The sequence below is a fragment of the Thamnophis sirtalis genome, unplaced genomic scaffold (genome assembly GCF_051295495.1).
Source record: "Thamnophis sirtalis isolate CommonGarterSnake01/CBP01778 unplaced genomic scaffold, rThaSir2_p1.2 scaffold_8, whole genome shotgun sequence".
Lineage (NCBI taxonomy): Eukaryota > Metazoa > Chordata > Lepidosauria > Squamata > Natricidae > Thamnophis > Thamnophis sirtalis.
The window spans coordinates 38,512,371-38,634,266 of NW_028261388.1; the positions used below are offsets into that span (position 1 = coordinate 38,512,371).

Consider the following 121,896-nt stretch of genomic DNA (forward strand, 5'->3'; position numbering starts at 1 on the left):
TCCTTCCCTGAAGAGATGGCTTGCGTGTCCTGTTTTTTTCTACAACAAAATAATTAATGTGATGGTTTATATTTGTAACTTAAAGCTAATCTATTTTAGATTTTTATTGAGTTATTTTGAATACACATAAAAAGAATGCACCCCACTTTTTACAGGCATACAAGATTCCTATTCTTTCTTCTTCACCTTAGATACTTTCATTAATTCTAAAGAAGGAATTTTCCTATTATTTCAGACCTTGAGCTACTACTGTAGAATAACCCTTTATAGTTGTAAATATCTGAGAGACAAGGATCCCCCCCCCAAATTATGATAAAACATTTCTATGGATGGCAACTCTAGATCAGATATAAATTTGATTAAAATAAATATTTATATTTTTTAATAAATAAACAGCAATAAAATGCATTTCGCAAATCAGCCTCTATTTTTCCTTGCTGTGTTAAAGAAGTCTTCCAATCACAACTTGTTCACTTCCAGGCTATTGTGTCTACAGTCATGAATCACTTTGTGATTCAAAAGTATGTCACTTAGGGGTTGATAGAGCCTGCAACTTTCAGTTCCTAGTTCAATACATTAATTACTAAACCTGGCTAATAGTAAGTAAAAATCTATGTTTTTGTCTTCACCCCATGCTCCAGCTTTCTGCTCATGTTGCAGATTATATTTTGTCCAGAAGTCTAGTAGCCTAATAATCTACTATTTGCTTTGATCATGCTGGCTCTGAGATTATGAGAGGTAGTCCAACATAACTGCTGAGATTATTTATTTCTCTCCAGCCTTTATTGTTTTTACAATTATTATTTTCTTAAGGCAATGAAATCCTTATTTTCATGTTTCTAATCTGTTACTCCAGAATTCAAGAATATATAGGATTGTTAACACTTCCAAAATTGTTTATTAAATCAATGAGAACTCTTCCAAGGTTTCAATTTTAGAACTCATTTGTAGATAAAACACATGTTTTGGTCTTTTTGCCATATAATGTGTATATCATAATTTATGTAATCAGGTCACATTGCATTGAAATCTAATAGTGGTTCCACAAAGACTTATGTTTTAAGATACTCTCCATACAATTCAGCTTTATCTATATGGATACTTTTATCCATTAGCTAAAATGGGAGGATAATTTCTTGAAATCATACATCTGAAAAAAATCACTAGTGAAAATCACTCTTCATATCCTGTTTGTAAGAGCTAGATATTGGAGGGCTTAGATAAGGACTTGGCTAAATATTGGCTAGACAAATCCCCATAGAACAACATCAGCTTTATTGGTTTTCAGTTACTCCTGTTCATTTCATACAATGGCACAATCATTAATTTACTCTGTAACTTAATATTGCATACCTGTAGGGGAATAAGTTGTACCAACAAGGTCGATGTTTATCTTTGACACAATGAGAATAATATCCGGAACTCTCAAATCTGAACCAATCTAACATCGCCCTTCCTGATCTCAGGTGACAACAACAGACAGTTTCAGAGTAGAATAAGGTAAGCAAATGGTTCCTGTAGTCTGCATTTTTTTCTGGAAATCCATTCATACCATTCGAAGGGCATTCATTCCAAAGTGCATAGTTAAAAGTCTATGGAGTCTTTATCAATGATTGTTGCCTCATCTACATTCCCTGCTCCAATTTTCGGATCCCATTTTTTTATTTCAAGGCGGTTGCTTGCTACAGTACAGTACTGCTCAAGCAGGTAAAGGGGTCATGCTGTAGGCAAGACCTGACCTGCCCTGCCAAGGGGGAAAGTGCCTCCCTTCCTTAGAGGAAAAGGCACTGGCAGAGAGGAAGAGTCACCAGGAATAGCCATGGTGCATGTGGGCGAGCAAGCTGATCCGATTTTGGGCTTCCTGGGACCAGAGGTGGGTTCCTACCAGTTCGCACCTATTCGGTAGAACTGGTTCGTCAAATCTACCGAACCGGTTAGAAGAGGTTCCACCAGTGGACCCGGAAAGCAGGCCACACCTACAGAAGAGGTTCCAAAATTTTTTGAAACCCACCACTGGTCCTTGGATATGATTATTCTACACTATCATGCTCATATTTATAAAACTCAGTGCTTCTGTGAAAGGTAAGGATGACTACTGCATTTGTGGTGCAATCAGAACATTGCGTGTGTTGAAGTTGTTTTAACGCAAACCAAAGATGCCTTTTAAAAAACAAGTTTACATCATATTCTTATGCATGCCAGTGCTGTGTGTGAGGTAATTTAAGGTGGTTCTGACAAGTGTCGTCAGCATCTTCATATCCGGTCACGTGGGTGGCAAGCCACTCCCACAAAGGAGGCCACACCCACAGAGTAGGTTCGAACAATTTTTGAAACCCACCACTGCCTGGGACCACCCTTTGGTGCTGTTGCTGTGGCTGCTGCTGCTGGTATCACAGCTATCTTTCTGCCTGACCCCATTTATTTTTCCTTCCCATTGTTATGCTGATCCCAAAGAAGCTGTTTCAGCTCTGACAGAATAGTGGGAATGGAAGGATTTATATTCCTTGCAGACAGCTGGTCATTTGCATCCTTCTTCAGTCAAAGCTGAAGAAGCTTCTTGGATGAGAAGCAAAACATCTTCAAAGAAAAAAACGAAGTCCAGTTGCCTCCTGAAAAAGCACTTTTGGGACAACTGTGACCTGGATGACTGAGAATCTCTACAGATTTTTAGAATAGGATAGGATAGGATGGAATTCTTTACTGGCCAAGTGTGATTGGACACACAGGGAATTTATCTTCGGTGCGTATGCTCCACATACACTTATGTGTACATAAAAAGACAAAATAATTCATCAAGAATCATAAGGTACAACACTTAATGATAGTCATAGGGTACAAATAAGCAATCCGGAAACAATATCAATATAAATCATAAAGATACAAGTAACAAAGTTACAGTCACACAGTCATAAGTGGGAGGAGATGGGTGATAGGAACCATGAGAAGACTAATAGCAATAGTAATGCAGCCTTAGTGGATAGTTTGACAGTGGTGAGGCAATTATTAGTTTAGCAGAGTGATGGCATTCAGGAAAAAACTGTTCTTGTGTCTAGTTGTCTTGGTGTGTCTAGTTGTCTATAGTGTCGTTTTGAGGGTAGGAGTTGAGACAATTTAAGCTATACAATTTGGGATGAACACCCTTTGAATGGTGTGGGAATAGAAATGGATTTCCAGAGGAAAAACTGCAGTCTACAGGAACCAGGAGCACTGCTCAGGTGACCTTGAGGACACAGATAAACCTCCAAGGGCTTCAAAGGATGTAAATGACCAGCTGTCTGCAAGGCATATAAATCCTTTCATTCCCCACTATCCTGTCAGAGTAGAAGCAGCTTCTTGGATGAGAAGCGAAATGTCTTCAAAGCAAAAAACAAGAAAGTCCAGTTGTCTCCAGAAAAAAAACTTTTGGGACAACCGTGACTGGCTGACTGAGAATCTCTACAGATTGTTACCCTGGCGCTCACTTCATATTCATTGTCGCGGGAAAAACTGGAAATCCGACGGCGGGGAGAGGTTTTAGCAAGCAGGCTAAGGAGTCCCGCCGGACAAAAGTTGCAGAGGCAAAGCCACGGCGCGGCTGATCCACGAAAACACGCAAATGTTTCTTGCACAATAAGCGTTTGAAGCGAATTCCAAATCATCCTGACGGCCGGCTTGTTATTGGCAGAAAACCCAACTCTCCCGTTTCTAAGTTAGGCATAAAGGCGTGTTTACTCGGTAACCAGCGCAAAGGACTTTTGGCGGGTCTTCTCGATCAGCATTTTTCACCCTCAGTAACGGGCGGACTTCAGCTCCCAGAAGTTCCCAGCGAAGCCTGCGTGGCCGGGGAGTTATGGGAGTTAAAAAGTCTCCCTTCTTGACGTTGACATATTTGGATAAAATTCTGCACTAAAGGACGACAACTATGAAAAATGTGTCGGATTATTTCGGGATCCTCTTCCACCCTCCTGTTCCCTTAATTTGACACAGAACCCCGTAAATACGTCTTTGTTTCTATTTGAATGTTTTCCAGATTAAAACAAACAAACAAACAAACGCGGGATACCTCCGGGACTCTCCCGGACCTTCCACGACCTTGTGCGAAGGTCAACTTGTACCCTGTTTGCCGTAACAGAAAACGTATCCATGTTGTAATAAGTACATTATTACATTGTACATATATATACAATGCGAGTATGCAACAGGCGTTATACTTAATCCAAATAACGTTCTGTCCCAAGAACATTTGCCTTTGAATGGGATTTTATTGACTTTAGAAAATGCACAGATATTAAAACAAAACAGTCTTTGGTGTGGTGAAACAATGACCAGGAAATCACCACCGTTTTCCTTCGAACAAATAAAGTGACGAAGCAACGACTAAAGTTAGGATCCAGAAGAAGAATAAGAGCAAATTTATGGACTGGCTCGTTGGTCTAGGGGTATGATTCTCGCTTAGGGTGCGAGAGGTCCCGGGTTCAAATCCCGGACGAGCCCTATTTTTTTAAAAAAAATTATTTTCTATAATATACAGGATTGTTTTAAAAAAACACGTAAATTAGTATTTTATAGGTAGTTATGCTTTCGGCTCACTCCAGAACTTTAGAAAACGTCGAAGAAGGATTTAGTGACATCAACTGTAGTGCAGTTCGTTTCCCAGCGACGCTGCAATGTGAGGGACTTTTTCCCTCTTTTTATTATCGATCAATTCATCCTACAAAGTGTAAGAAAAATAAAAAAGGAAGCCTATTCCTTTTTCCTTTGTTTACTCCGCTGCTTTCCTTACGCACAAAATAAGAAGTCGTGGTAAGGAATGCTACAAAGGTTTTTTTTATCAAAAGGACAGACTATAAACGCTCATATAAATGCGAAAATATAAATGCGGAATTTCAAACGTAGCTCCGGTATCCTGTCAATCCGTTCTCCTCAAGTTTGAGGAGATTATTTATTTGCATCTTTTGGCATCATGTCCTTGCTTAATTTGTTTTGATGAAAGATTTTGTAAAATATTTTTAAAAAAGGCCTCACACCCCCTTCAAAATACGAAGGAAACGAAAGCACTTCCTCCGACTACGGGCTCGTCCGGGATTTGAACCCGGGACCTCTCGCACCCGAAGCGAGAATCATACCCCTAGACCAACGAGCCGCTCTCAGTGAAACGCTCCTCGGCTGGCTTCTTCACTTTTATCCCGCCCCTCTTCTACTGCGCAGTCTCCCAAGGGTTGGCTGCTCCGTTAGCACTGCTGCGTTTACTCTTTTGGGGAAATGGCTCCACGTTCAGTACCACTAGCCGTGGCGTTTGAATTCGCTTCTCGCCTGCCTGAAAGATCTGCCGTTAGCGCCCCCCTCCCCGCTCGTCACGGAGAACCTTTTCCATTTTTACTCAGTCCCCGAAGACGCTTTAGCCTGCTGGGAGGAAGACTATACCACTTGGCTCTCGAGGGGGGGGTTACTTCTTTCTTTCTTCAGAAGTTCTCTTTGACATAGCTTATAGTAAATGCAGGGTAGGAATCTGTTCGTTTCTAATGAGACGATAAGCTTTATGAAGTTAATTATGGCAAGCCCTTCCCTTTCCTCCTTCCTTCCCTCTCTTCTTCTCTTCCCTTCCCCCTGTCCTTTCCCCTTTCCTTCCACCTTTTATTTCTTTCCCTTCCCTTTTCCCTTCCTTTCTTTTCCTTCCCTTCCCTCTTCCATTTCCTTTCCCCTTCCCTTCCCTTTTCCCCTTCCTCTTTCCTTATCTTTTTCCTTTCCTCTTCCCTTCCCCCTTTCCCTCTTCCCTTCCCTCTTTCCTTTCCACTTTCCTTCCCTCTTTCTTCTCCCTTTTATTTCTTTCCCTGCCCTTCCCTCTTTCCTTCCTCCTTTCTTTTCCTTCCCATTCCACTTTCATTTCATTTCCCCCTCCCTTCCCTCTTTCCTTTTTTTCCTGCAAAGTTCCAACTGATTACCCCCTTCTTTCTAAATAATAAAGTTTTCAAGTCAATTTGTCTAGGGGTCCTGTGCCTCAGACATGACAATAAGTAAAAGATCCTGAAAAAAACTTCATTGACTCCTGACTTTTTGCAGAGTTTTCTAAGATAAAGTACAGGAGGGGTGAAGAGTGGAGGGATGAGTTAGATACATGCACCTGAGAGGATAGAATATAACACTTAATATGCATCACTTTTAGCTTTTTCAGACCATAAGAAGCGTTTAAAAGAGCATTTTATTCATTTATTTTGAATGTAGACGTTTTTTCCCCAGAAATCTCTATTTTCATGGTCTGTAAAATGTATATGATCAGCACAACTTTGCTCAGCACAAATCTGTACATCCCAGTGGACAAATCCAGACATCCATATGAACAGGAAGATGAGTGTCCTAGACATGCTTCTTTTACTCTGAGGTATAGCAACTCTCTGCTTTTACTCAAAACTCTCCATCAGCATTCCCCAATACCATGTTTTTCAGATAGCTTGAAGCAACATCAATAAACACCAGCCAAACTGCATTTTGTGAGAATTATTGTCTATGGAGCACACAATTGTTGATGAGGCTTTGATATCATTGAGAAAATGGTAGTTTTCTTCCATCTCATTGGATATAGTAGTTTCTGTCCCATCACAGCTTTTAACATAAACATTATAGATTTTTGTGTAATCAGTAAGAAGTGATATTATGAAAGACCATGCTTACTTTTCACATGTTTAAACTATTAGTGAATGATCACACATCATTCATCTCATAGCCATTTAATCTAAGTGTGTATGTTTAGATAAATCTAGCTGTTGAAAACAGTTCATGGATTTGATGGACTTGGTGTTAGTTTAGGATACTACAAGTTTTGTTATTTTGCTGCAAAACATAACAATTTAATTGAAACACAAATGCCAGAGACATGTCCTGTTAAGTAATTCACTGCTCCTTTACCCAACCAGATTGTTCAAATGAAATATGGAAAGATAACATAGACCAAAAACGATACAGTGATAGCACTGAATTTACAACTGGAGGCAGAATAAGTGGGTTTTCCATAAAATGTTTCCATCAGAATAATAGATTATTACATTTCTTTATATTTTGGCAGCTGCAGAAATGAATTAACATCCAAAGATATCTGCAAGGAAACTGACAACCTACTGGTTGATGGGTATTATAGTTCAGAGCATTTGAAGGGCAACATATTGTGAAAACCTAATCAATAAAGATCTAAGATTAGGCAGTTTTCCCCCAGCTTTGGAGTCACTGTTCTTGTTAAATCTGGAGGGAGGGAGGGAGGGAGGGAGGGAGGGAGGGAGAGAGGATAGATAGATAGATAGATAGATAGATAGATAGATAGATAGATAGATAGTATAAATTTAAACACAAGAATACAAACTAAAACAGACTGAAGAAAAGGGAAAAAAAACAAAGGTGCAAAAAGAGAAAGTTACAAAAAATTGGAAAGATATAAAGAAGTGAGTTCTGATTATTTACAGCATTTATAAGTACAATTATTGACCCCTCTCTAAAATTACATTATCACTCTTCTATCTCTTATCTAATCTTCAAAACTATGTCATAAATCCATTTATATGCAAGTTCTGCCATCTTCACCAACCATTCATCCATTGTAGATATTACCAAATCTTTCCAACTTTGTGCATAAAAAATATCTTGCTAAAGTTATATATAAAAATAACATTCTATAACTTTTTTTCCAAATAACCATCACTCTGAAGAAGAAAATTTCTAATTTCATTTGAATATTTTATTTATTTATTTGTATCCTGCCTGTGTTATTTTTACAAATAATTCAAGGCATATCCAGCATACTTTCCTCCTGTTTTCCCCACAAAAATCCTGTGAGTTGTTAATCGTCTAGATTAGTTGAATCTAATTTTTAAAGCTTTTTTTGTTCAGCCTTTTTTGTTCACATCTCCAACACACATTTAAAGTATTGATACATTTTAGATAATTTTTATGGAGTCATACTGTATACCCATGGTACATCATTTTATAAAAATTGTCTTTAAGTTTATAACAGTGTAAATCTCATTTCTTTCAACCACATATTTCCCATCTTTCCATCTGTATACTTAATAGACTTTATCACACATTCCTTAACTTGTTCTTCTGTTTCAAATTTCAATACCATTTATAAATTTAACAAACACATTCTTATCATTTGTACATAATTCTGTTTCAAAATCAGTGCTGCAATTTCAGTGCCATACATTATTTTATTTACTTTAATTTTGATAACTAAATAAAGCAATTGTCTCCACCATTAGTAGAGACCTGGGTCAGAAAGTAGGAGAATCTTTTTTTTTCTAATCCTATCTTAAACATGAAGGCAGCTGGGTGACTTTGGTAAGTCACCTGCACTTAGCCCATCTCACCTCACAGAGTTTTTGTGGGAAAAATAGGAGGAAGAAATGTTAGGTATGTTAGGTGTATTCCTCACCTTGAGTTGCTTACAGAATAATAAAGGCAGGATAAAAATCTGAAGAATAAATAAATAAAATATTCCCAACACAAATAAAATGTCGATGAATAAATAGTCAGAGTGATGTATACTTAACAGCACTACCACTCCTACATTAAAAAATGTGTTTCTCTTTTACATTGATATCAAGTGAAAATACACAATTCATGTGCATATATTTGTGATTCAATAAACAATACTATTTAATAGATTTTATGTGACAACAAAACAATGGTTATCTGTACTTTACGGATGTTCCTGAGAACATAATGCTTTCCGGTAAGGAGAAATATTAAATAAGTGAATATATTGAACAAATATGGACCAATAGTAGCACCAATTAAAGGATAGATTTAGATTTGTTTACTTCATTAAAAGATAATGTCCTCATTATATAGTATGTTTGAAATTTAAGATCCTGTGAAAAAAACTCAGTAATTCAGGAATTGGATACTAATCTCAAGAAATATGCAAACTAAGTGAGATCACCCTAATAACAACATTTTAGTATTATCTCCTGGAATCTCCAAATAATTTTCTAAATAAACTTTTCCAAATGTTTTGACAATTAGATTCTTTCTGGATTTAGCATGTGAATCAAAGCTACACTACACTACGCTACACTGCACTAATAACTTTTCTAAATCTTCATATAAATATCGTGATTTCTGCAGTAAATCAAGGATAGGATATATAGTTTTTTTAGTTTAATCCAGGACATGTGATGGGCAACCCATAAGTTTTTAATACTGTAACTCAGATGGTTTAGTAAAACAAATACAAAAATTATTACAGTGTTCTTCAGGTTCATGATTTTGCCGAGGCATAGCTAACAGTGCATAAATTATGAAAATCCAAGAAAAAAATCCCAGTCACTCCATCTCTAGCTATTTTTCTACAAAAGCAATGATCAAAGCAATAGATCATCAACAAACATGGGATGCATCTTTGCTGTATGAGGAAGGGACAAAAACAACCTGTATGGAAATGTTAACTGTCTGAATCAAATAATAAATGAATGCACAATAGCTTTTAGGTTTAACAAACACATTTTACACAAATCAAAATTACATAAGAAAATTCATTTTGCAGAATGGCATGTGCATAGATTACATAAATATTTATATAAAATTACTATTATCTATGGCAACCAAAAAGCAGTACATACCAGTTTAATTATACAATCAACAAGAATCCATTATCTCCTTCATGCCTACTTGAGAAATTCACAGAATTAAACTGGCCATTTAGTATATGGTAAATGGGCAACTTTGATTGCAAAATTGTTTCATATACCATATTATTTCGTGAAATGTTATGATTATTTTTGAAACTACTTCATATTTTTGCTTTGAAGATAGCTTTTTGGAAGAGATGATAGTCTACAGTGTGCGATCTTCTGAGATCAGCACCATGCACTGTGATAATACTGAGACTTTAGCCATGTGAAGAAAACAAACAAAAATTGTCTGGCTCCTTTAGCCAGTAGCCATTCTGATTTTTAAAAGAACATCTGCAAATCACAGTTTGGGAAAATTATTTCTTAAATCTTGCTGCTAGCTGCAGTACCTGATTTTCCCGCCATTCAGAAAATGATGCTATGCTCTCTTTAGATCATTAAGATGCAGAACTATTCTATAGCTGACCAGCACAATGTGCAAAATAACACTGCCGTGAACCATGTTCACTTGTCAGTGATACCTATAATGTATAAGCAATATTTGTAGACCTAGGATTAAGTCCTTTCAGATAGTTACATTTATTTTATTCATACTGATAGGTGTATGCTTTCATTCTTCAGTCAACCCAAGCAGAACTGTACGAAGTTCAGCAATGCATAGTTGAATAGCAAATGTAGATGTATTCAGCTTGTTGCTTCCTAATTTGATTATATGTTTTCTCCCCATTTGATATTTCAGCCATTATTACTTATAATGTCCCATCCCATGTTTGACTAGGAGTTGTATTTCTAAAACATGTCTATCTAATGTGGGCATGGTTTGGTGTTTCCTATTTTTATTTCTATTCTAATCCTAAAATAATTGGAAATGTCTACTTAAGCAATTGCTATAACTGGCTTCTTAAAGAGAATAGCAGACTTTTCAAGATGCAGGTTATTTTGACAAATGAAATTGAAAGATGTTATTGCTTGCCAATTCAGTAATAGATTTTTTTAAAACACATCAGGAAGATCTGTCATGTATATTATAAGTAACTCTTTTCCTTTTTAAAAAAATATGAACAATAACCAAAGGACTTAGATAAATAGCACAATAGTTCAAACTTAATTTACATTCATGTATAAAAATATCCACAAATTTAATATATGTATCATGTGAAGCTATGGTTTCACTATTCTTTGCTAAATAAGTCATTTAACTGAGTTTGCACATGTTAAACCATAAGACATGGCCTATTTATCACAATGGCTTAGCAATCTTGTGGCTAACTCTATCTACTATTTTGCTGAATCCAGCCATAGCTTACTCCTGTGCTTAATAGCAAACTCAGAAAATCTCAAAAAATATGAAATGTTGTAGAAAATCAGTGTTGTGTTTTGTTTTGTTTTGCTTTGTTTTGTTTCTTTGTCACATATACAAATTATCCCACAGCTACTAACCAAACCAGAAGAGACTGAGTTTTGATGCTTCTGAGCTGACTGTATAATGGATATGTATGCAGTATAATTATAGTTCATAGGCCAGAAATGGTTTGGAAATGTCAACTTTAATCAGAAAGTGTAATTAATATGGATTATAGTCCTTTTCATTAAAAAAAAAAACACTCAGCAACTGTTGAAATTCAATAGACAATCTCCAAAACATGCTTTTGGCCTATCCCCACGTTTGAGAACCTTAAGGAGCTTGGTAAGGCTGCTTTCCATCACAGATGTTCTGATTTGTCTCAACAAAAGCTTACAAATTTCCAGCAGAAAGTAATAATTCAGGTTTCTTTGGTGTCTTCTTTAAAGAAATAGTTTATTTCTTTATAAGCTATTATAAACTAGAAATAGTTTATAAGCAAGTATTGCAAAAGGAACTCTAATAAATTGGCTTTCCATTTATCATTTGCTTAGTAATTATATTAGCACCATATCCTGGAGTTCAGAATAGTTTCATATTTGCAGCAGGTTGTGAAGTCCCAGTATCTTGTATGCTTGATTCATGATGCGAATCTTCACTTCCATTTATTTTTTCCTCCCTCTTTTCTTTATAAGTGTTTTCCATGTTGGAAGCATTACAGTTCTGTGGTTTTCTTTTGGTATCTTCTGTAGTATCAGTATCTGTATTCTTCCCTTTCTCATTGTTCACAGTCTTACTTGGTCTCTCCTCTGAAAGATTCTTCTGTGTCTTGTCTTCCTGGCTCTCTTTGAATTTTGTTACTTTTTCTGTATCCACTTCTTTCTCTGTTCCACTAGATTGTAGATCTGATGGCAATTTTTCATTAGAAGCTACTTGATTTTTTTTCTTCTGATGGTCTATGCCACCCACCGGGGCAGGTGAGGATTTCATACATTTATTATTGTCCATAAATACATCCACTTCCTCCTTCTCCTCAGTTTGGGAACCATTTTCCTGAGGTAAAACTGTCCCTCCTAAATCTAGGTCATCTCCATATTCTGACTGTGATTTTCGAAACCTTCTAGATGGAGGTCTGCGCTTTATTGATCCTCGTGTCCTTACCTGAAAGTGGATAAAGCTGTGATTGAAATAAGAACATGATCCAGACCAGACATCATTAAAAACAACCAACAGAACTGCATTCATTCCTGGACACTTAGTTATTCTTCATAAGATTAAATTTTGGCATTACCATTTCTTTCACACCGAAGAACATAGGATTGTTACTTAGCAGAAAAGTGAAATAGTATTCTATTTTTTCAGTGCCAACTAGCATGTTACAATTACTCTGGCCAATGTGGTTTTTGTGGATAAGAAATATGATCTTCTGGTCTCTTTCAATGTATAGATCACCAACTTTATGATGATGATAAATGTGGTTATTTAAAATCTACCAGATTTTAAAATTAATTATTTTTAAAACACAAACATTGGGCAGAAGCTCCAGAATTTTCTATATTCATTCACCAAAACAATGGTTTTGGGTGGAAGAGTGGAAACAGTAAATGAATTGAGATATGGTATTACTGATAAAAGGAGAAAAGGATGTGACCCAAAGGCAATACTTTCCTATATGAGTTGATATTTCTTTAAGAAATCAATAACTTTCTCTCCTTTATTTAAAGCTTATCTTATTTTGTTCCATCCATGCAGTTGTCATGAATCTAGAGATTTGGTTACTTTGGCCAATCTGGAGTTTAAATAGAAAGATCATCTGTAGGATCATTCGTCAAAGTAAGCATGCATGAAGGAGCAGATAGATTAAAATCCAATATCAGTTTCAGGTAGTCAAAAGACAGGCCACAGACAAGTCATTTAGAGATACTTAAGAATAGAGGAATCTATGTAGAACTATCAGGTATGGAAGGCTAGTGAGCGTAGGGAGTCACAAAAAAATAAAATTAGATCATCTGAAAGGAACCCCAAGGAAAGCTAGATGGTTAGCAATAGGAGCTGGGGAGAAAAGTGAACAAAAAAAGAAAAATATGTTAGTGTTGCAAGTACCGGTATATATTGATTCATGTAATGATAGCAAGTTAAAGGAAGTGGTACATTTAAAGAAATTTCAGTCTCACAATCATATATACATTAAGCTAAATGGGAATTCCACATATTCAAATCTGAGGAATGTTGTTCTATATGGCTATAATTTGCCTAACAATAAAAAAATGATATTCTAACATTTCCTTCTCTTAAAAAGGTTCTCAGGACAGAATTCAGGAAGCTACTTTATACTAGGAACATCACATGTACTTCAAGAGAACTTTAAAAAAAAACAAAACTATGTCATGTACTTATTACAGTACTGTTATAAAATTCATGAAATAAAATTAATATTTCAGTCAAATGACATTGACATTTTTCTTTAAAAATAATTACTCATTTACTTCAATTAGTTAACTGTTACTTGATGAAAATTCTTTGTGGTCTTTTTGAAAACTGCTATAGCTGTTCATTGACTCATTTTATTTCATATTCATGTTTTTAGCGTAGGGTACAACAGTTTGAGAGACCTTCTTCCCCCCTGACTTCTTCCTTTCCTTTTCATCTTTAAATTGTCAATATTATGGTGATCAGCCTATATCTTACCTTATTATAAAACTGAAGATGAGTGCCTTCTGGTGGTTGTTCAAAACTAACAGGAGATTCATCAGGTATACTTGAATGAGTCTTTGGGCTGACAGGGGTGACAGGTGGACTGCTAAAAGGAGACACCATTGCCTTTAGTCCAGGGCTTTTAGGAGAAGCTCCTGGCAGCATAGAAGTTGGAGCAAGTGCCAAATTGGCCTGTAAAGAAAATGAGTGAATCATAAATAAGTACTTTCATTTTCTTCCCAATATTTGAAATTTTGCCTTAATATTACTCACTTTATCTATTGCTGAAGTCAGTTTATGGAGCACACCTAATATTAGTGAAACAGAGAGAGAGATTCCTAAATGATTAATAAGGCTATCTGCCAAGGAATGACATACTGTACTGTATATCTTTTTTTCTGGAATAATTGCAGTACCTTTGCCAGCATCTATTAAGAAGTAAACAGCATTCAGGGGTGAACATGAACTTCAAAACTGTTATCAACTTTATTTTGTGGAGAGGGGTTAATCATGTTCACCTCCTGAATAAAATAAGATTATTTTTTTAAAACGAGCCAACAATGTTTAAGCAATGGCTCGGTAGAAAATATAAAATAGTTTCCAGCTCTGTGGGAGAAAAAAATAGGAAAGGGGGAAATATGAGAAAAAAGATGTAGTCTATGGAGTTGAGGTATTATTATTGATCTGTTTATCTCTGAACTGCCAAGGAATTATTCCAGACCCTCTATAGTTCGCTATTAAATGATAGGAAATAATTGGAGGTGGAGATGTGCTTAGGGCAGTGGTGGATTCCTACCGGTTCAGACCAGTTCGGCCAAACCAGTAGTGGTTTGGCGGCTTGGGTCACTGGAACTGGCAGCAACCCCGGCCTGCCATGCCCCCAAACTGGTTCTCCGGGCGGCGCCATAGGCACCACCATCTTGTTTTTCAGTTCTGTGCATGCAATTTTAATTGCACTGTGCATGCATGCATAATGCGCATTAAGCACACACATGCGTAGCATACAAATGAGCGAACCGGCAGTAGTGGCTGCCAGAACCCACCCCTGGCTCAAGGGTGCCATCAGATGTTCAATTATGGAAGAACAACCCTCTCTCCCAATAAATAAAATGACATACACAAAAACCAAAGAAAACATAAACCAAGATTCTGAACAGATGTTCTATTAACAGTCAAGAATACTGGATATAAGACTATTCAAGACTATTCTAAAGAGAAGCTTCCAAAAGCACATTTACATAGCACCTATATCACCTATTTCAATGGTGAGATTCAATTTTTTTTACTACCAGTTCTGTGGGTGTGGCTTGGTGGGCGTGGCATGGCTTGGTGTGTATGGCTCATGCATGGCAGGGGAAGGATACTGTAAAATCTCCATTCCCTCCCCACTCCAGGGGAAAGTTTCTGCAAAATCCCAATTTTTTCCCAATCAGCTGGGACTCAGGAGGCAGAGAATAGATGGGGGCAGGGCCAGTCAGAGGTGATATTTACCAGTTCTTTGAACTACTCAAAATTTCTGCTAACGGTTCTCCAGAACTGGTCAGAACCTGCTGAATGCCATCTCTGACCTATATTGTCCCATATCCAAACAACAGAGAATAGCTTTCAAAGCAGCTGTGTGAGCCTTACAAAAAAGGAAGCTGTTTCGCAATGTCCTCTTTTGAATGCAGGCCTGAGTGGAATTTAGAGTGGGGGCAGCAGTTGAGGATGAGAGATATAATTGATCGAAGAGGTCTGGAAGGGAAAGAGCCCCTTCTCAGCAATAGTTCACATGACATAGCAATCTGATGTAACATTGTGATGGATTCCTCATTTGTGGATATTGACCAAATGCAGTTGTGAGGTAAAAACTATAATAGCCACACAAGAGGACAGTAATCCTCCTTCATCCCCAAATTAATAGCAAATTATGATGGGAGAAGACTTAGCATTTTTGGAACAGAGATGGGAAGCACTTGTACATGGGCAGAATTACCAAGAAACCTCCTGGAATTTAGGAGATAAAGAGGCCAGAGAAATGGAGGAACATGATGCAATTCCATAAAAATAAATTGCAATTCCATAATAATAAATTGCAATTCCATAATCTTTGTCCCTATTCATATTGTTGGAAAAACAGCAACAGCCAAACCTCATGGACTGAGGAAGAAGACAATATTGTCTGTCCATAAGGGAAAAATTCCCACTTCTGTCCTGAAGAACAGGAAGTAGTGGGGGTGGTGATTGGAGTCTCCTTGCTGAGAAGGCACAATCTGTTGGCTGAATAATGCGCTCAGAAAAACGTGCTGCCTTCCTAGGGCACACATTTAGAATGTGATGAAAAGCTTTCAAAGATTGAACACCTGTTGACACATTCCTTTTTGTTGATTCACAAGGGAACAAATTACACAGTTAAACAGGCAATGGAGGGGCAGCAAAGGATTATGAAGTGTTGGATAGGAAAGTGAAAGAGATGGTATTTTTTCACTCCTTCCTGTTGAAGGATACGACTTGGGAAGACGGAAGAATACTGAAATGAACTACTAAGAACACAGATGGTCCAATATTTGGATTACAAGATAATGGGTTGTATTTCCAAAACAAACAATTTCTGCAAAAGGTAGGCTGCATCTCACAAAAAATGAGAAAATTGTTTTTAGAGGATGTCATGCAAAGCAGATTCAGAAGGCTTTAAACTGAGTCCTTGGGAGGAAGGAGAAGAAAACTCTAAAAATAGTGCAACTCCAAGTCCTGGAAATTCAACTGGAAGGAGTATGTGAGATACAGAGGCATCCGATATATTAGGTCTGGATAGATAAACTAAGCTTTCCAGTTTCTACACAATTGCATAGAGTATGGAGAACAATCATGGTTGTGTTAATCATGTGTTAATCAATTAATCATGTTGTGTTAAATTTATCTTGGCTGTTGTACATAATAAATATTTTATCTTTCTTTTAATAATTGCTAGTCGCAATGGTTAAATGCAGCACTGCAGGCTACTTCAGCTGACAGCAGTTCTGCAGTTCGTCTATTCAAATCTCACCGGCTCAGGGTTGACTCAGCCTTACATCCTTCCGAGGTGGGTAAAATGAGGACCCAGATTGTTGTTGGGGGCAATATGCTGACTCTGTAAACCACTTAGAGAGGGCTGAAAGCCCTATGAAGCGGTATATAAATCTAACTGCTATTGCTATTGCTAACTGGAGTCATGCATTTGAAATAGGCAGTTTATGGGAAGGAAGGAAGGAAGGAAGGAAGGAAGGAAGGAAGGAAGGAAGGAAGGAAGGAAGGAAGGAAGGAAGGAAGGATGGATGGATGGATTCTGGCAAGATAGAATGCATGAGTGAAATACAAAGATTAACAAATATTTACTATAATATCCCAGATGAAGGATTGGCATTATATGTGAAGAAAGTAGACACATGTATTAATATCCCAGAGTTTGAATATGAATGTTTAATTGAGAGCATAGGTAAGAATACAAAAAAAATGTGGGGGGTGGGAGGAAAGGCTTTTACTGTAGGATTATTGTAACCAGCAGAGCCAGGCAAGAGATCTGGACAATGCAAATTTAAGAACATTTGGGCTTCAACTATGAAGACATCTGTTAGAAAACCAACTCAGCCAAGATTATACAGTTCCCAAAAGCCATTTCTTGTCTTCTTGATTTTGTTTCTTGTCTTTCATGTGTTTCTTAAAGGAGAAACAGGAGAGTTGGCTCTTATTCTAATAAATAAAAAAACTACTGGCTGAAGAGATAAAAGCAGTGGGAACATACCATATTACCTTTGCTTTAAGATACTACAAATAGAGAAATTGTGGCAGAATTGTACATGCACATCAGATTTTAGAATATTCAGTTTTAATAAACTTTTCCAAGTGCTTAATAGGATTCCATAGACAAAAATTCTCAAGTCTAAGGGAATACAGAAGAGTTGATTGAGTGAAACGTAACATCAAATCATTGTCTTAGCAACTACATTTTTTTCATGACGATCTATCCTTAGCCCAGTCTTTTAGGTTTTATAGGAAAGTTAGAAATGTCTTAAAAATAAGATATTGGATGTACAGTTACCACCATTCTAAAGTGAGAAAAATATGAGATAGTTTATGAAATAATTGTGAATGCATAGTAAATTTTGATGAAGCTGAGAATTAAAAGGGATATGTTTATAACATGGCAATTGAGACATGATAGCTAAACAGGCATACCAGTAAAGAAAGTCAGAAAGGAACTTAGGTTTGCAAAGAATGCTGAGTTTGACATCCCTGGGCTAGACTATTATTAGATGATAGAACTAATTGAATGATTACAGTCAACAAGAACATCAATATCTTAATGTCAAGCTGCAAGAAATATCTGGGCTCTGTGATATTTAGCATATTTATAAATAATTTAAATGATGGTTTAAAGAATACGATTATTGAATTTGCAAATGTCACACATGGCAGGGTAAGCGGGACAATATCATGATTCAGGAAGAACCTGATAAGCAAAAAACAATGGCAAAATCTAGCAAGATTAATTTCAATGAAATAAATATTTTTTTTCCAGCATAAAAATTCATAGATGTGAAATTTAGTATGAGGAGACCATATTGACAATGGCACATGTAAAAAGGGATCTTAGTATTTTGGGGAAGCACAAGGTAAACGTGAGCCAAGAATGTGATACAATTCCCCCCAAAACAAAAGCAATTTTAGGTAATATAAACAGACGTATAATGTCATGTTCAAGAGAAATTAGAAGACAAGGCAGAATAGTTCAGAATTCTTCAGAAGACAGGACAATAAACAATGGGCTGAAATTACAGAGGAAATAAACTTCAATTGGACATCAGGAAGCATATCCTATTGTTAACTGTTATTCAACAATTAAATCAGAATGTGTTGAGACGTAGAGGAGTCCATTACTGGGTGTGTTTAAAGAGAGGTTGGATGACCATTTATCATAGATGCTATAATGATGAATTCTGCAGCGGGCAGGAGATTGGTCTCCAAGGTCTCTTCAAAGCTTTCCATAATTTTATGATGATAGACCATTTAAGAATGAGGATTCTCAGTGAATACCGAGCACTGGTTTATGGATGGAAAAATTTGAAATAGGAAAAAAAGAAATCAAATTTGGTACTTTGTGAAAATAAATGTTTTATTATTTATTGCACATGGTAATGCTTTATTGATGCTCCCCATGAATTTGTCCTCATTCACATTCCAACTCAGAATGAATTTTTGCATCCTATTAAGTTAGATATACATTTCAATATCCAAAGGTAGGTTGCTAATTTTTTTACTACCGGTTTGGGCACTCTCACACGAGCAGAAGTGTCCGTGAGGGTGGAGGGAGCCTCCCGCCGCCACTACTACCAGTTTGCCTGATCCGGGCCAAACTGGCAGCAACCCACCTCTGCCAATATCTTGTTAATTTTTTCATATATGATTTCTAGGATGGCCTATTAGCAGGCAGTATTTTAGAAAACATGACTGTTGTAATATAATCACAAGAGGGAGCTCTTGTGTTTAAGATATCTGTTTCACCAACTGATGTATCTAATGGTGACTATGTCAACAAATAATTTGGCGAAGAGCAGAGGTGGAAATAGCTGCCTTTCCAAAACAGCTGAATGTAGACACTATTTTTGTATGTTGGCTGAAGCCTTATAGATTTTCTAGTATTTCAGCCAAGAAAATATATCAACAGTGGCTTGGTATCAAAGAAAGGGTGAAGATGGCTATAATATCAACAGTTTTAATTCTTTACATTCAAGATTATCTTAAATTCTCTATTTCCAGTATGGTGAGACAGTCCAGTGGTGGGTTGCAGGCTGTACGCCCTGGCACGGGCGTACTGCTGCCTGCCTGGAGCACCGGGTACTGTTCCGGTATGGTGCTCTGGAGGGCCCACCTGCCCACCCATTGTCCTTTCCTGTATTTGAACTCTTTGGCGCTTCTGCAAATGCGCATGGCATGTATAGCGCCTGTGCGACGCTCCACCGAGCAAATGGAGCATCGCAGAGGCAGCAATGGAGGGTAGAACACATGTGCTTGCTGTGCGCATGTGTTCAGGCGCTGCGCACATTCATATGGTGGACGCCGGGCCCCGTTGCACCGTACTGGTTGCAACAGGATCCGGAACCCACCACTGAGATAGTCCTAATATAAATTGTGACAGAATAACATAACAGTGTTGGAAGGAACTTTGGAAGTCATCTACTCCAATGCAGGAGACCTGTACTAATTCTGACAATGGCTTTTTAGTCATTTCTTAATAGCATCCAATGATGGAGCATCCACAACTTCCAAAGGTAATTTGTTCCACTGGTTCATTGTCTCACTGTTACCAATTTTCTCTTTAGTTAGCTTCTGTCTTTGATTCGTTTCCATCCAATAATTGTTTCCAATTCCAACCAATCCAATTATTGGAAGGAAACTTGATTAGCTTCTCTCAGCATACAGCTGAACAAATGCAGAGAGAATATACAATCTTTTCTCACTTGTCCACTAACTTGGAGCTAGTCTGTCTCACCATGTTGGATAGGGGCATTTGTGCATAGAATTTCAGTATATTTTCGTACTTCTATCTTCGCTGGCATCCTTTAAAAATCAATTTGAACTACATTTTTCCTTTTTACTTTTCCAGCTGATGATTTCATGTTGAACTTAATCATAAAACTCATCAATTCTCTTCCTGCCTCAATGGTTGGAATTAAATCTGAATAACCATTTTATTAAAGAGCTGTGCAGGAAGTCTAATTGATATTATTCTGTATTTGACTACATTGTATATAAACACTGTCTTTCTGGGATTTTTTTTTGTTCTGAGTAGTAGTCAGCATTATGATATTCTGAAATTTCACTCAATTTGCTGATGCCTAAGATGTCAATGTGTAGTCAATGTATTTCATTTTCATTTTGTTGAGCTTTCCTGTGTTCATACTACTTACATTCCATATTGTCACTATCGTTCTGTCTTTTCAAAAAAAAAAATCCTGCATGATATCAGCAACTAGAGGTTCCAAATGTTTTAACTATTAATGTTTTAAAAACATTAGGAGAGGAGCAGTGATGCAATCAGATCTTACCTGCATTTTTTCAATGAGAGGAGAACTTTTGGGCTTTATCCTTATAGGACGAGGAGCATTTGGGGATGGTTTCTGTAAATAGTGTAATAAGAAACAGAGTTGGTTGAAAGAGCCACCTTTATTACTTGCCAAAATCTTTGGTGTTCAATTGATTCATTTTTAATTATTAATTTTTTTATCCTGAAGTATAAAAAGTCTCTAGGAAAATATTATTATCAATACAAGTGCCCTTGAGAAACCCTCCTTGAAAAGGACTATATTCCACAAAAGAAAGATGTGCATATGTTAGATATAAATATATATACAATAGATGGTATTAGGATTGTAGGGTTTTATCAGGACCAGTACTGTCATATTCGTGCTAGATATCTGACCTCACAATGAATATAAATTGAAAGGATATCTAACTTAAAAGGATGGGAATTCCTATTGCTACCCTTCTCCAATTTTTATTGACTTCTTATATGGGATGAAATGAGGTCTTGGAAGAGGTTGACGGTGAATCCCTTTTTGGATGGGGGATTTTTTAATGTCTGTCTTTACGCCTCTTATGCATTCTTCTTTTATTCATTGTCCTTACTTTTTAATTATAAACCTTTTGAGTTTGTGGTTGAAATTGATAAAATAAATAAATGGTAATGCTGCCACTGTCGACAGGTGTGATGTTATTCAGATGGCAGAGTCACTGAATAGAAATATACTACTTAAATCACAACAATCTTCTGCAATTATAGCATTGTTCAAATGTCTAGATTACAACTCCTATGTTTCTCAGCATTGGTCATGGGGGACTTATGGATTCTGGAAACGGACATCCACACATTTGGAGAGTACTTAGATTAGTTGTGAGCCATTACTAACACTGCTGCCACAGATTGATATAACCATCATTTGATACAATGTAATGGGGTTACTGAAGTAATCTAGTAGAAACTAGATTAATCTCCCAGTAGAATTAATGGAAAGTAGACACAAAGAAAGGGGTAAACAAGGAGTCACTAAGATGTGATATAATTTGAGATTATTTGAAATGAAGAAATGTTGTAAGGTATATTTTATAGGTTTGTATATAAAAAATGAAATTAAAGAGGGCACTATAATTGTTGCCATTTAATTAAAAATAAATGGAAAGCACTGAAATTACTGAAAATGATAAGATATAAATGATGCATGTGGAAAAATGATAAAACATTTAAGGTTACTATGGTATGTGACTTTCTAATGTTCTGTATGTATGTAGACTGTATCTGCACATGGCAATTGGAAGACATGGTAATTAATCCCAAAAAGGAAATGTATGAAGAGAGAATGCAAAGAATGCAAAACTACATTATTTACCCTGAAACAAAATGGTATGATGTGTATATATTGTATATGTGGAATAAGAAGCAGATAGGGAAAACCTGAAGTACTGGAGTTAATTAGAAAAAACTCTTGACAAATTTATATCTCTGTATGAAATATCTGCCTCTTTCTTGATATACCTCAAGCCACAGGAAACAGGTCGTTTAGAGAGGAATTATGAGAAGAAAAGAGAGAGAATGTGGTATCAGAAAGAGGAAAAACAGGTGACACTACTTACTTTGTTCAATAGCCCTACTCTTTATTTGCTTCAACTCCTCCTATCATCCACAAATAAATTATCTATTTCATGGAAATTCGGTCCTTTTGTCGTGTCCTACTATTAAACATTTTACTCTCATTATTCAATGTTAATCTTTTTTTTTAGATATTTATGTACTCATACCTGCTTTGTTTAGGAAGATGTAAGCTATATTTTGGAGATATTTGCTTTTGGATTTTACATCCATGTTGATCTTTAATTAGAAAATGTAAAATAATCTAAAGAGGTTGATGCTCATTTTAGTAGTAACCATATATATGATCAGTCTAATAATCATATATGATAAGTGTATAGCAATGCTTGCTTTTGTTTACATGGATTAAGCATTTGCTGGAAGCCCAATTCTTCCTGGAACATGATAATCAATCCTGGAACCTGATAATCAATAGAGTGGTTTCTTTTAGTAACATGCAGGCATATTTACAGCTGTCAAGAGGCAAGCAAGAATTCCGTAGTAGCAGAACTTGGTGAAATAGAATCATGCTCCATGATGAAAGGAAATCACTACCATGTATAATTCCAAACACCTCTACAGCAATTGCAGCACCAGTTTTAGAGTTCTTATTAACATGTCTTATAAAAGAAGTACAATTCAGTTTCCTTAAAATATTGATACTTACCACCTCACCATTCTGTCCTAGCTCCATCTTATTTGTGTGGAGGGGAAGAGAACAAGGTGGCTTTCTGCGTGCTGGTTTAGGAGCTGGGACCTGAAAACAGAGGAAAACATATGAAAAATAAAGAGAAAAGAGATAGATATGAAAAGAACATATGTAGTATTGGTTCTTTAAGGAATGCTCAAATCTGAATATATACATGGGGGTTGTCTTATGAGCAAATTGAACTTCCCTTTGTAGTTGCATTATCCCTACCTCCTTGCCAGAATTTGATGATTGCTGTTGAAATTTTCCTGCTAGTTGGGCCACAGATGGAGCTGTGGACTTTTCCACCACCATCTTGGTCTCTGACGGTTTGTCCTGAAAGAAACCCAGAAATAAAATGTTTCTCAGTCAAAGAAATAGAGGGGTAAAAAGTTGATAAAGCTAAAACTTTTATTGTTCAAATAAAAACCTTAGTGCTGTGTAGCACATGTCTTGATGACCAAATCATCTCATTTTTTGTTTTACTATTTGAACATTTAAAGAAATAATATATTCAAATATTTTACTATTTTAGGGAATAATAAATGGTATTAGGAAATTCTTTCTAATATCTCGTATGAATGCAACTGTCATGAATATTGGTTTAAATGTTATTTTTTTTAACTTGACAACTCTTTGCCCAAATCTACTTACTAGCTCATTCCATTACTGTTACAGTAAATTTGGTTGGCAAGATAATAGCATTGTTGTTGCTGTTGATGTTATTTTTAGAGGGAAAATTGATGTATTTGTAGGTAGGTGCTGAAAAAAGAAACAAAGAAGACACTTTGGACTGCATTTGGACTCTTGAGACATTTAGCTGAATTGAATACTGCTAGATGGAAAGAGATTTAGGTATAAAAAGAGGAAGAAGTTGAGAAAAAGAAATAAATGGCTGGGAAATCATTATGGAAAGAACTCATTCAGCTAATGGAAGTTAGTAGAAGGAGGTGTAGCTGCTATCACATACAGGACTAAGAAGACAAAAACCTGTGAAGTAGTCAGAGATAAAGTCTGAATTGTGCATAGCAGAACAGTTGTTATTGGAACAGAAACTTTCTAGTTCTATGGACATACCATCTATTGTTCAGGACGGGGTTCACTTTTCCTGCAGGAACAATTGAGACTGCTTTCTCCAAATTAAATCTGCTTGTTCCGTATAGTCTAGTCAGAACAAGATGTTGTTGCTTGGGGTCTAGAACACAATCTTCTTAGTGGTGGGCCACTCCTTTTGAAATACCTCTTGAAGCCAGATTAGCCCTTCTATTCTTTAGGAGAATGGTAAAAAATATTTTAAGTCTCTTCTGCAGAGCTTTTGGAAAAGATCTTCAGTTGGAGAAAAACTATGGATATATTTTTATTTAATACTAGCTGACCCAGCGTTGCCTGGGTATTTATAGACATTGAAGCGTTTGTCTTCAATGTCTATAAATTATCTTATTTGACCGATAAGATCTCATAGATTAGGCCTCCTCCGTATTCCATCGGCCAGCCAGTGTCGGCTGGCAACTACAAGGAGGAGGGCCTTCTCAGCAGTAGCCCCGACCCTTTGGAACGAGCTCCCCGTGGAGATTCGTACCCTCTCCACCGTCCAGGCCTTCCACATAGCCTTGAAGAACTGGCTCGCCCGTCAGGCCTGGGGATAGGATAGTTACCCCGCCCGAATGATGAGTGTTTGTTGCTTGGTATTTTATTACATGTTTTGTCCTAATGTCTGTATTCCCCTTTCCCAGTTTTTGTGTGAGCCGCCCTGAGTCCCCTCAGGGAAAAGGGCGGCCTACAAATTCTAATAATAATAATAATAATAATAATTGTCTGACAGGGAGCCATTGAGAGGGGCCTTTCTTCCATCTACTCCCATGCCCCTCATCCCTGCCCTCTCCCTTCCTCCTCCCAAGCGCTGTATGAGGGAGCACGGTCAATCAAAGGCCTCTGTACTGGCCTAATCAGGCTCCCTTTGCTTCGTAGGCCTACTGTGTGATGGAAGCCTAGGCCTGAGTTGGGGCAAAGGATGATCCTGGGAACACAGGCCACAGCTGTTTCCTGCAAGATTGGGCCGCTGCAGTGAGATGGGGGCGGGCAATCTGCTTAGGCTGTAGGCCTATGAAGCAAAGAGAACCTGATTAGGCCAGTACAGAGGTCTTTGATTGAGCATGCTCCTTCACACAGTGGGCCTTTAAGGCCTGTGTTAGATTGGCGAGAAGCAGCAGGCGAGAGGCACAAGTGAATTTCAGCACTTTTTATTGCAAAAGTAAGTGACTGCCCTCTGCTGGCTGGGCTGCCGGAGCTTGGCTTTTAAGGAGATCCGTCAGACTAGCTAGCCAATGGCAGTAGTTTAAACTTCCCGGGGTTTGGGCAACCAATCCCCGGTGAGCATGTGAAAACATGTAAATTAAGGAGCTCCGTCAGCCCAGCCGGCCAATGACAGTTGTTTAAACTTCCCGGGGTTTGGGCAACCAATTACCGAAGCATGTGAAAACATGTAAATTTAACAACGTACCTCCGCATGTAACACCTAGGCCTCTTTCACACAGTAGGCCTATGAAGGGAGCATGATTCGGTCTCCTTAAAGGCCGAGGATTTCCAGAGTTATGCTGGAATACACACACACACACACACACACACAAAACAGGGGTGTCTTATCCCCACAGTGTTTGTCTCCAGAGGGCATGTCATCTGTATACCAAGTTTGGTCAAAATTGCTTGAGACATTCCAGAGTATCTATATATCTATATCTATTTATCTATATCTATCTATCTATCTATCTATCTATCTATCTATCTATCTATCTATCTATCTATCTATCTATCTATCTATCTATCATCTATCTATAAGATTTTCATAAGTATGCTGGTCTTGTTGTATTCGGGTCTTTTCCTGTGTAAGATTGAGATTGTCTTGGCAACGTTTCAGCGAGGTCTCTCTCGTCATCTTCAGGCTGGGTTTTGGGCTTAAAGTGTGATCGGAGCTGCCATCTTTTTATAAAGTAGGTGGAGGTTGGTGGAGGTATGTATGGAGTGCTGGCTTTGTTTCAGTAAGTGGAATGATTGGTTGTGTGGTTGTATCATGATTGGTAGATTGGTGCTGATTGGTGTTGGCTGTGTGTCTATTGTTGTTTCGTGTTGTAGTGGCCTGGGTGGTGGGTGGGGCTCATTTGTTGACTAGGGCTGGTTTCCAGATGTCTGGTAGGCGGGAGGTATTGTCACATTTATTCATGTTGTGGGGGTGTTTCTCTCTTTCGATAGCTTCCATAATTATTCTCTTGCTAAGTGTTCTGTTTTGGAGATTAACCTGGTTCCTTCAAAATTAATTTCATGTCCTGTAGCTTTAAGGTGCTGAAAAAGGGCAGAAGTAAATGAGGATACCACACATTTAAATAGTGTTTAAATTGTTTTGTAGTGTAAATGAATTATATGCTGGAAAAAACAGGCAAGCTGCAGTATAACTGAATAATTTTGGTTTGTGGCCACTAGAATAAATATCCACATTGAGGCAACTTTTTTTTTAACTACAAAATGTATTTCTTCGCTTATTTCGCTACTTTTGACTATAAAATCTATTTCTCCACTTATTGCTGCATTCACAGAGCCTTCTGCCAGTTCTATTTGCTGAGTGGAGCCACAGTCTTCACCCCTTATGTCCTCCTTTGATTGCACTACTACTGACAAGCCATAGAAGAGTTAAACAGCTTCCACCTGCCAATATTTCTCTTCAAAGGAAGCTCTGTTTCCCTCCTAACATCTATTCCTGCACATATTGTTCTCAGTGAACACAAAAAATAACCTTCATTGCATTGAACACAGATAGGAAACATTCTAAGATTAGATTAGATCATGCAAAGGATTGGCAGCTACAGATGCACAGATTATATTCCAAAATTTCACAGTTTGAAAAAAAATCAGATATGCCTGTACAACATTTGGAAAGAAGCAACAAGGGGAAGGGGGGAGAACAAGCATTCTCTCTTTGTACAAATTCATTGTCATTACTATAACAATATGTTAGGTACGCTCCCTGTTGGGAGAGCGAGTACGTTCAACGAAGCATTGTGAGAGTTGTGTTGGAGAACACACAAACCAGCATACAGAGACACTGCAGCTTAAATAGGCTTTTACTTTCGTGGAAATAGAGGTATCAGAGTCCATCAAACAGTCCAAGTCATACACGGATAAGACAGTCAGTCATCAATGTCTTTCAGTTAAGGGATAATCCAAATAACATAGTCCAGTATCATATAATCAGTTCAGTACTCAAAGTTTGCTAGCAGTTGCAAAACTTACAATAGCTCACGGCACTCAGATCAGATCAGCCCAGCATCTAATGAACAGAGAGCTAATAGTCATTCTGGCTTCCTCTTATGGCCAATTGAGGAAAACAGCAACCAATCACATTTTACAGTATGATTTAAAGAAACAGATATAACATTGCTACATGATTTATATATTGCCAACCCAACCATTAGAATTATATTCCTAAGTAAGGCTGTGTAAATAAAGTTGATTTCTCAGTATGATAATTCCACATACTGAAATAAATATAAGGGGATTCAGTGTGCACAGAAACTCTACATACAGTAAAGACATGCAATGTTCTACCCAGGGATTATTAGAGTATAACAATAGCTCTCATGTGGTCATGAGAATGGGCTGAATGCCTGTGATAAAGTACTGTTATGTGTATTTATTTATTTATGTATTTATTTTCGATATCAGGCTGTCAATATAATTTGAAAGTGATATACAAATAAGCCTGAAAGTAGAAATTTATTTCATTCATTATATAACAGTATCTTCTATGAATAAAATGGAGTAATTATAATGAATTGCTGAGTATTCTACACCAATTATAAGGCTGTATATTAAATTTAAATTTTAAATTAATTTTAAATATAACTTAAGTGGATGTACTTTGGGTATGGACTTAAGATATATTCAGACAATTCACATAAATATTTATTGTATGCATTGCAAATCCAGAACAATATTTATGGAAAGGTAGTCATCTTTCTTGTTCCCTGACAGAAACATCACAAGAACAGTACTGAATAATCCATACAACTCTATGGATTTTTTTTTTGGAAACTGTATTTAAGTAAATTTTTATGTTCTGCTTGAAGCAGTGTAAAATGTAGTCTGATTTTTTAAAATTTCACTTTAGCAAACAGAACTTGCCTTTCTTTTGATGATAGCACTGATTACTTTATTTAAAGGTATTTTAATGAATATATTATGGTAGTTTCTTTCATTTTGTAGATTATTGTGTGTGTGTATTTCAAAAGGTTAGAGCAACTACATATTTTAGTTGTAAATTGTTTTGGAAGTCTGTGAAAGTTTTATATGTTACATAGTATCTCTTTTAAAATATCAGAGCAACTATACTGTAAAGGCATCTTTTGGTTAGGGAAGGGAGAGCTCCAGTAGTTCTGAGCACTCGAAGGACTGCCACAACACTGCAGAAAATCCATTGTGCATTAACTTCCTCTCTTCCATTGCTCATGACAGGTTTCTATGATAGTTTCCATGATAACTGTGCAAATCATCACCGCCTCATTTCACCATGATTCTAGAAAGGACACTAGGCATCACAAATATTGAACATGTCCTTTATCTGAACCTATCCTTCATTTGAAGACCTGCCCATTCCAAGTGCAGCAACTCTTTCAAACTGAACAGACAAAGTGAACATGCCCTGTTGATATAATGTTCAGTCAAAAAGCGGGCTGTGAAAATATCGACAGATCCCTCACATCCTAGACATAAATTGTTTCAACTTCTGCCCTCAAAACAACACTATAGGGCAGTGATGGCTAAACTTTTTCTAAAGGTGTGCCAAAATTGTGTGCGACCCCTCCCCCAATGCATGAGCAACCTCCACACAGGGGAGGAGATTTTTGCCCTTCCCAGGTTCTTTTTGCCCTCCCTAGGCTTTAAGAAAGCCTCTGGAGCCTGGTGAGGATGAAAAACAGGCTCAACAGGCCAACCGAAAGTTTGTCAATGAACTTCCGGTTCGGCAATGAAGTTCCGGTTGGCCCGTTGGGCCTGTTTTTTGCCCTCTCTAGGCTTCAGAGGCTTTCCTGAAGCTTGGGGAGGATGAAAATGGCCTTCCCTGGACCTCTGGAAGGCCGAAAATAAGCTGGCTGGTGCGCACATTCGCGGTGGAGCTTAGGGCTGCCCTGCCGGCAAATATGGCTCTGCGTGCCACCTGTGGCATGCATGCCATAAGTTCACCATCACGGCTATAGGGCACTGCACACCCGAACAACTAGACACCAGGACAGTTTTTTCCCAAATGTCATCACTCTGCTTAACAACTAATTCCCACAACTCTGTCAAATAAGACTGTATTACTATTATACCTCTCTTCCTTCCTATTATCTACCTCTTCTCACTTACGATTATAATCATCTTGCCTGTATCTTTCAATTTATATTCTTTTATTTATTTACTAGTGTGATTTGACAGCTTATTAGTAACATTGTGTATCACTAAGTGTTGTATCTTTTTATTCTTGATGAATGTATATTATTCTCCTTATGTACACTGAGAGCATATGCACCAAAGACAAATTCCTTGTGTGTGTCCAATCACACTTGGCCAATAAATAATTCTATTCTATTCTATTCTATTCTATTCTATTCTATTCTATTCTATTCTATTCTATTCTATTCTATTCTATTCTACTCTACTCTACTCTACTCTACTCTACTCTACTCTATTCTATTCTAATGTTCCCACAATGGTGAGATGTATCTAAATTACAGCCAATATTTTTAAACCCGTAGATATGTAATTTAAAATGTTATGCAACTCTGCGCAATTTTGTTCTTTCTGGTGATCCATGTCTCTTTTGGAATGATGCTTAAACAGCTAGCTTAAGAGCCATACAGAATAGGTTTAAATTATCATAATTGTACTATAATGTCTAATATTAGTGATGAACAAACAACTGCTCACTCTCTGCTGTAACAACCAATTAGCATCATACTGTAAGTCCACCCATGCTGATAATCATAGTAATGGTTCTTACACTTAATTTACAACAACAATAATTACTACTATTACAGAAAAAATGGTTTATCCAGTTGCATCTGTGATTTCAGGTAGGAGATATTCCCACCTGAAGAAAGTAACTTGTTCTTATGATAGACAGAAGACTCTGCTTTATTAGAACTAAGTTTTTGGTGATCCTTTAGGGTTACTGGCTTTCTAAAATAAGTAAGATATTTTACCAAAAGCGAAGGAATAGAAAAAAAGAACAAGTTCTCATTGTTCCCAAATATATGATTTCAGTTTAAAGCAGAAAGTGCTCTAATAATTAAAAGGAAGAAGCAAATAAAGTTGATGGTATATCAAAGAATCAGCCGTGTACATAAAGAAGGCAGTGAATTATCAGAGCCTTTATTCAGACTGCTTTTTTTTTTCTTCACAAGTTGAAGTACGGAGTCAAACACAGCAGAAATTACTCAGGAAGTGGGTGTGTGAAGCTTGTTTTGGCCTGTTGATTATTTCCATAGAAGGAAATTCCACAATGTCTGTTCTGATTGAAAGCATGGGAGCAAGCTAGGCCTCTTGCTCAAGAAACAACACATGCTAAGAGATAAGTAAACAAATGGCTGCAGTTCTAGCTACACTAATCTTTTTCCAATGAGCAACTTTTTTTTTCAACTTGCTTTATTCTCCCCTCTTACCCTGATATGTTATGGTGCTGGGCAGGCTAATAAAAGCTGCAGAATTACATTGACTTTATATTTTCTACAAGTCTTCTACTGGTTTCAAAAAATAGCTGTAAATATCTGAAGTTAAGAATGCACAAACTTTCTTTGTGGTTCCCTATAGTTCTCTCTTGAAGAGATGAAATAAGAAACAGTATGAACAGCATTTACTTTAATTGTAGCAACATAGAGATTCCAGCTCTGATATCTAAGGGTTTATATTTTTATTATCTGTAAACTGACAATGTTTAGGTTAAAATCAATCTTGATTCAGTAAATAGAAAGGCAATATGCGACAGGGATCATTGCAGGGGTAAAATTCAGCAGGTTCTGACAGGTTCTGGAGAACCAATAGCAGACATTTTGAGTAGTCTGGAGAACCGGCAAATATCACCTCTGATTGGCCCCAGGAGTGGGGAGGGAAAGGGGATTTTGCAGTATCCTTCCCCTGCCACGCCCACCAAGCCACACTCACAGAACCGGTAGTAAAAAAGTTTGAATTTCACCCCTGGATCAATGCCTTCTTAGAATGACTGAGGGTGGAGATAAGCAAGCCCCTTTTTGTCAAATGACATTTACGGGCTTAATAGGAACCTAATCAATTCCTATTCAAGAATATTCCATAAATTCATTTGCTTGGGATGAATGAAATTCAATGTGGTAGCTCTTTTTTAGTGACAGTTTTCTTTCAATATTATATTAATATTAGACATGAGATTTTAGGAATTCATATATCACATTTTCTTTCTAAGAACTGTGTAGAATTATCTGCAATTCTTGTAGGAATGAGATGCAATAACCAAACTGGGAAAATAAAAACTACTATTTTAACATGGGTATAAATTGATGGTGATTTTCTACCTGAAAGAAAAGCACGAAGTTGCGAGAGACAAAATTTGCTCTGGCAACAAACAAAGCAAATGCAAGACTGCCTTCCACAGCTTCTCTCAAACAATTTACAGGAAACATCTGTGAACTGCAGGAAGCCACAAAGATAAAAACAATTGGCCACTTTTCAGTTGAACATCAACAATCTATACCATTTGAATAGTTAACAATATTTCTTGTTCAGAAAAAGGTTTCCATTGAATTTCTTCTCCCCTTGCTTGTGTGACCTCTCCCTGACTGGGTAGAATAGCATTACACTGTGTCAAGAATTCCTGTGACAACTACAAATTCAGAAATAGAACTTGGCCAGATAAATGTCCAGTCGCAGTTAGAATTTTTCTCATGAGGATACATTTGAGTAAACTAAATTTGAATTCGTTTAGAAGGAGTAATGTGCTTGGGGGATTCTTGAAAGCTGCATACAACATAAATTCAAATATGTAGAATCATTGATGTTTGGGAGAGAGAATTAATAATAGTAATCAGAATAGAGGGACCTTGGAGCACTTGTAGTCTAGACCCTGCTCAAGGAGGAGGCCCTATACATTTCAGACAAGTGGCTGACCAATCTTTTCTTAAAAGCCTTCAGTGATGAAGCAGCACCCACAACTTCTGAAGGCAAGCTGTTCCACTAGTTAATTGTTCCCAATGTTAGACAGTTTCTAATTCCAGATTGTTTCTCTCCTTGAATAGTTTCCATCCATTGCTTGTTCTCTTGCCTTCTGGTGCTTTGGAAATAAGTTGACCCTTTCGTGTTTGGCAGCCTCTCAAATATTGGAATACTGCTATCATGTCATCCCTACTCCTTTTCTCTACACTAGCCATACCCAGTTTCTGCAACTGTTCTTCATATGTTTTACTTCCCAGGCCTTTAATCATCTTAGTTGCTCTTCTCTGCACTTTTTCCAAAGTTATATATTATATAAATATATTTATATTTTATATATATATATATTTGTGTTTTATTTGTGCTGATAAATAAATAAAGGGAGACTAGTATAGATCTATTTCAAGCTATTTAGCTCTCATCAGCTAGCCATACCCTTACTGGGATTCAAACCTGGGCTATATTACATATTAGGCAGACGTCTTAGCCATTAAGCCACAGGCTCTGATCCATTATCAGCTGAGCCAGGGAGAAAGGTATATATTTAAAGTCACAACCCCTGGTATGCCCCAATTTTTATATATATATATATATATATATATATATATATATATATATATATATATATATATATATATATATATATATATATATATATATATATATATATATATATATATATATATATATATATATATATATATATATATATATATATATATATATATATATATATATATATATATACACACACACACAAAATTTTATATATATTTATATATATAAAGCACACTCATAGAACTAAAATAGTTATGGCTAGAAAAATCACTTATATCTGAGATTTGCCCCTGCTTTCTCCCATGAGGTTTGAACTTGCTAGTTCAGACCCCTGCTATCCTTGGAAATAAATAAATAAATAAATAAATAAATAAATAAATAAATAAATAAATAAATAAATAAATAAATAATGCTTAGTAATAATTTGCCTTAATAAGAGTTATTTTTGAGAAGACATATTTCCAAATAATTAGATAGTTTGCTACAACAGAATACTTCTTTAATTCTACCACTGTACCTCTCCTGGCAAGGAGTTTTTATATAACATAGAGACAACTGTGGTTTGTTCATAAACTATGTAGGTTACTTCAGATGGATATCCTTTGCCTGTCACTAGAATACTTTTAAACAGACAAAGGCAGTACAGCAAAAACATTCTCACATCATTTAATTACAGAGCCAATGTAACCTACTAGAGTTTTTAAAAAAGTTATGACTCTGTTTGCATGGGATGACTGGAGAAGTGAGCTACTCCACTGGACTCACCTTAACATGCTGGCCATTTTTAAATCTTTCCACTTACGACCAACAAGTTATTATTTTCCTATGCCAACCTTGTTTTCCCATTTTTAAATGCCAACCCCCACTCCACCATCACATATAGAGCCGAGGTGGCGCAGTGGTTAGGGTGCAGTACTGCAGGCCACTTCAGCTGACTGTTATCTGCAGTTCAGTGGTTCAAATCTCACCGGGTCAAGGTTGACTAAGCCTTCCATCCTTCCGAGGTGGGTGAAATGAGGACCCAGACTGTGGAGGCAATGTGCTGACTCTGTAAACCGCTTAGAGAGGGCTGAAAGCCCTATGAAGCGGTATATAAGTCTAACTGCTATTGATATTGCTATCACCCCACTCCCCCATGAGTCTGCAGAAGTGAGATGTAAAAGGAACACAGAGACAGAATATCTACAAACACAATTTTTCCGGGACTATCTTTAAGTAGAAGGGAGTGAAGTAAATCTTCTCTTAAAATTTGCAACCTACATTGCACAACATGGTTTACCAGAGAGAACTGGTTTAGACCCAAACAACCACATGTTAATAGCCACGTCGACTCATATTTGCAGTTTCTTCAAAACCTACAAATAAAATGTAAAAGTATAACATAAAATATTGAAGCTTGGGTTCCTCCAGTTTACTAGATAAGTAAGAAAACAACGTTAATAGATGAATAAGAAGGAAAAGGAGGAAAATGCTAGTGCTCCACAGTGAAAAAAGAATCTGCAGCTATGTTGAAGTCAACAGCTATGTTTCCCAGTAGCCAAAGTCAGCATGGTTTGCAAAGCTTGATTGACACCCTGCCAAAAAGGCATAGCACCTGCTGCATAGCACAATAAATATATAGTCAAACCTCAGTCAAAGTTCACTGCAATGTTCCAAGAAATAAAAATAAATTTCAGAAGCTGATTTTTCTAAACATTACAAGATTGAAATCTGAAAATAAAATTCAGAAACAATAAATACGTATCAGGTATATTGGTAACTTTATCACATTTATTAAATGGCAATTCAATAGCCAGGTAGCATTATTTATGCACAGACATTTAAGATAGCCAAGATCCAAGAGAAATATTTTGAATTACCTAAACATCACTACATCACATGCAGAAAGATGCAAGTTTAGTCTATGGCATCTCTAAATACAACTGATGAAGATCACCACCAAAACTTCAAGAGCTGTTGTCAAAAGTTTGCAATGTGATATTCAATAAATATTCAGAGAACATTTTCCATAAGTATTCCAACATATCAACTGACAGAACAGCATTTTTGAGAGGTTTCTTGTATTTTCAATTGGAATTCAAAAGGGAATTAAAGAGGAATGGGGAAATGACATTCATTAACCACCCAATAATCTTTGGCACTCAAAGAGTTTCAGTAGTAAAGTGTTCGTTGCTAATGTTTAGAGAAAATGCCTTAGAAAAAGCTGTGTCTTTTTCTACTTTTTTGAATTGGCAAATAGAAACTGGCAAGTTACAATGTTTGCAGCAGATAGCTGGACTTGAAAGTTAAGTAAGTCTTTGGGAGACCATCAGTGAATCCTAGGGCTGGAAGCTAGACCAGGACATCATAAAATTCAATTGCAAAACACTTCTTGCTTTTGGCAATGATTGTACAGTATCCAAGTAGTTACCAGGAGTCAAGCTTCAATCTGACAACAATTTTAGCTTAAGTTCAATTGTAAGCAGAATATATGAAAAAACCCAAAGTTATAATGTGGTGATTAAGGCACCAGGTAGAAACTGGGAAACTGTGCCTTCTAGTCCCACCTTAAGTGTGAAACTAGCTGGGTGACCTTAGGCCAGTCACTCTCTCTCTTGCTCCTAGGAAGGATGCAATGGCAAACCATTTCTGAAACCTTGCCAAGAAAATTGTAGGCAGTTGCCAGGAGTCAAGATTGACTTGAAAACACAAAAACCAAAGAAAAATTTCCCCACCCTCAAGAAAGTTACTGTATTTTTTCTTGAATCCTATGATGTCCAATATATTTTTGATATATTCATGAATATGTTGCTTGTTAGACAACTGTTGCTTGATTATCTGAAATGATGTGTTTGATTATTCATATTTTAGAGTACATTGGAAAATGCTGTATGCTATCTTACAATGAGCAGGTCACATCTAACAAATGTACCTTCTTTAGTAAGAAACTAAAGTATCCACTAAAGTTTGGCATCTTCTAAATAAATGGTTTGTCCATGATGATGGAAAAGAGAGCCAGGTTTAATTGGATTGTAAATGCCACTATTTCTTTGTTTATTTATTTATTACACTTCAGAACTGATTAGACACAACCCCATTATTTAAATGGTCTGATTTCATGTTGTCTTTCTTTTTCTGGATCCAGGTGGCAAAGGCCACCACTAAGCTATGACGAATATCAGGATATAGTGAATCTCTGCCAACTCTATTAACAACACTGAACTCATACATGCTAATTGTGTATATACAGAGAGGGGAGGGAGGGCGGGAGGGAGGGCAGGAGGGAGGGAGGGAGGGAGGGAGGGAGGGAGGGAGAGAGAGAGAGAGAGAGAGAGAGAGAGAGAGAAGGAGAAGATTCACTTTTTAAAAAGGAAACAGTGTTGTTCTTAATGCATTTATTTTTTCCAGTTAGAAATTCCAAGAATGGTCTTATTACACATAGCAAGATGTTGCCCAGAAGACCCTGAATGAATTTATATTCTATGAAGACCAGGCTAGCCTTTTATTTTAAACATGTCAATTCAAGTATCTGCTAATAAAATGATTAATTTAGGTTGAAGCTATGCGTGACCCGTCAAAAGCGCGGACGGCAAAAGCGCGATCGACAAAATCGCGCCTTTGACGTCATCACAGCGCGACGAAAAAGATCGAAAAATTCAAATAAACATTAATAAAAATTAAATTAAAGCAAGCCGATTCACATAAAGGTAAGGGTTAGGTTTAGGGTTAGGGTTAGGTTAAGGGTTAGCGTTAGCTTTAGAGCGTTAGCGTTAGCGTTAGGGTTAGGTTAAGGGTTAGCGTTAGGTTTTTCGTTACTTTAACGGTTAGGTTTAGGGTTAGGGTTAGGGTTAGGTTAAGAGTTAGGTTTAGGGTTAGGTTTGGGGGGCTTAGGGTAAGGTTTTCGCTTTATTTTTACATTTTTCGAACTTTTTCGTCGCGCTGTGACGTCATCACAGCGCGCTTTTGTCGAGCGCGATTTTGTCCTACGTGCTTTTGTGGTGGAACCGAAGCTATGTACTTTTCTAGGTTCTATAACAGCGGACCCCAATCTTTTGGACAACAGGGACTAGTTCTGTGGAGACAGATTTCTCTGTGAAGTGGAGGGAGTGTGGTTCAGTGGTGGGATTCAATTTTTTTAATACTGGTTCTGTGGGTATGGCTTGGTGGACATGGCATGGCATGGCTTGGTGGGCATGGCAGGGGAAGGATACTGTAAAATTTCCATTCCCACCCCACTCTAGGGGAAGGTTACTGCAAAATCCCCATTTCCTCCTGATCAGCTGGGACTCGGGAGGCAGAGAATAAATGGGGACCCAGAGACAGTCAGAGGTGGTATTTACCAGTTCTCCAAACTACTCAAAATTTCTGCTACTAGTTCTCCAGAACTGGTCAGAACCTGTTGAATACCACTTCTGGTGTGGTTTCATGTGCTGGGGCTTCACTTGTTTGCATGGTCCGGTTTCTAGCATGCCACGGCCCAATGCTCGTCCATGGACTGGGGGTTAGGGACCCTTGTTCTAAAGAATTCATTAACTATCATAGACTATATACTGCAATTTTGTAAAACAGATTAAAACATCACAATTTAAGAATTACAATTTAAAGAATGTTAGAGCACAGCTTTTGCTGTTTCTTTTTCTATTCCTGGGTAAAGCTACCATCCATGATTAAAAAGACATGTCAACCATTTAATAATTTATAAAAGTTATGTTATGGTCTTAGTAACTGGTTAATTACTGATTAATCACCCTGACAAAAATAATGTTTTTACAATGAAGCATCATTGTTACTGTAACATTGGTACATTCTTAAGCAGTACTGAGTCTTGGCATTCACATTGTCATCAAGGGCTACTGTGTGATTTAACATACATGGCTTCTGCAGCAGGTCCTCTAAAAGTTTTGAATAGTAACCAATATTAAAATTGCACATCTTTTGTTATCCTTTAAAAGCCAAAAATAAAAAAAGCTGTATGCTCCAAACAGAATTTATTTCATAGTGAAGTAAATGCTATTTGGAGCATATGGGATTTTATTTTTGTTTTTTGCTTCATGATGACAAAAGATGTGCAATTTTAATCCTGGCAAGGAAGCAAGGCAAGAAATCCCATACAGCACTTCTTTTCTCAGATATCTATATCTATATCTATAGCATTTCCTAAATGAGAAAGAGAATCTGTTCTACTGTAAGTTTCTTAGTAACTAGCAGCATACACAGGAATGTGCCTTTACATTAATATTATTTAAGATCTAAGTAATATATTTTTCTCATATTTCCTCTGTACTTGAAACCATACGACATCTGGAAATACTATGAGAAAAAGGTTCTTAAAGCTATCTATAATAAAAGAAACTATATTAAACAATAGATAAAGGCTCCTCTAAAAGGAATGAATCTGAACTCCTTTCCTGTACCAGTGAATCACATCAGATCCAGCCTTCCCCCTGCTTCAAATAAACTGGAACAGAAGGAATCTGGGATCTGGCACAATCACACAATCACACACCCACACATGAACTAGTATGGGAAAGGGAGGAAGGAAGTCAACTCATTCTGTTGCTAGATCTATATCTCCTTTTCAAACAATCTATAAAAGCTGTAATCTTATGGATGCTTTCTTGAGCAAAAGTTCCATTCAGAATTGAATAACAATGCTAAGGATGGGCAAAGGTAACTGCAAATTATTAGATGAACAATATTTTGGGGCATTCTCAAGAAGATAAAATGGTTTATGGATGATTTCAGTTACATTCCTCAATGCATTATATCTGTTTGATCGATGAGTTATAAATCTATATCCATAATAGCTATATGAGTATATGCAGTAGGGTGTGTGTCTATGTGTAAATTGTTGCATCAAATGATAGATTGTGGTCTATAGTCATACAATCAGCTTTTGTGAATGCGGAGCTGTCTATATTGACTGATAGACAGTGTTCATATACCTTGTTAAACAAAATCTGCTTTGTTTGATTTGCTTAGTGTTTTGGAATTTGTCACAGGAATAAAGTCTGTCAACTGCAATCATTTAGGATATCAAATGAACTTGGCTAACAGTATTTAATAAATAGTAAAATAAACCATGGTTTAATATACGATGTGATTCCAACCCTAATGTGTCACTGTAATAATAATTAGCCCATATTGATTTGGAATTTTACATATAGAATGGAATTCTACCTTTAAAAGGTCACAGTGGCTAATGACAACTCATTTAATATTTCAATTTCAGAGAAAATGCCTTTACATTTCCACATAGTGGCCCAGACTAAATTAAGAGGCATGAAACTGAGATGTATTTTGTTAGCTTTGCTTTTTCTTTTCCAAAGACACATACCTTCTTTTCCTTTCTCTTGTAATTAGGCTAAGGAGATTTTATTGCCAGTTTTGCTTTGGTGGCAATTTCAGACAATCTGGGGAAGCCTTTAAAATAACTGTCTTGCTTTTTAAGGGGATATGTGCCTCCCTGGGTTCCCTGGGAACTACTTTGGTAGGTTTGTGAAACACTTCTCCAAATGGTTCACACAATTCTAGCGATGACCGAAATTAGAAATATCCAGATCTTGGAACTATATCAATTTATATTCCACCAGACAAACAATATTACCAATTTCTTTCCTTCTACAGCAGGCAACAGCTGTTGCAAACATTAAGCTTCATCTTGTTTGGAATGAGTATCCTCAATTCTTTGAGATACCCACAATGTTATCTTTAGTGCAACATGATTAAAATTCAAAGATGGTTCTACAAAATGAAGGAAAACATACTAAATTTTACCAAAAGCATAGGACTGGGTTAGTTGAGGGGACCGCCTCTTCCTGGTTTCATCTGCCCATCTTACCAGATCCAATAGAATGAACATGTTATGGGTTGCCTCTTCTAGGAAACTTCATTTGATGGGCTAAAGATGGTAGGCTTTTCTCCCATGGTCACTGCACTGTGGAATCTCCTCCTCTTCAGAGATGAGTTCAGCCCCATCATTTCTGAGTATTCAAAGATCCCTCAAAACCTGGATATTTCAACAGATCTAAGGACCCCAGGGGACAAGTAAACGAATGAGGTGGCTCCCTTAATATTTATATTCCTCTGCCTATTGGTTTCCTTCTGTTTTAGTTTAGTTTTATACTTTTTTATACTTTTAAATAATGAATGGTATGCAAATTTTATATTTCTACTGTTTACTAGATTGCTGTACACCACTCAGGGTCATTTACTGTGACATTTGTAGCCATATGACCACCATTTGTCAGCTGTGATCAGGGGGGCATTTGCCCAGGTTCGCCTGGTGCACCAGTTGCGCCCCTACCTGAACCGGGAGGCCCTCACAACAGTCACTCGTGCACTTGTGACATCTAGGCTGGAGTACTGCAACGTGCTCTACATGGGGCTGCCCTTGAGGAGTATCCGGCGACCCCCCCTTGAGTTGTAAGCCGCCCTGAGTCCCCCCAGGGAAAAGGGCGGCATATAAATAAACTTTCATAACTCATAACTCATAACTCATATAAATTTGATTAATTAATAAATAAAAATTTAAAAAGGAATACCAAGCTGTTGGCTGGATTAATAAGAAATATTCTGCTCTGATGCTTTGTTTATTTTGCTTTCTATATTTTCCAAAAGGAAACCTACTGTAGTTCTTCAAAGCAAACTTCAAAGCATAGTTACTTTCTTTAGGAAGCTGTATTCCTAAGGAACCATTATCTTTATTCCCTTTTATTTCAGAAATAATAGATGGCATTTGTGTACTATACTCAAATGACAATTTCTATTTGCATAATCTATAGTGACACACTTCTGCTAATTACTATTTTCACTATTTAACAATTACGTGTGTTCTTCTTCATATATTACAATTTTAAATTTACTACTTGCAACTGTCATTGATTTGGGGTAGTGGTAATAAATAGATACAACGGATAGGACAGTGGTGTAAATGAGTCATCAGTTTGATTTATTTTGCAAATTCTGTTGTTATAATTTTCTATATAACACAAGATAGCATAAACAATGTTTCTTTCCATAAGGCAATTCATGGGAAATATTTGAAGTTCATTTACAGATTTCTTTCATACCCTTTCCTTTTATATAATTTTTGGGAAACATAAATATCTGAAGAATCTATCTTGAATCATGTCCAACTGTATGAAAGCAAATTAAATGGCTGGCATAAGGAGAAGAGAAAGTGTCTGTATTCAGTGCTTATACATGTTAAGACTAATCTGTGAAGAAGTTTTTTTTATTGTGTAATTGTGTAATTATATCGGCCAGGATCTCCCCACCAGTTTATCAGAAGTACGGGTTGTCCTCAACTTAGGACAGTTCACTTAATGACCATTCAAAGTTACAACAGCACTGAAAAAAGTGACATGACCTTTTTCACACTTACCACTATGGCATCCCCCTGGTCACATGATTTACATTCAGAAATTTGACAACTGACTCACACTTATGACAGTTACAATAATACAATACAATAGCAGAGTTGGAAGGACCTTGGAGATCTTCTAGTTCAACCCCCTGCCTAGGCAGGAAACCCTATACCGTTTCAGACAAATGGCTATCCAACATCTTCTTATAGACTTCCAGTGTTGGGGCATTCACAACTTCTGGAGACAAGCTGTTCCACTGATTGATTGTTCTAACTGTCAGGAAATTTCTTCTCAGTTCTAAGTTGCTTCTCTCCTTGATTAGTTTCCACCCATTGCTTCTTGTCCTACCCTCAGGTGTCTTGGAGAATAGTTTGACTCCCTTCTTTGTGGCAACCACTGAGATATTGGAACACTGCTATCATGTCTCCCCTAGTCCTTCTTTCAATTAAACTAGACATACCCAGTTCCTGCAACCGTTCTTCATATGTTTTAGTCTCCAGTCCCCTAATCATCTTTGTTGCTCTTCTCTGCACTCTTTCTAGGGTCTCCACATCTTTTCTACATCGTGGTGACAAAAACTGAATGCAGTATTCCAAGTGTGGCCTTACCAAGGCATTATAAAGTGGTATTAACACTTCACGTGATCTTGATTCTATCCTGCTGTTTATGCAGCCTAGAACTGTGTTGGCTTTTTTTGGCAGCTGCTGCGCACTGCTGGCTCATATTTAAATGGTTGTCCACTAGGACTCAGTAGGATCCCAGGGTCATGTGAACCTTCTCCAACCTTCTGACAAGTAAAGTCAATGGGGAAACCAGATTCACTTAAGTGAAACTTAAATGAAACTGTGTTACTAAATTAATAATTGCAGTGATTCACTTAACAAATGTGGGAAGAAAAGTCATAAAATGGAACAAAACTCACTTAACAAATTTCTCACTTAGCAACATAAATGTTGGACTCAATTGTGTCTTAAGTTGAGGACTAACTGTAGTTTATGTCTGTCACCTGATTCAAACTTCCGCTACTTCATAGCCACATAACCACAAAGATCTATGATGCACTTTGAATTCTAGAAGATTGGCATAGCAATCTTAAAATTGGGGAATGGTTCCTAGAGAAAGAAGTTCTTAAATTCTATCTTGACTCTAACCATGGTGGTTTCCTGTACAAGTTCAGAGTCTAACATGCCTAGCCGCTTAGCTATTATCATCCCATGTTCTCTGGAGGAACCAACATTGTGAAGTATGAAAAATGTCACTCGAGAGACATTCTTCCGTATGCACATACAAAAGGGGCAGAGCTTACATTGTGATGGCATATTGGCCCCTTCTTGTTACTTTGTGTGGACATGTGACAATCACACGAGTTTAAATTTAGGTTATGGATTAATTCTTCTTGATTAATTTTTATCTATCTTGAGTTCTCCACATTTATTTTTTCAGATGATTTTACCACAGGACAGTAAAAAGGCAAGGAGCATTCTGACAAAGCCCACAGATATTTATAAGCTATGCTAGCTGGTTTCTGCATATGATTCTCTAAACAGGAAATTAATCTTTTTAAAGATTAAATTGATAAATCTCTGATCCAATCTGCTGTTGCCTTCAAATTTATGAAAACATCAGAATTTTGAAAGTGGACATTCAGAAATATTTTGGCTTATACAAACACTGAGCAAAGTTCATTTTTTTTCTTTTCATGAATACTTACAAAAAGCACTAATCTAGACATGATTCATGCTCCAATACATGAATGAATAACAATAATACAAATAATATCTTAACAAATAAGGGCTGATAAAGGTTGAATTCACACATAATCTGAAATTAATTAAATTGATTTGAATCAATTGATTCTCATGATTTTTAAAATCATGTTTTGTTGAACAGACCATCGTGACTTGGTTTGTATACAACACTAAGCCAGGATGAGTGTTTTACTAATCACACTTAGCAAAAAGCAAACAAGTAAATTATAACTTATTATTATGTGTAAATCCAGCAAATAATTGGTCAATTCTTTGGTCAAAAGGTCAAATAGAAAACAAAATCTAAGGGTTCAGTATGCAATTTGATTTACAACTATTTTCTCCTTAAATAATACCAAATTTTGATAATCTCAATCCTGAAATCTTATTTTGTAAATATTAGTCTTTCTCACTAAATAAATCAAGGTGCACATTAGCTTCTTTTAGTTATTTTACAAATTAAGTGAATAACGGAATTAGATAAGCATATGTATCTTCACTTTCCTTTTTTTTAATCATGAGAATGCTAGCTAAAAAGTAGATAAATCCTTTCAAATATATAACAGATCTAAACAACAGATTTAATAAATAGCAAATCAGCCTAGCTATTAACCATTTCATAAGTAAAGTACCCAGTCAGTTGTCAGCATGCCACTGTGTGTGGACTTTTGGACATATGTGGACTTGTAAAGATCTAATATGTTCTTCCTCCTGCCTTGAAATATAAAACAAGAACATGATTTTTGTGTTCTTTTCATATTTTCATAGACATGTTTTTATGTCCTGATCAGTAGATTATCAACTCTCAAATTAGTTAGTACCAAGCTATCCATTTAAATATATATTAATATGATACTGACAAATCAGTAATTAAAAGAAAGAGATGCTATATGTAGAAAGTTCCAATATTAAGTCCTTCTGACAGAATTGCAATGCATTAAACTTTTTCTACATTGCAATTACTAAAGTTCTTATAAATGAGAATGTGTTTTTAATATAACCAGTACAGAATTGCAACCTTTTTCCTGGAATCTAGATATCCACACAATTCAAATAAGAAAAAAACTTGACTACTGCTGTTTTTATGACATGTTGGATTTGTGTGTTGTGAGGTAATATGAAGTAGAAGAAGCTTTGCTAAGTACTGTATGTATGAACCAAGAAAAGATGATAAGAAATTGAGAGCAATGATATGAGGACTAAGAATACAAAAGATAACATTTGAATCAGAGAAGGGAACTTCAACCTGAGCAATAGCTTTTGTGAATATGCTAACTATTAAAACTGAATTGCCAAATTCTCTCCCAATATATTATAATTAGTTTCAAGACAAACCAAATGTCAGTTATTTAACTTAAATATGGACTTTCTTATGAAGAAATACAGATGCTTTGAGTCAAATAAAATTAACCTGGTTCAAAGGCAAAATTCTCTGAGAAGGACAAAAAATGGTATTTAATTCCCCACATTAACATTATTGCCCATTAACGAGTAAGCAGTTGAGGTACAAGCTTGATAGCCTTGATTATTTGGGCTGTTTAAGATTTAACTATGTTTATTTCAAAGTTCCAAAACATCACAGAGCTAAATAAGAAAGGAAGCAAAAAAGAAATTATGTTTACCTCTCTGTTGTGCAGGTGTGTGATGGTCTTGGGAAGTATTTCTTCCCCCATCCCGTTGTTTTGTTTTCCCCTTATTTCCTCTGTTTGTTCAAGGCTTCTGACCAGGCAGGGAAAGAAAAAAGAAAAAGAAAAGAATAAGAAAACACTGCTTGGGAGTGTAAAAATCCAAGTTCCAGCTTAGCTTAGAAACTGTCAAGAGTCCTATGTGGCCTGCTGTAAATGCTGGGGGGGGGGGAGCTGGAGGAGGAGAGGAAGGGAGGGTGGGGAGAGCGGGTGTTTAGGGAGACAAAGCAATCAAGGTTTAAATTTAGACGCAAAACTAAACAGATACTGCCTTTCCAGGAGTGAGGGGAGAGAAGAGAGAGCAAGACAGAATCAGTTATGCATCCTATTTTTGACTTTCTCGTTATTTCTCAATTTTCTACTTCCTCTTCTTACTACATCTTTCTTTCCGGTAGAGGCTTTTGTTCTACTATTTTTCCATAGTTTTCTGGATCTCTCTTCTTTAATCCAACAAGCAAAAGAAGAGGGTATTTACTAGTTTGAAGTATTAAGGCAATGTTAAGGCCACATTCCAGAACCATAATCCAACAGATGAGGCATAAGGCTTTTAGCGAGCCATCTTTTAATTGTCTCAGATGGTATACAAATACCTTAAAGAAGGATAAGGTGGGGTAGAGAAACCTCTACATTTTGGCATGGCAATATTAATTGCCATTTATTGCAGATGTTTATATTTGCAAATCCTGTAAATTGGTGTTCTACAAACTGTTCTTTTAGGTCACATGTGAGTAGCCTTTCTCAATCTGGTGTCTTCCAGTTTTGTTGATTTATAGCTCTCATAATTCCTTACCAGGACAGCAAAAGGTCATGCTATGTGAATTGTAATCACACATATCAGGAGGGTGCCAGATTGGGAAAGACTAACTTTAAAGAGACAGAGGGAGACATGCCAAGTTATGTTTAATACCCTTTGCACCTCTGCCAAATGTCACTCCAGCAAATCAGCTTCCAGAATGGAATCAGGAGAATGTCAGAAAGTTTCTCTTGTCTGTCTAGCCTAACAATGTTTTCCACTGGTATAAGAAATAATGTAACCTCTGTTTCTTCCTTGTTTGTCTGATTGAAAAAGAAACAGAAAGTATCGTTTAAAAAGTATGTGCTGAACTTTTAAAAAAATTGAGTCTGAACCATTTCAATTCTGTTTAGTGGTGGCACTTTAATCATAAATTAGGAAATAGCTATCTTTTCCGCAAAGTAATTAGGCTAATTAAAGCCATTTCTGCATTTAAAGAATCACTGAGTTTTTAGGTCAATAAATTACTTGTGATTTATTGCTTCAATGATGGGTGGGTGGCATAAGGGCCACTTAACCTTTCCTCAAACTTAAAGGACTCTCACATTTGAGCATTGATTATTCTATGTTTTAATATCTTCAAATTAAGTCTCACATTTAAAAAATACTATGTTTTGTTTTCATATGTGCATCATTTAACACATAAAAATAATGGCTATGTGTAGTAAACAGGAAGTAGATATTTCCGAAGTTCTCGTAACATTTAACAGCATGCAAGCAGAAGTAGTTTGGTGGTGTGTGTGCTTTTAGTCATTGCCACAGCTGTCTTTCTGGCAAATATATCTCTGATTTCAAAGGTGCAAGATAATTTCCACTGATGCAATTGTTTGTGCAGTTCTTCTGAGGTTTTATTTTGATTTAAATCCAAGTAGCCTCGGAGGGAAAAGTTTTAAATCCTAGGATTTTCCACCAGACTAAAAAAGGGCAAAGGAGGATTCCAGGATGAGAAGAGAGGGTCAATAAATAAATATAGCTAGGATATCAGTAAACACATCTCCAGTGAGAACAAACCTCTCACGGGAGGAAATGATAAATATCTCCTTTGGTCGCTTCCAAGTGAAACATCTCAGTGTTTCTTTTTATTACAAAAGAACATAAGCAATGCTAGAAAATATCAGAAGGATATTTTCTGTCAGGATGGGCCTAGTCTTATCACAGATATATATGCTCCACAGCTGATGATACTTGCAAGGAAAGGAAAAGTGTGTCCTTTTTTTCAAACATAGTTTACATGGCATCAGGAAAATGGTGACTATGACACTATTTCTTTCCAATATACTCTTACTAAACCTCAGAACATAAGCACAAAGAAGCAGAAATGGAACAGCTGTGAAAAAAAGTGAATTCAGTTGAGCAATTTTATCTGCCCTCATAGTCTGATTTTTTGTTACTGTGTCCACTTTAGCCTATTTACTTAGAGGACTACAATTCTTAACTTATTGGGTTCCTACATGCCAGCCTTTTTAAAACTGATATCTCAGTTATATTAGTCTTCAGGTCTCCTGAAGTCTATTACAGTGATCCACAAACTTTGCGGTTTGATGGCCCAGCTGTGAGGGGAAAGAAAGGAACGTGAATGATAGACCACCATATATGTATAGCTTGACTCGTGCGGGGAGCGGACCAGCACGTGCACACATGTACACGTAACTCGACTAGTTGAGCTGTGCATGCATAAGTCAAGCTATGCATAAGTGCAAGCCTACTACTTACATGAGTCAGCTGCACATGCACATATGCGTGCTAGCCCAACACTTTTGTGGCCCAGTTGCAAATAAGCCACAACCCGGTATGAGCCATGGACCAGGAGTTGGGGATCTTGGGTCTATTAGCTGGGTGATCTAACAAAATAACAGAGCTGGAAGGAATCTTGGAGGTCTCCTAAACCTCTACTCAAGCAGGAGATTCTATATTATGCCCAACAAATGTCCCTTTGATATTGTCTTTGATACCTGTCCAACTTAACTTTAAGGCCACATCTAATGATAACTTTAAGCCAGTTTGAAGCCATTTTTGGAACTACTTGATCTCATAATATCGGTTTGTGTGCAGTTAGCTTTGTTTCTTTTTCTGCACTTGAAAAAAGGAGCAAAACTAGATTTCTTTTCCTTATTGCTTAAGCTGAATGGCCACTTGATGGTCCCATTCCCCTTTGTCCTATTCCTGGTTCAAGCAGTCCCTAACTCATTCCTCTGTTTACAGCCTCCCATGTTCATTTTCTTCCTAAAATCCAAATTCATTTCCCTGTTTACACCCCCCCCCCCAAATGTTCATTTTCTTCCTAAAATCCAGATTCATTTCCCTCTCTCCCCTCTGTCTGCAAACATGGTTAATAGCATGGGAGTTTCTGTAACTATGCATTACATCAGAGATACTGGTATAGACTCTGAAATTCAGAAACTGCACAGTTTATGCGAAAACATGACTTGGTCTATATTTAAATCAGTGGCAAAAAAGAATATGGAATTTCTTTTTCCCTGCAATAAACCTTTCAGGAAATAACAGCGTTGATTAAAACTGACATGAGGTTTTTTTCCTAAATTTCTTATTATACTTTCCTATTCTTCTATTATGTTTTTACACAATAGATCAAATAATTCTAAATTTGTTACAATAGAAACTTGCAAACATTCACAAACATATTACTGTCCAGTGTATATTTCACTTCACACAGCCATGCTTATTTGGGATAAAAGTATAAAAAGGTATCATGAGCTGCTCAACAAGTATGTTTCTGAAATAGTATAATAACAGCCATTAAATTTGGAAATCATTCCATATTGGATAATGTTTTGAGCAAGGATACACCAGCTGCTATGTTGAGAGCATTGGCCAGCAGCAGAACCACTAAGGTGTTGAAAAAAGAATAGAGCAATTTTTTAGAGTTCTCCTGTGGTTCTGTCACCATTTCCATGAAGTCACCAGATTTAAGCTTAACTGCGAGGAACCTCACTTTTATAGAAGATGCAGTAACAGAAAGAGCTTTGCATTTTTTAGCTTAATGAACTCAGAAGCCAACATCCTGTTTTGACCTGAGTGTTGTAAGTCTTTAACCCTTCTCAGATAATCCCAACAGGAAATGAATAAAGGCTGTTCGTAGTATGAGAAATTTGTTTTTGGGCCCAAAGATTAGGTAACAGCATCTTTAAAAAATTACTTGCTTTCTGTGTATTTATCTGAAGAAAATGAGGCTAGTAGAGATGCTTTAGAAAATTTTGCTGCTTTTGAGCAACTGTTTTTAAGTACATTGGAACATAACAATTCTACAGTACAGAGAGCATTGACAGATTCCTGAAATGTAATTTTGAAGGAACCAGGTTACTTATAACAGAAAGCTATCCTCAGAACAAAATACATTGTTTGCATACAATCTGTTCTCACCCAATTTAGTGTACAGCAAGGTTTTTTCCTGCTCTAAAATGCATATTATTTTTACACCAGCATATTAAAGAGGAACTCTGAATACCGTGCTGTAGTTTTGTCCAATCTGACTGCTTCTGTTGACTCCGCTGAGACTGCAATTTTCAGAATTTATAGCTAGCAAGATGTTTGGCTGTACTCACTGCATATGTGGGAACATATCTACTTTTTAATTGAATTACTATGAAAGAAGATGAAATGTTTGCTATAGATGATTACAATGGTAATACTCTTAAATATGAAACTTTCACACAAGAGTATATTAGCGTTCAATTTTATCTGTCTAATTCCAAAAAGTAATTTACTACCTTTCACATGCACAGAATTTGTCTAACTGACCATAAATAGTGATAAGACAGGCATAGATATTAATGAATTGGCACATAAAGAGAAAGTTGATAGTTTATAAGTCAGCATTTCCTAGAGAAAGAGAAAGAATCTACAAGGGGGAAAAAGACTGATTATGGGAGAAATAGATAAGTTGCACTTTCTGTAGAGCAGGTAGGAAAAACTCAGATGGGGAAGAGGAAAGATGGAAACATCAAATATTTCATTCCATTGAACATGGCACAGATACAATCTATAACTATATTGCCTAATGGAGCATTAAGACCAGGACAAGAACAATAGTATCTGAAAGAAGACAGATGTTTCTATGACGGAACATTGCTGTCACACTCAAGGGCTGGACTGGCTCAACTCACAAAGGAAACAGATTGTTCAGAGAGAAGTTTGGCTTTCCATTAAAGGGCTGATATCTGGACAGAGGAAGGAGATTAGCCAGATAGGGTTGGTATCCAACAGTGAGAAAGTTTTCAGAGTGCTGGATTAGCCACAGCAGAATAAATTTCATAAGCAATGTAGCAGCATATATTTTGCAATGGCCATGAAATCTGCATCCCTAATGGAATGTACATTTATATATCTTGAAGGAAAATAGATGTGCTGTGGCCTATTTTATTTCAAAGCTTCATTTGGCTTTAAAAGTTGCTCAAGAAGCTTCGAACTGCTTGAAAAGTAGAAGAGATAATAGAGGAAATCCAATATAAAATAAATCAAAGTGAAAAAGAAAAAAATGCAACATATAAATGCAGCCTAAATGTTAGGTGCATATTGATATTTATTCCCCACTACACTGAAAAGGCAATTCCCAGGTGAAGAAGGTGAAACAGTATCAGCGAGGCACTGACAACATGGACTACCATTCTGCCTTTTGTAGGGATCATCAGAAAAGGATAGGAAATGTGTACACTATCTCTTATCACACGCACACATGAACATGAAAACAAATATTCTGTTTGATAGATATGAATCCATTTATACTGATTGCTTAAATATATGGAAGCAGCAACACCATATTCCTTACTGGTTTTAAAGGTTATGTTTTCTTTTGTTCTGCTAACTATTTTTGGTCATAATAAAGTTTTAACAATAATCCCGAAACACTAAAAACTTTTCTTTCATTGCCTGAGTGGGAAGATGGAGGGTGGGCGCAATTCCATGATCATATATACAATCTCTGATTAATGGATATGTATGTCTAATACTCAGGAACAGGGAAAATGTGGTTCTTAGCCACAGATAATTGTTCAACAGTGACAGAGAATAGGAGGTCTTTGAAATTCTGTATTTGTTTAACTTTTCAGTTCATTTTTTTTCTTCTGTTCACTAACTTCGTTCCTCTCCTGGAAAGTAAGTAACTCTTCCCTTGCCTGCAAGTACTTTTGTAATGGGAAGCCAGGTAAACTTGCCAGGTACTGTTCCACATTTATTCAGAATACAGTATTTTGTATCAACTCTGCTTTGAAATTCCAAACTATGGAAATAGCACCCTCTTGTGATAATGGAGTAGAAGAGATTATGCAAGATAAAGTTGTTGCTAGGTAATATTACTGATGAAAATATGTGCAGAGGTTTTGACATACTTACTACTGTATCTAATAATGGAGCATCACTCCAAGAAAATAAAAATCTGATGACTTTAAAAAAAAGCTATTAATATCTGTTAAAACTGGACCTATAATTTATTTTATATTAAACTAATTGATTAAAATGATGCCCCATTTTATAGAATCAAAATCTGGAAAGATTTCATAAGCCATCTAGGGCAAACTCCTGCATGAGGCAGGAAAATCTTAGTGATGGTTGCTTATCCAACCATTTTCTGGAATTCTTTGGTTCTGCAGGAAATCATTGCTACTGTAAGTCACTCAAGTTCATTAAATTTACTTTTGTCCTTTGGGACAACAGAAAACAGAGTATACACATTACACTAAGCAATGATGTAGTTTTTACTGATTTGTGCTTAGCTTGTATTCACACAGTCACTGCAATTTATAACCATGATTTATGGCATGGACAGGCAAACCAGAATGCACCTATGCCTTCCCAAGCATTCCTGAGGAAGGTTTGGGATGTCCCATATTGTACTTCCAGCAAATTTTATATTGCCAGTTTAAGGATCAAATAGGTTATTGAAGAGTCTTAAGGGCAAAGGTACCTATTTTATCCTTCTGTAGATTTCTAGAGACATTGTAAAGTGTATCTTTTCTTCAGCAGCCCACAAGGAGAATAAGAAATCATTGCTCCCTCTCTTTATGGCTTAGGACCATGATGGCGAACCTATGGCATGTGTGCCACAGGTGGCACACAGAGCCATTTGTCAGGGCACGCAAGGCTTGCCCTGTTAGCTGGCCAGCAGACATGAGTGCATTAGCCAGCTGACTTCAGCCTTCTTTTGAGATCATTTTTCGCCCTCCGGAGGCTGCCTTAAAGCCTCCGGAGAATGAAAAACTAACCCTATGGGCAACCAGAAGTTCAGGAACATACTTCCAGTTTGCTTGTCGGACCATTTTTAGCCCTCCGGAGGCTTCAGGGGCCTTTAGGAGGCTTCCCTGAAGGCTCCAGAGGGCAAAAAATGATCCTACAAGCAAACCAGAAGTATGTTCCTGAACTTCTGTTTTGCCCATAAGGCCATTTTTTTGCACTCTGGAGGCTTCAGGGAAGCTCCTGAAGCCCTGGAGGGCCTCCGGGGGGGGGGGGGCTGCTTTCACCCTTATCAGGCGCCTATAAAGCCTCTAGAGCCTGGGGAGGGTGAAAAAAACACGTCAAAAATGGGGGGAGCGCTGGTCGTGTGCTCATACGTGCTGGGGTCATGCGCATAGCATTATGGGTGTGGCACGCCTACACATGACCCCCCTGCTCCCCCCGCTTTTGGCACGTGAGCCAAAAAAGGTTCGCCATCACTGGCTTAGGGTGATGTTTGACTCTAGGTGTCATTTAACAAGCCACTTATTAATGTCGGAACCAAACCAGTTCTTCTATTCAGGTTTACAGTCTACATCTACAGAAATAATACAACAGGAATAGAGAAGAGAGGAAAGCAAGTGGAATTCCCCTACTTGTAAAGAACTGATAATTGGCTAAACGTCCACTGCTTGTCATGTCATTCTTGAAAGACTGTTTTCCATGATCAGTGAGCTTTCCTTCAGTCTACAGTCTCAGACCACCTTAGGATGTTTTCTTGCTCCCTGCTACAAAAAAAAAAAAGAATTGTTGGGGGTGGGTGGGTTATACAGGCATAAGCATTTTAAATTAAATTCATGCAGTTGATTATCTCCTAAGAATACAACCCCCACTCCAAAATCAATAGGATTTATTGATACTAAGACTACAGTTTAGTCAGCTTTCTTTCAAGAGTCAATGCCCCAAGCTACTACTAAGTCTTGGGAAGGATTTTTTAAAAATACACCAAAGACTTGGTAATTGCATCCATGCAGTTTCTTGGCAATGTTGTAGACTATTATAAGACAATTCCATCATCAGGCTTGGGAAGGATTTTTTAAAAATACACCAAAGACTTGGTAATTGCATCCATGCAGTTTCTTGGCAATGTTGTAGACTATTGTAAAACAATTCCATCATCAGCCTTGGAATCTGTGGTGCTGTCCATCAAAGTACTAACCTCTAACATAATGTAGCTTCAGAGGGGTTACTCAGAGTGCATGTTATTATCCACTAATATACTCTAAATAGCACTCACTACATCACTTCAGATAAATGGTTATTTTTAAAAGGGGAAAGTATCACTTGTTTCACTTTTCCATTATGGAAATTAACAAATATATTCTGATGAAACTTACTTGCTAGGCTGAACTTCCCAAATGTACCAATGAACTCTAATTAAAAGCTACAGTAGGTAGGCATAAACCAACCATACTGTGTGTTTTGCCTTAGAATGGCTTTATTTACATTAATACTTATGATTAGCTAAACTGTTTTTTTAAAATGATTTTTTAGGTTCAAACAGCTCACTTAATTACAAACTACACAAACTGTTCACATAATACACAGGCTAACATCAATTGTCTAGATTATTCAGCAATGTGTCATTAAAACATAGCCATTTTGGTTTGTTAATTATTTTTAGCATGCTGGCATGTTGGCAAATACAGCCACAACCACTCTCTACGAAGACACTTATATATCAAGTCAAACAGGAAAACTACTTTATCGCTTCCTCCTTATTTACCTAGCCACACGTTTCGTTTACTTAAGTTTAAGGCGTATTATCATTGGTGGATAGGAACATAATCCCGCCCACAATGTGTAGCCATGTCCACAATGTTTTCCGCCATTAGTTAGGTTAAAAGGGGATAATCTGAGCTGCCATTGGATGAAAATCCTAGCAACCCTCCTTCTGTGGGAACTTTCAGAAGCAGGCAAGTATTTTATTGGATGCGCGGAAGGAGGGCGGGGCTGCCTAGCTTTTTAAGTGCCCGGTTCCTCCGATCAGTCTTAAGGGATCTTTTCCAAAAGTGTTCGTAAAGGAGGTGAGATGTGGCGGCTGGTGTGGTTGCTGGCGGGAGTGACCGCAATCCCCCCGCACCAGGAGACGGCACGGGTCGCCCGCTTCGTGGCCCATATGTGTGACTGGGGCGCGCTGGCTACGATCTCCACGCAGGATCCTCCGATGCGAGGCCAGCCCTTCGCCAATGTCTTCTCCGTCAGTGACGGGGCGGTGGGAAAAAGTAGTGGGGTCCCTTATATGTACCTGACGGACCTGGAAATCTCAGTGCATGACCTGAAGGTGAGCGGTGGCTGACTGCTTCGTCCTGGGTACGTTCCCTTTGAAAGAAGTGCCCGGTTGGTTTGGGATTCTAATGTGTAGCCCGGCATGGTCGTAAAAGAAGAAAATGCAGTTTCCTCCATCAGCATTTTCGGTCAATTCTTAGGGAACTATCCACTTATCATTTTCTTATGAGAAAGACTAGACTCGTCCGGATTACCAAAAATGATTTAACACAACTAGTTGTTTCCTCTGTAGAGCAGGTTGATGCGCTCCACTTTTGAGATTAAGCTATAATGAGTTGTGGGTCAAATTAAATCTAATCACGTTGTTTTCTGTGGCTATGAGAGCATAGTTTTAAAGACAACTCCATATGTACCCGTTGACTTTTTGAAAAAGATGCTGCAAAAAGAATCATGAATTATTTTTCAGCATAAAATAACAGATTTTTATGTCATCTATTGTGGCTATTCCATTTAGTACATACTGTATGTTTCTGTGTTTTAGTTAATAAGCCTGTGACATAAGAATTGCAATGTAAAGATTTGACAATCATAATTCAACCCCCAAGCTGAGCAGGAATTTCATGCCAGTTTTCTGGCTCAAGTCTCCGATATAGTATGAAAAACTGGATGGGATTTTGTTTCACTTTTTAATATTGGAGTCTGGAATGGACTGTAACTATTGTAGTGGTAAGAAGGTGTTTTAATTTTTCCTTCAATTTAAATAGCAAAGCCTATTTTTCAGAATGGCTATTTATCTTGCAGAACAAAATAGAAATGACATGACATATTTTATCCTGTATGATAAACAGCAGGTTCTGATGGTGATTCTGAATTTTTAAATTGGACAAATGCAAAGATCTTATGAAAAAGAAGTTGTGTACAAATATGGATAAGATTTGTGAAAAGGATCTTGGAATTATAGTTGATCACAATAAAATAGACTGAATTTTAGGCTGTACAAAGTAGAAATATAATTGCAAAACAACACAAATCAATAGTTTTATTCTGTTCTGTATTAAATCTCAATAACATATACTTTTATCTGCATTCAGTGGTTTAGTTGCACTACCTCCAGTTATGCTAAGCCATATTTTAAGCAGTGTTGACTGAATGGTAATAGGTAGATTAGTACATTATATTAAAACACATAAGTCACTTTATCTATTATACTAAGCTATGGATTTATTTAATAGTGCAATGTGTGAATGAAGGTAGCTACAATGATATTTATTTCTGTAGAGTGTTACAATGATCATGGCTGAGTATTAAAAATACATATTCTGCTTCTGAGCAATGAAGTTTTAGGGATGTCACGTCAGTGCTTAAAAAGGATTAGGGAGAAGACCAACATTTTTGTAATAGAAGGATAATATGCACATATTTTACATAAGCTGAACATTCACAGCATTAGGTTTTTGCAAATCAGATTTCTTATAGAACCAGGACATAGAATTTTGGATCCACTTCCAGGAAAGATTGTTTAAAATGATAATCTTAACTGGTCCATTCTTTTTACCGAGTATGAGAAGCTAGCTGTTACTAGAGTCTTGTGTCATTTACCTTACATATAACGATATGACAAGCCATTCTATAGAGTTCCTTTCAGTTCTTTCTTGGTAGCTCAAAACTCTATGATGAGTTTATATGTTGTATATATTTTTGACCTCACTCTTATCCATTCTTCTCCTTTGTCTTCTAAAATAATAGTGTAATTGGAAGTAATCTCTGTGTAGGTGTGTGTTTAAATGTAGATGTCATGCCATATTATACTTAAGTGTAGGTGTATTTTTATTAATTGACTGCTGTGATCAGTAAATTTGAATAAATGAGAGACACTGGAGTCAGGCAACATATATATTTAATAAATGATTATTAAACCAAATAGTTTCATACACGCTAATAGAGTATCATGATGTATCACTTAGCTATGTTTGCCTTAGTATAAGTAATTAAAACATAGAACCATAAAAAGAAGGTTCCAAATGTAATACACTAAAGAGTTGAAATTTCATAGGAACCAAAGATTAAAAGACGTATTGAAAACATACCTGTTTGGAGACCTTCCTCCTTCTCAAATAATCTTCACTTAACCTAAAAAAGTGAGTACAAGACAACTCTATGTAAGGCAAGTTTGATTTTTTTTAAACTGATTTATTTTCTTCTTTTTACTTTAAGAATATTTTTCCCTGCAAAAAAGCACTAAATCATCCACAATTTCTGCTTTTGTGACCATTGATAAATATTAATAAATTGGATTTATTAAATTTGATTTTTAAAAATTGAGTCACGTACAGTTTTTAATAAGAGGCAGGGGGCTCTCTACATCATGGTAGGACAAAAGAATGAATTATCTTTGCCCATCTATATTTTCTGGAGAGAATGAAATCTATTCACAGGTATCTATGGTCTATGTCAGGTCTTAAAACAAATTGCATTAAGAGTGCTCTGTCACAGTATTCTTAACAAGAATTATGGGATGGGAGAAATCCACAGTGATCCTGGTATGTTTGCTATGCAGATAACATAGACAGAATGTTTTCTAGCTCATCACTACTTTATTAGTTTCTTAGCAAATGCTGTGTAGAGAAACTTTGAGTTACTTTGAACTGAACCTGTCTGTACTTTGAATATTAATCTACATATATAAAAGCCAAATACCACTTATCACAAAATCTCCAGAACTGTAAAGCCTACAAACTTGCAATTTGTCACATATGTTCCTCTTGGCTTCTAGGTGCTCGCTAAGAAAGGATTTTTCGAAATGACCATCAGATCATTAGTATTTCTTATACAGTAATTAACATGCTCTGATTCTGAGGAATTCTCTCCTCCCCACCTCTGTTCCAACTGCCAGTTGCCTTATATTAACATGCTCTGACGCTAAGGGGTTAGACATTCTACTCCCCCTCCCCACTTGAAAAGAACTCTATTCCAACTTCCAGTTGCCTCACATTCTATTGCCTCAGTTCAAATTGGCAGACGTTCCACTCCTTCACTCAGGAATGGTCTGGGGCTCCTTATGGTATTAAATGTTGGTATCTTGCCAAAAGTCTACGCCTTCCCATTATGGAACTGCTTCCGGACTCAAGGCAGTGGGAGCGATATTCCCTTATGTGTTTCAATCACTGACCACCACTGAGCCAACAGATTGAACTGGAGAAAACTGGATTTATCCTGCATTGTCCAATCACATCGTTTCATCATGTACAGGTATTCAGCTAGTAATTAAATATTAAATTTCCTTCAAGGGACTATCAGTCAAATGAATAGAAATTTTTATGATTCAAGGGGAAATAAATAATACTTGAAGATAATTAGATGAAACAATGGCAAACTCACATTCAGTTACAGGTGATTCAGCGAACACATTTGGACACTTCCATATCTATGATTTGCAAGACAGCCTTTCTGAGGGGATAGTTGCAAAGGAAAATTGATCTGTAGGTAATAGATGAAGAACAATTTTAAAAACCATGCTTGTAATCCTTAAGAAGACTACTATTCAAGATTTGGCTGCAAACTCTGGGATGGATGTACCAGTATGCTAATCTGGTTGCATTTTTGTGAACTTTTCCCCATCTGGACTACAATGTGAACTGGGAAGTAGGGATGTAGCAATCAGTTTCCAATGAGAAAACTAACTCAATAGGATGTATATGATTTTCAGCTGATGCTGGAGTGCCAGAAGACCAACAAATAAACCTGATTTTTGAAGTTTGTAAGAATATGACGTTTTCTGTAGTTTGCAATGCCTCGTTCACAACTGATATTGTAGGAGAATCTTATCGTGCAGATGCATCGAAAAATGGTATCTGGTCTGGCTTAAATATGCTATGTCGTCTTGCTTTTCCAGAAGGAACAAACTAAAGATATATCTCACTGTTCCTTTTACTGTTGCTGTTTGGATTTATTTTCATTGAAAGATGTCTCTGTTATATCCATATGACACAATGCAGGCAGTCCTCGACTTACAACAGATCATTTGGTGACCATTTAAAGTTATGATGGCACTGAAAAAAGTTATGACTGTTTTTCATACTTATAACCATTGCAGCATCCACTTGGTCATGTGATCCAAATTCAGATGCTTGGCAACCGACTCATATTTAGGAAGACTGCAGTATCCCAAGGTCATGCGTCACCTTTCGTGACCTTCTGACAAGCAAGTCAATAGGGAACCCCGATTCACTTACCAACTGTGTTACTAACTTAACAATTGCAATGATTCATTTAACATCTGTGGCAAAAATGATTGTAAATTGACAAATCACTTAACAACTGTCTCACTTAGTAACAGGGATTATAAAATTGTGTCTACGGTGTCTCTTGAAAAGAAGGTAGGAACCTATTCTAACTTTAATTCTTTTCTCTTTTCATCTTTTTGCATTTTTTCTCTTTCTCTTTTCTTTTTTCAATTTGTCTTTCATTGTATGGAGAAATTGGTAGGCAGGTAGGAGAGAACTGGGGAGAGAGGGAGATTTTTCCATTATGAATATACATACATACATACATACATACATACATACATACATACATACATACATAATTATCTTAGTTTACAGGTAGTTCCTTATTTCTTTAATGGTAACAAGTATTGTCAGTATTTTATAGTGCATTTTTTTCAATGCTTGCTTGTGATTGGCAGCAAAGGAAAAACCTTCTAATGATAGTTTCCTATATGTTGATGAGGGTTATGCCACAAACATTTCTATCCTCTTACTTTGATCTTCATGGAATGTCTTTTCTTCCTTGCTGAAGTATGCAGGAAGTTGTGACAGCCTTACTCTGTATGTTGCTAGACCCGAATAAAGATTTTGAAACTATCCACTCCTGTTTTGGAGCTCAGCAATATCTCTGAAATGTTTTCTAATATAGAATTTGTACACATTTTGTTTGTTGTAGGAATATAATTATCAACTTAAAGTTAAGCATGTAAGACTGTGAAAATCTTAAATTCTCAAGAAATGCATGTCTAAACAAGTAAGCTGTGTCTGTCAACTTGGCTTCTATATTGCGTACTTGAGAAAACAAAGTTCTATAAATAACATGATCTTCTACTATGTTCCAGTGGTGGGTTTCCAATTTTTTTACTGCCGATTCGCTCTCGTGCATGTGTGACGCTTCTGCACATGCAGAGAAGCGTCCGGGCAGGTAAGGCGTTCGGGCAAGTAGCACTGCTGCTACTACCGGTTCGGCTGATCCGGGCCAAACCGGGAGCAACCCATCTCTGCTATGTTCCCTCTATATGTGAAGTGACATAAACCAAAGATTTGTTTTATTTGGATAATGCTTTTTAAAAGTCTTGATAATGAATACTCCACTTACTCATTTATTTATTGAACAATGCACATTTAGGGTTCAGTGACTTGTTGCTCATTAGAACCTTGAGTGAATATTACAAGCTCTTCTAAATGTTGTTTATCTTTTGTTATCTTATTTATATCTGAACTTTATGAACATATTGCAGCTGGATTTAATAGTAATAGTTCACACATTTTTTCATAGATAGTAAGAAAGACAGAGTTCTAAAGATCTGAAAAACATGTTGCCTATTTGTGACATTTTTGATGATTCCAATAAAAGTGCTTCATCTGGGATAGGCTTGTACATTTTGGAACTCTGTTCTTGAAATAGAGTCCACTGATTACTCTGTCATCTGTGTATAATTTGTCAGAGAAGAGCTATTGGAGATGGTTATAAAGTTCTTTCTTTGACAGAGAAAGAAAAATATAGCATTCTGTTGTGTGGTGTATGAAATATAAAGAACCTAAAGAAACTTTTCAACAATGTGGGTTGTATTTCTAAATATGTTTTTGAAATTCTATGGTGCTTATTGGACCATGAGGCTAACTTGTCCTTTCCCCATTCTGAAGGACAGTATCTTGAAAAAGTGCTGCTGTCTTTTTATCTCCAGCAATACAGATGACCCCTGGAGACATTTTCCACAGATAATATACTCAGTCATGACTCAGCATGTTCTTGGAATTTAGTAATCTGTATCTGTGTTAATAATGAAGCAGCAAATGTAAAATGCTACACATTTAAATCACGTGCTGCTTTAACTTCACTTTTTCCCCCAAAATAAATTTGTTTGAATATTTTAAGAGGTCACAATTCAGTCTTGTGCCTGTAGAAAAGGCTGAGTCAACATCATGTGATTTTTAAACTTTTACACTAAATAGAAAATGAAACAAGCAAATTCAAGTGTTTTTAGGCATGTTACCTTTGACAATTATATGTTAAATTATCCTTTAGCATTATTTTACTCAATGAGCTAGAACTTTGATTAAACCCAATTTACCTCTTGTATTTCAGGTGAATGCAAATGCCTCCCTAACCATGTCCTTGGCACAGACTTCTTATTGCAAGAAGCAAGGTTATGATCCCCAAGATCCTCTATGTGCCCATGTGATCTTCTATGGCGTAGTTGAGAAGGTAAACCAATATTTGTGCTGGTAACAAGACTAAATATATGTAAATTCTAGCTCGGAATTAGAAAATAGTTCTCATAATAGTTTGTTTTAAACATTGGTGTCAACATAATCTATGTCTCCTGAGTCTGCATATTTAACAGTAAAAATCCATACACATACACATATTTGACCTGATGTAATGAAGGGACTTTCTTATTTTGTGATGGGGAAATAGCCACATAGGACAGTGTATTGTCTTCTCCCAGCTATTTTCCTCATGCATGGGACTCTGCTGCTGGAATTGAATCGTTTCACAATGCTTTGCAAATTATGTGGCAAACTATTGAGTAAGTGATTATAGAATATTGCTAAAAGGATATTTGTTTGCTCTCTAGTTTTAAGATTTCAGAGAGAAATTGCTTTCTTTTTCCCAGTTGGCAAGGTGATGAAAATAATCTTTGGCCTAGAAAACTTTATACTACAACATGTTTATTCCTTTTTATTGTGGCAAAACTTGTTTATGTAGGCATATAATTGCTGCCATCAGAAGAGACTTTTGACACTTTCAACATGTTCATAAAAAATACAATAAAACAGCATAATTATACAAATAAACACCACATAAAACAATATTGTTTTAATCTTTATTTGGAACCTTGCATTTGAGACTTAATTCAAGGAACCAGGTGGTAGTAGAGAAAGTGAGTCTAGAAGGAATTATTCAAAAGAAATTGTCTATAGTATTGTAGTTCAAATGACATCAGTGTTTTAAATTGGTGTGGGCAACCTGTGGCCCATATCCATAACATTATTTGCAATAGGCAAAATTATTCCAGAATGTAAGAGACAGTGACCCAAAGAAATAAGATGTGAGATAAGGACAACAACAACAAAAAAAGAAATACAACTAACTCTAGTCTATTTCAATGCCATTAATTATACCCCTCCATTATCTTATTCTACCAAAATATACAAATTCATCCATCTGCTCAATATTTTCACTATTAATATAAACCTGAAACTATTTACTATTCTCCCTATTAAAAATAGCTACCTTACTCTTTGATGCATTATCATATCCATATGCTTCATTGGTTCATATAATACAATATACTTAGTGTTTGTTGCAAATCATTCAGTTTTCAGTCAACAATATGTGACTCTTTGCATTGAAAAGTACAAATAACATTCACAATGCCTGCCAACCTTTACCACAAACATTCCTTATAAATATATCCATAAAAATATGGATACATGTACACATCCTTGACTTACACTGTGCTCAGTGTTAAACCATTTATTTAGCATTCCACTTCTTCTCATGTATGCTTTATCTCTATCTTATTGCATTCAACAGTTAACCTTCAACTCCATATTCACATAAAACATTGAGTAAATAAATCCTAACTTTATCATATTCTTTCTCTAAATCAACAAATGAACAATAAACCTTTTTTCTCATTTCCATACATTTTTTCAATGATTGCTGAAGGGCAAAACTCTGCAAAAGGCCATACTGCTCTTCTCAAATCTTTCTCATTGTTACCCGATATAAATTTTTATCATGTATAATTTGTATCCTAACCTGATAATTTATTAAAAAAACGATTTAGTACAATTTTAAAAACAAATTTAACCACCATCCAGTCCTAAAATATTCAGTTCCTAGCCACTCACTACATGATCATCCAAGCAGTAATCAGGACCAAATGATTACACATGTCCTGCTTTTATGAATGTGTTGCTTTTTCTGTGCAACTAAAGCTGTTCGACTTGTCCAGCTGTTGGTTGTAAGACTGTTAGCTAAGCATAGAGGTTGCAATTCAAAGTCAACAATTCCACTGGATTGAGTCCAGACAGCTGTTCAAATTCTAGTTATATGTTTTGTTATGCCCTGGATTGTCCAATCTTGAGCAGACTTGCAGAAAAATATAATGGCTAACTAATTTATTGTCTTTCATATTGTTGAAAACTTTTCAGGTTCAGAATGGTACAGAAGCTGATTTTGCAAAGACAGCACTGTTCAGTAGACATCCTGAAATGGCATTTTGGCCTGTAGGGCATAACTGGTTTTTTGCCAAACTGAACATCATCAACATCTGGCTTCTAGACTTCTTTGGTGGAATCAAAACTGTGACCCCAGAAGACTATTTTAACGCTGTACCCTAGTAAGTGCTGTTATATTATATAACTTTTGAAGTAATATTTTTGAACTTGTGATTTATGATTCTGACGCATAGCACAAACTTGAATTCTCTCTCCTTTTTATCAGAACCACTTCAATGTATTTGTAGTTAAAATCCTTTATCTGCTTAAATCAGAGCCTTCTCTGCCATGGTGCTTGCGTTATGGAATATCCCCTCCCTCCCTTGAAATTAGAGAATCAAGATCATATGAAGTGTTAATACCACATGGGAAGACCACACTTGGAATATTGCATCCAGTTTTGATTGCTACAATGTAAAAAAAGATGTTATTATCTAGAAAGAGTGCAGAGAAAAGGAAGAAAGGTGATTAGGGGGCTGGAGGCTAAAACTTATAAAGAACGGTTGCTGGAATTGGGTATGTCTAGTTTAATGAGAAGAAGAACTAGGGGTGACATGATAGTAGTGTTCCAGTATCTTAGGGGTTGTCACAAAGAAGGAGGAGTCAAGCTATTCTCCAAGGCACCTGAAGACAGGCAAGAAGCAGTGGATGGAAACTAATCAAGGAGAGAAGCAACTTAGAACTAAGGAGAAATTTCCTGACAGTTAGAACAATTAATAAGTAGAACAACTTGCCTCCAGAAGTTGTGAATGCTCCAACACTGGAAATTTTAAAGAAGAGATTGGACAACAATTTTTCTGAAATGGTATAGGGTTTCCTGCCTGAGCAGGAGGTTGGACTAGAAGACCTCCAAGGTCCCTTCCAACACTGTTATTCTAATTCTAATTCTTTGACATTCCAAAAAGCTCTCAAGACCTGGCTATCAGGCCTGGGACTTTCAGGGAACTAAAGTCTTATTTAGATGGCTCCATTGTTGAGTGTCATTATTATCCTCCTTTCGCCTATGGTTTGTATGTTTGATTGTTATGATATTGATTAATATGGATGTTTATATTTTATAGTTGTTTTTACATTTGAAATCAGATCAAATTGATTAGATTTGATGTACTTATTGTTTTTACATTTGTTGTTTCATCTGATAGTTGTGCACTACCCAGAGTCATTTCTGGAAAAATGGAGGCAATGTCAATTACTGTATTTTTCGGAGTATAAAACGCACCAGAGTATAAGACACATCAAGGTTTTGAAGAGGCATTTTTTTTTAAAAAAAGAGGGAAGGTAGGGAAAGAGAGAGAAATACAGTAGGTAGGGAGAGAGAGAGAGTAGTTAGGTAGTTACCTAGATAAAGGGAGGCAGAGAGAGAAAGAGAAGGTAGGGAGAGAGAGAGAGATACAGTAGATAGGTAGGGAGAGAGAGAGTAGGTAGGTAGGTATGTAGGTAGATAGATGGGGGAGAGAGAGAAATACAGTAGGTAGGTAGGGAGAGAGTGAGTAGGTAGGTAGGTAGATGTTTCCAGGTGAATTTAACCATGTGTGGAGAAGGAAATCACTGACAATCTGCAGCACCTAAGACTTTGTTTCTGCTGGCACAGCACTTGATCAATGTAATTCTCATCAATTACTTTAACTAAAGAGCTTTCCGAAAGGGGGAAAAAAAGTTTTTGCACTCTGTAAACCTTCCAAAAATGGCCCATTTTTCATGAAAATGGGCCTGTTTTTTTAAAAACAAAGGCATGAATAGCCTTGGGGGGGGGGTTGCAGAGTGCTCTCGGGGGGGGGGGCAAAAACGAGCAGAAATGGCCCATTTTTCACAAAAATGAGCCCTTTTTTGTCAAGAAAATTACATGCATAGCCTTATGGAGGCTTATATAGTGCTCCTGGGGGCTGGGGGGCAAAATTGAGCAAAAAACAGCCTGTTTTTTGCTCATTTCTGTACTCCCCAACCCCCAGGAGCTCTTTGAAAGCCTCCATAAGGCTGTGCATGGGCATTTTGGTGAAGGGGCAGGGCTTCGGGAGGCAAAAAATGTTGTATTCGATGTATAAGACGCACCCAGATTTTCAGCCTCTTTTGAGGAAAAAAGGTGCATCTTAAATATGGCAGCTAGATAAATAAAATAAAATGTTCCCTTCACTTTTGAAGAAATTGACTACTGTATAATATGTTACATCTTAGGGCTTATTCCAAAATGACAGATAGCTGTCTCTTGTTTGTAGATAGCCAAAATAGAATTACATGAGATTGTGTAGTCGCATAAGTACTTCCCAATGTGCATAAAAGATAATGAAGTTTCTGTAGCCTGCCATCTATTCAGGTATTGTCTGCTCTGGCTGATAGTGGTTTTCCAAAATCTCATGCTGGAATTTTTCTCTGCCTTGCAGCTGTGATCTTGCTTTGCTTTTATCATAGAATTTTGAAGGAAAAGTGTCAAAATGATTACTTCACAGGGCCAAGATACCATTTTAACTATTTTTCTTGTTTATCCTTTGTAGGGATTAACATTTTTTGGATGCAACTGAACATCTCTCCTTTCACTAAGCAGTTCCATAACAAGAAGATAAGGATTCTATGGGAACTGGGCAAAACTCCAAATTTGCATATTCATTTAAAAGTCTGAAATTCGTGCCAAGAAATCTAATTCTATGAACACATTTTTTTAGGATATACAAATTGACACAGCCTGCATAATTCATTTTGCCTCAGATTTTTAAAGAGAGTTCACTATTTTTCAGCGAGTCTATAACAATTCAGTTAGGGCAAGAAGAATATGGTTGTAAAACAGAAGTAAAGGAATATTTGGGAGAAGAAAAAGGGAGGTAAATAATTGTAAACTTAACTTTGGTGTGTCCAAAAATTATCATATATTCATCTGTACTCTGCCTTGATTTAGAAATTTGCATTAAATTTGTAAATAGCATCTTGGATTCAGTCCCTGCTCACCTGTTGGATGATTTTATTGTTGGAATCAGATTTAATTGTTGGAAACATTGCACACTATGATTTGATTTGATTGTATATTATGTATTATCTTTTATTCTCCAACCAGAATTTCATTGTTAAATGGGTGGTTAAATAAATTTATTAAATAAATAAAAGTAATGAAATGTGTGAATAAATCAGTGACCTGTGTTTACAAAAATGAAGGCTAAATGTGACTGGCAATTCTGAGAAATTTTTCCAATCGCCTAAAAGAGCAGCAGGAAGTGTAATGGAATATGAACATTTTTTTAAAAAAATGCTACATAATCTACCTTTGTATTAGTGTGCTTTGCCTAGTAGAACATGTTTGGTTTTAAAAGACTATGTGCTGGTCTATGACCATAATGAAGATTTGATTTGATGTTATATGATATAATATGAATGGCTTAGTCTAAGTGAAAAAATTCCTGTACTCATCCATATTTCTATTTTATTGTTAAAAATAGAACTTTCCAGTCTCTTAGAAATGTATATATATTTCATAATACCGTATTTTCCGGAGTATAAGATGCACCAAGGTTTTGAAGAGGCAATTTTTTAAAAAAAGTAGATAGGTAGGGAGAGGGATAGAGAGAGAGAGAGAAAGAGAGAGAAATACAGTAGGTAGGTAGGGAGAGAGAGTGTGTAGTTAGGTAGGTAGGTAGATAAAGGGATAGAGAGAGAAAGAAATAGAGAGAGAGAGAGAGAGAGAAATACAGTAGGTAGGAAGAAAGGTTAGGTAGGTAGGTTAGTAGGTAGAGGGATATAGAGAGAAATAGAGACAGTGAGAAATACAGTAGATAGGTAGGGAGAGAGAGAGTAGGTAGGTACGTAGGTAGATAGAGGGAGAGAGAGAGAGAAATACAGTGGGTAGTTAGGAAGAGAGAGAGTAGGTAGGTGGAGAAAGAGAGAGAAATACAGTAGGTAGGTAGGGAGAGAGATAGAGTAGGTAGGTAGGTAGGTAAGTAGGTAGATGTTTCCAGGTGTATTTATCCATGTGCTGGAGAAGGAAATTGCTGACAATCTGCAGCACCTAAGACTTTGTTTCTGCTGGCACAGCACTTGATCAATCTAATTCTCATCAATCACTCTAACTAAAGAGCTTTCCGAAAGGGGGGGGGGATTTTTGCACTCTGCAAACCTCCTAAAAATGGCCCGTTTTTTGCAAAAACGGGCCCATTTTTTTAAAGCTGTAAATAGCCTTGGGGGGGGGCTTGCAGAATGCTCCATGGGGGGGGGGTCAAAAATGAGCAAAAATTGCCTGTTTTTTTTAAAAAAATGGGCCTTTTTTGTCAAGAAAATTGCATGTATAGCCTTATGGAGGCTTATGGAGTGCTCCTGGCAGCTGAAGGGGGAGGGGCAAAAACGGTCTGTTTTTTGCTCATTTCTGCCTTCCCAACACCCAGGAGCTCTCTGAAAGCTTCCTACAAGCTATGCACGGCCATTTTGATGAAGGAGCAGGACTTCGGGAGGCAAAAAATGCTGTATTCAATGTAAAAAACGCACCTAGATTTTCAGCCTCTTTTTTGTGGGAAAAAGGTGCATCTTATACTCCGAAAAATACGGTATATATATATATTTCAATACCTAAATGCTGTTTCAATTAGTTCGACCCTGGTACTAAGCTCACCTCTAGCACTAAATAGTAATATAGTTTGTTTCCTTTTGCTTTCATCACTCTCTAGACTCAACTACCAAAGTTTAAAATCATGGTTAATGCCGTTACCTGATTTGTAATGCCAGCCACTGGGGCCTATTCAACAAATCATGGCTTTGTTTGACGAATTTAGCCATTTAGTATAAGTGACTTTCATCTGTGTAAATCTTGGTGCATTATTTTTTATTTCTCCAAATTCTGAATTCCAATCAATTTTGGATAGTTATTTTAAAAATCAATTAAATTATTGTTGCTGTATCCAGAATGTAACATAGTGGCAGAATCTGAAGGAATGAAAGCTAATAGTGAATTATTCTTTGTTGAAGAGAAAGGTGCTATCGTGATTCGGCTTCTCCTCACGAGGCTGTTATTGGATGCAATGGAATTTTTCAATTGTTCGGTCTTCAATCATATATGCTGTCCAATTTCCCAGAGCCACTGAGAGTCAGGCATCTTACTATATAAATGTAGTAGATTATAATTATTATTATTATCCTTCCATTTTTATGAAAATTGTAGAGAAGATAGTATGCAATCCTAAAGGCCTTGCAGGAAACAGATGATCGCTGAACTTTTCCAGTTTGTTTTAGGCTGTGTTATAGCACCAAGATGTGATTAATAGCATGTAGGGATTTGTGGATGACCTCTGGTGGGCTATGTTTGTGGCTCCATCCTAACCCTTTTTAATTTCTTGTTGACTTTAACACCATTGAGTTGGGAATGCAAGCCTCTTCTTTGGTGGTTTTCTTCTTTCCAAGCCTGGTTTAGATCCAGGGGTGTGTGTTGGGCGGGAACGACTTAAGCTTCCCCTTTGTTATTGCTATAGGGAAAATAATGTTTGCGTGAATATATATATGTATGTATGTATGTATGTATGTATGTATGTACGTACGTGTGCACGTGCACGTGCATGTATACATATACATATACATATACATATACATATACATATACACATACACATACACATACACATACACATACACATACACATACACATACACATACACATACACATACACATACACATACACATACACATACACATACACATACACATACACATACACATACACATACACATACACATACACATACACATACACATACACATACACATACACATACACATACACATACACATACACATACACATACACATACACATACACATACACATACACATACACATACACATACACATACACATACACATACACATACACATACACATACATATATATATATATATATATATATATATATATATATATATATATATTTAGTGTCACAACCCCTGGTAAGCCCCAATTATGGGAGGAAGCTAACAGCTTCCATTATCTGTCAATCGGCTCGTCACAAGAGTCCATCACGACAGAAACCCAATATTTTTACTGTTGCCTTTGTTACACATTTTGTGTTATATTTGTGCTGATAAATAAATAAAGGGAGACTAGTATAGATCTATTTCAAGCTATTTAGCTCTCATCAGCTAGCCATACCCTGGGTTCGAATCCCAGTAAGGGTATGGCTAGCTGATGAGAGCTAAATAGCTTGAAATAGATCTATACTAGTCTCCCTTTATTTATTTCTCAGCACAAATATAACTATATATAACTATATCTATCTATCTATCTATCTATCTATCTATCTATCTATCTATCTATCTATCTATCTATCTATCTATCTATCTATCTATCTCCATGAATAATATCCAGATAAGTATGAATAAATGTGCATCCTTTGTAACATTATGCATAAATAGAACACACATTCTGTCTCCATAGATGTGGATTGCTTCTTGTTATAAATGGTGTTGTCTATGCATAGAGCCACATGAGTTCTATCATGCCCATATTCGAGCACTCTTTAAAAAACTAGCCTTTTACACAGACTAGGTTAAATGATGGACTGGCTCTGGGAATTATGAGAAATATGCACGGTAGGTTTTGCTCCTTAAATGAATAATCTTTTTAATGCTGGAGTATTTACTTAAAAAAAAGCTTCACAAAGTTTTCTGGGATGGGATAGACTACAAATATAAATACTTGAATAAGGTCTGAGGTTGCTAAGATTATAACGAAAAATGAATGTAATAAAACTCACAAAAAAATAATATAAATCCAGCCAAAACAAAGTCTCTTTCATTTGCCTTTTGTTTGTAAATGTGTTTCTAAAACAAATTTACACTTTATTTTATTTACATAATTAAAAGAGTTATAATTTTTACAGACAGTAAAAGAAGCTGATTTATAGCTGCCTTTACTATATTGTTACCACTTTGGCTGAGGCATATTTGGAAATACATTTAATTTATATTAAGAGCTTTTCCTACCTTTCTGAATAAAAGTGACATAGATTTTTTTTTACTATGATAAAGTGTATACTTTTCATTACATATGAAAAATCTATTTTAGATAATTATTGCATTGTTAAATAATATGAAAACAACTAATTCCTGGAATGAATTTGAATTTTTTGTTTGTTATGCTTAATGTGAAGTCGATGGAAAATTTTAGAAATGTGAATCATCTGGAAAAAAATAAGCTTTCTGTACCAATTTTTCTGATATGAACCATGATTTTAAATACATTTAATTTATTAATACATTTATTTAAAAAGGAGGTGTTTTCTGTATTTACAAACCATTTTGCATTTCTATACTTAGAACTTTTTTCAAGTTTCTACAGTTTATTTATTTTATTGATTGATGGCATTTATATAGCCACACATCTTACCAAAAGCAACTCTGGTTACCACTTAGATTTCTTCATATTGCATTCATAGAAATGTTTTGATGAAAGATTACATGCCAGCAATTTGTCTACTAAGATTTTGTTCTAGATGACCTGTTTTTGTGTGTCTGTGTTTGTAAAGGGAGCAAATCAACCAGACCTTTAAAAAAAGTAAGATATGGTACAAATTCTGGCTGAAAACAAAATAAATCTGAAATGCACAGGATGTCTTTCAAGAACAATGAGGGAATTAAGCATTTTAAAGTTTTTAATATTTTTCTTGCTATTCTTCAATAATCTATTTGCCTGGTTTTTTTTGTTTTGTTCATTTATTCAATTTATAAGGTGCCTCAAATTATTGTTGAAGTGAGTTAGATGATATGTACCAGAGTAAAACAATAAAACAAGTAGAAAAACATCTATAAATAACTTAAAAACTATACATTACTGAGGAAGGAATCTCCATGAACACCAAGGAATATTGCATTAATGCTAAATAGGCAAACAAGTCACTCTACCTCAGAGTCTGCTGAGAAAACCACATTTTTTTAGGTTTCCTGAATGATGGCTGAATAAGGAGAGTATAGACCTCAGAGGAGATGCTATTCACAAATCAGGAATGGACTGAAAGTATTTTTCAGACCTTCAAGGTACCCCAGCTCAATAATAGAAATGTTAGTATTCAATGAATATGGGCTATAATAACAGGTTTTTGAAAACCTATCAGCATTTCCCCCCCTTTTATCCTCTACCAAATAAAATTAAGGTGCAGCAATCTTGAGTTTCTCTCTCTTGTTTTCCTGTTTTCCCAAGCTAAGTTCACATTTTCCTAACAGTTGCTGTCAATTTTCTTCAAAGCTGTCTATCTACTTCGCCTACACTGAGGTCTCTTAGATTAACAATTTTAATGAAGGGACCCGCATCACGCCGGTTGTACTAGAATTAATAGAAAAGGCAGATGTAATAGCATTGAGGCAGTTCCACAAATAACCAGACCCTGAAACATGAAGAGTTTTCTGTATGATTACTCATACCCTTGAATTTCATCTGAAAGCTAACAGGCAACCATTCAGCTTTCAGATGAAATTCAAAGGTATGGGTAGTCTTATATAAACATAAACTTTTTTGAGTTGATTCTGTCATGTTAGTCTGATCTAACTGGTCCTCAGATACATAAAAGGATGTGTTCCATATGGGCCCCATTAATTTTTATTCATTTATTTCTGGAATTCTTATGCCACCCGTCTTAGTGATACAGTGACTCTGGGTAGCTTACAATGGGATAAAAAGTAAAAAAAAAATTCTACTTGATAATTAAAACATGGCGACATGTTTAAATATTTGAGTTAAAATTCTTGATTTAATATGAAGTATGTTTGTTGACTGTGGAAGAGAAGCACGAAAGTCTTTTTGTAACCAACTGATACACTTTCTACAGCATGTAAAGAAAGAGTGTGTTTGTTTTAAATTAAAAATAAAAAAATTATAAAAAAGTAAAAAAAAAGTTCTACCAGATAATTAAAATTAGAGGAATTAAATAGAAAAGCTAAAAACCAAGATGACGGGCAATCTGGATAGGGATCTTCTTTGCCCAATCAGCCATCCAATGTACCAGGCCCTTTTGAGGCCCCAGGCCAAATAGTTTTCAATTTTTTCTGGAAGACCAGGAGTTTGGGAGATGGACCTCGCCTCCAATGGGAGAATATTCCAGAGGGCGGGCCAAATAAATTTTGCTGCCATCATATATGTAAAGAAAAGTTGAGGAAAATTCTTACTCAGAAGTGTGGTTTCCCTGAGAAGTGAAGATTGAGTTTGTTTGAGAGCACCTTGCTACAAGAAAAAAAATGAAACGGTGATGCATTTGTACCTTTATTAGCAACTTGATTTGGCAAAATGAATAAACGAAACTTTTTATTATACCATACCATCCTACACACTCCTTTCTCAGGTTTATATGCCATACATCTCATGAAATAGACTGATCCACAAAACCAAATCCATGAAATTGACTTTTCTTCAGTACCACAAGACACTGCTATTTTTGTTCACAAATACTAGACTAGAGCAACTACCTCTCAGGAAAAACTAAAGTAAGTGGCTAGCTAGTGGCTTATTTGTTTGTTGTTTTGTCAGGAGTGGATCTTATGAAATACAGAGATATAGAATTAGTGTCAGGTCTCTTCCATGAAAAAAAATGCTACAAGGTGGGCGTGAGATAATCCCTTTACAAAGCAATAATATCTCTCTGGCAGCAAATGTAGAATTTCTAGGAGATTAGTGCATTGAACCTAATAAGAACTGAATGAAACTTTCTGTAAAGGGAAACCTTCACAGATAGTGAGTCAGGTTTGGCTGGGACCTCAATTGAAATCCTGATTTAGGTAATCAAAAGTTTTATTTTCATGTACAACCTGTTAGTCCTTGAGAGATCATTGATGAGAGAAACTATAAGTGTTAGTTTTACTTCTGCTCCTTGGGACTTAAAAATAATTTTGGCTACATACAATCCATGTTCTACTGGAGTCTTTGTGGATTTGTTCTCTCCCTCTACTAATTTTTATACATGTTTTCTTCCTCTTCTCAGATGACAAAGGCCTTCATATTGTCTTCCATTAATATCAAGTAGCCTGAGAAAATCTGCTGCAAAGGCAATTGGTTAATTCCTAATTGCAGAGTGTTGATTCTGGATTCATTGTCTGGGGCAACAACAGATGAGTTATTTATAACTGTAACTTGGTTCTGCCAAAGACTTGGTTTTTTAGCAGTCATGTACTTCCTGTAAAGTCTTTAAACTTGTGATTGCCGTTAACCCAAACAAGCACACCTCACAAGACTTGAAATGCAAACAAGTTCTCTCAAAATTGCAATAAATTGTATTTATATTAATAAAGTTTATTCTAATTTAGATATGCCATAAAATTAAAATATAGACTTTATGCAGAGAGAAGATTTTATAACCAACACAAATCCATGTATTTATTTCTAATCTAGGAACAGTTTCCAAATTAATTTACATTCTCTGTCAGATATATCCTTGAGACACAATTCTAGATAGCAAAGTAGATCTCCCTAACTCAGTATATTTTGTGGGAAATATACATGGTTTCATAAAGTTTAATAAAAATATAAGTTGAATTGTGATTTCAACTTTTAAGATTAGTTTTATTCACATATGATCATTTTTCAATTTTTTTGAGATTTACAATATTATTACATTTTAAGAAAGAATGATGCAACCCAATCACTTCTTTTATAACACAAACTTTAATTCCCCCCCCAATTTTTTTTAACATATAGATAATAAGCATTTAATTTCCAATCTGGTATATTATTGAAGTGTGGATGGAAACTGAAATGTGCTCCATTTGTTCCTCTGATGCTGGAAGTTTCTTTATGCATGTGTTGGTCTATGCGCATGGGCAAACATATATACTAAATTAATATATTTTATACCAATAGAAAAAAGAAGTGTTTTTATTTTCAGAATAATAGTTTAGTCACTTTTTAATGTTGCTCTACCAAATGTTGCTTAAGTACAATTTCAAATGACTATAGTAAATCAAATCATCATGTACAGCTGCAAGTTTCATGTACCTTTCTTCCAACCATGTTCCACAATTAACAACTGCATAAAAGATACAGGTAGTATTGCAATCCTGTAAATAATCTGCTATTTTCCAAATCTGGTCCATTCTGAATGTGAGTATTCATAATCATAATCGCCCGCCATAATACGATCTAGCTAGATTTGTAAAAGTATGAAATTCCAAACAGAGAGAGAAGCTTACATAGTAATTAAGAGGATAAGAGAGAACGGAATCAGAACAAAGAAAATTTGCTCCTAGGTATCTGCTCTCTGGAAAGAATAGGTGGAAGTCGGCCACCATAACCTTCTCTGTAGAAAGAGGAAGGAAGAAACTTTACAGCTTAGATTCACACCTCTCCAAGCTCCAGGTCGACATCTTAGCCGGAATTGTCCCACAAGTTTATTTCAAAGGGAGTTTACTGATTAAATGTAGTAATATGCTTGGATTTTTTTATATCTATCAATATTATCTCTAGATTTTGTGTTCTTTGCACTTGTTCAATGAATTGTGCATTTTGGCTTTATGCAACTTGGGAGAAAATCAGAAGGCTGAGCTCAGCTTCTCTAGCTTTCACACCTTCCAAAGCTGGATCCTGAATTGCTTTTTGGACAACAAGTGCCATCTTGTGTAATCAAATGCAACATCCACATCTAAGTGGAAGTTTTTCATGTCTGTATTTATTGTATCTTGTCAGTTTTGCTTCTGCCTTTCACATCTATATTATATATATAGGCGATGTGGGCAGTGGAGTGAGGTGCTGCTCATAGAATATTGCTGTACCACTGTAGGCGTTTCTTCCGCATTTTCTCTGATAATGGAATGGTGGTAATTTGCTTCCAAAGAGTATCATTGATGACATGGTCACTTAATGACCAACAAACTATGTGCATGGCATATAATGCTCAATGCATTGGTAACTGGCCAGTACTCAGCATTATATAGCGCTGCTGGGTGCACTGTTGTCTCCACCTTGGATTTTAGACAGATTGGCATGTGTTGATCACAGAGCACACTAGTGATCTCCTTCCACCAGAACCATGCTTTGTTCACTCTCGATGCTCCCATCACTTTGCAGACGGGATCCTAGGTAATGGAAGGAGTTGGTCTTCACTAGATTGTCACTGCTGACTTGTATGGTGGTGGTGATTGGACTGGTCTCTAACTATTCAGTCTTTTTGACGTTGAGGTGAAGGGCAAATTGGCAAAGGCAATTGTTCCTTAGTTGAGATAATATCCATAACAATGTTGAAGCTTGATGAACATCAACTTTCACAGTAAAGCTTTCAGAAAAACTGACAGTGCATTTCATGTGACAGCTGGTATTTTCATGCAGCATCTGGACCCCTGTTATGAGTTACTTGGGCACTGTGGTCACATAATGCATACCAAATTAACTGATGCAGAACATGGTCAAAGGCCGTTTCAGGATTGAGGGAAGCCAAATGAAAAGGTGTCACTTTTTTCTTAGTATTTCTCTATACGCATGAGAACTGCCAAGATGGGGTCAGTAGTACTAGAGGCTTTGACAAAGCCATGTTGATTGGTACTGATTTTTATGATGTCATGTAAACGCTGGTTGATGAGCCACTCAAAAATTTTCATTACGTGTTTTGTAGGCAACATTTTCAATAGTTTCGGCAATCTGATGTATCGCCTTTATTCCATAAGAGTGTTACTGTAATGCTCATGGCCCAGTTAGTAGGCATGTGGCCAAAGTTCACTATGACATCAATGAAATTTGTTAGCCAATAGGGACATGGTGGCTCAGTGGTTAAGACACTGAGCTTCTCAATCAGAAAGGTCGGCAGATCAAATCCCTAACACTGCATAATGGAGTGAGCTCTCATTACTTGTCCCAGCTTCTGCCAACCTAGCAGTTCAAAAGCCTGTAAAAATACAAGTAGAAAAATAGGAACCACCTTTGGTGGGAAGGTAACAGCATTCCGTGCGCCTTCTGTGTTTAGTCATGCTGTCCACATGAGTACAGAGACGTCTTTGGACAGCGCTGGCTCTTCAGCTTTGAAACAGAGATGAACATCGCCCCCTAGAGTCAGGAACGACTAGCACATATATACGAGGGGAACCTTTACCTTTGGCTAACAATAAGCTTATATGATAAAATTTAATATAGCCTATTTTATAGGTAAATTATCAATCCCCACCCCCAATATCCAGGTGGCAACAAGTGAAAACAAAAGAGCAGCCAGACAATCACCAGCAACAAAGTGCTTTAGGTAACTGTATTAATATTGCTGGCACACATATAATTGAAAAAATCGTTCCTGACATACAAGAATCCAAAGATTGGGTGGGTGGGTGGGGGGATGAACAGGCCCACACTGCCACTTTCAATCAGGACATGGATATCCTGTAGGAAAAAAATGTGGCAAAGGAAATCTTGGAGTCTGGCTATGGCTATAGGCTGGAATCAAAGTGACGGATAGCTACCATGGGTGAAGTTAAGGCAGACATTTTGCACTGAAATTTGGAGATTGCATAAAACACCATTTTGTTGGAGTTCAATCTGCTGCAAACTTTAACAATCATTGATCATTCCAGATATACATATTTGTAGCCCTTAATTGCATTTTCTGATGGTAGAGCAAAAGAGTGTGTGTTTCAACTTTATTGCCAGCAGGTGGTTTCTGAAAGATCTCAGTGGGCTTTGTACTTCCTGTGAAGGCAGGCAGAAGAACAAAGCCTTCTCTCTTGTCTTTTCCTTGTCCTGCTATCTGTTCAATTGTGGTCTCCAGCCTTCTTCGTCATCCCCAACTGGCTTACAACCTTGGGGGGAAATGAAGCTGAAAGGAATACTTATCAATGCCATCCTTCAGGCTCTGCTCCCAGTTGCAGGTAAGACAGGCTTTTCATATTCTAAGAAACTATTCTAAAAAATTATCTTCCCCGAAATGGACGAAAGCGCAAGCTTCTCTTGCATGTCATAGTCTCCTTGTACCAGGAAGGAAATCTCTGTGTAAACTTTTAGTTACGTCTCCTTGTTAAAAATCAGCTACACATTTTGTTCAAATTCCATCACCTTGGATCAGTGCTTTTCATAAAGCTTTATCACCTAATGAAGAGAAGAGCTAGGCTGGCAGATGGATTACATTTTTTTTTTTAATGTCCTCTGGTTTTGGCCTGGAAGCCATGTGAGCTGCTTCTATTTGCAAACAATGTTGGACTAAAAAGGGTATCTTTTGGCAATGCTGTCTACCTACTAATAGTGCACTGCTCCAGCAGAATTTTCTAGTAGTGTTATTCATGAGGGATAGACTATCCATAGGCGTCAATGGGAATGTCATGTCTTATATTTGATCAGGGAAATGTCACGTTGCGACTTATATGGCCTTATGGTTACTCAAAAGATGCACCTCTCACTTCTTAGAAATCAGTTGATTATGATGGTGTTGTCTCAGGCATATAACGTATTAATCAATGTAGCACTTGGAGGTTTACAAAAAATAGAACATACTTATATTAGGGATGAATAAAAAGAATGAACAAATAATATTTTGCAGATTTAGACTAAGTACTATATAGACTTATAAGTACTGAACATAGTGAGAATAACTTTGGAAAAAGAAATAAATCTCATTTTTAAACACTACGTACTTCTGTGATGCAACATTAGCATTTCAGTGGTTGAAATCCAATGGACACATCTTGAATAATCCCAGTGCACATGATGGATTTTTTTGAATAAATATTCCTAAATTTTAGAAACTTGTTAAATTAGATAAAAGATCATAGATGTATTAATTTGTTTTAAAAATTAGTCAGAAAATCTTATTTAAATTTCATTTGCAGACTATTAAGTTTTAACTATTCATCTTCTTTATAAGAGAGCTGGATAACATTTAAAACCAACAGAAGTTAAAGGGGTCAAATTTTATTCTTTTCATGAGCAACATTATACAGAAGATACATGCAAACATCTTATGTTCTGTATTAGTGTGTCCTGAAAGCAAAGAAAACAAAATGCAGCTTTGAGCCTTCTGGATCCCATCACATGCAAATATGTTTTTACCTATTCTAAGAAAGATTAATCCTATTGTATGTGTACATGTTGAATTGTATCATTGCAAATGGTAAAATGCTCATTTTACAGTAAGTAAAACACAAATACACATTCTCTCTCTCTCTCATGATTTTCTGAATTGCAACATAATGCCCACTTAATCCAAGGCTCATATAAATCCAAAAGTAAAGAAGAAAATATAATAGCAAGAAGAAATGGAATATATTTCCAACAATACATTATGCCTTTTATCAATGTATTGTAATAATTTGGGTACTGTTGTTCTGCAATTAAAAAGTCAGCTTTTGAATTTCTAGTTTTCTAAGATTAAATGTTATTAGTCCTGCTTACTAAAATTATTGATTAAAATTATATCGACAAGTCTTGAAAACTATTGCGCCTTAAAGGATAGGCTTTGGATACATCTACCTGACGCAGCTTTGTTCACAATCAGCAGATAGCTTTTCAAATACTTTGGCCCTCTAAGCATCAAAGCAATATCATATGCAAACCTTTTGGAAAGAAAATATAAAATGTTTGACTTCAAAGATGCGTTCTGCTGAAATACACCTTCAGTCTACAGTGATATAGCTGCAGAGAGAAGAATATAAACATAGTGTTGTGTGATAAACTTTAGTTCAGATGGTGTCTTTCAACTTTGCAAAGTATCTTTCTCATTGATAACCAACTATTAAGCAAAAGTATATATATCACTTATTAAAATTGATCTTAATATATAATAAATTGCTAAATATATTTTTTATGGAAGTAGTTCCTGATCATAAGAAAAAATAAGCTTTGTAGACAACACAGTGTTGACATAGCTACTTGTATAAGTGTTGTATGCTACTTGTAACCATGTAATTCACTAATAATGTATGAACACAATAATGTTCCTTAGTTAAAAAAATACCGTATAATTGCAAGGATGTGAAGTATTTTTCAGCTTAAAGTCATATTTATTACATTAATCTACAAACAATCTTCGTGGAATATTGGGCGTATTAGATATATACATAACTAATTACTTTTATTTCAGCAAGACAATAGTTGTCTTTCGTAGGCTGGCTGTACTGGGTTTTCAAAATGAACATAAAATCTTGATGGTCTTGTATGTGGTGTACATATAATTGATAGGATTAGCCGTACTATTAGAACAAAATGGCCATTTCCAACAGCTGATTTTGGATACCATAAAAAAGCAGGAAATTATTGATTATGGTATTGCATTTTTATTGACAAGGACGATGAGTAACATTTATGTTCTTTTGCTTTATGAAATGCCAAAATAATTTGACATTCTTTAGGTATGAGGTGTGTGTGTGTGAGAGAGAGAGGGGGGGAGGGAGGGAGGGAGAGGGAGAAAGAAATTCACAGATACACAGATAGAGATTACTATTCAAAAGGTTTGGGATTAATTTAATAATTTATTATACAAGGTTATGTATCTGAGCTTGAATGTCTGTCTGGGGAAGTCTCCTCTTTTCTGCATTGTATTGGCATTTCTGCAGATCAGGATTAACACTTTTATGTGCTCTCCTCTGCTACCAGGATCTTTGTGTGATTTGACTGCAGGAGAGGAAGAGAGGGAATTTTGAACTGCCCTCCTAGCCCTACTTTTAGTAGCTCTCTTAACACACCTGCAGATGTTCTGCTTTATATACAATATATGATTGCCTGTTACCCCCAGTGTTCTATTTAAACTTTTATTTCGAGAACAAAAGTAGAGAAAATACTGAAAGGTGTTTTGATTATTTGAATTAATTTTAAACAATTCAGGCAATTCCTACCTAATACTTATTCCAGATGTAAGCTACCATAACCTCTTTTGCACACGACCATGTAAAAGTGGCTGCTTTTGTAAATGATACCGTAGATTTAAATTTCATAAAACTGATCCATGCCACACAAGAAGATCAATTAAGTTTAGGTATCTGTTAAAAATCTCATAACTTTATTTTTCTTTGAGAAAAGTGATCCTTCAGTTGTGTTTCTCGCTTAGATCTAAAAATGAATGCTGGAAAAAGATACACAAAAATAAGCCCTATTAAACTTCATAGGGATTGCAGTTTAGTGTACATTTCTTATATACAAATATCTCACAAGTAAAGCATGATAGTTTCTGAATTCGTTAGTGCCTCAAAAAAAAAAAAGGAAAAACAATGGGCTTCATTAAATTTATTTTCAATTATCAATGTGATCTATTATGCATTCTTCTGTGCTCAAATATGTATTTAGAAATGAAACATTCTTTGTATTTTGTTTCAGTCCTCAAAATTAGCCAATTAAAAATAATTGTCTTAAATCCTAAGGATTATAAGATATAGAATCTATTTCTCATTGAATATTCATTGTATAACCTAAATTTCTACCTCATTTAAAATCTTCTTTGTACTTAATAAAACAGAATACATTCCATGAGGAAATACAGGTCAAGAGGAAAATTAAATGCTCAACAATTATGAATTAAGTATATAGATTTCTCAAAAGCTAAAATGAACCAGAGAAAGTAATATCTTTAATGTTTTAAGCCTATGTCTCTCTAACCCTCTTTCCATATAATATTAAGATTGATTTTAGTTTTCTGTATTTAAAACCATTTTTGACAAGTTTCTAAATAGAAACTGTTTGGATTTACATATGTCTATTTTACTGCTGATTTTGAAATGGGAATTTATTTGAATTTTAGCAACAGCATTTGAATGTTGGTGAATGTACAGCCTTCTCCAACCTAATACCCTTTAGTTCAGAGGTGGGTTCCTACCAGTTCGCACCTATTCGGTAGAACTGGTTCGTCAAATCTACCGAACCGGTTAGAAGAGGTTCCACCAGTGGACCTGCAAAGCAAGCCACACCTACAGAAGAGGTTCCAAAATTTTTTGAAACCCACCACTGTTTTAGTTGTGTTTGGATTACAGCTTGCAGGATTTTAAGTCTTAGCTGGCATAGTGTGATTATTATCTCTGCATTCTTCAATGCTTGTCCAGTTAGTACATTGGTGATTTACATCCCAGAAAAGCAGAGCTTATTGTGTGGAAGGGCACCATGAATTTTACATTAGGCTGAATCATGTTGACCAACACTTTCTATGTTACAGGATGGATTTGGTTTGAAGAAACAACCAAACAATAATGAAGTGCAATCAGTTAGGAGAAATGAGTCTCTTTAAAAGGGGATTGATATGTATTATTTTAATATAGCAATAATTATTTTTAAGTAACACAAATATGAGTACATAATTGTGCTGATCTTACGACTGCTGACATTTTAAAACAGAGAATTCTGATTAAATGTTTTGTTCAAAACCTATTATTTTGATTTGCAATTTAGAATATAAGTTAGCGATTATATTGGGTATTAGTATTATCATAAAAGATTTTTTATTCAGAATTCTTCTTTGTGACATTCCATAGAATACTACTGGTTTATTCCAATCATTTTGATATAAGAAACTCCTCACCTCCTTGAAGTGTTTAAGAAAATCTTACAATTTTCAGTAGAGTTTATCTGTAATGATTGTAAAAGCATTCCAGTTTTAAAAGGTAAATAGATAATGCACACGGATACTGTAAAATTCTTATGGCATGTTATCTTACTACAGATAGTCTCTTTTAATGCCACAGAGACCATTTGCAATCATAGTGGTGATGAAAAAGTAACTTTACGACCAATACCTCTATTTATTACCTTTGTAATTATGTGTCAGTTAGTATGCATTGTCTTGACCCATTTTTGTCTCCTCACACAGAAAGATTGCCTAAACCAGCAAGCTCTTTCTGAGTAGCTATTCTCCACTGTGTAATGCATTCCTAAAAAGTGCTAACTGCAAATTAACAAGTTCAGCTGTCTGATCTTAATTACAGCAGTAGATTAGCTGCTGCCTGAAATTGACAAGACCCTAATAAGATTCACACTCAAGATTTTCTTTTGCCTTTTAAGCAGCTGGTGGCTCATAGTCATCGGTGTCCTAGGGTTAGCACATTCTTTTTGATATGTGTTCTTTATTCTGTGCCTGCTTACTCTCTTGTAATCCCTTCCTCTCCAAAGAAGGTAACTACAAACATCATTTCTTTTCTTGCTAGTTAACCCAGTGCAGGGTGAGCATTCCAAAGACTGTGGGAATGTGGAAAAAGACCTATAAGATTTCCCCTTTTTTCCAGCTTCTTCGTGAGTTGAGTTCCAGAAAGCTTTGCCACAATTTGGGCTCACTAGGCTGTTTTGAGATCAATCCTTCTGATGTCATAAAGCAAAAAAACTGAAGTAAAATTGTAACCAGAGTCACAGCCCTGTGAATTTTCACTCAGTGACTGCTTTGCTATGTAGGTCTAAGCCCCAAATATAGTTGCTAAATAAGTGTTACCTGTTTGCTGCTCACTTACTATTTTCTTTTAAAAACTATTGTATATCATTACAGTTTTTATTGATTGGCCAAAGGTCATAATAAAAAAAAATCAATTATTTCTAACAGACCTTATTGACAGGAGGTCAGTTTTGTACAGCATTTAAAAAAAATCATAATATAATTACAAAACAGTCATAAACAAATAATAGAAATGCAATCCATATCAATTCATCCAAAATGTAAAAAAATATAGTTTTTGTTTTTCTTTAGCAGTAGGCAATCAAAATAAGCAACCAGATTTAACAAGAGATAGGAATAAAGCAACAGACAATAAGAAATGAATCCCCATTTTTAACAATAATTTATTGGACAACTATTTTACAAATTAAAAAGTCAATAGCTAAAATTAATATTGTTGCTGGATTATGAAAATTGAAAGAAACATTACTTTTAATCTTGTTAGGAAATCAATGAAAACTATCATTCTTATTTTAGGTAAACTTATTTTAGCAAATTTTATAAACTTGGTTTTGCGGAAATCAGTTATATTTACAGGTTGTCCTTGACTTACAACAGTTCACTGAGGGACTGTTCGAAGCTACAACAGCACTGAAAAAAGTGCCATGACCATTTTCCCACACTGATGACTGTTGCAGCAACTCCATGGTCACATGATTTACATTTGAATGCTTGATAACTGACTCACATTGATGATGGTTGCAATGCCCCAGGGTCATTGTAACCTGACAAAGTCAATGAGAAAACCGGATTCACTTAACAATCATGTTACTGATTTAGCAGCAGTGATTCACTTAACAACTGTGGCAAGAAAAGTCATAAAATGGGGCAAAACTCACTTAACAAATGTCTCACTTAACAACGGAAATTGTGACTACCTGGATAGATTTTTCAATTTAGGTTTACCATGTTGTATAACATTATGATTTAGTGTGATATATGAACCATCTGGATCCATGATGGTGAACCTTTGGCACGTGTGCCAGAAGTGGCATGCGGAGCCATGTTGCCTGGCATGCTCGGCATTGCCCATTCCTCTTCTGGATTTCTGACGTGCATGCGCGCATGATGATAAGCTGGTTTTTGTGTGTGTGGCGGTGCCGGAAACTAGAAGAGCTGGTCTTCCATTTTCCAGCATGAGCATGCATGCCGGCCACTAACCGGAAGTCTAGATGGCCAGCGCGTATGCTCCCACCAGAAACCAGAAGTGCATTTTCTGGTATGCGCATGCCCCCTGGACAGCTCCTCTTCTGGGTTGTACCCCAGACGAGCGAGCACACACCCTTTTTGGCACTCAGCCATCACTGATCTAGATTCTCTTTATTGTTCTGAGGGTTAAAATGGGCAATAATGGAGCTATGGCATCTATTTGCAACTGAAATTTTGGGCTCAATTGTGGTTATAAGTTGAGGACTAGCTGTATTTAACACAACCTAAATTCAGTTTCTTGGGTTATATTTCATATAAATTTCTCTGGAATTTCTCTAATTCTTTTTAGACATTTTTCTTAAGAGACATGGGAGGCTAGACTGACAGGAATACTGTATTTTTTGGAGTATAAGATGCATCAGAGTATAAGACGCACCAAGGTTTTGAAGAAGCAAAAAAAAAAAAAAGTGTGTGCACTCTGCGAACCTCTCCAAAACGGCTCATTTTTCGTTAAAATGGGCCCGTTATTTTAAAAGGGCATGAATAGTCCTTACGAGGCTTGTAGAGTGTTCCTGGAGAGGTAGGGGAACAAAAAACAAGCAAAAAAGTCCCGTTTTCGCAAAAATGGGACTGTTTTTTGTCAAAAAAAGAGCATTAGGAAGCTTATAGAGTACTCCTGGGGGCAGGGGGGAGGGCAAGCTATGCATGGCCATTTTGGTGAAGGGGTGGGGTTTCAGGAGGCAAAAATGCTGTATTCAGTATATAAGACGCACCCAGATTTTCAGCCTCTTTTTTGAGGGAAAAGGGTATGTCTTATACTCTGAAAAATACGGTAGTTCATATATTGTACAGGTAGTCCTTGACTTACAACTGTTCATTACTGACTGTTCAAAGTTACAACGGCACTGAAAAAAGTGACATGATCATTTTTCATAGTTACGACCTTTGCAGCATCCCCATGATTACATAATCAAAATTCAGATGCTTGGCAACTGGTTCCAATGTATGATGGCTGCAGTTTCCTGGGATCACGTGATCCCCTTTTGCAACCTTCCAACAAGCAAAGGAGAAGCCAGATTCACTTCACAACCCGGTTACTAATTATCAACTGCAGTGATTCACTTAACAACTATGGCACGAAAGGTCATATAGTGTGCCCAAACTCACTTAACAAATGTCTCACTTAACAACAGAAATTGTGTTCGTAATTGTGGTCATAACAACAGAAATTGTGGTCGTAACTACCTGGATACATGATTCAATTTAGGTTTACCATGTTATATAACATCATGGTTTAGTGTGATCTATGAACCGTCTAGATTCTCTTTATTAATCAGAAAGTTAAAATGGGCAAGAATGGAGTTATGGCAACTATTTGTAATAAATGAAAATTAAATCTGGGCTTTGTTTTTCCTATTTTTAAAACCAGTGACTAATAACATAATTATACTCCGGTCAACTGAAACAGAGGTGGCAGTAACCTCTAGTTTTAATTTTGCTATTGAACTATAATTCCCAACCACCTTCCCCATTTTGAGGGCTCTAGGCTTTTCAGCACTAGGGTAAAACATGCTACCTTTATAACTGAGGAATTGGGGCTATTTATACATTCATGGGTTGCATTAATAGTTCTTTAAAGATGATAAATTTCTAAATTGCTTGATATTTTTCACGTATAGCAAAACCACAGTTTTGATAGACGAGATCCCTTCATCAGATCTATGTAGTACAAGCGATTAAACATGATGATGAAAGCTATATGTAACATTTCTTGTAATGTTCATTATACTAGGCATTTTAGAGAAAAACTGCTAAATATTAATTTCAATTTATTTTTGCTTTCTTTTCAAATGAAGCTAATTTACCTACATCTAATCACTATTTGATTCAAATCCTTTGAAAATAAAATATATTGAGAAAAGAATATTTAATGAATCTGTTAATGAATAGAGAATTTTCAGTCATATTGTTATTGACCAATAACAAATGATGTAGAAACTTGACAGAGAAATGTGCATTTTACCTTTAGATATTATCTAAAACAGGGTGTCAAACCTGTGTTGCATGGCGTCATCACGTGACGTATCACGACTTCTTCCACTTTGACAGTTTGACAGTTCTGATTTAAAGTAATAAAATTTCATGCAAGAGATTATAAAAGCTGAAAGGCAAATGTAATAAATATATGAATATACTTTATTTTTTTTGTTTGCAAAACACTTTAGTATAAGGCTGTAAAGCATGGGTGTCCAATCTTTGGCTTGCCTGGGCTGCATTGAGTGAAGAGAAATTGTCTTGGACTGCATGTAAAATATATAATATAGTTGATGAGTATGAATAACAAATTCCTTTTAAAAAACTACCGTGTTTCCCCCAAAATACGACATATCCTGATAATAAGGCCATGCCACATTTTTCTGGTGGGCAAAAATATAAGCCCTCCCCCACAAATAAGCCCCCTGGACAACCCCCCCCACCTCCGATCAGGCAGAGCGCCGCTCACCAACTTAGCAGTATCCCGAAGGTGCCAAGCCACAGGAACCGGGGGGTGGCAAAGGTGATTGTGTTGCTTGCCGCCTTTGGGATACTGCTAGGTTGGTGAGCAGCACTGTTCCCAGCTGAAGAGGGGGGTTGCTGGGTGGCTGGTCTCTTGTGAGCGGGCTCACAAAGAACCAGGGCACCTCTGCTACCGCCGCCGCCATCCCAGCATGGCTTTTTTGGCAGCTTCCAAATTGAGTCTTCCGGCAGTGGTCGCTCTGGGCGTATGCTCTATGGTTGTGGACTGGCTATTGGCAGAGCGTACAACAATAGAACATATGCCCAGAGGGCCACTGCCAGAAGACTCAGTTTGGAAGTCACCGAAAAAGCCATGCTGGGATGGCAGTGGCAGCAGTGGCGGCAACAGAGGTGCCATGGCTCTGCAGGGAGAGCTGGGCCAGGGCATCATGAGGCTGGGAGGTGCATGAGCGGGAGCAGAACAGCCACTCATGCAACCCCCCTCTCCAGCTGTGCAGAGTGCCATTCACTGGCATTTTGAAGGTGCCAAGCCATGGGAGCCGGGTGGTGGCGAACAGGTGCTCCCGTGGCTTGGCGATACCCCTAGGTCAGTGAATGGCACTGTGCCTGGCTGGGAAGGGGGTTTGCCAGGTGGCTGCTAGTGAGCGTGGTCGCTTCATGGCTGTTGTGTTGCACTGCTGCGACAGTGCAACACAGCCATTCAGCCATTCGGCTGTGCCCGGCTCTTTGGGAGCCCCTTGCAAGAGAGCAGCTGCCCTGCAACCCCAAAACAATAAACCCTCCCCTCATAATAAGGCCAAGCCATATTTTGTGTGTAAAAAGAAAATAGGACCCTGTCTTATTTTCGGAGAAACACAGTATTTATATTACAATCTTGTGGGGGCAGCATTACTAACTGTCTAAGATCGCATGTAGCCTGGTCTAAAGCATCTCTTATAGGAGAGAAATATTCCTGCAAGGCCAATTTGAATTTAACTAGTGGAGTTCCTTGGAAAGGTTACAAGTCTAATATTTTAAGGGCCTGATTTATTACAGTAAGAAACCATGAAAATATATGTTGCAATAATTGTAGTATTTTCTCACACTATAAGGATTGTGAGAGAAATGAATAATAAATGTCTGGCTAGCTGTTCCCTGCTTTCATCAAGCATTTAATCAGAATTGCACGAAAGAGACATTTATAGAAACTCTTCTTAGCATACATAATTTTGCTAAAATTATATATAATGGCAAAAAGTTGGCAAATGTATAGTGAAATGAAACCATGAACTAGACCATGGTTCCAATATTTGCTGTTAAATTTCATTATAAATGCAGCGGAATTTTGCCCCTGAAATCTGTGTTTGGGGGTTCGAGTAGCCTCTGGAACAAATTTGGCATTCCCACAGAAGAAAAATATATGATTACATAATCATTCATGTACCAGTGTCTATAAGTGGTGTTTTTTTTTAATTCATGCAATATTTTCCCAAGCAGATTCCAGAGTTATTTAAGCAATAAAAATTGAAAAACTGTAAATAAAATAATAGTAAAATATATACAAGGAAATACATCAAAACTCTGCATGTTTTGAAAATGATGTAGAAAAAGTCATTTGGAACTCACAGGACAGTGGTGGGTTCCGGATCCCGGTGCAACCAGTATGGTGCAACAGGGCCGGGCGTCTACCACATGCACGCACGCATGCGTACTTACCACCCGTGATGCTCCAGCTGCTCGGAGGAGCATCGAACAGGCGCCATACCCTCAATGCACATGTGCGGAAGCCCCGGTCGGCTCAAATACTGGTAAGGATGGGCGGGGAGGGTTCCTCCAGAGCACCGTACCGGAACGGTGCCTGATGCTCTCAGAAGGCACCAGTACACTAATACTGGGGCATTCCGGTTGTATCCCACCACTGTCTCAGGAGTACAAGCACAGTAGCTTTTTAAAGCTGCCTTATCTCTTTTTATGCTTACTTATGAGCAATACTTACTGTAACTACTCATAAATAAGTAAACATTGGGGCTTATTCTTAGGTAGGTACTGGAAATAGAAATTCACAATCTTGTATATTTCTTATAATTGGTTTCCACATGTCATCTATTTGTTGGTGCAGTTCACATTTGTGTAGTCATTTGCAATATGCACACTAAGCAGTGAGAAAAAATTACCCAGGTCATATGCTGTTTTTACAATAAAAAGGTCAATTTCCCCCCTCCTTCCTTTACTTCATTCTTTGTTTACTGAGACTTCTGTATAGGTGTCTCTGGCTACTTTCCTCAAGAGTCAGTGGAAAATATTTGTTTCTATAATAAACTCTATTATAGAAAATGGATGACAAACTGTATTGTCATTTCAACTGAAGCCACCCACACTTACCTAGTTAATCTAGGATTAGCCTGTTTATTATTTCATACCAGCTTTGTCCACTTAGGAGGTTGTTTTCTTAGTTTCATTTAATGATTATGTTAGAATTGAGGTGAGGTAGAGACTATCCATTGACAGAAGTGTCTGCTGGAAATCTTTTGAAAACAGCAAAAATAATGGGAATTCTGCTCAATAAACTAGGGAGCTCTGTTAAGTGAAGGTTTTATTTAGATGAGTTAACATTTGTAATTATTACCTACACCCGTCTCATCCTGGAGCTGTATTACCTCTTTAACTGTTCTGCATTTATCCTTTTGCTTCAATTCCCATAAGGAGGTAGATGCCAACATCAAGTCTTTTTATTAATTTTGAAATGAGTGATGTTGTACTTTAAAATATCAAGTGCTGCAAAGAAAAATATAGTTAGTCAAAACCAGATTCAAATAGAAATATGCTGTATGGACATTGTGTAGCTCTGTTCCAGCATAACAATAACATTTATATTTTCTCGCTAGCTTGTACTATAATTATGAACTTTCAGTAGGGTAATAGGGTAATGTTAAATTGTGTCTGATTCTTGATGATTGCCTCGACGCGTCCTAGCAGTTTGCTTGGCAAGGTTTTTAAGAAGTGGTTTGCCACTGCCTCCTACCTAGGTTTCAGAGAAAGTGATTGGGTGAAGGTTGCCCACGTATTTTGTACAGTGCAGGACTAGAATTCACAGTCTTCTGGTTTTTAGCTTGAGATGCCTTAACCATAAGGTGACCAGACGTCCCGATTCTCGTGGGACAAGCACGCTTTTGCACAATTTTTCCCATGTCCCGGAGCATTCTTAAAAAGTCCCGGTTTTTGTGATCGGACCCGGAAGTAAGCCTGCCCCGCCCCCAGCCCTGTATACCCGTCCCAGCCGGCCGGTATTTTGTCCCTTCTGTCTCCCTGTTGCTCAGAAAAGCAACTCTGGGAAGGTCCTTTGCTAGCAGGCAAGTTCTAGGACGCCTGCCGCCACCAAAGGACCTTCCTGGAGTTGCTTTTCTGAGCAACGGGGAGACAGAAGGGACGCAATCTCCTTTCATTCTCCCTCTGCCTCATTCACTCGTTCGGGCAGCAGAGAACGAAAGAAAATTGCATAGCCGAGGACAAAGGAGCCTGCAGCCTCCTTCATTCAAACGTTCAGGCAGCGGGGATGGGGGGGCCTTTCTCGCACGCCTTCTTTCTCTGAAACCGCGCCGGATTTAGCAAACCGGGCAGCATGTGCCCTTGGGATTGTGCAGCAGCCGAAGATTGCCTGGTTAAAAAGGAGGAAGAGGAGGCTCCACTAGTCCGGAGCTCATCCGCGGGGGCAGGGATCCCCCCCACACACACAGGGAGGGAGGAGAGACAGAGAGAGAGACAGAGAGAGAGAGACACACACAGAGAATGACAGAGAGAGAGACAGAGAGAGGGAGGGAGGGAGATAGAGGCAAAGAGCCACACAGAGAGTGAGAGACAAACAGATACACACACACACACACACACACAGAGAGAGAGAGAGAGAGAGAGAGAGAGAGAGAGAGAGAGAGAAAGGAGGGAGTGTTTATGCACAGAAGGGAGATTTAAAACTTCGGAGTGAATCCAGGAAGAGGGAAGAGATGGAGGACTGGCTTTTCGTTCCGATTTCTGAGCCCCCAGCTGTTAGTGACAGAGGAGGAGGAGGAGGACGAAGGAAGAGGTTGCATTTTTGTCAGGCTGAAAGCCCTGTGGCGTTTTAAAGAAGTCCCGTTCTTTTTTTTTAAGCACGAAAGGAAAATTTTTCAAAAAGCCCGGGGAAATGTTCCTTGCAAAGCATCATGGTCACAGAGAATTCAAATGAAGATGCTTATCTCCCCACCCGGCTCGGAGTCACGCTGAGTCCCATTCAGAGGGCGGAGGGACGCTGTGCTTTTTTTTGTTTTGTTTATGTTCTCACAACCATGCAAAGGTGGGTTTTGTGCTACAAGGATCTTTCTTTCTTTCTTTCCCTGTCTGCGGTTCCGATTGCAGTTGCTTCGGTTTAAAGCACCGTTTCTCATTCCTTGCAAAACTGGGGCAGGGCTGCCTCTCCTTGCAGCACTCTCGGTTGCAAAATGTTCCCCTGATTTGGTTTATAAGTTCGCAGCAAGGCAATCCAGCAAATAGGAAAGTTTTAATAAGACTTTCTGAGTTTATTTGGTCTCTGCTGCCACCCCCAACCCCAACCCCTCCCAAGGAGGGAGTGGGAAGGAGAGGAAGGAAGGAGGGATGGGGGAAGGAAAAGAAGAAGAGAGGGGGGGGAGAAGATGCAAGGAGAAAAGATGGAAGGAAGGAGAAAGAAGGAGGAAAGAGAAGGAGGAAGATGGAAGAAGAAAGGAAGAAAAAGAAGAAGGGAGGGAGAAAAGAGGGAAGGAGGTAGGAAGAAAAGGGGAAGAGAGGGAAAGATCAGAAAGACAAAGAGGATGAAGTTTATAGGTAAGAGGAAGGAAGGAAGAAAGAAAAAGGGAGGGAGAGCGGAAAGAAGAAAAGATGGAACTAGAAAGGAAAGAAGGGAGGGAGGGAGGAAAGGGGAAGACAGGGAAAGAGCAGAAAGACAGAGAAGGTGAAGGTAGATAGGCAGAAGGAAGGAAGAAGGAAGAAATAGGAAGGAGGGAAGGTGAAAGAGTGGAAGGAGGAAGGAACAGAAGCGAAGAGGAAGAGAGAAATGGAAAGAGCAGAAAGACAGAGAAGATAGATAGGCAAAAGAAATGAAGCTGAAAGAATGGAAGGAGGAAGGAAGAGAAAAGGAGGAAGGGAGTGAGTGAGGAAAGAAGAGAGGATGGAAGGAGAAAGGAAGGAAGAGAGGGAAAGAGCAGAAGACGGATAAGGTGAAGGTAGATAAGCAAGAGGAATGAAGAAAGAAGTGAGGTGTCTCAAGGAGGGGGAAAACATTTAGTGACCAAAGTTACATTGGCATTGAAAAAAGTGACTGATGACCATTTTTCACACTTAGTGACCATTGCGACCATTTTTCACACTTAGCGACCATTGCAGCATCCTCATGGTCACATGATCAAAATTTTGTTTGGCAACAGATTCGTATTTATGATGGTTTCAGTGTCCTGGGGTGACCTTTTGACAAAATATAAAATTTTTAATCAAGCCCCCCCCCTCCCCATCAATGGTGTCCCTCTTTACCAATCTGGTCTGAAAATCTGAAAATCTGGTCACCTTACTTAACCACTACACCAAGCTTGGTCTCAGTGTTTGTTTAAGATAATGTAATAGCTGAATATTAATTTTTACAATATTTTTGCTGGTTAAGTTAAGCTAACTATCTGTTAAAAGTATAATTCTCAGCTGTCCTATCCTTCTAACAGCTATAAGGTATTTTAAGAAGTATTGTGCTAATAAAAATATGCGGTGAAATTCTAATGCAACCACATCTTCAGGTTTAATGGAATGGCCAAGTGTGATTAGAGACGTAAGGAATGTGTCTTCGCTGCAGAAGCTGTCAGTGTACATGCAAAGCAACAGAGTAATAATAATCATAATAATAATGATACTAATAAGAAGCGGTAGTAGAGAAGATGAGAAGGATAATAATAATACTACAGCCATATAACATGGGTGAATATACTTAGACAGAAGACAGAACTGAAAGGATTAGGTGTTCAGCAGAATGATGGCATAAGGGAAATCTGTCTTTATTTTTCAGGTCATGGTAGTCTACAATATGCTAGAGCCATTATTTAATCGTCAAGAGAATCTCTATATGCTTGGGAAGCTGGGATGATGGATCATGGTATTATATTCTGACTATTGGTCATTTGTTACTCTATATCAGTGTTTCCCAACCTTGTCAACTTGAAGATGTCCGGACTTCAACTCCCAGAATTCCCCAGCCAGCGAATGCTGGCTGGGGAATTCTGGGAGTTGAAGTCCAGACATCTTCAAGTTAACAAGGTTGGGAAACACTGCTCTATATAACTACCACTCATAAAATGCACTGGGGTGGTGGTGGTGTCGCATTTCAAAGTAGTCTATATTATCTTATAGCTCCATTAATTAATGTATGATTCAAGGATGCTGTAATTATTTTTCAGATTCTATATTTAACTGCTAAGTGCAACAGCTATTTGAATTTCATCAATGCAGACCTTCTGATATCCTGGCCTCCGTGTGCTTTTCTGTCCTTTCCAAATGCAGATCTCTTTATTTGCAGATTTTGCTCTCTGATCTTGCTTGCACCTGCAGCTGCAGATTGTCCCTTCAACTCTTTTTTGATACACACAATATATCTCCTACCCGGAGCATAAATGCAACACCACCTGTGCAAAACTAAAAAGCAGCAGTCATTGGAAGCATTTTTAATACTTTCTAGGAGGAATTCTATCTATCTTTTGAAAAGGTTGAATAAGTCCTTTATGTCACATACATACCTTGAAGTATTTTGCCAAAACAAAGCCATCCTTTTGTCTGACAGATGTAATGGTGGCTATTAATGTACCAAGTTGAAAATCTCAATGGAATAAATGAGACTTCTAAAAATTATGTACTGGTGTTGTACACAATGCACAAAATAGCTGCAAAGGATGACATTAGGATAGAAACATATTTACTAAATAAAGCTGTTTAGATAGAAATAAATAAATAAATAAATATGCTAGAATTATTCCAATTCAGAAATGTTTTTTCTATAAGTGCCTTCTATGTGGTGTAATACATTGTAAGTTGGGGCTCTTTCTGTCTCTGTTATTATTCGTTGCTTGTTGATTGTATGCTGCTTCCTGAGTCCTGCTAATTGAAAATGCTTATCCATTCTGTCATTGGCCCTTACGGCTATGTTGTTATTTTTAGAGCCAGTTGAATTTCATTTTTAAAAATATCTGGCTACGGTTCAGTATTCAAACCATTGATTTGGGGATCTTTCTATATAAATCTTCCATTTATTTATGTTACTTCTTTTTATGTCTTTTTCTCCAATTGGTTCATTATTTAATACATTATATATTTAATTATTATTTATAATTCTAATTCATTAGAACAGAATAGAATAGAATTCTTTATTGGCCAAGTGTGATTGGACACACAAGAAATCTTTGGTGCATATCTCTCAGTGTACATTGTACCTTAACTGAGAGAGAATGACTAATCCAAAATCACCCAGCTGGCTTTCATTTCTAAGCCAAGAACTCAATTTCCTGATTTCTAGCACAGCAATTTTTCCACTGTATCAAACTGGCTCCGGATTACCATCTAAATCATTTATTGAGCCACTTTTTCCTAAAAGATTATCTTGATTTTTAAATTTTTCTTACATCATTATCTTTTCCATTTAATTATTATACCAAGTTTCTTTGCTTTGCTTATTTAGATATACCAGAACTTTGTGTGCTTGTCTTTCATACACCAAGACCAAAATTTCCTAGCATATTCCAGATGCTAGCTTACTCCCAATTTATCATTTCAACTGCTGTTCATTAGTATGACTTGTTTTACAGGTCTGTCACAAGTCTTCCAAGTCATGATAGAGTCATTCACCTTCCACAGTATCTGCATGTACATGTACTTGGATAATGGTAATGTTGCTTGGATTCCTGTTAGATATCTACTTGATATTACGATAATTTATTTGTTTGTTTTTAACATTTATACAGCCACCCATCTTTCATTCACTTTTGCGTCACTCTCAATCAAAAATTAAGTATCTGAATATGATCCGAATACCCAATTTTGGAAACTATAACAGAGTACGGGCTTTGACATCCTTAAAAAAAAAATATAGGTATCGTATTTTTTGGAATATAAGACACACCGGAGTATAAGACATATCAAGGTTTTAAAGAGGTAAATTAAAAAAAAAAGTTTTTGCCTTCTGCAGACCTCCCAAACTCTCTGCACACCTCATTTTTTGTGGAAAATGGGGCATGCAGAGAGTTTGAGAGGCCTACAAATTGGGGGCTGCCCCCCCCAAAACAAGAAAAAATCGTCCATTTTTTTCAAAAACGGATCCTTTCCCCCCCAAAAAAAGGGCATTCATAACCTTTAGGATGCTTGTAGAGTGCTCTTGGGGGGTGGGGGGAGCAAAAAATGGCCATTGTTAGCTTGTTTCTGCCCTCCCCAGCCCCCTGGAGCACTTTGCAGGCCTCCCAAGCCCTCTGCACATCTATTTCTGTGAGTGGGCGGGGTTTCAGGAGGTCAAAAATGCTGTATTCAGTGTATAAGACACACCCAGATTTTCACCCTCTTTTTTTGGAGAAAAAGGTGCGTCTTATACTGTGAAAAATACAGTACTTAATTTCTCTGATTTTTTTTGAATGTTATAGAAAGCCTGATCCTCCTGTATCTTATGGCCCATTGACCCCAAATGTCAATGCTGAATCTTGACATTTCTGCTGGGACAATATCAGGTTTGTTTTGATTCAGGTACGGGTAATATACATCTTTGCAGCACTGAGCTTCCTTTTTGCCTCTGACCACATCAGCAGATACTGTAGATATTCTTTCATTTTAAATCCAGCCACATCATAACCTCTAGCACGTCTCACATTTGCCCCTGCTCTTCTCTAGTAGCTTGTTGAATGCTGCTCATTTTCCAGTATGATGTTGTCATTGTTCTGGGTGTGAATGTCCATTTGGTTTTAATTATAGAATATATTTGGGTGAGTTATAATTTATTTGTGGTATGGATCATATTTAGCATGATCCCTTATCTATAGTTGATGCTTCTGGCAGTGTATTTTTCTGACAGTGTAGCTCTTAGTGGCATTGAGATATGCAAATCCACCTTCATTACTACAAAGTAATAATCCATGCTGGGCTCCTCCAGAGTTGTAAAGCAGATTTGATAAGTATTGATATACTTTGTGGATGATTCGGAGTAAAAAGAAAATACTGTTTTAACTTTGGTACAGCCTTAGGTGCAACTTCTAGAATGGCTTCTCACATTGTGCGAAAATCTGGATACCGAGCATGATATCTAATATAGTTCATATGTGCCCATAGACATTCTTCCTGGTACTTCTCAGGTTTTATGACTTACCTGATGTTTTTTAAAAATTCTTTTTTTGTTTTTTTACATTAGCAAATTAGCAAGTTCCAATTTAAAGTGGTAGGGTGGTGACTCAGTGGCTAAGACGCTGAGCTAGTCGATCAGAAAGGTTGGCACTTCAGCAGGTTGAATCCCTAGCACCGTGTAATGGAGTGAGCTCTGGCTACTTGTCCCAGCTTCTGCCAACCTAGCAGTTTGAAAGCATGTAAAAATGCAAGTAGGAAAATAGGGACCACCTTTGGTGGGAACATAACAGTGTTCTGTGCGCCTTCAGCATTTAGTCATGCTGCCCACATAACCACTGAGACATCTTCGGACAGCACTGTCTCTTTGGCTTTGAAACAATGAGCACCATCCTCTAAAGTCAGGAACAACTAGCACATATGTGCGAGGGGAACCTTTACCTTTAACTTAAGGTGGTAAGAATCTATAACCCAATTTTTAGGATTTTTGGCCCTTTATTCATAAAAAAATGGAACCATAGATGTAGAGAGAACTTGAAGTTTAGAAGAAGTGAGGAATAGCACCTACAAGTAGTCCTCAACTTACAACCACAGTTGAGTTCAGAAATTACTAACTTCATTATTAACTGAAATAGTGAAGTGAATTTGGTCCAATTTTATGATCTTGCCAAAGTTGTTAAGTGAATTTGGCTTTCTCATTGACTGCTGGCCAATAGGTTGCAAAAGGTGGTCACATGATCCTTGGATACTGCGTTACCACCAAGATGTAGGAGACCTTGGCAATATGGTATAGTTTATTTTAATTGTAGTTTCTTGAAAAAAGTTGAACTCATGCAGTAAGGCATAAGCAAGTTTTAGTGAGAGATCAAAGGCAGAATATTTGTTTTTAAAGCTTTCTTTATTACTAATCCTAATTACTTTTTCCTTTGCTGAGAGTCTTGAATAAGATATGTAATCCAATAAATTTTGGGAATATATTTTAATAAATTAGTTAGGTTTAGGGCAGGGTCAGGTTAAAGTAAAAAATATTGATCATCTGATCATTTCAAGTTCTAAATTATATTTTGAATTGGTTCTTCTTTATAGAAATCAAGGCTTGGATTTATAACCACAATTACTGGATTCACATAATGGTTAAGCCAAACCACAACATATTATGGCTTGATGCAATTTGTAAATATATCTGATGTGTATATATATCCCTATTCCTCCTGATAAGAGCGCTCTAGTTCACCATTCTGGCGTTGATATATCCCTATTTTCAATGAGATGCATTTTCTCTTTATCAAAAAAGAAAACAAATAAGCCTTTATATACTCTTTTTTTGAAAGGATAAAAAGGAGGATAACATGAAAAGAAAAAAGGAAATAAATGTTGTCTGGGGAATCAATTAAGCTGAAAAAGAAAGGCAGACAGAATACAATGAAAAGAGGAAAAATTGTAAAGAAGGGCCCATTAATAAATATGAAGAGCAGCATGTAAGGGTCAATTTAAGGGGAATAATTACTGAAAGAATATTATCATAAGGTTTCTCTGCATTGTTTCTTTCCTGCTTGCTATAATCCTGTAGGAACAAAAGTGTGAATGGAGATAGGTATCAGGCACAGCTTTAATTATGCCATTAAGGCAGTGATGGCTAATGTTTTGTCATAGAAAGACAGAAATGAAGTGCTGCTTTCCTGGGAACTGCTGCTAAAGTTCTGAAGAGCTTCCATACTTTACTGCCTGAAGGGACAAAAGAGCTTTCAATGATTGATATCTGAAGTAACTGGAAAGTTCAGTTTCTCTAGATAAGTAGCTCAAGACAGCAATAATATTTCTGGTGCATATAAAGATACCAAATTAGAAGAATAGAATAGAATAACAGAGTTGGAAGGGACGTTGGAGGTCTTCTAGTCCAACCCTCTGCTCAGGCAGGAAACCCTATACCAGCGATGGTGAACCTTTTTTGGCTCGAATGCCATAAGGTGGGGAAGCACAGGGGGGTTGTGCACGGGCCTGTGACACTCATAATGCAATGCCGACCCCCCAGTGCGCATGTGCACATGAGAGGTGCTCCCCCCATTTTTTGCATGCTTTTTTGCCCTCCCCAGATTCCAGAGGCTTTATAGGAGCCTGGGGAGAGCGAAAACAGACTCCCTCGCCTCCCCGGAGTTTCTCCAGAGGCTTCGGGGACTTTCAAGAGACTTCCCCGAAGCCTCCAGAGGGCAAAAAACGACCCTACGAGCAAACCAGAAGTGACTTCCCAAACTTCCGGTTTGTCCATTTTTAGTCCTCCAGAGGCTTCAGGGAAGCCTCCTGAAGGTTCCTGAAGCCTCCAGAGGGCTTAAACTGACCCTACGAGCAAACTGGAAGTCCATTCCCAAACTTCCGGTTTGCCCAGAGGGCCATTTTTTTGCGCTCCAGAGGCTTCAGGAAGCTCCTATGAAGCCTCTGGAGCCTGGGGAGAGTGAAAAATAGCTTTAAAAAAGGCTGAACTCAGCTGGCCAGCACGTGCATGTGCGCTGGCCGGCTGACAGGGCAACACCTCACGTGCCCTGACAAATGGCTCCGTGTGCCACTTGTGGCATCCATGCCATAGGTTCGCCATCCCGGGCCTATACCATTTCAGATAAATGGCTGTCCAATCTCTTCTTAAAAACTTCCAGTGTCACAGCTTATGGAGGCAAACTGTTCCAATGATTAATTGTTCTGTCAGGAAAATGGTATGATTATATGTATTTGTACATACATGTGTATTAGGGAGAGGGAGAAAAATGAATTATTTGTTCAATATTTACTGGAATCTGAAGAAAGAGGCAATTTCCTCCAATTATCAATATGTCATCAAGGCTAGTAGTCCTCTAGGGTAAGTTAGGTGGTATACATTAGGCCTTAAAGTCCTAGTACCAAAATGAACATAAATGGAAGATACAAATAATAAAATGAAACTTTGGGAAAGGTAGTTTTATAGTAATAATGTAGCTAAAAGGTTCTTCACATCTCCTCTGGACTCTGTCAGCACTTCCCCAAGGGATCTTCGCCTCACAATCTGGAAATCCTAGGGTGTCGGGCCATAATGGCGAACCTATGGCATGCGTGCCAGAGGTGGCATGCAGAGCCCTCTCTGTGGGCATGCGCAATGGAGAGCTGTTCTTCCGGGTTCTTTCGTGTGCATGTGCCCTGGATAGCTGGCCTGGCGCGCATACGCACAGGCCAGCTGCTCTCTTCCAGGTTCTGGCATGTGCATGCACGCCGGCCAGCTGATCTTTGAATGCATGCGTGTGCCAAAAACCAGAAGAGAGCAACTGTCCGGTGTGCATGCATGCTGGACCAACTGTCTGGCATACATGCGTGCGATGAAACCTGGAAGAGCAGCTGCCTGCCACACAGTCTGCTCATCTTCATAGGTAAGTATAATTTCCAAGTGTCACAGCCCCTTGAGGCAGGGCTATGGCAACTGAGTGGACAGCTGTATTGATTCTGGCATTGTTGTAGAATGTATTCCCATAGAAGTTAGTAACTTGGTGATTTTGGTGTCCTTTCAATTCTTTATTTTTGATTTTCTTTGTCATGGGACTTTCCTCAGAGTTGTACTGAGTAAACATTTATCCCACCTTAACAAAGGCAGAGCAGGAAATGTTTCAGAGATATGATCTTCTCAAAAATATCAACAGTCAAATCTTTACTGTACTTTGCAGATAAAATCGGATGGATCAGTGATTTGGCAATATATAGTAATACATATCTGTTCAGTGATAAGTACAATATAACAGTTAAATGGAGTCTACTCCTAAATAAGTGGGTAGAATTTTAGTCTCACTGTCTCTGTTGTTCTGTTTTTACCATCTTGAGTTTGTTTCTGATCTTTTCCCTATTTGAAAAAAATTCTACTAAGGCTATGCCTTCTAGAAGTCTGTATCACTTTACTTTTTCAATACAGCACGCCTTAATGGTTAATTCAGCTTCTTTCCTACCGAGCAGCACTTCAATAAATTTAGGTGCAAAAATCACAGTGGGCAGAACTTAAGGTTGCACCCTGTTGAGGAAGTGGCTTTCATACTAGTAAAATCCATCAGCCAAAGGGTGGTGGGGAGACAACCTAGTGAAGATCTTGTATGAGGAAATCAGGAGAGCCTTCTCTGTGGCTGCTCCGACCCTCTGGAACGAACTCATTTATTAAAGTCATTTAGTCATTTATTAAAATTTATAGGCCGCCCTTTTCCCTGAGGGGACTCAGGGCGGCTTACAATCACAAGGGAGGGGGGTGCAGTATCAAAAAAACAAAACAAAATGTGAACAAAGAAAAGTAATAAAACACAACTTTCGTTCAGCAATCAAACACTCGGGCGGGTGAATTGGGAACCTATCCCCAGGCCTGCTGGGAGAGCCAGATCTTGAGGGCTGCGCGGAAGGTCTGGATGGTGGTGAGGGTACGGATCTCAACGGGGAGATCGTTCCACAGGGTCGGAGCTGCAACAGAAAAGGCTCTCCTCCGTGTGGTCGCCAGTCGGCATTGACTGGCAGATGGGATTCGGAGGAGGCCCAGTCTGTGCGATCTAATTGGTCGAAGGGAGGTAATCGGCAGAAGGCGGTCTCTCAAGTACCCAGATCCACTACCATGGAGTGCTTTAAAGGTGGTCATCAATACCCTGAAGCGCACCCGGAGACCGACAGGTAGCCAGTGCAGCTCGCGGAGGACAGGTGTAACGTGGGCGAACCGCGGTGCGCCCACTATCACTCGCGCGGCTGCATTCTGGACTAACTGTAGTCGCCGGATGCACTTCAAGGGCAACCCCATGTAGAGCCCATTGCAGTATTCCAGCCTAGAGATCACAAGGGCTCGAGTGACTGTTGTGAGAGCCTCCCGGTCTAGGTAGGGCCGCAACTGGCGGACCAGGCGAACCTGGGCAAATGCCCCCCCGGTCACAGCTGACAGCTGGTGGTCAAAAGTCAGCTGTGGGTCCAGGAGGACTCCTAAGTTGCGGACCCTATCTGAGGGGTATAAAATTTGACCCCCCAGCCTAAGTGTTGGTACATTAGCCAAATTATTGGGAGGGAAGCACAACAGCCACTCGGTCTTGTCCGGGTTGAGTACCAGTTTGTTAGCGCTCATAACTCCCCGTGGAGATTCGAACCCTCACCACCCTCCAGGCCTTCCGCAAAGCCCTTAAAACCTGGCTGTTCCGACAGGCCTGGGTCTAAAGAACTGTTGCCCCCGTCTCGAATGGTATGACTGTTGTGTGTTTTAAATAATGCATTGTTTTGTGTTGTTTTAATTTTTTGTTTGTATCCCCCTTCCCTGGTTTGAGTTGTGAGCCGCCCTGAGTCCCCTTCGGGGGAAAAGGGCAGCATATAAATAAAATAAACATTAAACATAAACATTCAACATTTAGGATGTCTTCAGCATAGTGCTCTCACATAAGATCAATTCAACATTGGTGTGACGTAGCTCTACTTTGTTCTACAGGTTTCATGTGTCTTCCTGCTGTGGTTGAGGGGGTGGGGTTGGTTTTTGCATCAGGAAAAGAAGTAAAGCATTGGCTTTTGCTTGCTGTTTCAACTCTAGATACTTATAAATATATATGAGATGATGGTTTTTATCAACAGAATGATCAATTCTTGTAAGTCTTGGTCTTTTGTTTTCATTGGTGAAGTTTTACACAATATATCTCCATGTCTGTAAGAAGTAATGCCACTGTGGATTAATGGAAATGTAAAAACAAGTAAATTGTACAGTAGGTGACCTCATACAGTAGACATGACTCTTCGTTGTTTTCTTGGCAACAGTAGGAAATTCTAGGATGCAGTTTCTATTTCCCAGCATTGTTTGGTATTTCCAAGAGACATCCCACCCAAGTACTAATAAGGGCCAATTTACTGATCTTCTTGACCTTCAGCTAGGTCTATCACCTCTCATAGAAACACAGTGGGTTTAATAGGCCATAGTCTGGCATAATTACCTCAGTGGGGGTACGTATACAAAGAAGACCTGAACATTCATATAGTTTACTGGTGGAATGTTGTCAGTACAATTTTTTAAAATCCAAGCAAACTCTGAGCACGGACGAGGAACACAGGTTTGCCTCCAAACAAGAACTATTGATTGAGGTTCATGAGTGGGAATGCCACTTTCACATTTCCTTTAATGGAAATAAACCTCAGTGAGATTACGGGTTAATTGTTAGTTTGGCCATCTGTATATTAGTTCCATGTCCATCTTAGTTGTTAGCTAAGGTGATCTGAAGGTGATATGTGATTGGTTTTTAGCAGTGGTGAATTTGTCCTTGAAAAGGATTTATCTCCCCCCCCTCACTATTTTTTGGTTCATCCCTTCCTCAATAAACTGTTATAAGGTCCAACAGTACTGGGGATTTTTGCCAGACTCCAATCTTCCATTTTGGGGGAAGGTTGTGGAGAAGATGGCCATGCAGCAGCTTCAAAGTACTCTAGAACCATTTCAGTTACGATTCAGACCTGAATGGATTGAAATAGCATTGATCGTGCTTGTGGTGCGAGCAGGATGGGAGTGGTACATCCATTCTCTTCTTGACTGTCAGAAGCTATAGACAGTTTTTGATACCATTGTTCATGGTATCCTGAATTGATTTCAGAGGCTGGGAGTGGATTTTATTGTATTGTGCTATTTTTCTTCCTTTGGGCATAATCCAGTCAATGTTGATTACAGGAAGAAATCCAGTTCCTGCTTTGTGAAGTTTCATAGGGACCAGCAGTTGTCCTGCTCCTGTTTAGATCTATATCAAGGCATTGTAAACATCAGTATACTAATTAAATATGTTGTGTGTCTGAAAATATTTGTATTTATTAAACATCTTTATTAAAAGAAAACAAGTGAGTAGAAGAGCTAATCTTTGATTGTTTGGAAGAGGAAGTTCAATCTGGATTTACTTCTTCACTCGCTGCTAAAAATCTTGTAGTGGAGAAAATGAAATGGAGATTGCATCCTTTCTCCTTTGTTAAGACTTATCTGGGGTCTGAGACTAAAATTAAGAAGAACACCAAACTAATGACAACAGGCATAATAACCAGCCTTACAACTGACGATAAAATTATTGAAGTAGTAGACAATGTCTATCTTTTAGAATCAACTATTAACAATAAAGAAATAAGCAGTCAAGAAAAGGGCTTCAGACCAGCAATGTAAAGCAGTAATGAAGACCTAGGAAAAGATGTTCAGATACTGTAATGCGTAGGTATAGCCCACAAAGATCAGAACAATACAAGCAATGATGTTTCCTGTAATACACTATAGTTTGCTTGCTTGTTTGCTTACTATGAACATAACTATTGTGGGTTATATATATTTTATTTAGAAAAAAAATATGCACCGCTTACATTCTTAATGGCTATGGATGGCTTAGAAGTTGTGTGAATATATCCAATTATGGCTAATTCAAAAAATCCATAGTTAAGCAAATTGTGGCTTAATACACAATACAACAGAGTCTATTAAAATGTTGCAATCCAGCTCAATCAAAACTGACTCCAATTTTGCCATTAGTTTGCTTATTGTTTTTTAATTGTTTAATTCTTACATTGCCTTTTGTTAAAGTTATTTGATTTTATTACGAACTGTTCTAGTTTATAACAACAGCTATATTTACAGTTTTGCAGATTACGTTGCAACCTTCTGGATGCATGACAATTCAGTAAGATTTAAAATAAACACATACAAATATGACAAATTCACCCTAATTGTGGTTATAATGAGGCTTCTGGTCCCTGGAATACTACTTTGTGAAACTCTAATGATAACTAGGTGCTCATACTGTGTCATCATTTGAAATTTCACCAGGTACCATATTCTTTCCTTAGAACAAGTAATCAGTGGAACGACTTCCCTTGTGGAAATTGTGGGTGCTCTAATACTTAAAAAGAAATGGGCAACCATTTATCTAAAATGATATAGGTTTCTGCCTTGAGCAGGGAGTTGGACTAGAAGACCTCCAAGGTCCCCTCCAACTCTGTCATTCTGTTATTTTATTAGGAAGAAATTAAATGTCTGTTTCACAATATTTTTGAAAATGTTTCAAGATATCTTAAGACCTTAAGAAGCTAAGGATAGAACAGAACAGAATAGGAATAACAGAGATGAAAGGGACCTTGGAGGTCTTCTAGTCCAACCCTCTTGCTTAGGCAAGAAACCATATGCCATTTCAGACAAATGGTTGTATAATCTCTTCTTTAAAGCTTCTAATGTCACAACTTCTGGAGCCAAGTTGTTCCACTGGCTAATTGTTTTGTCAGAAAATTTCTTCTTAATTCTAGGTTGCTTTTCTCCTTGATTAGTTTCCATACATTGCTTCTTGTCTTTCCCTCTGATGCTTTGGAGAATAGCTTGACTCCCTCTTCTTTGTGGCAACCCCTGAGATATCAGAACAATGCTATTATGTCACCCCAGTCCTTCTTTTCATTAAACTAGACATACCCAATTCCAGCAACTGTTCTTTATATGTTTTAACCTCCAGTCCCTTAATCATCTTTGTTGCTCTTCTCTGTACTCTTTCTAGAGTCTCAACATCTTTTTTACATTGTGGTGACCAAAACTGGATGCAGTATTCCAAGTGTGTCATTACCAAGGCATTATAAAGTGGTATTAACATTAACACTTGATCTTGATTCTATCCCTCTGTTAATCAGCTTTTTTGGCAGTTGTAACACATTGTTGGCTCATATTTAAGTCATTGTTCGCTAGGACTCTAAAATCTGTCTCACAGTTACTACCACTGAGCGAGGTACCACCTATACTGTACCTGTGCTATGGTTGCTATGGCTTATGAATCGATTCAACATTCCCTTTCCTTAACTGATCAGACTTTTCCTAGTGAGTGGCTTGTATTTCACATGGAATGGATTACAGCTTCCACCACTTAGAGTCAGGGGCTACATTGGGATTATTAGTCAATGTATTTGAAAAATACATTGGAAGACAAAACTGGAAGACAATGGGAAGAAATTTTTACTGCAGCTCTTCAGTTGAATATGTGAAACAGGAAAGATAACAAATGATTGGCTAAAGTAAAGTTTTGTGACACCCCCAATGCAAAGAAGGATACTGAATACAGAACAATAAGCTTAATAAATCATGCCCTGAAAATATTCCTGAGAATAATTCACACAAGAATATACAAAAAAATTGAGGAACGTTTAAGTAACACACAATTTGATTTCAAAAACAATCTTGGTACACATGATGCCCTATTCAGCATTCAAGTTCTTGCCCAGTTGTAGAAATGTCAATCACAGTGTTTACATGTGATTCATTCATTTTGAAACAGCAGTTGAAAAATGAAACACAACAAATTATTAGAAATCCTGAAACAAGTGGGACTAGATGACAAAGATATACGAATCATAAAGAATTTATATTAGCATCAGGTAGCAAATGTGAGACTAGGCCGAAAATACTCAGATGATGCTGAAATATGAAGAGGGGTGAAATGGGGCTGTATTTTTCTGTAGAATCGAGGGAAGGGTTACACAAGAGTATAGTCAAAGCCTGATTGGTCCATAGACTGAGAGAATTTTCTTTAATATTCCACCATTGCCCATTGGCTCCCAGTTTCGTCTCAGTCTTTTGGTTCAAGCACTGCTTTGGCTCCTAGGTAGGAAATATTTCATAATTCCTTTAAAAATTTAAGAAATTAATTTGAATAATTGACTATACCCATGTGTAACCACTCCCTCTATTCTACAGATGAGTCAGGTTCAGGTAAGGATAAGGTGACCAGATGTCCCGCTTTTGGTGGGACAGTCACAATTTTTAATACTTTGTCCCGTGTCCCGTGGCGTATTCAAAAAGTCCCAATTTTCCAAAAGAAAGAAAATCAATTTTAAAAAGGACGCCGTTAAAAACAAAGTTTTTATTTCTCTGAAGTGTTGTTCTCAACGTGACCCGTCAAAACCGCGGTCCACTAAAGCGTGCCCGATTAAAGCGCGTACCTGACGTCATCAGCAGCACGACAAATAAAATTAAAAATAAATTAAATTAAAATTAAAATAAAATTAAAGCAAGCCGATTCACATAAAGGTAAGGGTTAGGTTTAGGGTTAGGTTAAGGGTTAGGGTTAGGTTTAGGGTTACGTTAAGCGTTAGGGTTAGGTTTAGGGTTAGGTTAAGGGTTAGCGTTAGGTTTAGCGTTAGGTTAAGGGTTAGGTTTAGGGTTAGGTTAAGGGTTAGGCTTAGGGTTAGGTTTAGGGGAGTTAGGTTTAGATTTACGCGTTAATTTTAAGTTTACCGCTCACAGCGTGCTGTTTTCGTCGCGCTGTGATGATGTCACGTATGCGCTTTCGTCGAGCGCGCTTTATTCTACCGCGGGTTTGTGGTGGAACCGTTCTCGATGTGGCCTTTAGATGGCAATGGTTTCCCTCCCTCCCCTCCTGTGCGTGCGCGTGCCGACGCATGCCGTTTTTCTGCAGGGAGAGCGATGGTAAGGAGGAGGGTCGGTCCCGGGCCAAGCGGCTCAGTCGTCGGAAGTTTTTTTTTTTACCTGCTTCTTTCAGGTGCCGCTCTCCCTGAAGCCATGCCGTGCAAGCCGCTGTCAACCTGGTCTGGGTGAGCCAAGAGGAGGCAGGCGGGGATCTGGTTGGGAGAGGCTGGCGATGGGGGTGGCTTTTGAAAGGGTTGGGAGGCGTGGGGGAAGGCAATTGGGGGAAGGCTGCTTTGCAACCGCCAGCAAAGTCCCATCCCCCCCCGCTCTTGCCTTTCCTTCTGCTTGCTCCATCCCAGCAGAGGCTGAGCCAGCCTCTTATTTGGACCTCCTGCATCCCCCCCCCAAACGGAGCACCCCATTTCAAGCAACGAGGGGCACCAAGCAGGGCAGGGTTGCAAACACCCCCCTCCCCCCAAGGCTGTAGGTGAAAGCTGCTCTTCAGCATCCCATCCCTGCCCTGCCTTTCAGGAACCATCTCTGTGGAGGTCCTTTTTGGCTTTAACACGAAACCTTGACTCTGCCCCTGAATCAGGAAAGCTGGAGAAGCGGGCGCAGATCGCTGGCTTTTTAAATCAACTTTTTGGAAGGAGGATGGGAGGATGGATGGGGCGAGTACTAAAGGCATCCCGGCTGAAATCACTTTTAAAAAAAGCCATTTAAAAAAAATCCCACTTTTAAGGCGGTGAGCAGATCTAATACTCCTTCCAACTCCCCATAACAGAGAAAGGGAGGGGGGGAAGAAAGTTAGGGAAGGAAGGAAAGAAGGAAGGAAAGGAAAGAAAGAGGGAAGGAAAGAAGGAAGGAAGGAAAAGAAGGAAGGAAAGGAGGAAGGAAGGAAAGAAGGGGAAAAAAAAGTGACTGGCCTCATTTCATCCAAGCAGGTTTTCATGCCTAAAATGGGACTAGAATCTCCTGATTTCTTGTCTGGTGCCTGAACCACTACTAGGCAAACTGGCTCTCTTATCCATATTTGATCTACTGTGACCAAATATCTTCCAAATCGTGCCAGGAAAGCAGCTCAGCACAGCTGCATTGAGCAACAGGAATTATTTTTACGGCTGTGTAGTTTCTCCTTTTGCAAAACTAGCAGATTAAACAGCAAACTCGCCACAAGATTACAAGTAACTTCTAAAACTTCTCCTCAAATAGCAGTTATCTGAAACTACCCAGTGAGCAGAGTTGGGTGTTGATATTATTGTATTTCTGTATAAAGCCATGAATTTGTTATAGAAGGTCATAGACAAATAGCTGTCCTTTGGGGTCATTACAGGTGTCTGGAATAGAAGAAAATGGGTGTTTTCTGATACGGAAGGATTTTGTATAAAATAGAGTGCAACATTGGCTAATAAACAATAGCTCCAAACTTAGTTTTAAATTCGTACATTTAAATTCATTGCTATTTTCACATACTATGTGAACGAGACAGTTTTTATATTCCAAAACTTCAGGATACAGTGTTAAGCTTATTGCATTGGGAGATTTTGTACATTTGCTTAAAACATTTAAGAAAAAAATGGTTGGATATTTTGTTGTTTAGAATGCAAGGCAAGAACACTTCAATTTTAAGAGACTGGGATTATTTCCATATACTGTACAGCTAGACCTCGATTTACAACCACAATTGACCCTAAAATTTCTATTGCGAAGCAAGACGGTTCCTCATTTCATGACCTTTCTCTCCACAGTTGTTAAGTGAGTCACTGCAATTGTTAAGTGAACCACGCAGTCATTAAGCAAGTTTGGCTTTTCCCGGTCACTTTGCTTGTTGGAAACCAGCTGGGAAAGTGACAAATGGTGATCGCATAATCCTGGATACTGCAACTATCATGAACACATGCCAGGTGCCAAGCAAATTTTGACCATGTGGTCATGAGGATGGTGCAGTGGTCATAAAGGAGAAAAACAGTTACAAATCAGAAGAGCAACAAAGATGATTAGGGGACTGGAGACCAAAACATATGAGGAACTGTTTCTGGAAGTAGGTATGTCTAGTTTAATGAAAAGAAGGACTAGGAGAGACATGATAGCAGTGTTTCAATATCTCAGGGGTTGCCACAAAGAAGAGGGAGTCAAACTATTCTTCAAGGTACGTGAGGGTAGAACAAAAAGCAATGGGTGGAAACTAATCAAGGAGAGAAGTTGTGAATGTTCCAACACTGGAAGTTTTAAAAAAAGATGTTGGATAACCATTTGTCTGAAATGGTGTAGGGTTTCCTTCCTAAGCAGCGGGTTGGACTAGAAGATCTCCAAGGTTCCTTCCCACTCTGTTATTCTATTCTAACATATACTGTTTTAAAGAAGCACAGAGGGAACAATCCTCCAGGCTTTAGTGACCATCACTAAGTGTTGTAGCTTATGATTCTTGATGAATGTATTCTATTTTATTTTTCTTTATGTACACTGAGAGCATATTCACCAAAGACAAATTCCTTGTGTGTTTAGCAGTTTAGCTTCTCTCTCTTGAAAATGTAAGCTAGCATAAGGCATTATAATGCAAGCTAGCCTTAGCTTTCAAACAGTTCATTTAGTGACCAAAGTTGCAATGGCATTAAAAAAAGTGACTGATCACCATTTTTCACACTTAGCGACCATTTTCACACTTAGCAACTGTTGCAGCATCCTCATGGTCACGTGATCAAAATTTTGATGTTTGGCAACAGTTACAATTTATATTTGTAAATTGTAGTTATGTTGAAATAAAAAAAATATTACAATACTATTTTTGCATTGTATGAAAATTTTTGTTGCTCCGTATAAATTTTTTAATCAAACCTCCCCCCCCCCGGTCAAAGGTGTCCCTCTTTACCAATCTGAAAATCTGGTCACCTTAGGTAAGGACCAACGTTCTTTCTGTCTCCGCTGTTGCTTAATATCTACTCTGAATTAATTTTCAATGAAGCACTAGAAAACATCGATGCTGGTCTCAAAGTAAACTGTGTTCAGATCAACAATTATGCTGATGACACAGTTCTGCTTGCCAGTACGAATGAAGATCTTCAGTTTCTCATCAACAGAGTCACAGAAATACCTGAAAAATACAACTTGAAGCTTAACACCTCAAAAACAAAGATCATGGCAAACAATCCATTAATTTACCACCGATACCTTTGGAAGGAATACCACTAGAAAAAGTTGAAAGGATCATGTAGCTTGGTTCTAATTTACATGAAAGCTGGGACATGATTACTGAAGTAAAAACAAGGATAGAGAAAGCTCGAACAGTATTCTTCAAAATGAAAAGGTCTTCTGCAGTCACGACATTAGCCTGATTGAAAATCAGGCTTGTCAGATGCTATATCTTTTCTATCCTGCTCTACGAAGTGAAGAGTTGGTCTTTGACAGAAAGCCACTTGAAGAGACTAGAAGCATTTGAAATGTAGATTTATAGGTGGCTGTTACATATAAGCTGGGTTGACAAAATCAGAAATGAGGCGGTGATAAACCACTTGGGAAAGCCAAGGGAAACAATCAAAACTATAAAAAAGTGAAACTTAGAATATTTTGGACATGTGATACGACACCCATAAAAATACAGCATACTTCACTTGTATGTGTGAGGAAAGACTGAAGGCAAATGAAGTCCAGGCAGAAAAAGAACATTATGGCTTCACAATCTAGTTTGGACAAAACTCAATAGCACTTTTTCATGCAGCTATTGATAAAAATAGGATTGCCCACATAATTTTCCAACGTCTGATGATGGATATGGCACAAGAATAGATTTCAAAAATACTGGCTAGGGAAATAGGTCACCTTTTCACAGCAAAAACCTAAGTGGGGTATCAAACTCTGCATTTGTTATGTTGTTGTCTGGAAAAAAGCTGGTGCTCAAATGCAGACAGCAATTCCACACAAAGTTTTCCATTAAACTGATGATATTCCCAGTTTGTAATGTGAGAAGCTGGGGGGTGGGGGGTACAAAGCCAGAATTTCTGTATAAGTGAGTGTTAAGGGCAGCAACCATCTCATTTTCTTCTCGTGCTTGAATACAGTCAATAATCTGCATTTTCATCAATGTACAACTTCCAGAAGATTCTAGCAATTTAGCTGAGACAGAAGGGAGCGGAAGGTTTGCTGAACTTATCTATGGATCTTCTTTGAACTATTCTCACTCCTCAAATGTGAAATAAGTTCTTCTATGTTTCTGCCTTTTAAATAAAGGTAAATCAAAAACCAGTTTCAAGAGTTTGAGATATGAGCCAAATTATTTGTTCATTATGTCTTTAGCATTAATTTGGGTCACCCTTCCCAAACCGTGCCCTCCAAAAGTGGATTTCAGTTCTTAGCAATAGTCATGGCTGTTGAAGAATTCTAGGAACTGAATTCCAGGCATGGGTTTGAATGAGTACTTTGTTGTTCTCTTTGTGGAGGGGAGAGGAGTAGTCTTTGCTAACTTGAGCATATGTGGAGTTTCTCAGTAATGTGTGACCATGTTAAGTCTGGAAGTGACATGCATTTGCAGAGAATCTAATTACCCTATTTCTCAGAGTATAAGATGCACCTTTTGTCCTCGAAAAAGAGGCTGAAAATCTGGGTGCGTCTTATACACTGAACACAGCATTTTTTGCCTCCTGAAACCCCACCCCCTTCACCAAAATGGCTGTGCATAGCTTTTAGGAGCCTTGCAGAGTGCTCCTGGGAGCTGGGGAGGGCAGAAATGAGCTAAAAATGGGCCAACTTTTTGCTCAATTTTGCCCGCCCAACCCCCAGGAGCACTCTATAAGCCTCCTAAAGGCTACGCATGCCTTTTTTTTTTTTGACAAAAAACGGACCTGTTTTTGTGAAAAATGGGATGGTTTTTTGCTCATTTTTGGGGGGCCCAACCCCCAGGAGCACTCTACAAGTCTCCTAAAGGCTATTCATGTCCTTTTTTGGAAAAAAAAACGGGCCCATTTTTGCAAAAAAATTGCCATTTTTGGGAAGTGCAAAAACATTTTTTAAAATATTTGCCTCTTCAAAACCTTGGTGTGTCTTATACGCCAAAAATACAGTAAGAAAGGCTGCTCAACAAGCATTTAATTGGTTGCTACTGCACACCTTTGCAAACCTAGGTGACAGGTGTGTGGATAATCCTTCTTCCAGCTTTGCATGCTTGCTGGCTACTCAATCTTTGCTATGAAGATTTCAGTATATTGTAAGAGTATTTCTCTACTAGGAAGAGAGTGAACTTACCTTTCTTCACCATCTGTTTTCCTTTTTCCTGGAATTCAGATTGCATTAATATCATTACTGTTTCAAAACTTGCCCCCTTTCTCAGCCCAAGAACTACACACAATCTTGATACAGAAACTTCGCAAAGGAAACCTTGCAGGAAGGAGCCCCAGCTGTCAGTCTTGAAAAGATAGGTTTGAAAACATTTCTGAGTAACCACACTGCATACCACAATCAATTAAGGGAACTCTGTGCTGATGTCAAACTGAGCTCCATTTTAACTCTAGCATATAAAGTTTCCTTCAAGGTGATGTTTTATTCAATGTAATGACCCTCGTTAAAACAAAAGCGGTGTGGGCTTCATCCCAATGGAACAGTGAGTACTTTAATGCCAGATTCGTATTTAGCTAAGAGAATGGAAAGTGTCTATTGTTTAAATACAGATTTGAAGATAAATTTCCATTCAGATGTATGTTCTGAAAGTGAGTCTGTGGCATCCTTTTAAGCAAAATAATGCAGCATTGATTTTGTAGCATCCTATAGCACCATTGAACCATCATTGTACCAAAAATAATAGCAGTGAGGAGAGGCTTTATATTACATCAACACAGCAGTATGATAATAGGTGGTACTATGAGGCAGTTGTGAGAATTGTGCCTAAATGAATCTGCCAATTCAGAAAACCACAAGGCAGGTGGCTGGCTCAGTAGAAATGGAACAGAGGAAATGGCTTTATCCTGATAAAAGCTTTTTATCATCTACTTTAGCATTCTCTACAACAGGGATGTGTAATTTGCGCACTTATGAGACTGCATAAGACATTGCTCTCATTCCTAAACCTTGGATACAGCCTCTAAACCTCCTTTGAAACTTTCCATTTAATTATATTTTAACACGACAAAATGGAAAAACTATTAAACTTATATATAAATGATGGCATCAATTGCATGGTTTTAAATTTAAATTTTCATTCAAAAGATAAAATTGACTTTGTGCTTATCTTTGTGCACCTATCTTATTTTAGGAATAAGAACATGTCATATTACTGATAGAACCAATTGTGGCTCTTAGGTTGAAAAACACGGTAAAAAGTATACCATGATCTACACAGATTCCGGTGGACAATATATTTCAAAGCATTTTCCCAGTGACCAATAGTAATAGTGGGGGAAAAATCAAATGAGAAAAATGTTGGCTGATTAATATAATTGAAAGTATAATTTAGTGCTTTTATTGCTTATTTAATTGTGTAATGCCGAAGTAGATAACTAAAAATAAGGCTACACTTTCCAAAGAATATCAAGGGGATGGTTGGACATTGGAGAATTGAGTCCTATTTTTCTAAAAGACATGAATGAAAGATGGATTCTTATAACACTATAAGCAACTTGGAGTTTGTGACTGAGCATGCACAGTGATATTCCACCATTGTGCTTTGCAAATCATGGCTATATAGCTTAATATTTCATGTGGACAGAATCAACTGGAATTTATCTATTTAATCATGCTTGCATGATCTTGCGAAGATAACCACTGATTCAGTGGTGGGTTCCTAACAGGTTTACTACTGGTTTGCTGAGAGAGGGCATTTTGCGCACATCCGCAGAAAAACATGCCAGTGATGGGAGAAGAGACTGGAGAACCAATTAAGGGGTGTGGCAGGCCTGGGTCGCTGCTGGTTCCAGCGACCCAGGCTGCCAAACCCTATTGGTTCGGCTGAACCAGTCCGAACCAGTAGGAACCCACCACTGCACTGACTATGTTAAGAATATCCAACATAGCTATTTTCTTTTGTGTGTTGAATAACTGTTGCTGTGGTACCAATAGATGAGAAAGTTGGTCTTTGGCATGCTTATTCTTCAATAAAGTTGATGTAAACATTTCTAAAAAATAATTACATTGGATCTGTTGAAGGCTTTGGAAGAATAATTTCATATGTTCTAACAAATAAGTATTTGTTGATAATACTTCAGCTGCTTTTAAGTATATGCATATTTATTTGGCATATTTAACCCATCTTTTTTTCCAGAAACCTCAAGATGGCATATGTGATCTCCTCTATTTTTATCTCTATAATTACAGTCTTGTGAAGTAAGTTTGGCTGAGAATCTTGATTCAAGTCAACCAGTGACCTTTGTTAACAAGTAGAGGCATAAACCTGAGTCTTTTCAGTCCAAGTCAAATATTATAGTCATGCCATAAGATGAAGAGGAATACTGCAGCATAATGAAATATATTTAGATATTGGATGTTTATTTTAGAGATCTCTCAGCAACAAAATGGACAGTTTATGGATCTATTAATAATAAATAAATATGGAAATACTTCTAGACCAGGGAGCAAAACATAATCCTGAGTGAGCTTCTCTGAAAGCTGCTGGAGAACTGAAAATTTTAATGTCACAAAAAGAGGAAATGATTACATAGAGGATTAATATTTAATTAAAGTGTATTTATATGTAATAAACTTGAGTTTTTCTTTGTTAATGTACTGACTTTTAAGAGTTCAGCCTTTAATATTTCACTTAAAGACAAGTATAGCCCTTGGCTAAAATAACATTGCCTATTTCTGCTTTAAATAGTATTATTGAGTCATTAATAGGTGGCATCAATTGTGTTTGGAATAAAGAACATGGGCCAAATCCATGTCGGTGCCATTGGTTATAACCCATTGAAATCAGTAGGACAAATTAGTTGCAATGATCTATGGCCCATTAATTTTACTGGGATTTTAGTGTGATGTTTTTTCTGGGGAGCCTGGATATTCTAGAATCATTGAACCATTGTTATGTAAAATAATATCAATGAGGGACTTTATATCACTTCAACAACAAATTATTATTTTTATACGTAATAGCCAAGTCTGCAAAACATGCCTGGCAATATGTAACTTTCTGATTCCCCCGAGTTGACAAAAATGGAACTTGCTTAAAAATCATCAAGCATTAGGCATCCTGATTGAGAAAGTAGGAATTGTAATCTTGAGCTCATTAGTTTATGGAAGGCTAAGCTCCTGGTTTGTTTTAAATTGTTTCTCTGTAGAACTGACTTATTGGTATTTTTTGTTTAAAAATAACAGATGCTGATGTACTGGGATTAACAGATCCAAGGCTGTGCTACATTCTGGATGGGGTCCTTTTAGCATATGCTATCATCATCACAGCCCTTTTCATGAAAGAAAAGGTAAGATTTTTTTCAGAGAGATTTATTTATTTATTTATTTTTACATACACACAGCCAGACGAGAAGAACCTGAAGTAAAAAAGATCCCTGTGACCATAATTCTTTTGATTGTATGTTTGAACATTGATGTAAACTTTAAAAGTGGAAATTGAGATTCCTCTGTGAAATCAACTTTCACCGCAACAGTTCTGCAATACTGCAATGTCCTCATACAACTAGTATAGAACAATTATCCTTCTGTATCTTAGCCCAGAGTTCAATACCCAGTCATTCATTATTAGTTTTTGCTCTCAGATTTTGCAGATTTACTTTTTTCAATCTTGTGCTTCCCAGCTATATTGCATTGCATCCTGGTCACCGTGACTTGCAGTATTATGGAACTGAAGTTCCACATCAGTGAAGAGACATATTCAGTTGGAAAGACTACTAGGCAGATATCGTTTGTAAACAGTTTGGAAAATATGGAAAATTGTTAAGTGTGTGTGTGTGTGTGTGCGCATATGTGTGTTCCAGCATAACTTTGGAATGCCTCGAGCAATTTCAACCAAACTTGGTACACAGATGACTTACTCTCTGTAAAAAAATACTGTGGGGGGGGGTAAGACACCCCTAACACCCTTTGATGTGTGTGTGTGTGTGTTCTGTTAAGATATACCCTGTTGTGCCTTAAAATGGCATCTACTCTACTGCCGTAAAATGGATTCTACTGTACAGTGCAGTGGAGTTGCCATGGTAACAGCTTCACAGTACTCCACAAGGGGGCTCCCTCTGTAGTAGTAAGGGGGACATTGGTCCGGACATTTTCCCTCTATAAATAAATACCAGGGCAACGTTGGGTTATCAGCTAGTGAATAACTAAAAATAAGAGTTTGAACAACTATTTTGTTGTTTTTGTTTTGTTGATATTGCTACTTTTAACCATGAGCTTGTGTTTTATGGAGAGAACCAGAGTTAAGAAATCATGAAATAAAGTATAGCAGCCTACCATAACTTGGTGTCCTACCCACAGGGAATTCTGGGAAATGCAGTTCTAGTACATTTGGAGGGAGCTAATATATAGTGTTAGCTGAAGGCCCAATAATACACTGTCACTATTTCATAAATCACTAATGGCCTTTGGAATAGAAATGGGCAGTTTTGTGAGTAAAAGCTCATATATGACATGTTTGTGTATATTTTTTCCAGCTATGCAATCGCTCTACTGAATCCAAACCTTCTCAAAATGCAAATGACATATATAATGTAAGTAGTGAATTTTTTATGTCTCTTATATAATCTGACATCTGCAAATGAATTAAAGTGATGAGAAAATATACAAGAGAAAATAAAAAATTGAAATATCAGTCTGCCTGTAGAATCCAATCTGACATAGTCAGGGTGTCAAGTCAAAATGATTCCTTTTAGTATAGTATAGGGATTCCCTACTTCCTTCTTCTTCCAAAATTACTAAATGCCAAACTAAAAGGGGTGAGGACCTTCTTGTGTGCAACTATAGGAGAACTTCCAGGCCATAGTTATGTAGCTCATTTGTAATTAAGGTAATAGTTGTGGTTTACTTGATATACTATTCAGTAGGCTTTCTGAAGGACACAAGTTCTATCTAGATCAGGATGTATCATAACTTTTCCCCCTTTTGTTAAACCAGGGGGAGAGCCTGGCCAGCGTGTGATGCATCTGGGCCACAAGTTTGACACACCTGCTCTAGATGGATAGATAGATAGATAAAGAAAAAGAGAGAACTCTGCCAATGTTTTAGATTTCACTCACATCAATTGGGATTCATAGAATAGCCAATGGTAAGGAACATTTACAAACCAAAACATTTGGCAAGAAACACTTCCAATTAAGAGACACTTGCAATTATTGCTATATTTTCACTATATTCCTGAAAATCCCTGATGGGATTTTGAAATATTTAGTTATCAATTAGAAGAACTATCTAAGTCCTGTTGGAGAAAAAAAAATCAACTCTGGCACCCATATAAGGATGCTGCTATGAAAACTCTGTATGTGGTGGTTTTGGTTTCCTTTTTAGTATCACACGGTTGCTTAAGATTCACAGAATATATTATAAGAAGTTTAAGGCAAAACTAAATAGTACTTTGTATGCTTACATTTTTTCCTCCTACCTGTCCTCAAAGGACACTGGGATAACTTTACGGCTGAATAATGAACATTGACTAGTTAAGGTGAGAATAGAAAAGCTTAATGGGTGAGCAGGGTTAGCGATGAAATCAGTTCATGAGAAGTTATATACAGGTAGTCCTCGACTTACAACAGTTCTTTTAGTGACCATTCAAAGTTACAATGGTATAGAAAATAGTGACATGACTTTTTTTTCACATATATGACCGATGCAGTATCCCCATTGTCCCGTGATCAAAATTCAGATGATTGACAATTGGTTCATATTTATGATGACTGCAATATCCTGAGGTCATGTGATCACCTTTTGGGACCTTCTGACAAGCAAAATTGCTTAACAACTGTGTTACTAACTTAACAAACAACTGTGTTACTAACTTAAAAAATGCAATGATTCGCTTAACAACTGTGGCAAGCAAAGTCATAAAATGGGGCAAACCCACTTAACAGATGTTTCACTTAGCAACATACATTTTGGGCTCAATTGTTATCATAACTTTAAGACCGCCTTTACAAATTTCCTTAATGTGTAAAAGATTTATCCTTGGATGGGAAAGAAGGGGTGCTACAGAGATTCACCCTTAACCACAGACCTGAGGTAACTGCAGCAGTTTTCCAAAATGTTTGAAACACTCCTATTTTTAGAAATGGACCACTCCGGTTGTGAATAGAATTTATAAAATTTGCTAATTTGATCAATAAATGAAAATTCTAACTATACAAAGTAAATTTAACATCATATCCCACCTATCATTTTCATAGATTAAGAAAGTTGTATGAGTGATCATTATGACCTCATGTCTGTAGTAGCATAGCTGAAATAGTACATCTGTGGTTAAGTGTTAAATAAAATGAGAAAACTACATAATAAACAGTTGTTGCTATATATTTGTATGTATGTATGAAAATGCTCATGTACCTAAAGTATAATTGAAAAGATGGGGGAAAAATAAACATTAAAAACTTTTGAAAATTATGTTTACTGATATGTTTTTATCTACTTCATCTTTTTTCACTTTTTTTGTCTAGTGCAGTGATGGCTAACCTTTTTGTCCTTGTGTGCCAAAAGTGTGTGTATGTGCACAACGGTGCGTGTGCACATGCCCACAACCATAATACAATGCATATGTGATCCCCCATGTTCCCTGGCCCTCTGCACATGTCCGTGCTACCCCTGCGCTCTTGCTGCCCCCTCGCACATGCGACCCTACCCCACACTCCATTTTGGGCCTAGAAGGCCTCCCTTAAGTCTCCTGGGACCAAAAGCGTGGCGTGGTGGATGCCATAGCCCCCCACTGCCTGTTTTGGGCCTAGCAGGCTTCTCTGAAGCCTCCTGGGACCAAAAATAGGGCGTGGGAGATGCTGCACCCCCCACGCTCCCCCTCGCATGTGTGTGCAACCACACACACACCTTCGTATACACGTGCATCTACAGCATGCACAGGAGACCCAAAAATGAGCTGGCTGGCGGGAGGCATGCAGGTGCACATGCGCAGTGGAGCTGAGCTGGGGTGACGGCAGAGAGGCCTATGTGTGCCATGCATGCCATAGGTTCGCCATCATGGGTTTAGTGCTTCACCTAAAACCAAATTCTGGCTTGGTTAAAATCAAGATGTTTGGGTTTTGTTTTATTTTTACTCTCATCCTGTCAGTTACCCATCCTTAACTTAGGGAAAATTGGTTAACTCAAGAGGTGATCAGACCTTGTAGCTCGTAGTATCTTTTTTTCTTCTCTTGCAGAAACTATCTACTGGACGCAGAGATGAATATGATTCTCTGGCAGTAAAAAAACCAGATTCAGATCTTGAAATGGCTGTGGATAAGCAGGTATCTTCACCATCTTTTCTATGCAGGCAGTTGCTACAAAACATATATAAGCATAGCTTAGTGGAGGAAACCCCAAGACCATGACCCCCTTGTACTTTGAGAAATGAATATCAATCTACAATTGACCTCTCTGACAGTTATGGCAGAGTTATGCAAGGGATTTTGATGTAACTGCTCTGTCAGCTCACCTATCACGCCTTCTCTTACTTCTTCAGACTTGGGTATATATAAGAATGATTGGGATAATTTTTCTTTCTTTCTAGCGCAGAAGAAAGAAACCTCAGGACAAAGTTTACACTGTGAGTAGATCCAAGAATTGACTTATTATAGTTTACTTAATTATCTACTAAGGATATATGTGTCTGTGTTTGGACAGAAATTGTCTTCATTTGCAACTTTTTCCAGAGTTTTATGAATAAGGTTTTGGAAAAAAATATTCTCTATGCTGGGATGTAACACAACTACTTCTTCACGCGATGCAGAAAGGAATAGAAGTATATAAAAATCAACCAGTCTATTTTTTTGTGTTTATGAGTCTCAAGATACTCAAGATTTTCCCATTTTGCCTTTCTTTTCCTGTAACAGAAAACTGTCAGGTTTTAAGCTTCTGTTATTAGCGCTTATATCAATACAACAGAATTCCAGGGCTTTTTTCTGGATTGCTTTTTTACCTGACTTACCTGAAAGGGCTAACAATGACAGCAGGAACAGCCCCACGGTGTTGATAGTCATCCTTCTGTGGACTTTTGGGAGATGTTTATCAGAGTACTGATCAGTTTTGTGTGTGGATATTTTGCTTTCTGCATCAGATGAACCTTACTTCTATGTTGTAAATCAAACTATTGAGCATTTACAGGAAATCTGAGCTTCCTCTATTCCAACAAATCCTGTGTTTATAGTTTAACCAAGTCCCAGGTTGGAGAAAAGATTGGAAATGGTTGCTTTCCAGATAGCATTGCTTTCAAATCTGCATAAATAATGCCTGAGTTTATAGTGGTTGACAAAGAAAAAGCAATGAAGAGTAAATGTTTTGCTAGCATAATAATCATAAGCACTTACATCTTTGGAAATCTTTTTCTTACAATTTGGCCTAGAAAGAGTAAGGATATACTGGCCAAAATGAAAAGATTAATCAAATACATCCGAATGTGTAAGAGAAGGAACTAGAGAAAACAGATTTTTCTTAATTTCCTTTTCACCAATACTGTTTTATTGTTTTCCATGGCTAGTCCCTACAGCGGGATAAGATGGGTGAAGCATATAGTGAAATTGGAAAGAAAGGAGAGGTAAGTGATATTTTCTATTATTTTAGATGCACAAAAGGTAGCTGCATCCACAAATTTGTCACTGTTGACTCTAGGCAGGGTTGCACTTTTCTAGACTGAGTGGGTACTTTAAGGTTTACCCTTTGTTACATGAGTTGCACTGGCTCCCTGTTTCTTCCAGGTGCTGGTTGTTACCTTTAATGTCTTACATGCCATGAGCCGGCCTGTCCCTGAAGATTTCTGCCTATCAGATAGGAAGATACCTCAGGTCCCTTCCTTGAATTGTTGCTATCTAGTGGGATCTCTGAAGTGTGTCTTTTCTGGCAGGCCCCTTCTCTTTTAGCCTTCTGAAAGACCATCAATACATGGTTTTCCACCTAGTCATTGAGGTAGAGTGTAGTTGCTCTGAATTGGTTGTTGGAGTATTCCAAGATGAGTGAGGTACTGGGTTTTGATTGTTTGAATTTGTGTTTTAGGGTTTTTGTAATTTAGGGTTTTATTGTTGTGAGTCAGCCAGAATTGTGTTTTAAAATGAGCATCTATACAACTCTTATACATGCATTTCTACTCGAGCTTTCTCAGTCCTATCCTTTAAGCCAGTGGTCCCCAAACTTCCTGGCTCTGCAGACCAGCGGTGGAGGGGGAAGAGGGAATGGTTTTGTGCATGCCATTTGTGCAAATGCACTTTCATGTGCTTGCACTTGCACAGCCCGATTCCCAAAAGGCCATGGTCTGGTACTGGGCCATGTATCAGGGGTTGGGGCTTCCTACTTTAAGCTGCATTGTATCCCAATTCCATAATGCAGAATAATGATAGTATTAATTCAATATAGCTGAAAGCACCAACTAGGGAGAAGCTCTCTTATCAACATAAAATTATCTAGAATAGTTGAACAAAACAAGACAAATTTGTTCTCTGAATATAATTTTTCCATAGCATCTATGTCAATTGGGTTAAATTGTGGGGCAGCCCACAACTTATGACTACAATTGGGGCTGTACCCGCACAACTATTTTTATTGTTCATGTCCATAATACAAGAATCTTATTAGATTAGACTGGTGGTTTGCACCTGGACTAGACTAGATAAGGTTTAACAACATTCAAAGGGGAAGGATTGGACCGTGCTCTCCTGTGCCTATGTAGAGATTCCTGACTAAATAACCACTTGACTCCTCTTTTGATTAATCCTAGCTTTTTCTTTTTCTAGAAACTTGGTGGCAAAGGCAATGATATTCTTTATCAGGTAAGATAACAGCAGAACCCCTCCCTGTAATTTCTTTAATTCTTAATTCACTGAGATCTGCCTAAAGCAATTTATCCACTGTTCTTATCTCCCCTTCATTCTCTAAGTACTTTCGGTCCTATTGCCAGCCTATGCTTGCAAGGAAGTTGGACAGGGCAACACGGTTAAGAAGTAGTTGAATTCCTCTTTTTATAAATGTTGCTTTAATACTCTGGCTATAGGCATCTGAATCTATGTTTAATAAAGTCGAATTATTTGTTTTCTAATCATATCTTTTCTCTTTATCAGGGACTCAGTCAAGCAACAAAGGACACATACAATGTCCTTCAAATGAAGCAGTTGCATTCTCCTCGTTAGTTACAACTGAACCTAAAAAGGAAGAGGAAAAAGAATATCCCTTATGGTGGAATGGTAGCAATTAAAGAGGACAGTTCATTTCAGCAAAGCCATTGCCTTCTTTGAATAATGCTTTTGTACAGTCAGCAAAACCATTTCATTTCCAAATAACATCCTAGGTTTTTTTTTAATGTACATAAGTTTAAAGATTCTGCTTAATGTATAGTTGCTCATATTTAGGAGCAGAAGTTGTGATTGCTATTTTATTGGATAGTTAAATAACAAAAATATTTTTATTCCTTAGATGAAAGGCAAAATATTTTCTTTTTCTATAGATGTTTTTAATTGAAGATAGCTGGGGAACTATTTGGGTGGGGTGGGGGAGAATATACTCTGGAACCTTTCATCACTTTCCAGGAATTTGGATTACTGTACAATCTATCAATCATATCAGCAGGGCTGATGATAAAGGAATGCAAAAGTAGTTATTTTTTAAAAAATTGATTACTCTCAAATCATTAAATAGTTCAGAACTTAACTGAAGGTAGATATCTTTTATATTGAAGATTAGAATAAAAAAGAAATTTGTTCAGATGGTACTTTGAATTTCAGTGTATGAGAAAACTGAAAGTTCTGTTCACAAGCTTGGATAATTTCCTCACAAAATGTAATTTTCTTTAGCATCAAAAAGCTAACAGCTGTTACTATTTGATTTGAATGATGCTTGTAAGCAAAATACAAAACACCCTCAAAAAAACAAAAAAACTGGACACAGAAATATGAGTATATTTAATAAAGCAACCAAAACTAGTTTTGGTTTAGAATTACTTCATCAAAGAACAAAAGTCTTACTTTTGAATAGTAATCATAACAATAGTCTTGTGCTATGAAGAAGTAAACAAGTACAGCTTATGCCTGTTTTTGCATGATTAAAATAATGGTTAAGTATATTGTCTGTTGCTTCATTATGTATATTATTCCTAATGACTGTATCTCATACTTCAACCCATATTAACTGCAGTGAATACAAAAGCTTACAACTTGACCAGAATCCATTAACGAGCTTTCTTTTGATTAGTACTGATCAGATTTTAAGAAGTCTAATATAACTGTGAAGGCTGCAAGGAAGAAAAACAGGGAATTTGCATGGGAGATTGCACCTTTTCATCATCTCCAGCTAAGCGCCTGCCTACCTTTGGAGTTGTGGGTATAAATTGAATGTGGAGATAGGCTTTTCCCTTTACAGTATAGAGTAATGTAGTTGAACTGCAAAATATGGACCATTGAAAGCCACAGAGACAAAAAAAACCCAAACCTCTTCCTGCCATCTAATGGTTGATCAGCTGCAATATATAGGATAATCAATAACTGGTATATGATATTTAGCACAGCACTTAGATTTATATACCACTTCACAGTGCTTTACAGCCCTCTCTAAGCAATTTAGAGAGTCAGCATATTGCCCCCAACAATCTAGTTCCTCATTTTACCCACTTCGGAAGGATGAAAGGCTGAGTCAGCCTTGACTGGTGAGATTCGGTCTACCAAACTGCTGGCAGCCGGTGATCAACAGAAGTAGCCTGCAGTACTGCATTCTAACCCCTGCGCTCTTACTATTATATATTCCTAACAAAATGTAGATGATTTAGCAACAATGCTGGCTACCAGATTTAGACTGCAAAAACAGATGGCTAGATGGCAGGAAAGAGCTCGGACAAAGCTAACTATTGGTCAAACCTACAACAT

The 121,896-nt window shown here is 37.4% G+C and overlaps 3 protein-coding genes and 2 non-coding genes across 7 annotated transcripts; 3 read left to right on the forward strand and 2 right to left on the reverse strand.

The window, feature by feature from the left end:
- The first annotated feature begins 4,401 nt into the window (after window positions 1-4,401).
- TRNAP-AGG (transfer RNA proline (anticodon AGG)) lies at window positions 4,402-4,473 on the forward strand. Its single transcript has one exon. It is a non-coding gene; the product is annotated as a tRNA-Pro (tRNA).
- A 577-nt stretch (window positions 4,474-5,050) lies between these two features.
- On the reverse strand, window positions 5,051-5,122 carry TRNAP-CGG (transfer RNA proline (anticodon CGG)). Its single transcript has one exon. It is a non-coding gene; the product is annotated as a tRNA-Pro (tRNA).
- A 3,482-nt stretch (window positions 5,123-8,604) lies between these two features.
- Window positions 8,605-44,679, reverse strand: RCSD1 (RCSD domain containing 1). 2 transcript variants are annotated; one of them, XM_087721475.1, is made up of 7 exons: window positions 44,448-44,679; window positions 43,458-43,540; window positions 23,196-23,300; window positions 22,944-23,033; window positions 20,700-20,771; window positions 13,630-13,827; window positions 8,605-12,102 (listed from the first exon to the last, which is right to left on the reverse strand). In XM_087721475.1, the coding sequence occupies exons 2-7, from the start codon at window positions 43,473-43,475 to the stop codon at window positions 11,524-11,526; spliced, it is 1,062 nt and encodes a 353-aa protein (XP_087577601.1). In that variant the 5' UTR covers window positions 43,476-43,540; window positions 44,448-44,679; the 3' UTR covers window positions 8,605-11,523. The 2 variants fall into 2 exon arrangements, with proteins under 2 accessions (XP_087577601.1, XP_013918570.2); XM_014063095.2 differs by lacking the exon at window positions 43,458-43,540 and having other exon boundaries at window positions 44,448-44,678.
- An 8,818-nt stretch (window positions 44,680-53,497) lies between these two features.
- On the forward strand, window positions 53,498-65,597 carry CREG1 (cellular repressor of E1A stimulated genes 1). Of its 2 annotated transcripts, XM_014063089.2 has the most exons (4): window positions 53,503-53,812; window positions 60,112-60,231; window positions 62,190-62,377; window positions 64,745-65,597. In XM_014063089.2, coding segments are annotated over exons 1-4 (561 nt in total). In that variant the 5' UTR covers window positions 53,503-53,560; the 3' UTR covers window positions 64,746-65,597. The 2 variants fall into 2 exon arrangements, with proteins under 2 accessions (XP_087577602.1, XP_013918564.1); XM_087721476.1 differs by lacking the exon at window positions 64,745-65,597 and having other exon boundaries at window positions 53,498-53,812; window positions 62,190-62,378.
- A 9,962-nt stretch (window positions 65,598-75,559) lies between these two features.
- Window positions 75,560-121,092, forward strand: CD247 (CD247 molecule). The gene is made up of 8 exons (XM_087722096.1): window positions 75,560-76,042; window positions 113,228-113,331; window positions 114,517-114,573; window positions 117,217-117,303; window positions 117,567-117,602; window positions 118,533-118,589; window positions 119,779-119,814; window positions 120,103-121,092. Exons 1-8 carry the CDS (start codon window positions 75,784-75,786, stop codon window positions 120,169-120,171), a joined length of 705 nt encoding a protein of 234 aa, XP_087578222.1. The 5' UTR covers window positions 75,560-75,783; the 3' UTR covers window positions 120,172-121,092.
- The last annotated feature ends 804 nt before the right edge of the window (window positions 121,093-121,896 follow it).

Coding starts and splice junctions, on each gene's coding strand:
- CREG1 (XM_087721476.1), top strand. CDS start 53,561: ATGTGGCGGCTGGTGTGGTTGCTGGCGGGAGTGACCGCAATCCCCCCG. Junction 53,813..60,111: donor TCTCAGTGCATGACCTGAAG/GTGAGCGGTGGC, acceptor CTTGTATTTCAG/GTGAATGCAAATGCCTCCCT. Junction 60,232..62,189: donor TCTATGGCGTAGTTGAGAAG/GTAAACCAATAT, acceptor AAAACTTTTCAG/GTTCAGAATGGTACAGAAGC.
- RCSD1 (XM_014063095.2), bottom strand. CDS start 44,498: ATGGGGGAAGAAATACTTCCCAAGACCATCACACACCTGCACAACAGA. Junction 23,034..23,195: donor CATCAAATTCTGGCAAGGAG/GTAGGGATAATG, acceptor CTCTGTTTTCAG/GTCCCAGCTCCTAAACCAGC. Junction 20,772..22,943: donor TAGGACAGAATGGTGAGGTG/GTAAGTATCAAT, acceptor CACTATTTACAG/AAACCATCCCCAAATGCTCC.
- CD247 (XM_087722096.1), top strand. CDS start 75,784: ATGGTAGAGCAAAAGAGTGTGTGTTTCAACTTTATTGCCAGCAGGTGG. Junction 114,574..117,216: donor ATGCAAATGACATATATAAT/GTAAGTAGTGAA, acceptor CTTCTCTTGCAG/AAACTATCTACTGGACGCAG. Junction 119,815..120,102: donor GCAATGATATTCTTTATCAG/GTAAGATAACAG, acceptor TCTCTTTATCAG/GGACTCAGTCAAGCAACAAA.